Raw genomic sequence first — 141,560 nt, 5'->3', positions numbered from 1 at the left:
GCCACGGCCAGCTCACAGCTGCTGGTTGGGAAGTGGAGGTGCACCTGACACTGTGGTAAACTTGCTATCATCAGGCCTTCACCACCTCCAGCTGCTCAGCGTGCGCAGGTCGGGCCGGTGATGCAGAGTAAGCATGGCTCGTCAGAAGTCTTTTATTTCCCTCACGGCCAAATTGGTCCCAGCCTCACTTCTCTGCACACGCGCACGCCACAGCACATTTGTTCAGATGCTTCATGGAGAGCAAAACACTGTGTCACACTTTGCTTTTTTTTTTTCTTTTTTTCTTTTTTTTTAACAACATAAGAGAATTGCTTGATCACGTTAGTGGGCTGGAACATCCTGATGGTGGGGGATGTAATCATCACCTCAGCTGACGTGTTCTGTTCAGTTTTTTTCTTTCTTTTTCTGTAGGGATTACTGACACATGGGACCAAATAACAGCATGACATGGTCAGCTTAACTAAACTGACTCGTGAAAATGTATTGTTTTGTGTGTATGTGTTTTTGGAGGAAAGACATTTGTTTCAGTATTTCTAACATATTGAGTTGAACTGCTATTCACATTGTTTGTTTTCGGGTTTTTTTGTTGTTTCTTTTAATCAGTGGGACACTTCTCATGCAGACAGGAAGAATTATACTGTGATATTATCTGATTGATTTATTGTGGAGGTCCATGTAATTTTAGCTGCTTATAATTTTCACCCTATTTCACCGCAGAACTTGTTTACTAATATTTTAAAAGTTCTACCTGTGTGTATGTGTATTAACATGTATTGATATTGCTTTATATTGATGCATACAAGTTTTTTCTATTAAATTGTGTACAGTTTTGTTTGTTTGTTAATATTGCTATTTTCCATCTCCACCATTCATACTTGAGAATGGTTTGCTTGACCTGAATGATTATTGATAACATGACATAAGGGGTTGCTACTAAATGTATTTCACGAGGTGAGCCGGTTGATGAAAACACACATCTGCACTGGAACTTACACAGCCTGATTAAATTTGCTGTGGGTTGACAAAAATGTAACATATGAATAGCATCAATTGTATACATAATGATATACATAATATTATTCTTGGCCATTCTTTTCTCTTTTCGTGGCCCTTTTCTTTGAAATAATTCCCCCGAATTTTTACACCATACAAACAGAAAAATGACACAAAAACAAATAATTGTACAGGTTGTGTAAATACTGAATATTGGGGGGAAACATTTACCTTCTTTTTTTGTATGGAAACGATCAAAGTAATCTCAATAACGAAATTAATCACGTCATGACAAAATTGCAAAAAAACATCATTAAGGTACTTCTAATAGGGATAATAATGATATCTACAATTATAAGTGCTCAAATAAGACTATTCTTTCTCTTTGTACATGATGAACAAAATGAAGTGTTGAGTATTAATAATAAAAAAAACTATAAGTTTCACACATTTGGCACTGAGTCTTTTTAAGTGTTCTTGTGTTTTACCGCTGAATTTTTAAAGGGACAGCTCACCCTGAATTCATGAGTACATGTCTCCTCCTACCTCCTCCATGTGAAATGTTTTGGTTTTGAGTTGCCAGGTTGTGTAGGTGTGTGCCCTCTCTCCAATAAAATTAAACTACATGGCACTCGGCTTGTGGTACCAAAAACAAATTGGTGATCATCTGACTTTTTGTCTACTGCCATCAGCAGGTTGAGAGTTTAGATTTTTTTTTGTGTGTGAAATCTTTCCATGAATATGTACAGATAGTCAGGGTTCCCAGAGGATGAACCCAAATGGCTCGGTTCTTCCATGATATTTGAGGGAAGGCAGATAACTCCAAAACTAGACAACTCACAACAAAAGAGTCTAGATGGATGAACAGCAGTACAGGTAATACCAAAAAATATGCACTTGTGGTTTTAGGGGGAACTGACCCTTTAAAAGACTTCATCTTCTTTCAAACACACACACACAAACACAACTGTGCGTGGCTCTGCCCATTGTCCTGGTCCATCTTGCCCTCTCCCTCCTTTCTTCACCCTCTCTTGCTTCCTGAGTTCATTGTCATTCTCTCACATACATGATCTTTCTGTTGCACACAAGCCGCCTCTCTCTCTCTCTGTCTCTCTCTCTCTCTCTCTCTCTCTCATGGCTGGCAGGAGTTCCATGGAGAGGAGAGGCCTCCCTGAGAATGGAGGGCCATATGGTGACTGTATGGTGGAGTGGTTGGGTCTGGGTTTGTCCCCTCAACAACCCACACTGCTGCTGGCGCTCTGCACAGCCTCGTCTGATACCGTCCAGCCCCCTCAGGGTTCTCTCAGGCTGCTCTCTCTCTCTCTCTCTCTCTCTCTCTCTCTCTCTCTCTCTCTCTCTCTCTCTCCCCCCTACTCCCACCATCGCTGCCTCTGCTGGACTGTGCAGCAGTACGGACGACCCGCCCGAGACCTCGTCAAAAGTGAGACAACTGTTGTGCGCCCTCGCATTTCAAAGGAGGTTCAAACTGAGCTGACACCTACTTCAGTTCACCTTTGAGGTGGCACAAAGTGGTCTGTAACAGTGTAATGATTTTTTTTTTTTTTTTTTTTTTTTTTGTCGTTGTTGTAACCTTTATTTATTCAGGAGAGATTTTCACCGAGATTGAGGATGTCGTTCACAATGCATAATAATTACCTGAGGTCAGGGGAGCGGGACAGATTGGAAAATCTAGATGATGAAAGTAAATGAAGAAAAACCCACCCCTGTCTCGGCAATTGCCATCAAACTGACATTGAGAAGGGCGTTTATCTTCCAGCAGTCTCCAGCACCGTTCAGTTGCCAATAGTGTAATATTGTGCTTGCACTGAGCAAGTCCCCTGTGCAAACTTATTTAAATGTATGAATAATAAACAGGGCGTTCTGTAGAGGAGGACACAGGCAAAACATCCCAGACAGAATCAAAGCTAATATCATGTGCATTTAGCCAGACTGCTAATGTCTTCAGATCTTTAAGCTCCTGCACTAAAAACATCACGTTTCTTTTAAGTTGTACACTCACAGCTTCCCAGCCAGGTTTATGATGCTTCATGGAGACAGAAAGCCAGATTCCATGTGTCACATTGAAGGTGTGTGTGATTAGCTGCCATTTTGACCTTTCACTGCAAAAGCATCTCAAGTCCTAAAAGCAGCGTCTTAGTTTCGGTTGTACCGAGCTGGGCTGTGAAGTCCGTAAATTTACCATTTTGAGATTTTAACAAGCAGAACTTGTCCAGAGTGATTTAAAGATGCATTAAGATTTTTCACTACCCAGTAGTACAAAATGGACACAGTATATCTTCAAGGGTTTGAAAGGCTTGTTGATCAAAACCAGTGACGCAACCGTTACTTTGCCAGGTACTGCGACTTTTCAGCAGCCCCTTTCCAGTCCTGCCAATCTCCACATCTGAGCCGGTCAAAAACGGAGGATGGGTGCAGTGCGTGAGTAAACCGGCATCACAGACACATTTCGTGCTCCAGTCAAAAAAGCAAAGCGGTGTTGTTTTGCTTCGTAAGACATCATCGCTTCACTCAACATTGTGTCTGTGACATTTCTGCTCTCATTAGGTAGCTTTCTGCCTCTCATGTGTAAGAATGACATAAGTGCACAAGTGTAAAATGTGAAATGAATGCAGTCTGTCACTTAGTATCAAGCTCTGCCACAGGCACATCAATATTTATATGATTCTCGGGTTAGGCAGCACAGAGGTTGAAAAGCCAAAAGTCAAGAAGTAGCCTTTTAAGAAAATCCATGCTGATGCTATCTGAGCTTAGCATGTTAGCATGCTCTGATTTGCCAGCTCTAAACAAAAGGTTCAGTTGAGGCTGATGGGAATGTCATAAGTTCTTGGTAATTATAGTGTCTGACACATTGAATTGGGATCTGAGGATGGCGTTTGATGATGTCTGAGGATCCCCAAAGTCATGGCAATTCATCCTGTGGGGGACATGAATGTGTGGTCAAATTTCACGCCTATCTATCCAGTAGTTGTTGAGCTATTTTACACTAAGCACATGTGAACGTTGATGTCACTGGGTGATAGGTCAGACATCCTATAGGATCAGTGAATGGCTCAACACATGGTATTTGCTGAGACATTTCACTAAGAATAAAAAAAAAAATATATCAACCTACTGATCACACTAGGGTTCATCCCCTGGGAACCATGAATGCTTGTGTGTTTTGTTGAGACATTGCACTAAAAAACGTAAATCTCACAAGGCTGGTGGTGCTAGAGAAAAAAGTCAGAGGATCACCAAAGTCACAAGGGTTAATCCTCTGGCAAACATGAATGACATCCATCCAGTTGTTGAGATGTTTCTTGACAAAAGGGTCGGACGGAATGCTTGACCGACATCGCCAGCCATAGATCCATGGCACAAGCATGGCCAAAAACATTGGAGGGAATCTGGGAGGAGTTGGGGAAAAAATAGATAAGCAGCTCTACGCTGCTTATCTAACGCAAACTCTTCTTCGCAGCACCTTTGTTTATTTACAACGAGCAAAACAACAGCGGCACAATGCCCCATCATGTGATTTTGGATAGCATGCCAGCATTCTGCTACCTAAAGATTACTGACGTGTGACACAACGGCATTTGCGTCAGGTTTGACCTTTTACCCATGTGTTTGGCTCTCTTTTTGGCATTTGATGGCCAAAATAACAGTGTGGGTCACACACATCACACATCATCAACATGTCACACCCCTTCCCGTCCTGCATCCGTGCCGGCTTGCTGTCTGCCTTATATACAGAACAACATCGATGCATAACGGAGGCACAAAAGTCTGTGGAAAAGACGCTACAGACTGAGGTGTATGGAGGAAAAGAAAATAAATTTCGGAAGGAGATGAAGGGAAAAGGGGGTTGCATTTAAAACCCAGGCCATCATTTCAACTACTTCCAAAAATAGTGGCCTGTCTCTCTGTGCAGCTTCTCCCATCGCAGACTCTCACCTGAACTCCCCACAGACCACAGCAGGGAAATAGGTGTCCGCCCAAAACCCTGTAAGTTCACAGACGTGATGGTAAACTTGCTGACAGGCGCAAACCAGGCAAATCAGGCTCCGCCAGTGCTGCAAAACATGCCGGGAGCGGGGCGACCTGCTGTCCAGTTTTTTTACAGCTGACCCGATCTCCACTACGTACGCCGAGCATCTGACCCGCTCTCTTCTCTCAGAGCGTGCCGGTCCATACCTGCACACTGCGGACAGCCGGTCCCCCCACCCCGGCTGTGGTGATGCCCACCTCCTCATCCATCATCCCTGGAACAGCACACGCCCCCATCACTCCTAGCTCGCATTAATTTTTCAGTCACACTGGCAAGCAAGACTTATTAAATTATTGATGGTGGGAGTGAGGTGTGAGGGAAAAGGGATGAGTTGTATTAGTGAGATAGAGATTCGCATGTGAGGCTGCACACCACCTTAAATGTAAAGTATCGCCAGCCGGGCTACAGTTTGGTGGCGGGGGTGGGGGAGGTTTCTGCCGTTCAGGATGAATGAGAGACTGGTGGACAGGAGAGCTGACCGCCTGGATGAAAGCCTGACATATATCTCGAGGCCGAAACCTGCGACCGCTCTAATTCAGCGGCCTTGATCTGTGTCTGCCTCTCAGCCTCGCTTTGCCCCGTCACTCCTTCCAGCTCTCCTTTCTTGCGCCTGACACCCTCTAAAGGCTCTTTCCCCACCTTACCTTTGCTTCCGCTCCCCTACCTTCCTTTCCCGCTCTCTCTCCTCGTTCCTTTAACCCACTCTCACTCCCTCACTCTTCAGTGCCCCCTTCGATTGTGCGTCACTTTGAATTATTAGGATGGAGGGAGAGGTGGTGGGAGCATCGCGGTAATAAAAGGAAGAGAGGCCCGGTGAGTTATGGATGAGAGTTCGCTTGGATTATGGAGAAATGAGACGGGAGGGCAGGATGGAGGGAGCGGAGGGGTAAAAAGGACAGACGACAATATGGAGGGTGCTGCGGCGCTTCCACAAGTCCATAAAGCAACTTCCATTTCGGTGATACAACTCACTTTACCCTTGAAACTTGTGACCTTAGAAGACTCATTCGTTTGCAGAATATTGCTCAGCTGTTGTGCGTGTGCGTGCCACACCAACATCTACAGCACTGCTCTTGCTCTCTACGTTTTTTTTCCCTTCTTCTTATCACTGCCTCTCCCTCATCTTTCTGCTCTTTAAAAAGTACCTACATTTCAACAATTAACAGTTACCTAGCAACGGGATACATTACTTCGAAAAGCAGAGAGGAGAGGGGTCTGAGGCAGCGGTGCAGTCTGTTATTTACAGTAATATTGTATACATACCACGATGCATTTGAAGCTTGTGTTCCAACTGGAAAAGTGGCCGAGTTGTTCGATTTAACCTTATTCCCGCGTTTGGTATGGTGGCAGAAGGCAGATGCATGTGTGTGACACATGCTGATTACACTCACTCCACACACTGCGAGCAAACTGTTCCTTGAGATTTGATTTGGCTGGACACTGTGATCGTTCAGTGTGAGTGTGTGTGTGTGTGTGTGTGTTCGTTGAGTGAGCTCTTTGTGGAGGAACAGCAGCCTCTGATTTCACACGGCAGCTGGACAGCACAGCAGCGCTCGTGATCTATACAGTGGAGAGAGACTGCATGTAATCAATAGGCCTGTACACACGAAGCATATAGAGTTGTGCTTCATGGGGGCGGCGGCTTATTTCATGATGCTGCGCTCGGAGAGTAAATACTGTAAATTGGCAAGAGCTGAGGAGGGTCGCTGGCACTGTTTGTTTTCTTTTTCTGTCCTCTGAATATGCCGGCAGACAGCAGTCATATCAAATGCTCACACAGGGGCGAAATTCAATTCCTAGAAGAATTTTGATTCGATTTGAAGTTCAGAAATCAGGATTAGGATTGGATGGAAGAGAGGAATGCATATTTTAAAGGAGTAGTTTGAGATTTTGGGAAATGAGCTTTTCACTCTCTTGTCTGCATTTAGATAGGAAGATTGATACCACTGTCATGTCTGTACGCTAAATATGAAGCTACAGCCAGCCAGCCATATAGCCTAGACTGGAAACGCAGGATCACACAGCTAGTCTGGCTCTGTCAAAACGAAACATAACTGGCTCCAGGAAGTAACTCACCCCAACTGAGAAGTAGACTTGCCAACAATCCCAGAGGCCCCGCCTTTAATCCGTGACTTGTGACATCACACTACATCAACATGTCACACATACCTGTGTGAGCTGACCAATCAGAGCAGACTAGGTATTTGTGGAGCTGCAGAGTATGTCAATCTTTCTTTCAATCTTTAAATCTTCAATCACACAAATGTCCTTTCTGCAAATCTGAACACTATATCCTCTTACAGCCTGTAGTCATCAGCACCAAAATGACCACACAGCACTGTCAGCATTTATTCCCTCAGAGCAGTCATTCACTCTCTTGCATGCCGGCAGCCATGTTGTTGCACCGTGTGTTTAAAGTTTTCAAATCGTCGGCAACACCTGCAGTGAAAGCAACAACAATTACATCCTGAAACACAGCTCGGCACAGACTGTTACGGCTCTCTAGCGCAGAATGACTCAGAGTTAACAAAGCACATGTGTGCAGACAAAACGACAGGTGTGCCGACATGAGGATGAATAATCAAGATGAAGGTGAGACTGGAGAGCTCACGAATCAAGATTTTGTATTGTAGAGAGAGAGAGAGAGAGAGAGAGAGAGAGAGAGAGAGAGAGAGAGAGAGAGAGAGAGAGATGGAGAGCTGCTGGAGATAAAGAGAGGGACAGATGGAGTGATAGGACATCAACAAGTGAGAGATTGCTGCAATGCTAAAAGACAGAGAGTGAAAGAGGAGGCGCTGAGGAGAAAGGGTTAAAGAGGACAGGGGAGAGAGATGGTTGCCTCGGCAACAGCAGCCAGCGTTTTCGCTCTTTCTTTATCAATCCCTCTTGCACACACACACACACACACACACACACACACACACAGACATACACATACACATGTTCTCCCCTCCTCACTGCCCCCACCCTCCTCCTCCTCCTGCTTCATCCCCTCTGTGGCTCAGAGTTAAAGTTTTTGCAGGCGTATATTAATGCTCTTCCTGGAACAGATTTCTTCAAAGGATGATGTGTTTGTCTGATGCTGTGGCAGCACTCGGAAGCACAGGCTGTACTTTGAAATGAGTGGCGTTGTACAGTGTGTTCAACCAGTGAGTGTAATTGTACTACAGCTGATTTGTTCAGCTTGATATGGTTTCTCTCAGTGTAGACGTGGATCTGCATCATCCTCATGTCCTCGGTGCTGTCTTTAACATCCCTCATAACCAGTGAGAACCAACTATGTGAAATTACTAATATCAGAATTACTGGTACTGTTATTCAACAGTTTGAATTTGAATTTTATGCTAGACAGTGGCTCTACTGCTGAGATCAAATCAAATCAAATGTTTCATTAAAGGGTAATGCCACCAATTTTTACAGGTTGCATTGTGGGTAATGTAGGCATCATATTTTGAAGAGGAAGGAGAATGGTATAAAAACAGGGCGGTTTCCCTGGTTCTGCCGTATCTATTTTGATCATTTGTTTTTTCGTCCATTGTGATTTCATGATCGCGTGTTGTAAGAGTGCGATGCTAGGACTGCTTTTCAAATGCCTGGCATCCCTCTGTGTAGCCAGAGTTTGGTTCGTCTCCTCTGGGCTACTGTAGCAACACGGCAGTGCAACATTAAGGAGACCATGAACCTTCAAACTGCAACAGGTCCGTGCCTTCAGCAGGATGGTAAGTATTTCCACTCTGCTGTGTTCCCAGAAACTGACACTGTAACATCAAAAATAACTCACATGCGCAAAAATATTACAAAATGAACTATTATATTAGATATTATTCAGTCTCCTGTTAGTCTGTTTATTTCAGTATCATATTTATTAGGAGCCGCACACAACCTGTCAACTCTCACTCCGGTGACTCCTGTCGTGTATCAGCCTGACGCTGAACATGGCTCAGTCATCTCAGCTGAACCCTGTCATGCGTGATATCTGTGTGGCGCATCCCCACATGACAGCCGCCACGGGGGGGAGGAGATCCAGTGTCTAAGGTCACTGTCGCACTACACCAGGAGTGTGTGAAAGCTCGTGTGTTGTGACTGTGAGGGACGAGCGTGTGTGTGTATGTGTGTGTGCGCCGAGTGTGTCTCCTTTGTGCTCCGTATGTATGCTGGTATATCTGCTCCATGTGTGACGTGTGAGTATGTGGCACATCGAGGATACCGGTGTAAATGTGTGTGACGTTTGTTTGATGCAATGTAGGATTGCACTCTGTGTGTGTGTGTGTGTGTATGTGTGTGTGTATGAGGGTGTGTTTCTGTCCCTGCAGGTCTGTGTGTACATGTGAGGCCCGTGTGTGTGACAGAAACATAGATCACTGGAGAGAGGAGTACAGACCCACTGAGGAAGAGTGGTGTAATAAAGCACAGAGGCCCGCCACGAGTCACAAGGACGGGACGCAGATGATGATGGCACCATCAAATTTAATGGGCTGCCGGAGAAGGTGGGTGAGAGTAGAAGGAGAGAGGATGGGAGGAGCTGCTTGGAGGAGGAGGAGGGACCATGAGCTGTGGAGGCAAAGCAAACTGGACCCTCAAGACAAACAGGCTTAATTGGGGCAATTGCTCTCCTCTCCTTCACATTCTGTGATATGGCCGGTTTGAGTTATGGTCTCAATATGTCCCTGAGATGATTCATCCTTCCCACTCCACACCCAACATGATCTACATCTGATCAACTTTTTTTTTTTTTTTTTACCTTTAGACACTGTCAGTTATGCTGCTTTGGATGCTGATGCCCTGCCAGCCTCTCTTCCTCCTCCTCCTCCTCCTCCTCCTCCTCCTCCTCCTCCTCCTCCGCCTCGTCCTCTTCCCCCTCTGCCTCTTTCACACTCTCCCACCCTCCCTCCATCCCTCCCGGTATCCGTAGTGATTGGAGGCAGGGTCTTGAGGTTGCTAGGCGACGGGGAGAGTGTGGCAGCCGGCCTCAGTGTGACAGCAGTGAGGGACGCGGGGAGAGGGCGCTCCCTGCTGGCCGCTGTTGGCCACTGATACCTGATCAGTTCGGTGCTCTAATGTTTAGTGAACGAGCCAAGTGACTGTGACAGTGCGCTTGTGTGTTTGAGTGGAACCGCTGCAGTGCGTGGCAGTACACTCTAATATAATCACCAGATTTGGTAAACCTTACTGATTCCACGGGGACAATCACTGTAATGGCGGCGGACAGAGGGAGAGCTGGTGACGTGCCTCTGAGAGAAACACATCTTTGCCTCACCACACTTGCGTTAAGGTCACAGATTTAGAGTTGGAGCGTTTGCAAAGCGTATTTCAGCTGGGCTGCATCATGCTCTTTGATCTGGAAGACTTTCGCTGTGATTGTAAGAGGACCACCAACACCTAGTAGCAATCAAAGTTGAGCATCTCATCTCTCTGCGTCCTCCGAATTATGTTTTCAACCGCGTGTTATCAAAGCCGGGCCCGTTCTCCTGCTATGACGCTTAATGTCCGTGGGACGCTAATTGTGATATTGTAGAGCACTCCAGAGGAAAAGGGATCAAAGACTGTGAAATTGTACCAAAGCAGAACTTTAGAGGCACACACTTCAAAGGGACTGACGAACTGAGATTGAGACTGAGACAAAATAATACAAGGGCTATTTTCCCATCATATTCAGCCCACTGCTGTGATGCAAGGCCGGCTTCTGAGCGTCACAGCGGCATGTTTGTTGTATGATTCTGACTCCATGTGGTCATCAAGGAAACTGCAAATCACTGCTGTTTTGTAACTGATGGCTGCTGTGTGAAGGGGGATGCAGCAGGATGCCAACAGTGCCCATTTATATTATTTTGTTCTGTTTAGTTTTTTCATCATCCCAAATCAATAACATCAAGAAATAACAGCTACATTTAGAATGTTATAATGCAAGTATTTGCCTGCATCACGTGTACACAGGCGGGTGATTAAATAAGTGATAATATATGACTATCCTGATGGGAGTGGTCTCTTCCAAGGTGACAGTGTCACCCATCCATTGGCCGCGACGGCTCGCTGAATGGTTTGATGAGTATGGAAACGATGTGAATCATATGTTACTGCCTTTGCGATCACCACATCTAAACCCAGTTGAACACCTGAGGCAGAGTTCAGAGATGAACTTGTTCCTTTCATTTCTAAACCAAAATTCCAGTTTCAAATCTAGTCGTTCTAGCTGTATTGGCATGATCAGAAAACACGATGTTCCCAAAAGAGTTCACAGAAGACAGACAGACATTGTGTTACATATATACGCTGGTTCTATATTCTATGCAGAGCCATCATCGAACTCAGCCTTCATTTTGACCTGAGCCACACAGCTGGAGAGTTGCCACTGATGGTTTCGATGCCATCACAATTACAAAATGTGTCCACAAATAGACATACCGTGGCAAAGTACTCATAAGCCTGTGGTGGCTGGTAAAAATGGTATGCAACGTTGATAGTTTACATACAACTGACATCGATATAATATATGTATATGTGCTATTTGCTCCTCGGGTCGTAGTGACTGTTCTGCTTTGGGAATGAGTGAGTCTTACAAATGTTATCAAGGCATCAGCGCTCAGATCGGAGTCATTACTGGCTGTTATAGCTACAGGCATGATAAGTAGCAGAGAGAACCTCGAACTCGCCTCACACCTTCACACAGGAATAACACTTAAGAGCGGATTGCATTCATTGTGAGCAGCGAGCACACAGCGCAGGCACTTATCCACTGTTCCTCTCTCCATGAACTCAGCTCAAAGGACCGTGTTCCCGCTGAGTTTAGCCATTCACTTGCTTGAGTAACGTTCAATCTGCCCACATCTCAGGCCTGCAGACTTTCAGCAGAGAGGCAGACAAACACACTCAACGTGTTGGCATTAATTCTATGTAAATGTTGCTGGTGCAAAATGTCATCTTTTAGTTTGGGTTTTTCAAGGGCAACGCGATTCATTTTTGTGCGAGGGCATGCATATTGACTTCAGCTGCTGAGTGCAGATATTTCCTAAGATTCCGGTTTAAGCAGATGCTGTTAAAAATGGAGATGCAGTGCTGCGCTGTCTTGTGCTCGCAAGTTTACCTGGCTGGGTCACGTTGGACCGGAGGTGAACGTCTTCTGCGCATTGTTGAGCCCTCGTACTTCTTCAAGGTTCTGCAACACTTAAGCCATGTCTGTGAGCGGATCCTGTGCTGGAAGTTGAGACGCTGTCAGCCATTCGTGACACGATGCATCGCAGCCTTGAGCTGTTTCCTGTCATGAAAATAAAGCCAAATAAAAATTGAAGTTTGTATAGTTTGTCATCATTTTTTTAAATTGAAAACCATCACCAATGGATATCTGATAATAAAAGGAATGTGGGCGCCATTCAACACCAAGCTCAACCCATAAAGCAAGCTGGAGTCCTTTAAGGCCAAAAACATTGTTTTCATCGCTATTCTAGGAAGAAATACTGCGTGTGAATGATTTGAATGGTCGATTTAAGGTGTCAATGCAAGCTTTCTTTTGTTGAATCATCAAAAGCTGTGTTAAAGGTGACGTTAAGTTTGTAGCAGCAAATTGGAAATATATTCGCTCAAAGGACCTGCGAGAGGGAGAGAGAATGGATCTGTGAATCAGAATCACTTCTCTGCAGCCACTGTGGACGAGCAGGTTTGAACTGCTGAATGTTGTTGCGATGGTGCATCCTCTATGAAAAGCATGAAACTCTGGCAAAACAACAGAGGAGAGAGGATGTTTCTGCTGGACTGTGTGAGTGCATGATCTGTGTGTAAGAAAGAGGTGGAGGGCGGCGAGCGTGTCAGAGAACCGGCCACTGTCTTTGACGACTGTGCGCTCGGAGCCTCCTCTTCGGAAGATTTTGTGACCTTGTCCGTGATGGAGAGAGTCTGCTGTGTTTCCCAGCAGGCAGGCTCCTGTTGATTGGATAGGCCTGGCTTGGCCGACTTGCTGGCTCGGGGTAGCGATGCCCTTTAGCTCGCCTCTCAGCTCTCTCACTTGGACTTAGTGGCGATACAAGTGCACGGGTGCGTGTAAGCGATTCGCGGTCGAAGATTTGTGCCGACAAAACAAGAGGGTCCGCGTGAAATTGCACATGTGAAAAAGCAAGTGTAGATACGTAGCCTGAAAATTATCCACAGTTAAGGCTCTGTGATGCAGTTGCTATGGCAACTATGATAGAAATAGACGTGTATCTGCAATGGGAATGAAATGTATTGAACTGTTGTTTAGAAACTGGGAGAGATTTTACTCTTACGATTGGCAGGTTAAGTGAGTGACTGCATTCAGGTGCGTGTGTGCGTTCCTGCGTTTCAGACTGGATGTTTTTTTTGTTGTTTTATTGCGCGTGTCTTTGTATGTGCGTGTGTTGATCCCTTTGTGTGCATGTGTGTCATGGTGAATGTGCCTGTGTGTGTGTGTGTGTGTGTGTGTGTGTGTGTGTGTGTGTGTGTGTATGTGTGAAAGCGTGTGCATGTATGACACACGGCAGTACATTAAAAGTGCAGCACCTCGGATGGGGGCATAGGGCACATCATTATGATGGTAGCAGAGTGTGAGTGGGTCTGCACTGCACTCACTGGCCCTGTGCGAGAGCAGATAAGCTCAGGCAGAGACAATAAATTTAATGGGAAAAGGATTCTGTTTGTGGCACCTTTATTGTCGCTCCGGCCACGGTGACGCTCAGAGTGTATCGTGTCAAACACAAACCAGTGGCTGGATGTTGTGGTAATGATTTAAGTGGCTTTTCTTTGTGAATAAAACACAATGTGGCCGCGGCGCATGCATGGGGGGGGGTTGCGTCTCAGCATCCGGGGGGACCTCAATAAACTTAACAAGCGTCATCCATGGCACCGCAATCTCCCTCTAATGCAGCCGGACCTATTTGCTCACAAATTGTCTTTTTATCTGTTATTGACTTATTCATCTCAGACATTAACGCTCCATTCCACTCATCCCCATCTCCTCTCCACACTGCCTTTGTACCCTGGTGCCTTCATTAGGCTGCCCTGATTCATTTTCACATGAGATGAAATGAGAACAAAGGAGCTGTGATAAAAAAAAAAAAAAATTAAAAACGCCAAGTCTACACATGCAAAAAAAAAAAGAAAGAAAGAAAGACAGAAAGAAAGAAAAAATAACTGCATCTGCACTGCCACTATGATCTGAGGTTCGATGGTAGAAATAGGTGAAAATCAGTGAAATAGCAAGAGCTGGAGAGAGGGAGGGGAGTTGGAGGGATGTGATGGAGAGAGATGAGGGAGGGGGTGCAGGAATATGAGTGTGTATGCATTTTCAAGGCGGTCTTTCTGTTGCAAGAAGAAGAAGAAAAAAAACAGTAGTCTAACAGGAAAGCGAATAGGTCGGGCTACTGATGAAGGCATGCAAATGCAATTTAGTGACGGAAACTGACGCTTGAGATCTTCGCGTGTTTGTGGAGGCTTGCGAGATGGCAGTGTGTTTAATTTTAGTTCGAGATAGGTGGAATCACCTCAGCGGTGTGTGAAAGAGGGAGAGAGAGGCGAGGGAACAAGAGGGGAGGGGGCGGGGGTGTATGGACCTCACTGGTTACGGGACCTACAGGCACCCCGATTGTGCTCTGCTCTCATCATTTTTGGAGGTGAGGACAAAAGAAAAAAGGGGAAATCGGAAGAAAGGCCCGGGATCTGAGTGTCGTGACGGGCCCCCCGACTTCGCCGCCGCTGGTCGGGGTTGTCTGGACTCAAAAGGGTGAGGGAAAAGCGGCGGAGCGGTCGACTCTAGACTGGGGTTTCCTGCCACAGCAGCGGGATTGTCACAAAACAGCCTTTCAGCCTTCGAGGGGCCTTGTATTGCTACGTTTTCAGGTATGCATTCAGACTGTGTTAGCTAGCCCGTCTGTGACTGACTCGCCTCTCCCTGGCAAACGCTAGCTGTGTTTATTCAAGGGAAATGTCAGGCTGCGTGATGATAATTTTCTGATGCAGTACCCACACCAAGTCTCTTGCCAGCATACGTTATTTATGCTAGCTAACCCATTTACTCAGAGCCCCACTGAATATGTGAGGGGGGGAAACATCTGCACCTAATCACCTCTCTTTTGTAGCTAAATGCTGCTGGGCTGCCCCGTGCCTTTAGCCTGCTATCACTATCGTTCCCTGCACGTCCCCGAACGCTCCTAATAATGCAATAAACGCAAATTAGCTAGCTTGCTACGATGCTAACCAGGGGTTTGTAGCCTAGCTAGCTCCCAAAATATGCGGCTAGCTCGCATATTTAATTTGCAGTGTGTGTGTGTGTATGGAGGGGCATTTTAAGCTAACGCTAACCATACTAAAAGAGGCAGCACTCCAGAGCTAATTGTAATGCGTATACCTTGCTGTTGGCTAATGTAGTTAGCCACAGAAGGCTACGTTACAAAAGCCAGTGTTGTGCTGATGACAAGCCGGAGACGACAAAGCATCAAAATACAACGCAGCTGCCGTTTGATAATTATCTGCGGAGACCATTGCGATTGCTCTTATCAATTAGCCAGCTACGCGATTGATTGAGTCGCTGACTGCACTGAGCCAGTTTGTGTTAATGCTGCACTGTTGTGTGATCTGTGAATGCTGCTGCCCGGTCGTGCACAGTGAGCTGCTGTGATTAATTAGTAATCAAGATATGGGCTCATAGACAGATAGGGATCAATAGTGTCCTTCTAACTTTACCAGTTTTACAGAGCATCACCTACTCAGCTTTGTCTGTCGGATGTGACATTTGACCATAGCTCCTTATGCAGTGTGTTTAGCCCCGATTTGATTTGGAAGGTATGTTTGTTTGGTACACCTTCTGGTCCAGTTCCCCCCCACCTTCCTCAGTCAGCTGCACATGCTCTCTGTGGTTAATAACAATATGTAACACGGAGTGAAAGCCACACTAATGACAAGATGGGACAGACAAATAACACAGCTTACTAACAGTAACGACTTGTTATTGTGTGACTCCACACTGCTACAACAAACCCAAAGTTGTGTCAGGGCCATTACCCATTTTACAGCACAGACGATAGAAGGCTTGTGTCACACATGGCAGCCCTGGGCGCTGACCCCATAAAGGTGGCATCACGCCTTTAATTATCACCCATGATAATTAAAGCCCATTAAACCAAGTCAAGTACAGTAAAGTTAATGGTCTTAAGGGTTCAGTGCGAAGGGGTCAGAGATGGACCGCTTCCTGTCTCGGCTTCACGAGGTTGTTTGTGTACATGTGAAGGAGTGTTTTTGTGACCTTGTCCATGTTGCATTGTCACCTTAATTGCATGCTGCCACTAACCCACTTTTCCCCCTGTTTGTTATCAGTCAAAAGAGACAGCTTCGGCATGTACTGTTAAAGGTCCCACCACAGTCAAGGCTGTACTCCCAGTGCATATTAAAAGAGGAGCGTTGATATCAGGCCAGCAAGCCTTTAAAGCAGTGAAGTAAGGAGTTGAATGAATAGTGTGTGCAACATGGAAGTGATGTTAACTTTATTTGTGGTTTGATGTCTCATTTGTGATGGACCTGTTTGATTGTTGCTGTGGGCCAGTAAAACTAAATACAGTTATGAGGAATGCTAATGTAATGTGAAATATATGATTCTAGAATGCCTAAACAAAGCCTCAAAACCTCATATTTAACTCAAGTTTTTATTCTGGTTTCTTTGGTAAATTATTTGCCATTTACCACCCAATTGTTGAAACTGGGTCAAACAGGCTTAAATATTCTTGTAGGACCACAGTGCGTTTCTCTTCTATAATTAGTTAATTCATTACAACAGAGCTTAGGCACAGGGTATGGTAAACAAATGCCACCTTGTCATTTCTGCATGCTAACGTTTTCTTCTTCTTTTGTATTTGCAGAGTTGCGACGGCTTCTGGTCAGCAGCTCTCCCGAAAAATGAACTTGTCGGTACGGAAATACTGAAGAGAAACAGAAAGCAAGAGCCTGAATTGACTGAACTTGAAGTGGAATAAATGGATTACCCTCCTTTGGAAAATTGTTGCCATGGAACTAGGTAGAATTAAATGATGGTTGACAGAAAAACACAAAGGTAAGACAGCTACATGCTGAAGAAACCGGAGAGCACCGAGAAGAGACTGAACACAGAGTCAAAGGAAAGAACAATTACTAAATAGGGACCAAAGACTTCTACAGTGCAAAGGAATGCATGCAGTTGCAAAAAACTAAAAAAAAAAAAAAAAAAAAAAGGAAAGAAAGAAACCAGTATTTGCAAGGGAATGACCAAGAAATCTCCAAAAGTATTACACTCTGTATCCAAGAGCTGATGACAATATCAATGGAGTGTTTGCCTCTGGGGGTGTTTAGTGAGGGTCTGTATTCAGACCTCTTGATTCAAGTGACCACAGTTTTTCTCTCATACAGGTGTGAGTCAGGTCCCCGTGAGCTTACATGTGTTGACAGACTGAAGGATTGCTGCAACGGAACACGTTCTCAATGGTTTTATTGAGATTTTTTTTGTTGTTGTTTTTTTTTTTTCTTTTTTTTTGCACAAGACGCTATCGGATCACAGCATGATTAAATTCTAACACAGCTCTGGTTGCTTGAACAGTGATTAAAGCAGAGCGTGTACATGTAAAGACATTTGAACATCTCACATGGTGCGTCGGATGTCCGTGATATCATTGCCTGCTCGGTGCCAAACTGCTTCATGGAAAAGACTGCACACTTTTTTTTTAATGCGGTAGAAACCTGCTTCACTACATTTCTTTTTAAAAATTCTGTTTTTTAAACCATTAACAACCATACTATCACCCCGTTGACGATTTTCACCATTTTGCCTTCTCATATACTGACAAAATCATTGTTCAACCCCCCTGCCCACTTTCTGCTACAAAAAAGTGATTATAACATCTGTGATATATATTTCTCAGCTTGAACTCTTTGGTGGACTTCGAAAGCATTTCCTTGTTTTACTGCCAGGCCATAGACTCTCTCTTTGTCATTTATGGTTACTGCCGTAAGCCTTCCAGTTTTTGATCAGAAGCATTCCCTGGTATAGACGCTGACAGATATTTCCGTTTTTTATCCAAACTTGGAAAAACAATGCAGAATTTTTCAAACACTCCAGCTCCCCCCTCTCTCCCCCCGGGGTTCAGTGGGAGGGGTGGAGGAGGACCTCCCTATCCAACTCAGCCAGCAGATCCTCAGATCTCCCCAAGGATGACAGATGATTACGCAGGGATGCAACAGCAGAGCCTGCACAGAGGCCATCACCACCCCACTCAAGCCAGCCACATGCTTGCTTACAGTGCTAGAAACAGAGGAGCTGTGGAGCCACCGCCAACACAGGGTAACATTCACAGTGGCAACACTAGCAACCCTTACAGGAAGGACGTCATGGATTATTATTTTTCAATGGGTGGAAAGGACCGGCACAGAAGAGGGGGCATGGGCTATGGGGCAGGCTTTGGGTACCCTAATATTGATGGACATATACCTCACCAGTACCGGCATTCTGGATCTGGCTCTGCACCATCATCTGGCCTAATGTCACCATACCCAGTAGACTATGGATCCAGTGCTGGTTCAGCTGGAAGTGCTGGTGCTGGAGCGTTCTCTCCTTCTCATCAGTACAATTTGAGTCAGAACCCTGCAATGCAGTCAGTGCCAGGTTCTCAAATGCAGCATCGCCAGCATGGGCAAACCTTCCCAGCTGTCCACCACGGACAGCAGCATAGGAGCTATCCACACTCCGGGCACAGAATGACCCCTCAGTACCCACACTACTCTCCGCAGGGTGGAGCATCCACGGGGTCACCAGGAATGTACAGCCCCCCTCCGCAGAGATATCTCGACGGGGCTGCTAGTGCTGGGTTCGATCCCAAAGTCAACAGTTCTCCCAGTGTCAACTCCAGTTCAAACTCAGTCTCCAGTTCAGTTGCTGCTAACAATGTGGGGCCAATGGAGAATGTTCAACAGAGTTACCATGCTTCAAATTATCCTGGTTATTCTCCACAGACACATTCGCTTCACAAGCAAGCCACACTACAGCATCGCAACTCACAGCACAATTTAGGAGTGGTTTATGACAACTCTCTCAAGATGCAGCACCAGGGCCCGTCCCCAGGCTCCGTATATGCTAAACATCATCAAGCCTCCAATCCCAGTATACCTCAAGCAGCATCTCAAGAAATAGCCAAATCGCCCATGCATCCCAATGCTCAACAAGCTCAAATTAACCAAAACTTTAGCCCGATATCCAATCCCTCCCCAGCTGCCTCTGCAGTGCATTCCCCCAGTTGTAGCTCCTCTCCTTCCCCTTTGATGGGTGTCTCGGAGGCACATGGAAACCCCTCAGGTCATGGTCCTTCACATCCTCCTACATCAAACCCCCGTAGCAGCCATGGTCAGGGTAGATTATTGCAGACCATGCCTCAGTTGAGCCCCACACCCAACTCAAATAGCAGCATTAGTAGTTGTGGTAGCAGCGGCAGTCATAAAGCTCATAATATGAGTGCAATTGGAGGGAGCAGTCTCCCTTCGACAGGTCGCAACAAACTGGGTCTGGTCACAGGAATTGGATCTCGAGAGGAAGGCTCCTCTGTTTATTCATCTTCTCCACATGACAAAATGCAGGATTCTGGCCTCAATAGTCTTAATGCCTTGAGCTCACAAGTAGCCAATTTACCAAACACAGTCCAGCACATGCTCCTTACCGACACAGTGCTTTCACAGAAGAAGGGGAAAGAAGGAGGGCAGATGCAGCAAGCAACACACGGCATGCCCGCATCACAGCAGAGGAGTCGAAATGCAAGTGCAGCCTCAAGTACTAGTACAGTAAAAGATGGAAGTGCGATGGGAATATGTGAGGGAGCAAACTTGGATGCTGGTGCTGATGAAGATTTGATGTCAGTTGGAGGCTCATCTGGGACCAAGGTGGAGCGTGAGGAGCAGTTTTCTGAGGGGGAACATGGGAGAGTGAGGCAGATGAGCGGTGCAAGCAGTGGATCTGAAACAACTGGCTATCAACCTCCGTCTCAGACTCAAACACAGACTGGACAAGCGTCACACATCAAAACTGTCACCTCTGAATCCCTGTCAAAAGAGACAGTTGCTTCTGAAATGAAAGCAAGTGAATCTCATGTTCATCATGTCCAATCATCATCTCCATCTTTTGGATGTCAGCCGTCAGAGGCTGGCCCAATTTCACATTCAACACCTCCAGTTTCCTCATCCACCTCCTCTAGTATTCCTCCTCCACAGCCAAACTGTGTCTCAGAGCCCAGTTTAACGTATAGTGACCACAGAGGTGGCCATAAGAAGGCTATAGAAATTAAAAAAGAAGTCATCAAAAAAGAAAATGAAGGCGGAGTTGAGAAAACAGAGAAGGGCAGCTTCCAAATGCAACGAGACGGAGAAGTCAATACCCAAAATGGTCAGGACAAAGAAAACAGGTTGCACACTGCATCCAGATTACACAATAATGAGAGGGAAGAAAAGCACACATCTGAGGAGCAGCAGAGTGCCAGCAGTGTTGGTGTGATTGTTTCAGCTCGGTCTGAGGGAAGTCACACTGAAAAAAGCAAGCATTCCCAAGACAACTGTATAGATGAGAAACAGTCGCATGCTTACTTAAGAGAGTCAAGCAGTCATAATGGGGAGGAAGGTGTAGATCTGAGTATATATTCCTCCCTTCACCAGAAATCAAATTTCGGACGTCCTCAAAATCCTCCCCAGTCTGGACCACAGAAATATGGCCACCCAGAATCAACATATGGCTCAGATTTGTCAATGAAAAACAGGGGGAGGGCCGGCCCAGCTGGTGTAATGGAATCAAATTCCAGATACTTGGGGTACCAACAAGTACAAACTGGTTATGGCTCTGTGCATCCAAAAGAGGCTGGTTCTGCAGCAGAGGCTTTGGTGAGGAGAGGGCCAGGAGCAGGGGCTAAAGGTCATGAGGATAATTCACAAATGCAGCAATATCCGAGCCTTTTGCAAGAGGTACTACAAGGTTACAATTTAGATAAGCGCTATGGCCGACCAGAACAGGCATTTCCTGCCCATCTCCATGTTCAGCAGTTTCAAACCAGAACCCCGTACAGCATGACTGAAAGTATGAGGGTGCAAAGTGGAATCACTGAGACTTCGGCTCTTTCTGCCCAAATGGGCAGCTCTGGAAAGCCCCCACAATCAAACCAGAGACATGGAAGTGAGCCTGACTTTACCACGGATCCTCTGTCCTCAGTGAAGTCAGAAGTGTCAAACGCAAAGATGTTACAAAATGCTGAAAAAACTGAAATGGGTGTATTCCAGAGTCATTTACAGCCTACAGAGTCTCAGCAACCCCCGCCAAAACACATAAACTTAGCTGACTATTCTCTACCACAGAGAAAAACGTTATCTAATGTGTCCACCCCATCCTCTGCTGTGCAGGAGCTCCTTTTGCAAGAGCCAGAGCCACTAACAGGCAGTGTTGGTCAAACTGAGTCTCAAAAATCATCAGGCTCCATATTAGCCCCATCAGAGAGGCGCTCTGTCATCTGTGATGTGTCTCCAAACCGTCGCAGCACACCAGAGAGGGACAGAGAAAGTGACAGAGAGAGAGAGCGGGAGAAAAGTCAGAGTGGAGCTTCTGTGATTCAACAGCCATTTTCCTCTCCAGCAGCAGTCAACGATCTGAGTAAAAAGGATACGGGAGAGAAACAAATGGTGAAAATGGAAACGGCATCAAAAGAGGCTGGACTAGATGCTGCAAATTTACAAACTGATCATCATGGCAGTGGTGGAGCTAATGAAGCTGATATGGAGTATCACTCCAAGTCTGTTCACTCTTCTGTTGTAATGAATGCTGACCCCTATAGGCGAGGTGGTGTGGATATTACACCCTTGCCTTCTCATCCCATGAGCACTAATCCTTTATCTTCACCTTCAAGGCATCAGTCCTATCTTCACGGTGTTGATTTGTCAACAGGCAGTGGCAGTAGTTTTCCTGGATATCGATATGGAGAAACGAGAGAAGGGAATATGATGCCACGCAGTAACCCCCATTTCCCCTCCCACCACCCATACCACAATTTATCTCCCCAGACTCCTTCGGCAAATAAGCTTCAAATGTATCCTCACTCTCGGGGCCCCCCTCATCACCCCCATGACATGAGTGACTGGGTTAAAGCGATGAACAGGCCATCAAAGGAGATGATGATGCAACCTGGTTCCTCTCCAGGAAGACATAAGGTCAGCCAGTCAGAACAGAGACAGAGGGTGATCTCCCCAACTGACATGCCCGGTGAACAACATGCAACCAAATCTTTACTCCATCATCAGAGCGCTTACTTTGATTTGAAAATGTGGGAGTCACCGCACTCTGCAAGAGAAGGCGCTAGAATGATAGAGGGAGACCCCTACTTCAGAACACAACCGCCTCCCCCGCCTCCTCCTCCTCCCCCTCCTCCTGCTCCCATAGCCTCCCACGGCCATGTTCCTCCACAGATGATTCACGGCCAAAACACTGCTGAACCTGAGGTCTCCAGAGGAGCAACAGAGGAAGCCAAACAGCCCTGCCCTCCGCTTCCACCCAGCTCCACTAAGCCGTCTGCTGACATGAACTCTACTCAGCCACAGGTGCAGCGTCCGACTAAAATTGGAGGTTCTGGAGACACAAATCCACTAATGTTGCGAAGGAGAGTTCGTTCTTTCATCTCTCCCATTCCCGCCAAAAGGCAGCTCCAGGATGTGTCCCAGCAGAGGGCTGCCATTAATTCACATCACTCCCCTGGGGCTCAGTCTGAGTCTAGCCATCACAATGAAGATGACTCATCCAGTTCAGATATCCCATGTCCCAGGCTCTCGTCCCCTTTGCTCGGAGAGAATACCTTTTCACAACCTCTGTCTCCATCAACTGGTAATACCAAGGTTTTGCCTCCCAGGAAAGGAAGGGGTTTGAAACTGGAGGCAATAGTGCAGAAAATCACCCCAAATATTAAAAAGCCAGCAGGCCATGCTGATGATGACTCAAATCATTACTCGGGCTTCTCTCACTCAGAAATACCACCATTTAATGATTCACAGGACCAAGACTTAGCACATTTCCCCAGGGTCACAGGAGGAGATGATAGTTACATGGATGAAACTCACTCATTAAACGACATGATTCCCTTCAGAGGAGTTGACGAGACAGGGCCCTTACCTCCATCTGCCTACCCATTGGATCCTCATCAGACATCCCAAGCCCTGAAACAGCAGGACTTTGACTTTGGATTAGGAGCCGCTGTGGCATCAGCATCCGGAGACAAGGAGGATTTCACGTTGCTCGGACCTTTACCTCCTCCTCCTCCTCTCCCTCGCCCAGTCCAGGGTTCCCCACCTCCATCCTCATCTGCCCTGTCTGACATCCAGCATTTCACCAACACTTACCAGCAACTCGAGACAAGAAGAGGAGAGCAGTCTGCGGCTAATCTTCTTCGACAGAAACTTCAAGAATCTGGCATTGGGTTTGATGATTATCCTGGCAGTGACTACTATGGAACCACCCCACCCCACCACAGCCAGGCTCAAGGACACATGCTGAACAGACAACATCAGATGTCTTCTAGTAGGTCAAGTCTGTCGCCACAAGATTCTAAGCAACAAGACAGTGTAGTGCCTAAAGGCTATTTCCCATCTGGCAAGAAGAAGGGCAGGCCCGTAGGGAGCGTGAATAAACAAAAACGGGCCCAGAATCCAGCCCAAACACAGGCACAGGGCCAGTCCCCTGCTCAGGCTCAGAGCACAACTCTGAATGCCCCTCCAGCTCAACCCGGTCCAACTACATCTGCTGCCACAACCCCACCGACAATGCAGACCGCTAGCAGCCCTCCAGAACCTGCAGCACCACCTCTGACAGACAGTAAATACACTCCCATGCTTTCCCCGCCCATTTTAACCCAGGTAGTGAAGGTGGATATTGAGAATGAGGAAACACAGCCACAGCCAGAGACTGAGGTCAAACCTGTGCGAAGACGACGCAGAGGGGTGAAAGATGAAGATGAGCCATTAGAAGCAAGAGGACGACAGAGGAGGAGAAGGAGAGGAGCGGCGGCAGCAGCAGCAGCAGCTACAACACCATCAGTGGCCAAAGATGACCCAGATATACCTTTAGGGGCAGGAGGGAGCCTTGGCACAAATAGAGTATTCATAGATCCAAACAGAAAGGGCCCGTTTGTTCCACACATACATGTGGAGAACAAAATACCAGAGATTGGGGCAGTGTGCACCATTGTAAATGCTGAGGATGACAAGATGAAAGGAGAGCGTAGTGCGGTTGGAGCGAAAGCAGGCGGGAGTGGAATTGATTCCCTCCTGACCTCAGCTCTTTCCTCCCAGTTATCTAGGAGAGACAGAGAGTCAGAGAAAAGAGACTCAGACGAGGTAGAAACTACACTTCAATCGGGAAAAGCACTTCCTTCATCTGGCTATGTTGTTGCAGGCCCTGTGATTACAGAGACCAATCACTCTGGCCGCCTGCTTTGCTGCCTGTGTCAGAAATGGGCAAATTACAAACACCTTGGCGATCTCTATGGGCCTTTCTATCCAGCTGAATATGCTGCAAAGCTTCCCAAGAACCAGCCCCAGGTCAGACAATGTCAAGCAACCACAGGCACAAACAAAACCGGACCAAATTCAGACATGAACTCAAATGCTTTGAGCACTATCCAAGACACACAAACACAAGATGCTCAGTTTACCATGCCCCTGACTGAGAGCGACTATGCCATCAGCCTAGATTCCAAACCAACATCTCTTACCACTACAGTCAGAACTGCCTCCTTTGCCAGCAGAGAGGAAATGATGATGATGCATGTGGCTGGCAAGCTCAGCAACACCGCCTGCTCTTCCTCCTCCTCCCACACCACCAGTAAAACAACATCTCTAATGTGGGACATGAATCTAGATATCCGACCTATCCCTGAGCTTAAGAGAGAGCCAGACCTTGAAATTGACCATCAAGAGATGTGGAAGCAGCAGCAGCAGCAGCTGCAGCAGCAGCTGCAGCAGCAGCAGCAACAACAGCAGCTGCAGCCGCAGCAGCAGCAGCTGCAGCAGCAGCAGCAACAACAGCAGCAGCAGCAGCTACAGCAGCAGCTGCATCAGCTACAGCAGCAGAAGCCGGCAGATGAAGCTCAACAGCGTCCTCCACACAGAAAGCTGACCTCACATCCCCGCTTTAAAAGGAGGCACAAATCAAGTGAGGAATCCCCCAGAATGGTGCCATCCAACAGTAAAGCGTCCCTGCCTTTCCAGCCCCCTCCGCCAGCCTTGGACTCCCTGGGACCCTTGGCACAACTTGCCCAGCTGCCTCAGATGCCCATGGACCCAGAGGAGCTGTGGGTCCATGAAGGATGTATAGTGTGGACCAGTGGAGTGTACCTTGTCAATGGGAGGCTGTTTGGCCTGCAGGAGGCACTAGATGGTGCCAGAGAAACAGTGAGTGTCCTCTGTATTTGTTTTGTATTTGTTTAGGGATATTTCTGGTTTATAACTTGTCATTTCTGGTGGCAATTTCAGTGTTCACAGATAAGCAGACACATCAGTGGTCCATATCTTATATGTAATACAATAATAAAGAAGAACAGCTTTACAATATTACAATATTTACAGTAATTTTGCCAGGGCCTTTAGCTGTTCTTCACTGTCTGGTATTTTTTTAAGATCAACTCTTGTCTGTCTTTGCTCAGTGCTGCTCATACTGTGAGATGGTTGGCTCAACCCTGGGCTGCTACAGTAAAGGCTGTACACTTCGCTATCACTACCTGTGCGCTATTGAAGCAGGTGAGTGCATGCTTCAAATACAGATGCTCAGTGAAAAAATGAGTAAATGCATAACTATTGTTAACTATACAGGCTGTGCATCTGCACAGTACTGATGATTTCTGTCCCTCTTCCAGATTGCTCTTTGAATGAAGATAACTTTTCACTGCGGTGTCCGAAGCACAAGGTAAAGAAGGAGAGGTTGGTTCTCATACTGTCTCTCTGGATATTTTGTTTTCTGTGATTTAGTGGACGTCCTCTGTTGAGCTGTTATACTTCATTCCTTTCGGTGTCTGCCTCTAACCCATTTTCTCTCTTTTCTTCTTTCTTTCTCTCACACCCCTCCACCTCTCTGCTTCACTCAGTTTACCCAGAGCATCCGGCCACCCAAATCAGTTTACCTGGAGCAGTCGGAGAGAGGCTGAGAGACACGGAGAAGAAGAGGAGACGCAGGAGTCTGGGAGCTGTAAGTTTATCTCCGTTGTATGTGTTTGTGTTTTCAGCATGTGTCATAAATGTTCAAGGTTTTCTCACTAACTTATTATTTGTTAATCCAGAAATGTCATAACTATTATTTCTTCCCTTCAAACCTTGGAATCGGAATTCTTTTCATAGTGCAAACTAGTGCGCCAGAATGGAAAGTCTCACTGCTGATTCAAAGTTAGCATGTGATGTAAAGCAGTTCTGCAACCCTTTCTCTCGAATTCAAAAACCCACCTTACCATTGAAAGGAGTTCCATCACCTCAATTTTCATCTTACAAACACTGATTTATCTGATGGGAGGCCGGTCTCTCGTTGGCGGACCTTCAGTAGATGGACACTAATTTCACACAGTAATAGCATCATTTGTTGCTGGACTGCTGAAAAACAGTCCTGTTCTCACACTCCTCCTCACCTCACCTTAATGTTTGTACTTCTGCCTTTCACTCCCAGTCACTACCTGTTCCTGACTATAGCCATTCACACAGCAGCTAGCACCACATGCTTGATGAGAGTGAAGATTGACTTGAAATGCAATCCATAGAGGTATCGAATAATTGATTAGGTGTCAGCTACAAAATTAATTGCAGCTACTTTTATGATTGACTAATGGTTTTTTAAGACTTTTCTGGATGAAAATAAGTCAAAATTCTCTTACATGTGAATATTATCTGGTTCTTTACTCCCATGACAGTAAACTTTTGGTTGTGGACAAACATATATTTATATATATTTATATATTTAGCAGTATCAAAGAACCTTTGATTATCTGACCCCTTGTCCAATTCTGAAGACTTCTTACTGATGTTGTGTCCATTGTTTGTATTGGTGATGATGGTAACTTCATTTTTTGTGTTCCCTTTTGTAGGTTAGTTTGGATGACAGAAGACTGAGAAATATTTGTGAAGCAGCCCCCAATGTGAAAGGACAGGACTGGCATCCATGATCGAGAACAACAAAAGGGAATGTACAATTTTCTCAACCGGAATCAGCATTATTTACATTTAAGACTATGAAAAGAAACCTTTTCTTTTTTTCTAAGAGAATTATTGCTCTTTACTTAAAAGCAGAAAATGAAAAAAAACATGGACATGCAACAGAGAGGAATGGAGCTACAAGTACAGAAAAAAAACAACTAAAAAAAGAAAAAACTACAAAGATCGAAGCAGAATAAAGTGAGACGTTGAGACTGATGCAGGAACTAAAGGAACTTTCTGTTTTGAACAACAGAAACAAACTTCCTCTCTAGGCTTACTTTGATTTTCCTCCAACACCCTGAAAGTGTTAAACCTTGTGTTATCATCAGTTACTTCTTTTTTTTTCTTTTGAATGCTTGAAGAGGCGTATTGGGAGCAAGTCGGGTGTCAAACCCAGAAAAGGAGAGAATTTGTATCCTCTCACAAGTAGTATCTTATCTTATATTAGGATGATCACAATTATTATTTTAGTCCTCATTATACTTTTGTATCCTCGTCATTATTTACTCATGAAAATGAAATGGATGTATCTCACTTTATATTCAGTCAACAAGCAAATTGGATTTTTTTTTTCCATTCCTGGAGAGGGAGGAGCCAGAGTGATGTCTGGAATGTCAGGGTCGAGTTTGCCACAAAGACATTATTGCCTTGGAGAACGGACATCTGTTGCCTTTCAAAAGTCACGTGTATGAATGAAAAGTGAGCGTGTGTGAGAAACTGAAAAATGCCAATATCTGGGTCTTTGATTCCATTTTGGTCCTTTTGAAAAGTGTTCTTATTTTTCATCACTGGGGTTTTTACGGTACAGATAGTATTCATGAAAAATCAGATGGACACAATCTTATTTTTCAGTACAAATGTTCGTAATGTGCAAAGAGAAGGACAGAGCCTTGTAAGAGGAGGAGATAACACTATGGACTAATGCGTGTCCGCCATCTTGCAGAGTGGAAAAAAAGATCACGGAAAAGGACACTGAAGAGGTTTCATCTGTGTGGAACTGTGTACTGGGTGCACGAGTGCGTATGTTCTACATAGGAGGTTACGTTTGACTGACAGGTGTCAGTCCCTCGGACAGTGATGGAACATTTTTGGAACTGAAAACTTTGGAGAGGGTGTCATATGAAGGCTGTGATTGGCCAACTTTGCTGGCGAATGGGGAGTAAGCCTTACCAAGTACTTTTGAATGGTTTCATCCTTCATTGACACAGCAGCGATTTGATCGGGAGATGCAAAATCCATTCAAAAGAAGCATTGCCATAAAATTTAAAAGTGAGTCGTACATGGTGTTGTCTTTATCATTTTTTATTGTTATTCTTGTAAAAAAAAAAAAAAGTCAAGCTGAGAAGAAGACAGTTACACTATCAAAACCATGCTGTATTAGAAACCTGTCAATATGTATATGAATTATGAATACACTTAAAAATGCTTCAAGTATGCTCCTCTTCTTATTTATGAAACATATTCCCATCACCTGATGTTGAACTCTCTTTTTACACACAAGCTTTCTCCATCTCTATTCCTGTCATATATGTATACACACACTAGAAGGTAGAGCAGGTTCAATAGGGAAATATAATCTTAAAATGAAAAATGTCTAATTTAGCTTAGGTAAAAGTTCAAATAGATATAATATACAGCGATGAAGCACTCTTGAAAGATTAAAGAAGATGTGTCAATAGTTTAAATGCCAATAATCACAATGATATAATTGTACATTTTTGTTTTAGCTCAGATTTTCCTTTTTCGTAAATGCAACTACCAATTTGTTCATATTATGAATTAAGATTCGATAAAATCTGCTGCAGATAGCAGTAATGTGATCCCCAACCAAGAGAACTTCTGCTGGTGCTACAGGGCTGCTGGGAAGGGTAGAGGGAAGTGTTACATCAGTTCATGCGGAAAAACAAACACATTGTCATTGAAATATACGCATAACATTATGTATGTAGATATATATTTACATTGACTATAATTACGTAACTATAATAAACAATCATGCAGAGAAGTTGAAGTTTAACGTTAAAGCAAAGAAGTTACATAGTTTGCTAAAAAATAATGGCTAAATGGTTGAAATGGATGACTAAAATATATATATATATATTATATTGTATTATATTATTATATTGTATATTGTATTATATTATATATAGATATATAAAATATAATAGCTGAATGGTTAAAACTGTTCACTAAAAGTAAAGGAAAAACAATTGAACGTGGTAGGTAAAAGTAGTAAATACATTTGTTAATTGGTGAATGGCTAAATGGCTGAAATTGTTAGCCACAAGTAGTGAATGAATGATCAAATGCTTAAATTAATAAAGAAATTGCACAGACAGTTGAAATAGTTAGCTAAAAGTTATGGAGAAGTAGTCAAAATAGCTAAAAGTATAAAAGTGGGATGTGGCTAAAAGTGATGGATGATTAGTAGAATCGTTAGCCAAAACTAGAGGCTAGTGGTTGAAATGGATAGCTAAAGGGTGAAATTGTGAATTGGTTTACGTAAAAGTAATAAATTAACACCTAATAACTAAATGTTACGGATAAATAGTCAAATAGCTAAATGTATAAATGGTAAAGATTGACTGTTGGCTGATTATAGCTCACTGTAACCTTATGGTTGTGGTGGTGAAATAATTAGCTAAAGCGAATGGCTAATGTTTGAAATAGATAGCTTAAGGTAGTGGATACATGGCTGAAATATTTAGCTAAAATTACAGGAGGAATTGTAAAAGAGGCTACTTAAACTAATACAGAAATACTTGAAATAGTTACATAACAGTAATGGGTAAATGGCTGAAAGGTTCAGCTCCTGATAGACTCCAAACTTGACATAAACTGATTTTAAAATTGGATTCTTCAATTGTATTGACTACACATAGTTACAATATACTGTTCTACAGTGTTGAAATAATCCAGAGTAGGATATCATGTCGTTTTTTAAAAGTGACCGCCTATCTGAGTCAGATCTGGAATTAAGGCGGCATTGTCCATGAAATAGTGTGCTTCTGACTTTTCTATCCACCGTTTCAAGGTCATGTTGATTTCACCAGAAAAACGCTGAGCGCCGTGTGCCTTCACAGGCTGGAAAGCGTTGGAAGAGAGGGGGGAGTAACATAGGGAGGTGAAAGAAATAGATCAAAATGAGTCTAGGACACAAAATGAAAACAGATGGAACAGAGTTTGGATTTATACGGATGGATTAAAGAAGGGGAGTGTGTGTTTGTGTTTGTGTGTGTGTGTGCGTGTTTCTCTGTGTGATATGCTTACAGTTGTGTGGGGTTGCTTTGGGGTCGGATCATAAAGACTGACAGTCACACTGCTCGCAGAGGTCACTGTGACGGCCAAAATCCTCCCGTCACTCTCACTATCAGATGAGGAGCGAGCGGGAGCGCGGGCGGCTGGAGGAGCAGTGGCCGGGCGTTTTCTCTTTCAGCTTTCCACGCTTAACTCAATGAAGGAACTGCAGACAAAGTAAGAGAGGCTGAAGGAGGTGAGTGTTTCTTTCTTTTTTTTTCTTTTTCTTTTCCTTGGTTCAAATTTAATTCACTTGACGGCAAGTGCTCAGAGGTACTGGTGTGTTGAGCGCCTGTCTCCTGGAGAGGTTCCATGGTGACGGCAGTTTTCCCTCTATATTCCTCAGATTTCGACCGTCTGTCAGCCCACCAATTACCGGTGGTGTGCTGATTTTCTGTCGGAGCCTTTTTTATTCTTTAAATGTGATTAGTCATGTAAAACGGTTGGCTCCCCCGCACCTTCCTCTTTCAAACGCCTCACTAATCATCTCAGGCAATTGGGCAGACCTGCTTCTCCTTGGAAACTAATAACACGCTGGTGATATTTTTAGTGGCACGCCGGAGTGGAGGTGTAGTGGATTAACAATGAAAAACTTAAGCTACTCATTCCCCCCATCAGGCATTTAACATACAGTGCTGACATGTGACCTTTTGTGTGCTGAGTGAAGTAGGAAATGTTTTCTCCTGAACGCTGCTGTTGAGAATGTGAATACTTCACCGCCTGTCATTGTGCACACGTCTTGTCTCCATCCCTGCCATTCCTCTGCCAGCCCCGAGCACCCCCCTCGCTTTGGTCCCAGCATGATGGCGTTGGTGCAGCAGATGCGCTCCCCTCGCCTCTCCTTCATCCAGACGGTGGCGTCCCTCTTCCTGGGCGGCATTGCCCTCATGTCCTCCTACTGGTGTGTGGGGAAACAGAAGGTGCCCAAGCCCCTCTGCACGCCCACCAAGCACAGCAACTGCATCCCCGTTCCCGGCGTGTCCAACACCTCCAACATCCAGTTCTTCTGGGAGACGGGGGACGACCGCTTCGTCTTCCCCGCCTTCCACACCGGCCTGTTCATCATCTGCGAGGAGAACATCTACGCGGACATGGGGGGTGAGAGAGGAGGGAAGCGGGTAGAAATGTGAAAACAGATTTAAAATAATGAGATCCTTTTTAGGGATTTCCATAGGGCTGTTCAGTTGTTTCTCAAAAGGCAACAAGAAAAACAACCCAGATGTGTCACTGGTGACCCTGAAAAGGATTAAGCAAGCAGAGGAAATGAATAAATGGGAGGACACAGGATTTAGACAAAGAGATCCATGCAGAAGCACCGACAGGCCTCCGTGACACATGTGGCAGCGTTAACCGTACACAGTCGGTATCATTCAAAGGGATTTCATTTGCACATGCCTGGTCATACGTGCCCATCAGGTCGCGTGTGTGTGTGGTAGAGGGTATTCCCAAGGTGAGATGAGGAAGCGAAACAAACAGAACTGTGGCACTAGTGTGACGACGATGAAATAGGTCAGAGGAGGACAGGGAATCCAAGGTGATAATACCTATCGAGGCCGTGGGTGTGTTAATTTGTACGTGTGCACACGCGTGTGTCTGAGTGAGTGTGTGTTTGTGCCGAGCCCAAAGAGGATTATCATCAGTGTGTGTTCTGCTCACGGAGATTTAGACTTCAACAGCATGACTCAATTATGGATTAGAAACCCAGAGAGAGAAAGGTTAATAGGAATCACAAACATCGGCCCGGTTTGTCAGCGTCTCATTTGCAGCTGATTTTTAACGCCAAAATAACTAGGTTGTCTCAAAAAAAACAAAAAAAAAAACAATGTATAGACCGATACATAAATAATCCCCCCCAATCCTCACCGGAGACTCACTCAAAGTGTCTGTATCTGCAGAGCATGCGAGCTGTGATTGGCGCTGGTTTGTGGTCCTGATGTCGTTGAGCTGGGGGGGAGGGGCTAACTTTGAATGTTTTGATTACCACCCGCAACCTTCAAATCCTACACAGTCTGCCTTTAAGGTTTCAGATTGACTGGTACTGAATTTAAGCTAAGGTGTAGACTGATTAATGATTTGGTATTTAATGGTTGGCATCGTTGACAGCGAACATCAATCCTCCCAAACTTGGTGTACATTTCCTTTTTAATGTGTTAATGAAGGCATCTTGTTATGAAGGGATCCAAATATTGTTAAACTATTTTTAAACATACAATTAAAATATAATATGTTGGATAATGACTTAACACTTTATACAGTGGTACACTAGAATTACCATCATTAACACATGCTTAATTTATAGTTAATTAAACTTTAGTTAATATTTATTTGGCTGTTATCTGTAAAAACTGATGTTTAAAAAAAAAAAAAACTGATATAAACATTTACCATTGCTAAATAATCAGTTCATAAAGAATTCAGTAGTTTTTTAACTGTGAAATATACACTTTATGATCATTTATTATGAAGTCACAGGGGTTTTGCTGGTGCCAATCCCAGGCAGGGATATTTTAATACTAATACTTTATACCTTTACTTGAGCAAATATTCAAAGGAATGACTTGTACTTGTAACAGTGTATTTTTACACTGGCATTGCCACTTTGACGTACCAGATCAGAGCATTTCTTCCACCGCTGTCTAACAGTTCATTGTGTAACTGCTTGGAGGTGAAATGGGGTCAACCATGATAATTTGTTGCGACTATCATGGTATTTTTCTTGACTGATGTTTTGCAGCTTTATGTATATCTGAGTAATAGGTAGTTGCATAATGGATTTATGATTTTTTAAAAAAAATCCTGCCAAGCATTTGAATAAATGTTAATAACATATTCAGTATGGTGGCCTTGAGAACTCAATGCACTGCGATTTAAGCAAATGAAAAGGCAATTAGAAAACAAAGAAAAAACAACAAAAAAGCAGGATATTTGCAGGAAAAACACTGACAAATGATAACAACCAAATACACTGAAAACATCTGAATAGATAAACACATGAAAAAATCAAATAGACACTGGTTGTGTCTTCTCACTTTATGTCTGTCCTTGCAAATGCTTTCTTAATTTCCCTCTGCTTCGTCTTCATGCATCTGTTTTCTTAAGTCGCAGTGTGTCGAGCTTACCGGCCACTGTAATTTAGAGCCAAGTACGGTACTCTGATTATTGCAGCTGTCATGTAAACACGCTGGTAAACAAGCCACAAAGAAGCTTAGTCGACTGCAAAAACGAGTTGGTCTTATTTATTTTTTAAAAGTGGCATTGCCAGCAGTGGAGGAGAAACACACAGTCTTGGGGAAGAGACACAAACGCTTTCATGTGGAAATAATAATAATAAAAAAAAACAAACAAAACAATAAAATTAAAAGTAAGAGATGCCCTAAAAAATAGACTCATTCTGTGACGCTACGTGCCCCAGGGCCCCATCCGGTCAGATTTACACATAACAAATCTTCTAATCTCCTATCAGGTTACTTAAGGCTGTGTAAACACTTTACGCAGACTGTTACCTCAGTCTGCTTATTCACACAGTAATTGCAGTGTTCATTAAATGTGCAGTTTTTAATATTTTTTCTTGTAAATAGACAATTGAATTTATTTACTTTTTTTTTACATATCACCAGTTGAATTGTTTTTTGAAAGCTTCTCTGTGAAAACAGCTACATTTCCTGTTAGTATCAAATGTCTCACTCCATTTACGTTTGTCTTTTGATTTGTAGAGGAGAAGTGCCGAGGGTTTTACACTTTGACTCCAGGTTCTGAAAAAGGTAAATGGATTCATCGCTTTTTTCCTGCATTTTTGTTGGCATTTTGCTCTTGGTTGGCTGATTCCTTCAAAATCCAAACCACCGTCTGTCTTGTCTGTCTTGTCCACAGCGATGATGTGGCTGTCACTTACATTGGAGCTCATGTACATCGGGCTGCTGTTGATCAGCTGCACGCTGCTGTCTGTGCAGTTGTGCATCAGGACCTGTTGTCCCTCCACGCAGCGCTGGGGACAGCTGCTCAACTCTTTTGCTGCCGTCTTCACAGTCCTGGGAGGTAGATGTCTGAATCAGGCTTCGGCAGCTTTCGTCTTCCCTGTAAATTGCTCGACCAGTTTGGTATGTTGGCTTCATTTGTCTTCGCAGGTCTGCTCGGGATGGTGGGCCACATGATGTTCATGCAGGTGTTCCAGACCACCGTCACAATGGGACCAGAGGACTTCAAACCTCACAGCTACGGCTACTCCTGGGCCTTTTAGTGAGTTTGTTAATACTGTGCACTAAAATCAGACACACATGGGGCTGCAATCCAAGCCCGCTTTGATCCTCACTCAACTTGGCTGCCCCCTTTCAGACTGGGCCCGCAGTGTGCTGAGGGTTTTCTGGTTGTGCATTTCTTGCAAAACATTTACTTCCTGTTGAGTCTTTGCCGGAATAACTTAAATCCATTGTGATTTGGAGTCATGTTTCTGGTGTGGGTCGGGTCCAGATGCTCAGAGCAGCCCAGGCAAACTTTTCCACACCAAATTCTGTAAGGTTCAGACTCCAAGTCAGCTGGGACGTGTAGTCCCTCAGGCTTTCCTTATGTTTGGGATGCTCTCCTGTTTGGCCATGCCCCACATGCTGTCTTTGACACATTCTTTGGAGCATCATGCTCGAGGTTTTACAGCCACAGCCTCTGTAGAATTGTCATGAATAAGGAATCCTGCGTGCAGCACGGCACTGAAGCCATCTGAGAGTCTGGCAGCTCAGCCTCTTTCTGCTCCAGTGTCACAACAACATGGTCTCATACGTGACTAACGGGTCAATGTGTGAGATGTGTTTAAAACATTCAAGATATATGAACTAAAATTTCAACTGAGTGTTAAGAAACAACAATGTTGACGTCGTGTCAAAGATGTCTAAGTATTGTGTCGCGAGATGTCTTATGAAGTTAGCATTGCTAAGCAGCTAGCCCCAGCCTGCTGTCCAATTTAGTTTCAGGTGTGAGATGTAAAAGCAGTGAGTTTGCTACTAAGTCTAATTGATAAATAAAAAAAAACCCTCACAAAGCAACTCCAGTTCAATGAGCAGCGTAAAGCAGTCATGCTGCCCCCTAGAGGTTTGGAGCTACTTTCAAATTCCATTTTCTTACAAATTACACCTTTAAACAGCTACAAACCTAACTACAGTGCCCCTCAGTGTAGTGCATACCTCTGCCAAGTCCCAATTCAATTAAATCTAATCCAATTTAAAACTTGATAGCACGTTTCCACTTAATTTTGACCATAATTTAAGCACACCAAAGCTAGGATTGGCGTCAAATTGTACTCACTCATAGATATCAGCCACCTACATATAGTGGGTTTTTTCATTAAGATCCATGGAATATTTTCTGAGAGCTTAACAATCATGTTGAAAAAGGCCCAATCTTACAATGTCAGAGAAAGTAAGAAAAAATTTATGGCATGAACTCTCTCTTACAGCAATACACAGAGTATATGATCCACAGAGAAGTTGTGTCGGTGCTGTGAAAAGCAGAAGGCCGACTTCATACTTTTATCCATTCGGTTGAAAAATAGAATAAAACACTTCGCCCGTGTCCGCTTGGCACAAGCAAAGCAAATTCTTGGGAAAAGTTCAAAAAATAGAAAATATTGATTTTGCACTAACCTGTGAGAAAATGTAATACAGATAATTGGAAATCTGTCTTCCTACAATATCTCACCGGATAAATGAAAGTTTTCCAGCTATCCCACTTCACAAAATTAATGATCCATTTAATGTGAAAAAGAGGATTTCTTGAAAACTTGGCACCCACATATACAATTACTGGCCAACAGAGCTGCTGTTCTGAAGAGTCTTACTGTTGTTCTTTGAATAATGTGTGTGTGTATTTGTGTGTGTCCTGGATGTTATTGCGTTGTGCTTAGATACTTGTTTGAGTTGTTTGTTTTGGCTGAAAAACTTAAGAAAAACAGAAGTAAATCGCACTTTTCCACTGTTCCGGCTTGTTGCATTTTTTCTCGGGCCAAAGTGTGAACGGACCCGCTGCGCAGTGGACCAGGTTACACAGGAGTACACACCTTCTACACAGATGTTACCAACCCTTCCTGTTCCCTCTGTGTCTCCATCAGTGTTGCCTGGCTCGCCTTCACTATCTGCATGTCAGCCGGCGTCTCCACCCTCAACAACTACACCAAGAAGGTCCTGATGGTGGGACCCAGGCGCACCTCCGGCCTCAACGCCTGCAGCTTTAACTTCGTGGGGCTCCTGCCACCTTATTACAACCCGGCCACCCCCCTGGCCTGTCCCCCGTCCCCCCCGCGGATCTCCCACCTGTCCCCCTACTACGAGCCCCCGTCTGCAGCGTTGTCGGCCTCCATGCCGAGGCTCACGCACTCCAACTCCCTGCCTCCCTCCCTCTCACACTCCGACTCTTTCCCTCCTCCCCCACCCCACGCTGCGCCCGCGTCACCGTTCCACCGCCTCTCCCTTCCTTCTCCGATTCCGTCGCCCGTCCACATGACCCTGCCAGGACACCAGGAGAACCATTACGATGCAGAGGAGGACTACAGCCCACTCTGAACAGCTGCGCATATCTAGACTGGAGTCTCTTGATGACTTGAGGACCTGTGCCTACCACAACCCATCATCACCAGAATAAATGTTGGCAATTAAAATTCCAGTAGTATTTTGTATGTTGTGACAGCACTGTACATATGGTCTGGTTAGTTTAAGGCACAAAAAACACCCGTCTAGGATTAGGAAGATATAATCCTTATCTTAAAGTACCTGTCTTTGTAGCCACAGACATGGCCTGGAAATGTCCCAACATCATGTCGAAAAAAATGCAGCGGTTTGACACTTAAATGGCAACTTGAACTGCGGCCTCTGGCTCGGCAGCCAGCAGCTGTCACGACCCCGCCGTCCCCTCCACTTCCCAACATGAAAGTCAGCTCGCACACATGTGAACGCAGCGGTTGCTTGCTGTTGAGCGCCACAGAAAGTCGTGAAGTGTTTGTAGTGAAGAGAGGCACTTTTACCACATATGTGTCTGCTGGAGGGGCACGCTGGAGGGCACCGTATCGCCTTTTAGAGGCATCCAAAAGGGCTCTTTCATAGAGTTTATTCAAACATGAAAAAGTCCACCAGTGTGTGAACGTGATCCGGCGCGTATTGTCGTATCCTCAATATGACACATACATATTGCAACATATCCGTTATTTGAATTCATCCGACTGGGCACGTATTAATGTTTGTTATGCTTTCGTCATGCACTCTAAATTGACATTGACATGGATTGTCAGCAGTCCAGTGACTCAGTGACACCTGTAAATGACAGTTATCGGTTTGCAAACTGAATGTAGTACTGAAGTGCTTCATATTCTGTGTTATTTGTGTTATTGTATAATGTTCTGGGCGGTTTTAATGACCCACTGCGGAGCCTTCCTGTCCCGGGCCGTGCACAAACCATACCGGTTTGTGATGTTTCCAGTCAGGATGCTTTCAGTCACTCCTCCATAAAAGTTGCCAAGAATTTGGCTCTGAAATGTAGCTTCCTTAAGTGTCCTTAGGAAGTAGAGCCTTGTCTGTGCTTTTTATGAACTATTATAGGAATTATTTGCAATTTCACAATGTAACAGGTAGATATCATGTTTTGGCCGAAGCACAAAATTTAAAAACATTTGCTAATCCACCTCTATTTGTCTACAAGCCTCAAAGGAAGATTGCAACAAAGAAGCCAACAGAACATAATTATGACAAGTGGAGGAGACACAAAAAGACAACCTCAACAATTGGTCAAAAAATCCTGTTTTATTATTGTAAAAATCACTGTGATTGTCATCCATGATGAGAAATAACAGTAGCAAAAATACAACAGCATCAGACATAAAGCATCATGGAAGACGAAGCATATTTACACATTGTGTCTCACGCTTTGAGGGTCAAGGCAGTTGCCTTTCTGTCGCACTGATTTGACAAGGAAGGAGAATACAAGAGAGGCTGAAGATGTGGCATATAACTGGTACACGGCTGGATTTGCATTATAATTGATAAGTTGAGATGTGCATAATTACAGGTTAATTGGTTTTTGTCTCTCTACTCTGACATATTTATAAAAAGCTGTATATAAACTGTCTATAGTGATGTAGTGGAAGAGTTTGCGGGCAGGCTGATATAACAAACGCTTAAACTGGTTTGACAATTAGATAGAATTGCAACAATAATTATGAAATAATTATATTATGCATTATATTATTGATTTTAAACTTTATATCACATTTGCATCATTAAATCACACACAAATCTACAACAGGTGGCTTCTCATGGGTTTTTTAAGGCTTCAAAAAAGCACAACTGTGCAAAAATACCTGAAAATCAATGCTGTCATGCTGTAGTTAGACTCGGTTTAATTAGTGGCACGTTATTTGAAGTAATACCAGCGCAGATAAATGTAAACTGGTGAACATACAATAAAAATTACAAAAGAAAAAAAAAACTAAACTAAAATGATAAACTCGCCCCTTTTTATCCAACACTCGAATCCGTATCTATATGTCAATACATAAAAGAAACAAAAGCACAGATTTGACTCTCTTCAACCTGCTTTTGTTTTAAACCAGAAACAATGATAGATCTTAATTTATTATAGCATCTCATACGCATTAAGGCACATTTTAAATCTAAAATCCTTAGATGCCCACAAGAAATCCAGCCCAAAACTCCAGCTTTGATAACATACTCAAATACATCTGTGCTTGACTGAGTCTGCCTTTTTACCACGCAGTCTGTGAAACCCTGACAGCACACTCAGTCAAACGCTCCATGTATTTGTGAGGATCAACAAGTCTGATATATCTGTAGCTGAATATACACAAGCAGCTCAAATCTGATGTCCAAAACAGGCAAATATAACACATCTGTGACTAAAACCAGATTTCAGCTGAAGGAGTAGATCCAGCCACAAGGTTTGAGGCTGGCTCGGAGCTTGCTCTAGTGTCCCTCTCATGCAGTCTTCTTACGTAGCACAAAGTAAGTGATGGAGGAGATGAACGTGAAACCGAAGGCGATCCAAGCCAGGATGTAGCTGTGACCGTACCAACCGTCTTTCTCATCTATGTGGAAGCGGTCTGTGTAGATGGAGGCTGCGATCATGATGCACAGGCCTGGAAGGAAGGAGACGTCGGTGAGGACACGATTGAGGGAAATGCAGAGAGATAGAAAGTAATCAAAAATAAATAAATAAACAAATAAAAATACTCACATGCGAGGAGCTGAAAGATGCCGGAGATGGTGAACCTCTGTCCTTTGGTGAGGGTGAAGAGCTGGGCCAAGAACACGAAGATGCCCAGGATGGAGAAGATGCACGCGAGCACGGAGCTGGCCTGCACCGCCTGGAGGTAGTCTGCAGGGGGAGCCAGAGAGAGGGCAACACAATGAGGATACACTTGTGTGATGGGCAGGGAGAGGCATGTGCCAGACATCACCCTGACACGCCCAGGAGACAGCAACTGTTACGGCGACACTTTGTTTCGAATCTGGTGCGAACATATTCAATGTTCGAGGATTTTAAAACGCGATAATTATGCTGCCACGAGAGGACAAACGGCAACTTCTGTACGTTTCGTATGCTTTGAAGAGCCAAACTTGTAATTACCGTGTCACCAAAACCATAACCATCCCTATACATAAGGAGTCTACTTTCAGTTTGCTACATAATGGTACGTCTTGTATGTCTATATGACAGCATCATTTTGAGGTGCTTTTCATTTGCACTGTGAAAAACATAATAATTTGGATAACTGCTAACCCGCTGTGTGTCCCCAACTGACTTACATTCAGCGTTTGGGACTAAACATTTTAAACTAAGGTTACAGCTACATGCTTGTTTGAGATACCACTTATTTCATATCATTCCACCTGAAGCTCTCAAAGTATTATTCTTTCTCTACTGCAGTTCCACTCATCTCAGGCGTGATTTCCGCTGGTCTATCTCACGTGTTGAGGGGGCGGGGCTCATTTTGAAACAGGTGACGTCTTCCGTGCACCAATCAGAATTGAGCAACATTTGAATCAAAGTCTGTCGTCAGTAGGTGAGCTGTTTGGTTCCCATCGAATTTCCAAATCAGCACATTTTCCTCACCACTCAAGCAGATGCCACACCATTGTTTAGGGATTTTTGTGTGTGTGTGTGTGTGTGTGTGTGTGTGTGTGTGTGTGTGTGTGTGTTCTGTTGGGCTTTCCCTCAACATAATTACAACTAAATACTAAATAACGTCTCTTGTAACCAGTGGGTTCATGTTAATCAAAGCCAGGTTTTCAGTGACTTTAATAAATAGTGAACACAACCGGCACAAAGGATGTAGGTTGTGTGGCAGGAAACTGTTTAAACAGTGAGGGAACAGGTTGGTTTTATTGAGAAGTGAATACTCCCGACTCTTCTTCTTTGCAGCACGGGCAGTGTGTGTGTGTGTGTGTGTGTGTGTGTGTGTCCGTGTGTGTCTTACCCTGTGGGTAGTGTGAGCCTTCGGGAAGATCAGTGAGGTTCCACACTCCGTTTGTCTGTATCCACCGACCCCACACATCAGTGGAGATGCTGTTAGTCATCCACCAGGCCTGAAAAGACGGAGAGACGGACAAACTGTTCAAGAATATGTGCGATTTGTGTTGCTTGAAGATGTACAACATTCCTGCGTCAGCTCTGAAAAATTAATGAATCAATTCCGAGCGGGATTGTGGGTAAATATATTTTGTGTGTGTGTTCACCCTGTGTCCTGACGTGTTTGTGTGAGGCCGCAGGCAAAGGGCCAACAATCAAAAGGAGCAATGCACATCCGTTTGTCCCTGTGGCATTCTGTCAGTACGGTATGTGACACCCAGGCAGGAATCTCACCTATTTTCATGTGTGTATTACATGTGCACTGTCTGCCTGACGCCTCGCCTGCAGTTGCGATGCATAAACAACAGAAACGCACTCAGTGGCACTGAGTTACGACACCGTGACACCCAGAAATGTCAAACATGTGGCCCTGACAGGAACGGTGGACCACTGACAGAGAAGGAATGAAGGCCAATCACTCATCAGGCCTGACTCTTTGCTGTCCGTCAGCATGCGAGGGGATGCACATAACTCTTCAGAACCAGCATTTTAACACTCAAGCTAGCCAGGGAGTTAGAGTTGACGCTGGGGAAGTGATCCCTTTTGGGCTTGTAACGGGTCTTTAAGGTGGAGACAATTGTGCCATCCTCTACAAGCATGTGGGAATTAAATGATTCAAAGTGACTGGAACGCAGCAAAATTCAATCACTTACATTGTCAATGGTGGCCACCAGGAGAAGGATGATGCCAATGATGTGAAGGGCAAAGATGGCAGCGAGGAGAATCAGCATGGTGACTGTGCTGGAGAGACAGAGAGACAGAGACAGGCACAATAGGAAACTTGTTATTCCACTTCCCACTCTTCATTATGCAGCATGAACATAACTGGAGGGCTAACTCGACCTAATAAAAAAAGACACACACACACACACACAATAACTAGCAGCTAATATAGGCTGAAAGAATCAAATATGGCCTCAAACAAAGGCTGCACGCTTCCTGCCTGGTTTCACAAAGGCAGCCATTAAATGACAGACACAAAACACACACACGCACGCACGCATACACACACACACACACACACACACAAGGCCAAAACCTGGCACCCACTCAGGGCGTGGCTTCACAACTTCTAATTACTTTGAGTTACAGCTAACGCGCTCCCAGAGAAATGCCTGCAAATAGACGGGCAAGATGGTGTTCCTATCAAGAATCGAGGTGTTGGGCGAACGTTTGCGTGGACGGAAACAAAATCAGTTGATCTCTGGGCAAAGAGACACTGTTGGTACAGAGAGAGCGTTAAGGAGGGAAGTTTCCGGCAGGCAGATGAGTTCAGACTTGTCGTGTGCTTCTAACAAACCTGCCACTCCTTAAAATAACTGTAGAGAATACCTGCTATCGCCTCTCGTCGCTGGTCCACGCCCCACTCACCTGATCTGATTTTGAGAACGTACTTAAGGCTAATTACGAAACTCTATCCGCTGCTCTTTTGGCCTCCTTACTGTACCTGCAGCCGTTCCACTTCAGCAGCCCCTCATACAGGTGGATCTGCCCTGATAACAGATCCAATCTCTGATACAGGCTGCAGTCGCTCCTTTCTGCTGTCTTTATCTGTATGCACCATTTAAGCTGCATTGGGTGTGAACAGAGGAAGAGTCACATTTGGAATGTGCTGGTTCTTTCTCCAGCGAAGGAGTGGTCAAGGGCTGGGTCCACACACACACACACACACACACACACTCAGTTCTCCTTCTTGCACGTAACCACACACATATACACAGAGCACCGGGGGCACGCTGATACACGTGATCCCTCCACACACATCCCCACTGATATTTCCCACCTTCCATCTGCTTCAGAGAGCTACAATGAAGCAAAAAGTTGACTTTCTGAATATTTGTGTAATTCTTTTGCCTCAAGGGCTGAGAGCTCAAACACAGCCGAGCTCTTGAGTTGCCGGACGAGCAAACTATAATGAACAACTTCTGGGTGGAAAAAGAAAAAAAAAAAAAAGTCAAATAAAAGAAATAACAAGTCAACTTAAATGCTCAGCAGTTGGATGCTTTTAAATTCGATACACACTGGTGGAATACTTTGATCTCCGAGAATTTTGTCTGGAAACAAGACGTGTCATCTGTTGCTGCTGGGAGTTTTTAAATCTGTTCTGGATGTGGCATATTTTCCATTACGCACGATGGAAAACAAACGGCTGAGGCTGAGTTTGAGTTTGGCGATGTTCAAATCTGGAGAGGGGGGAAGAAAGTAATCCTCTCGCTTCAGGGCGACAACTGCTGCAGGTACTGAGCACATCTCCCAGCCTCACCTGTCCAGCTATGAAGAATCATCATTCAATAGTGAAGTTGGAGGGGGAGACACACACACACACACACACACACACACCTGCCTTTACTCAGTTTCTCCTTATTTTCTTTTTCTAAATAGTGAGTTACAAAACAAAACAAAACAAAGACTGGAGCAAATCAGACGATTCAAACAGGACAGTTCTTTCTGCAGCAGCTGTAGAGAGGATAGAGGAGTCTTTGACTTACTGTTTGACGGCGATGTGTCTCTTCAAGTCGTCCCTCTGCTCTCTAGGACACTAATTTCTGACTCAGAGTCTAAATGCACAAACACAAGCCTACTAACTACCCGTCCGCCCACTTTTACCCTGCCCTCTTTTTAAGTCCACACCCCAGGCAAGCCTCCCGCTCATTTGATCACACAGCCTCTGCCTCTTTTTACGCCCTCCTCGCTCCCGTCCCGCCCTCCCTTTTCAGTCTGTCTGCTTTACACACATGCAAAAGCTCACTACTTTCAACAACTCCAGTGGGCAGGCCATAGATTTTTTTTTTTCCTTTTGTGAAGGGGTGTCTCATATCTTTGTCATTCAGGCTGATGTTGGTGATTTCTATCCGAGATGGGCCGCTGATGACTCACTGACGTTTCAAGGGGGAACTCCCACACCATTGGGCATTATTGACAGTGATTCTACGCATGCTGCCATGGGGACCGACGGCAGCCCGGCCTAGTCACAGTCACACCGTTGCTGTTGTGTGAACATAAACAAACAGTCCAACTCAGGCGGGCACAGCCGACAGTGTGGTGTTTCCTCCTGATCGCCGCCCTTCGTCTTTTCCCGCTTTTGTTACAGAGGAAGGAAAGTTTCAGGACGAAGGAATGTTGTTGGTTGCGAGGGAGAGAAAGGTGGGGGCAAATGGGTGCAAGTCATAGCTTGAGTGAGGGAGGGAGTGAGGGAGGGAGGGAGGGAGGGAGGAAGATAGAGAGAGACTTGAAGGCTGTGAGAGAGGAATTTGGAGGGGGGTGTTGTTGGAGACATTTCACACTGCTGCAAGTTCATTAATTACTACTCAACATAATGGTTTTATAGCTGGTAGTGATTGATATGGTCCTAATGAGCCCGATGACTCAAAACCAACTGCATCTTCGGCATGTCACATGCAGTAGTTTAGTTCAAGGGTGAGTATTTTTAACACCCCTATCGATTTTATCGACTTGTATCATAGCGCGTAATAAAACAAGATAACGTTGGCTTCCTGTTCTTAGAGCGAGTTGATCCCAAGAATTGTGGTTGAATTCCTGTGGCAAATCATTTGGGCAGAGCCTCAGCGTAATCACATCTAATCATTCAAAAAGTTACGAGTACAAGATGAGGAAGACCCCAGAGAACTAGGCCAAAGAGCAGTGTGTTACATCAGGCTCGATAACGAAAGTCTTGCCATAAACAGTATGTTTGTCCCACCCCCACCCCCGCCAAAAAAAAAAAAAAAAAAGAGCTAGCTAGTAGCTTTAAGGGGCACTATGTAGTTTTGGAGAGGGATGTGAATACTTACAATATTAATGAGATAATGATACAAACACAGGAATATTTATATTTTCCATAACTGAATAAACAAGTTGAGGAAAATAAGATCCCCTGGACACTGTCTGAAGCTACAAATGTGGCAGGGTCTGCCACATAAAAACAAAGAAAAACAGTATGAAACCATGTCGTCCTTCAAGGTCAGCTGGTTGAATGAGTTTACTCTGTTGTGAAAACAAAGAGTTTGTTTATTTAAGCACAAAAATCTTTTTTAATAAAGATCTTTCTCTTCCGATTAAAAATACTTCTACAGTTAGAGTGAAAGTAGCAAATGAAATAAAATAACTGAAATGTTTGAATTTAAACGCGGGACAGGACAGAATCTCCCTTCACGCTGAAGCAAACTGAATGAGCGGATAAATGGGAGGGAGAATTTAAAGCGGGCGTGTGGGTGGACGTGGTTCGTGTGTGTGTGTGTTCACCCTGTGTTCTGACACGTATCTGTGTGCAGCTCCAGGCAGCAGCAGTCATGGGTACAGATGCACATCCACCTGTCACTGCGGCATTCCACAAGTCTCACTCAGGTGTACAACACCAGCCAGGAATCTCACCTGTGTATTTGTGCATGTGCACGTATGCGCACACTGTCTGACTGACAACTTGCCTGGAGTGTGGAAAGAAGATGAAATGTCAGTATATTGGTAGTGTAACCACTAAATGGATGGGAAGTCAATTTGAATTTAATCACCGAAAGCATCTGAGCTGTCAAAACAATACGAAGTCCTGAGAGCAGTTAAAGTGTCACTTGAGGAGAGGGGGATGAATACAGTTGAGATGTCAACTGAAAGCAGGTCAAGTGCTGATACATGAGCCACACGCAGTAGATGCTGGTTTGAAGCTTGAGAGAAATTTCAGGATGAACGGATGTGAATGAAGAGGTTGAAGAGGAGTAGACAAGACCTGTCAGAGTTGGAACATTCCTTTGAGATGACCCCTGTGGGGCAGCGGATCATCAGTGCCGACCGGGAACAACTCGGCTCCCAGTCTGTTACTAACAGTCCATCTACTTCCCTGCAGGCACCTGCTGGGTTATGTTCCAGGTTTAGTTCCTTTCCTGTTCTTCCTTTTTTGCTTTGTTTACACGCACCCCACACTGCTCACTCTCCTGCACACCATCCACTTTGTTCATCCTCCATGTGTTTTTTTTTCATGTATTTAATGACTCTCACTTTGTCATGGCCTTACAAGTTAGGTTAATTTTAATAGGGAAAGTCATGTCATGTCTTGCAAAAAAAGGGTTGAGAGGATCAATTTAATTCATTTCAGATCTCTTATCAAACATAAACTTGTTTTTTTTCTTCTAAGACCCGTGTTGAACGCCTGACATGCAAATTGACGTTCAAAATTGGAGTTCTGGTTAGAAACAAATCACATCTTTCTCTTTTACTACTTGGAAGACCATCTAAAATCATTCATGCTCTTGATTATGATGATCCTGACTCCACATAACACGGTGCAACGCATGAATGATACATTCCTTACTCACTGTTGTATCTTAAGAGGAAAAGGCGGGATGGTCCTCTGAATAGGTGTGAATGTTGCATACATGATTCACTGAAGTCATACAATAATACAAACAAGCTATCTGATGGAGGCAGCAGTAGACCAAAAACTCCTGTGTTTTGCCATCAGACACCTTTTTGTCAAGTGATGGCTTTGGTAAGATCACTACAGCAGGGTCAGTTTCAAGCTGGAAAGGATTGTCTGAAGGCTAGCTAAAGTTGTGAAGATATTCTAATGATATTGTACACTTAACCTGATATTGACCTATTTAAATGGGCCTTTTCTAATTGGCTAAAACATGTTTTGCAGCTTCTCCCTGGTATTCCTTCTGCTACCTCATACAACCCATCTGAACTGACCCTTTGAGCCAGCTAAGCAGTTTAGCTCCTGGCCATTATTCAAGCAATGCAGTTCAGCTCCTAGCTTACATTGCATTTTGCATTATTTAGCCCATTTCCACTATTATTTCTTCCAACAGTATTTAATTTATCTTTTAACTCTCATACTTTCAGAGATATCCTCCATTCAAACCGTATAATGTTTCAAATGTTTCATGCTTTATGGGTTTTATTCAATCGGACCTTTTCCCATTTTTCCAACTCACACTCTACCAGCTGCTTCTTCATAAAAAGTGAATCCAGCTACGCGGTTCACGTCTGTCATTTGTGAAGCTGAGCAATTCATCTCCCAGCTCACACTATATTTTTCAAACTATTCATACCCTTTGAATTTGTATCTGCTCACTTCTTTTAGCCAGAACGTCTTATTAATCTATATTGTTCCATATCTTTCATAAATCATGTGTTATTCATCTTAAATCCCATTCATACTAATTAGAACCTTTACCGCTTGACCAGTTGGTACTGGTACCACATTCCTTCAGTTGTTTCTTCAAACAAAGTTATTACAGCAATGCAGTTTAGCTCCCAGCCATTATTCAAGCAATACAGTTCAGCTCCTAGCTTACACTTTATTTTGCATCCTTCAGGCCATTCCCACTTAGCCTGAAGTATTTCATCCTTGGCCTGAGGGATTTCAGGCCAAGGAGCCATTTATACTTTTTCGTTTTTTTCATTTTGCTTTGCTCACTTGTCTACTCAGTGATAACTACATTTTCCTTCTTTTCCAATTCTCTATACTCTTCCAGCAGCTTACTTCAAAGTGAAGCCAGCTATTCAGTTTAGCTCCCAGCCATTAATGATGCAATGCAATCAATCTACACTATTTTTGCATTATTTATTCCTTTCCCACTTTTCCAAATAGTCATACTCGTTTCAACTTGTATCTGCCCATATTTACTTTTCCAACTTTTCCAACTCTTCATACTCCTTGGGCTGCTTCACTATATAAATTGAATCCAGCAATTGAATTTAATGTCAGTTTATCAACAAATCTTAAAATATTCCACATCTTTTATACATTATTGATATCATTCAACTTAAAAGCCAGCAGAGTAGCATCAGCTTCTAAACCAGCATCAGCATTCACATCACGATTTCTTTAGAAATCACTTTATTTTATTTCTTAGGTCCACTACAAAGCCACAACATTACCTCTGCTTTTTGGTCTCAAACTGAGCTACAAATAATATTTGAATATATACAAATTCCACAAATCAAAATCAGACAGGAATGTCGGATACACACAAGTACATAGAGACAGACTTAAATACTCTGGGTGGGTACAAGGAGACTGAGGTCACTTGTTTTGCCTCTGATGAATACAGAGATAAGCCAAAATTCCAACCCAAGTCTGAGTCAAAGGCTCAGCAGAGTACCTGGTCAGTATCATGTCAGGCTGCCTCAGCCTCAGGTATGAGCCAGCAGGATAATAACAGGCTTCTAAAATAATTTACCTGCCAATGCACTGGCCTTGAAAGGCAGCAGAGCCTGCTTCAGTGTTTACAGTGAGGCTACTTGTGTGGCTACATTCTGGGGGGGAGGTCATAGGGTTACACACACACAAACACACACACACACAATTTCCACTTCATGCAACTTCATACTTCTGTCCTACTACATCTCAGAGGCAAATAGTGTGCTTTTTCAAATACCAGTGTTATTAAATAATATTAATCAACAAGCATTATATATTCATTTTTCACATGCTGCCTTTGAAATTGCCTTAATTTATATATGTTCGTTGTATATATATATTTCTTTTTACATTGTTGACATTCTGTGGACAGCAAAAGGAAGAATTTCATTGTAGGGGAACATGTTTCTTTACTGTTTACATACGACATTAACCACTTTGAATCTTGAATCATATATAAAAGTACAGCACTGACAGGGAACATTTTAGAGTACTTTTACTCTTTAAAGTCAATCTGCTGATAATAACTACAAACATTTAACTTAAGCAAGATTTTGAATGGAGGACTTTTACTTATATTGTAATGTAGTATTCATGCTATTACTGACGAAAAGGATCTGAATACTTCCTTAACCACTGACTGACACACACACATACACACACACACACATACAAATACACTATCGCCTGACATCTCTCTTAGGAGTGAAACCAATTAACTTCTCCTTTGTTCAAATCAAAGAAGAACAGTGTGTTGTAATGTGGTTGTCATGGAAAATAACCTTTTTCATATGTAGACAGAGGGACTCAGAAAGCTGGAATGCTAAACATAGCCAGTGCTGAATTGTTGAACTAAATGATGTCTCTGCCATGGCAACACGTCAGGTCTCTGCACCTTATGCACATCTCTGATTTCTATGACAACGTCGTCACACTCCATGGAAGCCACAGTGAATGTACCACACACTTTACCACATAAAGGCAGACTATGCAGTATTTGTCAGCTGCTGTTTGTACTGTCGCTCTGGGCTGGTGAGCCACTAATCCAAAGTGTCTGTGTTTGACGACCTGGGACCCAAAATAATCGACTATGTTTCTCCAGAATCCCAACAGCCCCAAAATATACACTGCTAAATAATAAGAAAATAAAGAAAATACAGGCAGAAACGCACACTGCCACACACTTGTTGCAGCGTATGGGTCTATGCATTGAGAAAGCTGACATGACATTCGTGTTCCTCAGTCTGAATTTCAGACACCACACCTTGAGTGTACTGCTCTACGTCCAAAGTTTCCCTCCCAAATCCGTACGGGAGAGAATGTTGGGCTCTTGAAATTCTGCACTTCAGGTTTGGAATAATATTGTCAACATCTACCTATTATGCCACAACAAAAATTATCCACACAAACAGCTCCACCCGCCCTGATGGACACTTCCCTCACATGCGAGGATGGTGCATGCACTCCCATCAGGACCTTCACAATTTGACTTTAAATTTCAAAGAAAAAAAAAACAACATAGTGAAAAATCTTACACCTGCTTGTGAGATAAAATGTTATGATGACATAAAGGAGGAACAGAAAAAAACAAGAGAGAGAAAGACTAGAGATAAAGAGAGCTGGGATCAGAGAATGTGGTCGGACCTGATTTTGTTCCGGGCGTGTCAACCCCACCTTTTAGGTGAGGTAAGCCACGTTGTACCGTGCCATACAGTGTGAAACGGCCCTCCCCCCAGGTCTTTCCACACAGCATAACTACTGACTGAAACCAGGATGCATGTCTACTTTTTCCACTTGAGTTATGCAAGAATTTTTTTTTTTTTTTTTTTAGCTCTTTGTATATTTTCGGGAGAGGAAATGCCATGACTCATGCAACAGTCAGTGATCATTTTCAGAGTAAAAACCTAGTCTGTGTTTGACCACTCCATTGTCTACCACTGTGTGTTTTGGGGTGGGGGTGGAGCAGGAGCTTAGCCGCAACACGTTTTTTGGATCCAAACACAAGTCGACAAATCACATGCCCGTGTAACGAATGGAGAAGACCAATGAGGTGGCTTGCTCAGTAATCGGCCTTTTGTCGTACTGCTCTTGATGATCAGTACCGGAAAAACCAGAGTCATAAAAGATCACTTGGAACAGTTGTGATATTGTCTGCGCTGTAAAGTGTTGTGTGCACAGGTATTAATGTTGATTCCTGAAAATACTTTCTCAGGGTTGGCAGGTTCAGGGTGGCTCTTTCAGTTCCTGAGCCCAGTTTACTGCACACTGTGGGGTCGTTAAAGAGATGCATGCAGGCCTGAATCTGCTATCGCAAAATGACTGAAATACACAGAACTTAACTATGCTACACTTTTACATTGTGGAAAATAAGTTCATTGGTCAATTAAAAGGACAGCATCTTCAACAAGCACTCCTTCATCAGAGTTTACATGTCGCAGCTTCTGTCCTAAAGCTTTGGCATGAATTAGATGTAAATAGACAAACAAGGCCTATAGAGGGACAGATTGCTATTTCTAGTTGAGTAATGTCAGAAACCCTTAATTAAGGTGTTTGTGAATAGCCTCAGTGAGTATTTCAACACGAGTGTGTGAAACAAAAGCCGGCAGAGCAGTGCCGACATGCCAGAGGAGTGAGCCTGACCACAGCCAAGTCACTGCTGCTTTACACAATAGTAAAGCTCCCTGCCTGTGGTTTACTGTCTCACTCCTCTCATTCCTTCTCTGTCTTGCACAATGTCGCACCCTGCCCTGTGATTGCTAAATGACTATTAGATAGGCAGCCCAACTACTAGCCTGACTATATTAACAGGAATTGCACAAATAATTTCAAATACTTTGGCTGTGTGTGTCTCTTGAATGAGGCAGAGCGAACGCGAGGGGCACTGTCAGTGGCTGTTTGTGATGAAACTCTCACCTCGCCCCAGGCAGCTGACTAATTGGAAAAAGGCGACCATCGCCCTCTCCTCTGATGCAAGTGTCACCGGGCTGGTTCTGATGATAAGCTACTGTACAGGCATGTCAGTGGAGGAGTGAGACACAAATGTTCCCACACACGTGTACTCCCACTTCCGGCTACATACATGGACACAAGCGTACGCATCCTCATCTGAAACATGAACCCAGTTTCAGGAGAAAAGCAAAAATTCATATTGCACATAGATGCTGCGTACTTGTCATCCTCTGAGGGAGCAACGCATTGACAAGGCACTACAGAAAAAACAACAACATGCACTACCAGTTTACCTTACCACTGTTCTCCTCTCTGATTCTTAGAAATCAGATCACCATTTTCCTTTTTCCAGTGATCACCACCTCCACAGTATGTGTCCATGTTGTGGCCTTCTGTTCGACAATGACTCGTTATTCAAAGGCAACCTTATTCACACTCCTCCAGTCAGAAAATAAAAGATCTTTTTTTTAAAAATGTATATTCAAGAAGTGTTCAGCTGGGGTATGTACAATTAAGTATTTCAATGAATCATAACATTTTGCAGTGGTGGAAAGAGTGCTGAAAAGCTGTACTCAAGTGTATGTTGCTCAAGTTGTTTCATTGTGGATAATTACTCAGTTAATTAAATAATTTGAAGTAAAACTACTGGTATTAAAATAATATTTAAGTAAAAGTACAAAGTATTCCTCTCAAATGCTACTCAGAATATTATTTTTTGAAATTTTGATGTTTAACGCATCATTATCAGTAATGGCGCCTGCTGCAGAGTTTTGTGTTTTTTGTTCTCATGTTAGGATTTACATGGGCCTCTTTGTAATGAGAGAGCCTTGGTGGCAAAAATGCAGATGAAAGGTTCTGATATTAATTCAAATTGTACTCAGTATTCAGTTATTATTTAAATAATGATAAGGAATTAGATTAAGTAATGCATTCTTAAGCAAAAGAAAAATTACGGGCTTGAAAAAAACAAAAAACAAAAATGACTGAATCACAGTAATTCAAGCAGTTTATATTAGTTATTTTTCTTGTAGTAAAAGTGTATGTAACACTGTGATCCTAAACACACGCTGAAGTTAAGTTAGTGCAGAAAAAAGTGATGGGGGATGGAGTGACTGAGACAGACACCATTCGCCTTATTACAAGACACTGGACCATCAACATGATTTTGAATCTGTTATATCAAGGTAAAAAGTTAAGTGTTGTGTTTGCCCTCAAATATTGGAATCGGAGGAGAAAAGAGAGAAAAGAGCCATGTAGGGGGAAGACGGAAAAAAGTAAACTTTGAGTGAGGGGAAATCAAAATTAAATTAAGACATCAAAGAATATGCTGAGCGAATTTCTCTCTAAGCATTTGCATGTGCCCAGTTGGCTGGCTGCCTGTGAGCTGAGTGAGTGAGAATCAGACAGCAGCAACCTCAGGAGTCTATTATGTGCCAGACATGGTGGATGTCGTACAGTAGATGTGAGCGAGCCACTATACTTTCTGAAGGCTGCAGTACGGCTTCCAGCGGGGCGAACATTGTGTGTGTCAGTAGTGGTGCCCCAGCCACCGTTTACATTCAATAAAAAAAGAATTCCTCATATTTAGTCGAGCCGACCCGTTTCCATGGTTACTGGCTAGGGGTTTTCATTCTTGATTCACTTCCTCACCCTGGGCGCTCTTTTCGTAGACCTCACTCTATTTTTTTCCCCTCCCTCGCTGACATTACTACATTTAACTCCAGTTTCTCCTCACGTGATTTCTTCTCCTCTTTGGGAACATTTGTGCCCCTCCTGTTTCCTGCTCGGTGCCACCCCTGCGATAATGCCGCCCCCACAAAGCCTTGCTCTCTCAATGAAATCCAGACATACACACTGTACTCTCGCTCTGAGTCTAAAGAAAACAACTCCTGGCTGTAGCTAGGCAACTCCAAATATGAGTCATCCCACTGCCGCGCCCATCATCAACTGATTACCCCCCCACCCCCCTTCCAACTCCTTGGTGTACACAGATACACAGTTTTAGAACCACTTTATGAGGTGTAATTGTTTGCAGCATTTAAACTGTGCGGCTGAGGTAGCTCAGCTAATTTGCCGACACACTCCTCCAGCCTACGTTGAGATACAGGGAGAAAGACAGCCCTAAGGGAGACGCTGGGGGAAAATGACTGAATTGGACTCAGTTGATAACATCATGACCACAATGTGATGACTGATCACAGCTTGGCAGAGTCACTTACTGTCATATGGTGGAGCTGGCAGCAAACTAACATTGGTTTTCTTTATTGGCTATTTAGCTAAGTGCAGTAGTTCACGGACAACATCACTAAAACAGTCCTTTCTTTCATAAAAAGATGGAGCATTTAAAACTTTTATTAGATACACTAATGTTCAGGCCAGATGGCACATGGGCAGCACACTGGCAATAGAGATTTAATTTCAGTGAGGTATAAAACCTGAACAAACATGCAAATTAATGTAAATTTCACACAGGAATTAGGTAATCATCCAAGAGATTTAGCATGTGACTTATTTATATCGATCAGATGATTCAGGTTCAGTTTGAAATAAACAGAGAGGAGAATGTACATGAAAGGAGGGCAAAGGTCAAATGATGTCAGGATCAGAATCAGTAATCCTTTAATGTCCCGCAGACGGGGAAATTTGTTTGTCACAGCAGCAACATAACAAAAACAGAAACATATTATAAGCAATAAAATCAAAAAGGGAAGAAATAGACATATTTACATGTCCAGATGGCATGAGAGCCATCAGAAGGGGCACAGCCTCATATGTATTTGAGTAAATTAGTCTAAATGTCCAGTTGTTTTTTAAAAGAATTCACCTATACATTATGACCAATAGTAATAAACAGATGGTATTAAACAGATATCCTGTATATGTATTAAACAAACAATGTGCATGTGTCTTAAAAATCCATCTCTTGTCTCATAGCTAGTAAATTATACTTTGAAATGATTCTTATAAGCGAAGCTTTGACAGACAGACGGGCAGATAGATAAGTCAACATGAATTTGTCAGTGGTCATGAAAGCAATCCTCTGTAATTGCTGACATAGTGTAATGTAGTGCTGCTGCCCTCTAGTGGACAGAAAAATAGATGACATGAGTTTTTACTTAGAGAAGCCATGTTACAAAATCCCACTTCAGCAAAAGTGCAGATGTGCAATGAGCACAATGAATTTCAAAAATCTAAATTAAGTGTACTTTTTTGTGACTATATGATTTATTATATGAGACATTAGTAGATTGCTATTACTGATGTTGCATCACATGTAATATTTCATGTCATGCTTTATCTGGGTGGTATCTCAGGGATCAGGGCATTCATCTTTTTTTTTTAACTTAAATCTAAGTTTTGTGTGAGGCACTGTATACTTTTGGCAGCTATTCAAATGCATCCCTGCTTAGTTAGCCTGAGGCTGGATCTGCTATTAATAAACTTACACATAGACATCTGCAACAACAAGGTGCCCTGACCAGACTGCTTCTCTGTAGGGGGTCACAAGCCACAAAGATTTTAAACCACTGGTTTTAATCTATTGCAGAGCAATTTCTAAGACTAAGATGTTTCTTTTTTATGTTATCTTTATCTTTTATATATATATATATATATACACCCCTAGTATACAGTATTCAGTATACGTGCATGTATAAGTGTATAAGTATAATTTTAATCCCGTCATGGCAGTGGAAGTAAAGCAGCAGAAAATGTAAACACTCTGTTAAAGCTGAAAACTGTACTGGAGTGCAGTTCTTGAGTGTGTAGCATATCCAGTCTCCTCTCTTCTCCACACTGATGACTTGAAACCTGGCACATAAAAACAGTACATTTGAAAAAAATGATAGGGCGGCAGGTAATGCGCATGCGCAGGCTAATTGAGGCCAATTAATGGACAGGTGAAGTCAACAAAAACCGTGCTGCGGTCCACTCTGTCCCAGTTACTCGGTGCAGAGAAAGTCTTAATTGCAATGCATTTAAACCAAAACGGATACTACTTTGGTGTCCTTCTCATTTACACCATCACAACAATAACTTTACCTTCGGTGGGCAGGTGTGAGCCCACTTCTCCCTCCAAACCAAGCTCTCATTTGGCTCAACATAATGAAAGGAGCGTTTTAGCGACCAGAGGCCTCACTCGTATCTCCGACCGAGGAGGAGACAGACAGCGGCCACAGCTCGACTCCATACAGAGAGGAGAGTCGGGACCTCTCCCGCGCTTTCAGCACTTTGAAAACAGGGAAGGGACACGGAGAAAAAATCCTGGAGGGAGGCCTGCACGGACCCTTAGTCCCAAAATGTCGTCTTTGTCGTCTTCCAGTACCAGTTTCAAAAACCGTGACAAACTGAAGGAAGGCAAAGGGGAGAGGATGTTTACCTTAACTAACCCCCAAGAGCACGTCTGTAGCGAAGGGAAAAGTAAGCCCGTCATCCACGGAAAGTTTTACATTCCTGGTGAACTTGCAGCTAACATCCCTAATGCGGGCTACCAGTCAGATTCTGCTGTTTCAGGTAAGCTACCTGCAAACTTCCCAGAATTCCCTCCTTGTCTTCTTCTTCTTCTTCTTCTTCATGTTTTTTGAGTAAACAATAAAGTGGTGTGCTACCTTTCCACTATTACTGGAAAAATGACACAAAATGTACAGAATACAAGATGTTTTTTGCATGTAATACCTTTGGTAAACTGATCTGACAATGTCCTGTTTAAGTCCTATCTATCTCACTGAAATGCTCCTTTTTAGGTGATTGTGTCTCATTTAAGGGGCACTATATAGTTTGAGATGAAACTCACACACTTTTTTTCCCTTCTCTGCTTGTCCCTGCAAGGCTGTAATGTGTCTTGTCTTAAACTTGACTAAAACCCTGTACAATAACCCAGATTGGTGCATTTTTTATCTCATATCTCTCACTTCCATCTGTAATGCTGATGTTGTTGCAGAATTCTAGTTTATGCAGATTGTATGCAAATGTGTTTAATTGATGATTGACTGACAGTCTAACAATTGATTACCGGGTAATCAATAAGAATATATGAAATATGGTTGACGCGTTCTATGTTCGATACAAAAGCAGGGTAGGCCACATAAGGAGTTAAAAGAACAGATGAATTAAGTAACACAAATAATGACCTTATTTTAAATGCAGAGCTCTTGTCTTGCAGTTTGAACAGGTCCAACAAAATCCTCCCCTATCTAAGGCTACAACATTTCTAAAATGGAATAGCCTACATCTTCTCATACTATTGTTTTTTTTGTTTTTTTTTTGATTTTCATATATTCATTATTTTGTAAATTGAAAGAAGATACTTTTATGTTTGTGTGCCCTTTGGATTGTCAGTTAATATAATTTGAATTTGTGAAATTCTTAACTGCAATTCATTGTTCACTGCCTAATCATTAACTTTCTGTTCTGTTTAGTAGCAAATTTAGCGTATTTTATAGTAAATTAATATGAAAATGTGCTTTTAACTTCTTGGTTTGGAACAAGAAACACATTGCTGCTGTCAAGTTTTGTTTCCGTGTCACAAGTTGTTAGTGTTCACTAAACTGGCAGAGATATGAAGACACTGGCTACTTAATATGATAATAAATATGGATTGCAGCACATCAAAAACGGATACAGACTGCACAATTGTCATCTATTTTTTTCACATGGGACTTGAGACAGCTGTGCAGTATGTTTACAGCTGACAATATGCCACACAAATATCAGGTGGGTAGTGACTTTCATCATCCTTGCATATTCTTTTACTTACAGTGATTATGCATACAGGGTTTTTTGCACATTCATTAGTAATTCAAGGACAATTCTAATCACAATATGATTAAAATTGTATTTGTTCTGAATCTGAAATCAAAAGTGGAGACCTAACTATTTGCCCCTGTTCCACAAAAATGGAGACACCAACACTGTATCCTGTGTGTGTTATCACTCTGAGGTGGTTTGTTTTTGTTTAGCTGGCCAGGAGAGGACTAGAGGTCAGCAGTTCAGCTCTTCAGAGGAGAGCTGGCAGAGGATGCAGCCTGTGGTGGAGTGTGGAGATGACGCCATGACCCTCACTGTCAGGAGGAGACGAGCTGTACAGCTGCTGCTGGACCGGGGTGAAGTTTCTCCTTTTACAAATACTACAGCTTTGTGTCTGGGACAATGATATTATACGTGTCTGGAATCTGAATTAAGAGCTACAGTATTGCAGTTTATTTCTTCATAAGATTGAAGTTAAATTTTTCTTTTGGTGTTTTGTGTTTTAGTGAATGAGTCATCGTTGCCCCTGTCCCAGCTGCCGCCTGACTGTGGCTACTCTGTTCATACCACATGGAGAGACCTCAGTTTCATGGCTCCGTATGATGCCTGCCATGTAACGCAGGAGGTATGGGAGCTATAAATGTATTTTGTATAACACATACTCAAGTACAGATTAGTTTATCATGTAGACTTAAACCAACCAGCTAGTGCTGGCTCAGGGTCTCTGCTTATTTTGAGTGTCAAAGTCACTGAGGGTCTGATATAAAATGAGCTGTTTTCCCATCATTGTCTTCACAGGGAGTAGCACTGTTCTCTTGCACCAAACATAGTCTTATTTTTGCAACAGGGTTAAGATGAATCATTTCAACTGGAATGACTCAGTGCACTCTTATGTCATTTTCAGAAGATAGTTAGGGACTTTCATGGATTGTTGTGACTCATATTTGTAATTTTCATTTAATGAGGAAGACTTGTTTCTTAATTATAGACATGTCTTCTGTAATGGATGTGAAATGTCTTAGCCAACAGCGGTAAAACTATAAAAGAATGCTGTCAAAACATGTTTTCAGGATGACAGCTATGTGTTGCCTCTGCTGTGGAGGGGAAGTCCAGTCAAGATGTCCTGCCCAACCTCTCACCTCCAGCCTCAGGCCCCCCCACCCTCCCTCTGCTGCTCCCAGTCTGGTATGACAATCAAAGTGCAGAGACTGTCTACAACAGAGGAGCTGAGGATAAATGGTAAACACACAAATTAAATGTCACTTTAAAGTCTGATAGCACTCAGTTCAGTCTAATGGTCCTCTACCTCTCCAGGTTTTCCAGACTTTTACAAAATAAATGATGTTAGTTGTTTCCTCTTAACTAAAGTCAGAGGAGAATGGACCCCTGTGGTGGTGTTGGCTGAGAAGTGTGGCTACACTCTGGACAGACGAGATGCAGAGATGGTTATCGCTGCTCCATTTATGACGTGTGGCATCACAGTGAAGGTGATTTTCAGAAAAGATGCTATTAATGACACATTAGAAATACATTTTCAGCGCTTGGAAGTACAAAACTATGTTCTATTAATGCCCCCTTAGCACATTTCTCCTAATATCTGTAAGGAGTTGAAAATGTTAATTGATGTTATTGATCACTCCACAATTATTTCACGGTGAAGGATAATAACCAAGAGTATATTACTAGTGTCACATGCCATTTAAAAAAAAAAAAAAAAAAAAAAGTTTTGTATTTATAAAACATTTAGAAACATTTTGATAAAAATTACTGAAGTGCAACCTCCAAATGATAATATCAAATAAATACAACTATTAATAAAATACAATAAACTAAATAAATTAAATAGCTAATCATAAATTGAAAATAAACTTAAGACTGAACACAGAAAATCTAATGAGTTTTAGAGTATTTTTTTTTTTTTTAATAAAAACATGCATAGACACTTTTAAGACCTATGATTTATACCATTAACTCCTAAGTATGGATATTACTTCCTTGCTAAATACTTCCAACTGAATATTAGTGTGCATGTTTGTTCTAAATAAGTTAATACAATATGTCTTGTTTGAGTATTTTATGAATCTGTAGTCTTATACTCCACTACGTGTCAGAGGCAAATATTGTACCTCATACTTCCGTAACATTTGGAAGCTTGTCACAAAGCTGAAAACGGGCTGTTTCTCTAACACCATGAAAAGTTAACCATATATACGTGATATACGTTGTTCTCACAGGACAGCAACACCACAAACATATGAAGATCTCAAAGTATATGACACATCGCTGTAGAATCAACCATCCGGCAGTGTATATAAAGTGGTTGAAAATTAGCTCAACCTTTAAACATCTACAGAGGTAAAACATTAATGCAGCAGTAATACCAATCTAACCTAAATCGCTAGTATATACTTTATATTTTAACAAGTCATATTTTGACTTTTACTTGTAGTGAAGTATTTCCACAGTGTGATATTGGTGCTTCTACTAAAGTACAAAACACTGAATACTCCTGTTCTTACACAGAAAATCTCTACTCTTTTTTTCCTTTCAGGATGAAAAATACACACTTGTTCTTCAAATAGGAGATGAGACTTTCACATTAGCCTGTCCGGTCTCTCCTCTGGAATTACTCCCACCACCCCATCAGCCTCCGGTCAGCAGCCCTCATCATCCAACCAGAGTGCCAACAGAGCATGTGCCAGAATCCCTGGAGCCTGTTCCATGGGCTCCACCTTTCTACTTGGCCCCACCTTACTATCCCCACCCTACATATCACCGCAAGTATCCTGTACATGATGCATATGACCCCACTACTCCCTCATCAACTCCTGAACCTACATTTGGTCAGCAGCCAACACTTCCTACTGATGATTCCCAGCCAGGCTATCAGCACGACTACTCACACCAGGTTCCTGTCGGGCAGTATTACAAGCATTTTGGTGTCCACAGTTCTCGGTTATCCACAGATCATGTGGAGGATTCAAGTGAGGTGTTCCCAGATCTGCAGCAAAAGCAAGAAACTGCTGTCTTTGGTTTCTCTGATAGACACAGCGCTACACATTCTCCCTCCTCGGATACAGGCTCTCTAATTCATGCTGAAGCACCTCCTCTCCAGCCTCCGAACCATGCCTTCAATCAATACTATCACTACTACCACCACCCCAAAATCCCTCTTCATGACCCACATCAAGACCCTGATCTAGGACCTGAGGTTCCATCTATAACTAATCCTCAAAACCCTGAATTTCCAGTGTTAAACCCTAGCATCCAAAAGTTGGAGGCTCTCAATACGTTTAACTCAGATGAGCTCCATCAGCCTATGCCTGAGGCTACCTCTTATCCTTATACCCCTCCGACAACTACACCTCATCCTCCACAGCGGTATCCATACCACTACTATTACTTTCCACATATTGCTAGGGGCGAGGCAAAAAGATCAGTTCCTCTCAACCTGGACTCACCTGCAGAAGTGGATATCGGAGTTCATCCACTTCCTCGCTCATCAGCAGTTCATGACGAATCCATCTTACATCCTTACACACATCAGCGGAACACAAATAAAATGATAAGCTTGAAAAAATATAGCCCTGAATGGTTCAAACATCCTCTTTTGTTGGACGAAGATGGTGTAAAGGACATGCCGGAGCCTCCTGAACAGCCCTCTCCATCACCCAGTCACAACCTTCCTCCTCACCTATACTCCTACCACCCGTATTATCACTCCTATCAGATGTATAATGGACCTGAGAGGTTACATAGCACCAACAATCACGTGTCTCAAGCTTCATTTAAAGAAGCTTTAGACCCTGTTCTTCAAGAATCCCCCTCTCGACCGCAGCCTCAAACAACCACTCCACCTACGAAATCAGTAGATGGTGATCACCATGGCCCCCTGTTTCCTTACTACTATTATCACCAGCTCTACCAGCCACCTCACATGTCTGCAGACAAACAAGAAGAACAACCTGCAGGCAATATGAACTCAAAATCAACATCTGACTACAGCCAGACTGATTGGCTGGATCCTGCCGCTGAGGCAGGGTATCGTATCATTCCTCAGTCAAGACCCTTTCATAACATCTATTCCCATGATATCGCTCAGCATCATCCATATGATCCTTTTGGGCATCCTAATGGAGAAAGGGAAGATGAGAGGCTGGATGGTGAAATTAAAGGTAAATAGTGATGTAGAAATTCCAGCAGCTGTAAAATCCTGTGATGTTTAGCTGCCTGTAAGTGTTTGACCTAATGGATAAGACGTATTTTTCAAATGTAGCGTTTGGAGTCTTGACTTCAGATCACCACAAGGGGGCAGAACATTATTCTACTTGTGGTGTTTGCTTGTGTGAGCACACAAAACCATATTCCTCTTGACTATGTTGAAATGGTAGTGAATCATGGTAAAGATCTTGTCTCTGGTTCTGGCTGTAACTAGACACATGTATGGAATATATTCTCTCCTCTCTCGTGGTGTTGAAAAGAGCCTTTCATTTTACTCCCTGTGCTCAGATCAACTGAAGGCCAATCCATACACTCCCTCTGCCTCACCCTGTGGCCTTGGCCCCGTGTCAGATTTCGACTGCATCGTCTCTTCAGGCTGCTGTTCGTACCCTGTGGAGGGTGAGTCGCTCCCCCACAGATCCTGTCAACACATGTCTTTACAAGAGGATTGGCACTAAAGAAAATGATGCGTGAGCTGTTGTGCTACAAGCCGACGCCCAAGCTACAGAACTGGAAATGAGTAATGGTTTGTCAGCTTTGCTTATATATGAAATATTTTTTTCACTCTGTGTGTAAACAGACTGCACCATGGGACAGCATTTGATCTTTGCAGTGCCTGACTCTGTGGTGGAGCCCACAGTTGCCCCTCCAGCTCACCCCTCTGAGGTCAGTGATGAGTCCTGCACACTGCAGAGGCTGACCTCTGACCCCGACATCTACATTGTCCCTCTGGATGGCTGTGGAGTCAACAAGCATGTAAGGCACACTCCTTTCGCATGTACATCAGGTACTGTAGTGCTAGATAAGATGCAAACAGATGTGATGATGCTTCTGAGAGTGATTCAGTTTTAATGTGGCTTGATACGGATGCTTTGACTGAATTAGACTGTTGCTTTGTGACATTACATAAACCTTTTTCTTTCTTTTTTTTTTTCATATATTATATGCTTGTTAGGTGTTTGGTCAGACAGTGGTTCATCAGTTGGAAGTGAATGGGGTCCATTCTCTTCAACAAGGTCATAGTTCTGTGCATGAGAACTTTCCTGTCAGGTATGTTTTTTTTTTTTTGTTTTTTTTTTAAAAGGAAAAGGGTTTTGTAAATTTGGTTTATTCAGAATAAGAAATTACCTTGACTTCAATGGGACAACATCTGAAACACCTTTTAAACTACTGACAGGAACGGTCTTAAAATGTATTTTTCTGCCCCTGTGGATTTGGGAGTTGAATTGGAGTTGCTATCAGAGAGAAAATAGTTAGTAGTTGGTAGTTAAATAGTAGTTTGTGTAGGTAGTTGGTTACAACTTAAGTTTTGCACCCTCAATGTGATGCATGGACACAGCCTGATACTAAATGCAATAAACAATATTGCATGTCATACAGCTTCACAGGCACCTAAAGTCGTCAATCAGGTCATGGTTGGTTGGTTAATGATGGTTTTTTACTGATTATAAAGAGTCTGAATTTTGCCTTGAGCCTTTCTACATAAAACATGATGGGTGTGACGGGCTCTGAGGCCTCTCAGGTTAACGGCCACGTCAAAGCATAAATTAGACATTCCTTCAACAACGTAAATTTCCAGAACAACCATATACATTGTTTTGGGTTGTTTTGTTTTTTTTCCACTGGCCTGCATGTTTTTAATGACCCTGGCTGTGTGGTGCAAATTATTTCTGCTGGGGTTTTGTTTTTGTTTTTTTTTTGTTTGTTTTTTTTGTTTGTTAGTTGTGTTTTTCATTTTATTTTCTCACCCAGAATGCACTGGAATCAATTGGAGGCTTTCCACAAAACCTATACAGACAGTTGAGTCAATTGCTATATTAAAAAAATATTTATGATATGTCTACTTATTTTTGACTTGCACGAATTGAAGCTGTTAATTGCCATTGTGCAAGAAAGAATAAACAGTCCAATGCTAAACTCAAATGAAACCAAACCGAAATCACAATCTCTCAAAGTGTCAACTAGAGTTAACACAAGTTACTGCAGTTGCTGGAATTACAATACAGAGTTGCAGATATGCATTTCTTTTTCTTTTTTTTTTTTTTTAAATCACTGCGCTGTCAGGAAATCAGAAAATAATGTGATGCATAGCTATATGACATGAAATAATTGCATTTCTGTATGTCAAAGATGCTCAGCTTCGTTTGGGATGACATGCACTGTGTTAGCTTTGTCTCCATGGCCTTATATTATATACATCAGCTGCCTGTGTTTATCCATAGGTTGATGGTGGAGTGTAGTTCATCCCCAGGTTCTCCAGGTGAAGTGAGGGTCCATGTGATGGATCAACCCCCTCCACCTCCTTTTCACTCCACCCCAGCCACAGTCACTGTGCAACTGAGGATTGCTACAGGTGATGGTCTTCTGTTTCCTCTCGACATTTTCATCAAGCATGCTCAATTCAGCAAGTAGATGTCATGGCAACAGCTGCCGTCCACTTTTACTGGACGGACTCTGCATTTTTAATAATGTTCTGATATTCTTTCTCTACCTCGTAGATGAGTCGTTCACCAGCTTTCACCCAGAGGCTCACCTGCCTCTTGCTGTCCTGAGAGGCACACCGGTTTATGTGGAAGTGAGCCTACTGGATCCCCCAGAGCATAGCCTGGTGCTGCTGGTTCACTCCTGCCTGGCCTACACTCAAGCACCATACACCAGCTGGATGCTTGTTTATGATGGGTGTGTTCTACAAAGATAAAAGATTAACATGCCTTACCATGTGTATTGAGATCACTGTTGGCAGCTTAAGATATGAGGATTGAGGACACTGACTGTTTGACTAGAATGCCTCGTGTTTGTTGAGTGACAATTTGTTTTATATACAGTATTAATATTCATAAATGTATTTATAGTCAGAAAGCTCAAGACTTATAAGAACACTGATTCCATGTCTCTAATATTATGAGCTTTTTTTTCTTATACCAATATAGCTTGTATTATTTGGGTGAAATCTTGCAGCCATGCAAAATGCTATCTGCTACATGTTTTGTGATGCTGAGCAATAAGAACACAAGTGATTTTCACACAGGTATAAGCATGGCGAAGAGGAAGTGGCCACTCTTCCCAGTTAAAGTATGCTCATCATTCTGGTCATTAAGTGCAGGCTGTGATAAGTTGGCGCTACAAGGACAGTTTATGCATGTTGTCATTTGCTCCTTTTTTTTCTCAGTTGTAACTGTCATTTAACCACTCTGTTATTTAGCTGTCCCAGCCACACTGACTCACAGCTACTTCCCTCCCCACACCCCAACCACATCCAGAGGATCATGACCTCGAGATTCTCGTCTCTGCACTCTCAAAATCCCACCGATAGGAGTAATGAAAGATATACTCACCTGGAGGACACTGAGGTACTGCCCTGTTAACCCTCTTCTACAAGTAAACGTGTATTCTCATTAATGAAGCAACTCATAATGAAATTCTTTTAGATTCAGGCTGGCTGGAAACTTTGAGACACAATTAAGTCCATCCATAATGGTGGTGACATGTGGATTTGTTTAGTAAAATCCCTGTTGCCTTTGACTTTTGTCCCTTCAGATCTTCTTCTCCTGCTTGACAGAAGTGTGTTCTGCTACAGATGGAGACTGCACTGTCGGCTGCATCAACAGTAAGCACGACACAGTGGAAACACAAAGAAGAAAGTGAGGAGCGGTCCAGTAATTTCAGGAGGCTTCTTGTATGTTCATTAGAAGTATATTCATTATAATTAGAGTTGTGGGTTTAAGACCTAATGAAAATTGTCCCTTCATGTATAAATCCTACAGCCACAACCGTTAATGTGTTCACTGAGCCCTTTATACACAAACACTGCAGATTGGTTCCTTTTGATTCCACTATATAGTGGCCACATAATCATCTATCCCATTATCTAACAAAGTCATTATTTCACTATGCTTTGCATAATTTGCAATGGCTTTACAAACACAATATATCATAAAAGTAACGCTAATTAAGGCTACAAAGTAATCTAAAATGAAACATGTTATGAACATGTGAACATGTGATTCATCAGCTTTGGCCTCACAGATATAAAACTACATTAACTTCTTTTATCCTCGTAGGTCCCAACGGAGACACGTTGCTGAAATAAAGACACTTTTACACAACTGCACTGTTTTTGTTTTATGGAAATAACAGACAAGTCTTGAAGAGGGGAAAATCCCTCTGGAATATTTATTTAAAAAATGTGAACTTTAAAACAATATAGTGCAATGCAATAGAAGTACAAAAAGAAAACAAGCATTTCTAGACATTGAAGTGTTTTTCTAAAGAGGACACTTAGTTTACTTCTATTTGGTCACAGGAGCTTTTGGCAGGAACTGCTACATGAAGAAATGAAAATGTTTTTTCTTTGATTCCAACCAGTGTTCACAGGATAGTTGCCCTTTACAGCTTGAAATAATTTGACATGTGGTTAAACAGATTCTAAAGATGGAGAAAAGTCTGCAAAATGTTTGTCACACACAAAATGTTTGTCACACACATTTATTTTGTAGACCACACTGTCTACAAAATAAATGAAATGGAATTTCTGCAATAGTCTAGAGATGCACTAGTTAGAAATTGATAGTAAAAACTTAAGTGACGCTATCTTTTTAGTGAAGCTTATGAAACGATTTCAGTGGATTTGAAAGAAAAATGGCCCCTCTGCATTTAGAGCCAAATCTTTAAACACAAACGCTAATTTTTAACTCTTCCACATGCAGCAACAGACGAGCACAACAAATCAGCAGCAGTGTTAAAGAACTGCTGTCATAATTGTGCAACCCAACTACTCAAAAGTGTAACAGACATGTGGGAGTTGGATTTAAAGTCTTCCATTCTCTGCGCATTTATTAGACGGATGTGTTCTCAGCCTCAGATTACTTATCGTATGCCCATGATGATTTAGAGGCCTGTCAGGCGAGAAAGCACATGCTGTCAAGCTGTGACAGTTTCTAGTTGGATGAATAATGGCTAATTATAAGAAACACCCATTCCACCAGGAGTTGCTGCATGAGATATATAAAATAATTAAAAAAGGCACAATAAGATACTGATGGTTGTCAACAGCATTGAACAAGCAGGTATTTTGTTCCCTCAAACAGGTAAAAAAAAATAGCACAATGTAACATTGGGATAAAAGAAATGCAATTTTAACACTAGATCAGATCTAATGTGATCAGTAGTTCACATGCAGAGAATCTGTTCACATTTTCTGCTGGTTGAGCCTGAAGTCCAGCGATGGTCTTTGTGGATGAGGCAGAGGAGGGTAAGGGTTGGAAACTGCATCATCTTCTTAGTACACATTTGTGTAGTACGCAGTGTACTCCTGATGGACTTTCTTGAGTTGTGTTATGAGGATAATGGTGCAGATCAGGGCAGTAATCTGTCATGCAGACACAAAAGGAAAAGTAGGGGGTAAAGAGAAAGGATGGGACAAAGAGCTGTGTGGGGAACGGCCTGCTTCCTCCCCATCACCTCCTTAGAATGAGTTAGGGTGATAGAGCGAGGGTGCACTTACAAGCCCATGCTACCAATCTGCACAGCCACAAAAAGAGAAGCTTGTTGGAAATTAAAAAAAAGGTAAAAATGTCAATGTTCAAGTACATTTGAAGGAAAAATCCAATCCTGCATGCATTTGTACACTCAAGTGCATTTTTTAATTTTTTTTAAATGCAAAACACCCCAACACACACAGATGAACATGTATGTATATACATGATATATGCCACTTTCCTCACTGGTCGGACAGTTAAAGGACAATTTAAAGCCAATGGTAGTTTAGTTTATGTTGCTTGAGGTTGCTGTCACACATACACAAATCCTGCTGAATATGGGCAGTGCAGGATGTGAGGCACACGTGACTGACCTGTTGCGACTGCAGCTTTGCTGGTCAAATTTTAAAGTTGAACTCTGAATGGAAGTGAATGTGAGGCGACTGTTGACTTTTTTTAATGTGAACAATTTCTAAATGATCAGCTCAATAAGCTAACAGCCATTGTTTTTTAATTTAAATGTGGCTACTGTCAAATCCCTGTGCTGTAGCTGTGTGTGGAAAATCTTGACATATCAGCATTTGGCTAATAACCTGCAGGATTAAAAATAAAATACAAACGCTACAGTTCCAACAGATGGAGACATGTTAAAATTGTGCTTTTTTTTAGGCTGGATTTTTCCATCATAAAGGTAGGTGAAGACACCATGCAGAGAAGAGAATAGAATAAAATGAAAACAGCAGGACGATGAGAGTGAAGACGGTCATTAGTGCTCTAAGACTGAGCCACAGGGATGTTAGCCACAGTGAGAGGAGTGAAAATGACCGGGTCCTGGTCAGGGTGGGGGTTTGAGCTGGAGACGAGCTCATGCTGGGGTGGTTGAGGGTTAGCCAGGACAGAAGTGGAGTGAGTCAGGATGATGTACTGAGGAGATGAGGAGGACTGACGCAATTTGTTACTGAGGATTGAGCTGCAAATCACAGCCATGATCTTAACAAACCAAAGATTGGGAGAATCAAAGAGTGGAGGAGAAGTTGAACACAAGGAAGGGGAGGGGTGCAGAGTAGAACATGGTCACCAACTTTATGAACAAAAAGGGCAAAAGACACAAATATGCATGTCTATAGGCAAGTGACTTATTGGAGCATCTTTTTTTTGGTCTCCATTTGGTTTCCTCTGGGCTGTTTGAATTTAATTTTCTTATAATCGAGCACCGAATAGTTATACAGTACATGACCTACTGTGTTCTAGACAGGGTACAGTGTATAGAACTATCAATGAGGCCAATTATTTTTGCCTGACAATTTTCAAAGCACTGAGCGGTGAACACAGGAAGAGTTGTGGTACTGACGATTCAGAATGTGGTTTCACTTACAACAAAAGGAAGAGCTTCCAGCCATGTTAACAGCTGTGTGAGACTTACTTTAAGTTAACTGCTAACATCAGAACTGTAACATGCTCACGATAGCCATGCAAACATGCAAATGTTAAGCAGCTATAATGTTTACGATGTTCACCATTCACTATTTCGAACATGCATTCATGGTTCTGATAGGATAACTTCTATAAAGACTTTGCTGATCCCCTGATCTACCAGCAGGTAGATATATTTGGTCCAAAGTGAAATGTTGCATTATTATAGACAGATTTTCAAACAGGAGAGGGCGAGAATGGTGTGGAATGGACTTCAACTAATAGGTGCCTTTTTTTGGCTGAACAAAGCTGAATAAGTCTGGCAGACATTTTGCTGGTCGGGGTAGTCCACTAAACAACAAGAGGAAGAGAGATTTGACAAAAAACTGACATAACCACATTACACTGTTAACAGTTTGTATCAAGTGTAGGGAACGCAACCAATCAGAGGCAGAGTAGGCTCGGTCTTTCAAGGAAACCAGAGGGATCCCAAATAACACTGAGCTTTCTCGACAACCTTTGTCAAATTCACTATAGATACTCAAGCATCCCTGTAAGATCAACTGGAATTATTTGGTAATCCTGTAGTTACTCATCTGGTATGATCAGAGTCAACTATTTAATTAGTCCAGTACTAACAAAACGACTTCCCAACAGCTGTATGCTGCGTTTCATGTTAATTAGCAAATTTTGGATGATAAACTAAGATTGTTAATTTGAAGAATTATTTACTGGCTAAACACTAGAATGTAAGCAATCTCAGTGTAGCCACATTAACATGCACAGCTGTGCTGCTAGCATAGTTTTGTAAATAATCAGATTTAGATTAAAGTTTTGTTTTTGTCTAGTTTTTTTTTTTAACCCATTTTCAACTGTTTTGCAATAATTACAAGAATAACAAATTATTTTGTATTTGATACAAAAACATGTTTGTTTTTTTTAAAATGGGATTGTAAAATCTTTCTTGTTTGCCAGCCCATTTCAACCAAAAGAGTAACCGAAGTGTAGAAATGTTTAACCATACAAAACATTTTCCTACCAAAAGAGCTCCAGTTCCCACAAAGAGGCCCATCACCAGTGCCGCTTTAGAGTCAAAGACACTTGCGATGATTGCTGGACAGTTCTAAAGGAATACCAAGACAGGACAAAACTGTTAGCATCTTCTAATCTTTAGCTAACCAGGAGTATACTGTACACAATACAGCAGTTTAATTTCCAGGTTTAGAAAAAGATAAAGGATTAGTTTACTGAGTATTAAACAAAAGTCCCCTAACAAGCTATTATCAGGGTACACACAGTCCATTGAGTGTACCCTAATAATAACTCAAAGATGAACTGAAACCATTCAGAACTCAGAACAGCTCTATTCATATCTATTCACCAACTTACCGGCATGACAATCTTCTCAAAGAAGCCATCGGGTTTGGGACAGGTCTTTACAGCCATCTCAATCACTGGGATACCTGTCACTCCACAGCAGTGCAGCTACAGGGGACAGAGATGAGTAGTGATCACACACATAAGTCTCCTAATTCACTTACTGAGCAGAAAATCCTCATATTGATAGTTCACATTATATCATCAATATTGAGCCTGAACATTTTTTAACATGAAATATGACAATAAGAAAATAAATAGCCAAATGAATAAATTACATATAATATATAAATAAGGTAATGATTAGTTAAGTAATATTTAAATTCCACCATTATGGACATAATCACTGTATATATTCATAATGTCATAATGTCCCAGCCTCTAAGGTTATCATGTTCAACAACTGTTACCAGATTTAGCCAGTTAGCTTCTGTCAGCAAGAGCAACAACGCTGTCAAAGTATTTCTGACTGAAATTTCCTTTATCTAATAGGTCCATTATTTTTTGTGTTTGAGGTTTATATATTAATTGTGTAGCTTCCCAGTAGTGTTCCATATGCATCTAAATCAGAAAATTCCAATATTGGTCAAACTATGTGTGTTTTAGATTCAAAATTCTTTTTTTCCTTATTTTCCTTCCAAAAACTTGTTGCCCCTTCGTGACGAAAGTCTATTTCCCAGCCAATATTCTCGACTTCCAATCTAAATGCATCCCGGTGTGTCTACTTGGGAGAGCATGGACGCCCATAGCTAATTGATGTTTGTATGGCAAATCTGTGAACTTCACAACCAACTACAGTAGCTAATTTAACAACAAAAAAAGGAGCAGGCTCCTACTGCATGCTCACAAAGACTTGGATCCATGGACGCATATTGTATTTCATTAATTGGATTTAATGACTTTAATCATTTTACACAATTTATTCCTGATTATTTATTTCACAAGTTGCATAAGCACTGAGTTCAAAACCCATCAAGACAAACAACAGGTTCGAGCGGCGCTGCGCTTTTCATCAGACCAGGAGGAAAAAGAGTTTGCTCTTACCGTGTTGTGGATGAATGTGAGAGTGACACCGATGACTGGGTCTCCATTTGTTAAATACAGAGCATACATGCTACTGTAGAACTCCGCAATGCTATACCCAACCTTCATGACGAAGATCAAAACACAACATCATGGTCAGTAATTCAAGGGATTTATTTTGTTTTTCATCCTGTAATCTGCAATATTGTTCTCGTTCCCCCTCACCTGATCCCTGTTGGCATAAGCGAGCACTCCGAGGACAACTTCAGCTAAAGCCAGGATGGACAGCAGGACGGAGAACTGGAAGGAGAAACCAGATTAACACCTTAATCAAACATGCTCATGAACTGATAAACACACGGGAAAAGGCAAACTAACAGCACAAGGGACACTTGTTCCACAATTTTGTCCCACTACGTTGCGTGTGCACCAAAACAACATGTAAATGCGCACTTGTTTTTGTTTTCACCAGCAGGAAGAGCTTGTAACACAAACTTGTTATGCAAAATGAAATACAGTGAGAGCAATACTTTCCACACTTTTTTAATAAAGCATCTATAAAGGTTAGTTGCTATGTTAAAGCATGCTGAGGCAATACATAATCTATTCATTTCACTGGCCACTGAGGCAGGTCGACTGCAATTATTAACGACTAATGACCCCAACATGTACAAAATAGTAGGCGGTTTCATGAATGAGTGATCACAGTTTAGTCCCTATGTTTCAGTTGTCTTGAGCCTGAAATCAGCTTTATCTCCACTGTCCAAAAGCAGGTGTTGCAGTTTCTTTCTATGCTGAATTAGATTTCTGCGTTGCAAATCAGAGTTTTCAGCTGTGTGAAAGCCTACTTCCTCCCACAACACACAGGCCTTCTCAGCCTTCTGCCTCTGTGCTGTGTGCTAGTTGAGGAATGCCTCTGAAATTTTCCCACAGGGGCACCATGAAATAAAACTGGAACATACTAATAAACATGAAATAGGAGAAAATACAAAAACACCAGTCTTGGTGCATAAAAGCGTGTTAATCTCGTCACCTTCAGTAGGGATAACAAATAAAAACAAGACAAAGTGGAGAACCCCAAAGATTCAGAGAGCTCACTTAAGGCAGAGCTCTGAGTAACCAACAGATCTCTTTACAGTCCTCCCACGCATCCGTTAGTTTCCTGCCTTTGAGCTGTGGAGGCTTGTTAACATGAAACTGGAATTGTTTCCATACTTTGTGGTTAAAATTCTCGCCTGCATGCATCGGGAAGTACAGTTAGGATACTTACAACTTCTGTAATTGCTTTAAAACCTGAACCATAGCTACTTCTTTACAGTTATGGAACAATCTACAGACTGAATTTAAACTTCAGAATGTTGTACCACTGAATTGTTATTAAATTATGGATTAAAGTCTGTATGCAAATGATTTGAATGCGCTTTTGCCCTTATAACTCTATGTTGCTGCTACAGGCTAACAAATGATCTTGGCACAACAAAAGGAACTAAGCAGTAAAGGGCACAACGGAAGCTTTCTAACAGAGGACTGTGTTCAGACGTCAGCTGTCAGTGGGTTTGATGTTGTGGCTGATCGTATATACTGGTTTAAAGTGCTCCGCCTACTTGACATGTGACATCACATCTGCCCATAGGCAGGCACTTGGCTCATTTGGAGAAGTAAAAGTAGCAATACTGCACTGTATAAATACCCTGTTTCAAGTAAAAGTGCTTCCCTTTAGCTTAAACTTTGATAATACTGTGTACTAGTAATCTGAATGTGTGAAGGTAACTGGTAACATCATTAATCAAAGTGGAATTAAGGCACATGAAATTGAGGCACCACAACATTTTAGAAATATACTTGGATACTTTTCACCATTGCAACCGACCAGCTCCTTTCACTCACTGCTCCACATCTGATTGATGTAAGTGTCCTATAAATAATCTGACCTTTACATATACACATTGTGTCAGGCAGGCAGGAAATAAACAGCAAAATAGACATGGTCCGGGTGCAGCTTTACAAGGAAGTCACTGCGTGAGTGGAAAACCATCTCACCACTTGCAGAGCGCATATTTTCTGATTGCAGGTGCCGTAGTCTCCAAAGGACACCACAATCAGCATCACTGCCCCGAGGGCGATCAGCACAGTCACAGCTGATCAGAAAAAAAAGAGCGAGAGAGAGAAATTGAAACTTTTGACTGAATATGTATCCCAGGCTAAATACCTTCATGATGTCTTTTGAGATATGTCATAAATATTACAAACACATGTACCAACCCATGACAAATGCACTTGAATTGAGTTCCTCTATTTGGAAGATGCCTCTTGTGTTAGGGCTGAACCTCAGCCACAATCCGACGCCCAGGAAGACAAACCCCAACAACTGTTGACACAGAAATAAAGCAAAACCAGTTAGAAAGTGCAGCACACAAACCTTGTGACAGGTTTCACATCATAAAATATTCAAACCTCATATGTATTTCTTACTCTGTGGTTAAGACAGATGTTAGGATTGTGGACAGCTGGAGATCCTTTTTTTTTTTTTTACTAAGCTGTTTATTTTTTCTGTCACATTACTGCACAAAGCTCATGAAACTCTCAAAACATATAGCTGAATTGTATTATTTTCTTTTTTAAAAAGTAATGTTATTGTTTTTCTTTTTTATTCTTGTGTTTCTGTGAATCTTGAATCTTGTCTGTTGCAGCTCTTGCTTTGAAAATAAACCCTGAAAAAACACATACCACACAAAAATGTTCCTTGAGACAACAAGGTGCAGAATGACACCATCTGTGAGACAGCTATGTAAACCGTTTCAAACTGCAAACAGCACAACGAATCTCAATGTGCAAGACAGAACATCGGCACGCAGAAATAAGGTACATATGGAAATTGAGCAACAGGTCGCCCTGAGCTGGTGTTCAGCAGAAAACGAAACCTACTCAGAGCAACGACTCGCCGGGATGAACCCTGTAACGTCACCAAATGTGACCTACATGATAACACATACACCCCTCTTTTCTTACACAAATAGTATACACTCAGATCAAAGTCTAGGAAAATGTCATTTTTTAAACATACTTTGACAGACTTACCGCAAAGACAATGTTGAAGGCGATAAGGAGGTATTTGCAGCAGAGGCCACATCCGTCCAGTGCCATGATGATGAGCGGCGTTTGTTCTGCTTCGTCTACCTGACAAGTCTGTAAGGTCAGCAAACGAATTGCGTCACCGCGTCTGCAGGCCCCTTCCGTGGTTTTATATTAAAAAGACATATTGGAATACACACACGACGTCTTATAATTGACATATAAAATACGTGGTAAGCATTTGGTGAACGTTTTAAGAGCGCTGTTTCTTCAAAGACATCATGTTTAGCCTTGAACAATGTCGCAGCCATGCTAGATACGAGTTAACTTAAACTACAGTACGTACCTGTGGCTAACGAAGGATGTTGCTGTCCCTCTCGTCAGTCAGCCAGTCAAAACCAACACGCTACAAATTCTCAAAGTTGCTGCGTGCTCTTTTTCCTGCCTCGCATCCCTCGTGTCCCGCCTCTTTCACATTTCTCAGCGTTTTCATTGGCTGAGAGCCGAGACTGACACAAAGTAGCACCCATGAGCGGAGGAGCTGACGCTTCCGAGGGCGGGTACAGGAGAGAACAATTCAAGACGAAACGAAAGTTTAGGAAACGAGAGCTAAGGATGGATGAGTCACAGCAAACAATGAGTAGGGATCTGGATTTTTAACTCATCTGATGGGACAATAATTTATGGATACTTTCAGGGCCACACGACGCAGTTCTTCATCTTCATTTACGAATTTGTGTGCACAGAAAATGTAAACAAAAAATTGGCTACTTTACAGTTATGTTTCCTGTAATTATGAAACTTAAAACCCACGTGAGACTGAGAAAGGAAAAGAAATAAAGGACAGGAAATGCCCTGTGACATCATGTCCACTCGCAGAGACACATACAGAGGGTGCAAGGCACCCATGCAGTGTTTGTGTCACTAACTGTAAGGCTTTGTTGGTCTTATACATCCAAGTCATATCATTCTTTGAAATGTGTTGTATTTACATGATACTATAACGAAAATATAAAAGTGTGGCAACTCACTAGTGTCCAGATGGGACAGAGGGATATGCGCCTGCAATGTAAATACATAGCAATACATATAGTGCACAAAAGAAACACAATAAGAGCAAAAAGTGAGTGGTGATTATGAGACTAGAGTTCTTTTTTTTAACTGTGCATATTACTGTCTTGACTGAACTGAGCAAAATGAATTTCCCTAGTGGACAATAAAGTACATCTAACATGTATGATTAAGAAAAAAGACAATCAGAAAAATCTTATTTGCTTGCACACTCCAGCAGTACATATCTCCTGTAAGTGTTAATATATCAAAGTTGGGAGGTGCAGTCCACATTGTTGTTTTTGTGCAGTGAACACAAAACAGGGCTATTTTCACAAGTTCATTAAAGTGGTTTGAAGGTGTCGGTGGTTCCCTGAAAACTCAGTGAACACACATCATCAGAGATGTTTGACCCCACAGCTAATGGTGTTATCATGTCTGAGGGGACAGACATGATAACACCATTAAATTAGCTTGTAAAACAGAGATCTTATAAATTGAGATAACCCAGGTGTCTGGGAAGTAAAATGGCATACCTCAAAAGAAACAGAAACATAGTGTAAATGTGGCTTCTTCAAGCTTGCATGGAGGGCATTCAACTAATCTCAATTAATCCTTCATCTGTAAATTATTAGATCATGCTGGAATATACCCGAAACACTTTCCTGTGGTCCAAGGTTGCATCTTTAAATTCCTTGTTTTTAGTGCCAATGTATTGGTTGGTTGATAATATCAGATATATTGGTGTGGTAATATGTTGTCCAAAATGTGCTGATGTGAAAATTTGAAGAAAAAAACAACAACTTAAAACTTACACATTATAATGCCAAAAAAAGATAATTGGGGTATTTTATAACTATTCGATTCCCAGTGAGGTTTACTGTTTTAGTGCCCTTATATCATTCATGAGAGTAAAGTTTATTTAAAATATTCTGTCTCAGTTACGTAAAAGAATTTTGGTTGAAAACATAATTGTTTTGGCTGACTTCCTGTCCATTTCTTTTTTTTTTGGCCATTAGCAAACTCCTCCCCTCTCCCCATGCAACCAACACTTGCACAACTCCTTTCTTTATTTCAATGCAGCTGTCCTTTTCTTTGCTTTGCCTCTACTGTGGTATAAACTGTCACTGGGAGTGCTGGGATTGGTAGTGTTCCCTGTTCTTCCCATTGCCAGTGTAGCTACCAGAACAGGATGATCCTGTTCTCTTTGTGCTCGGGAGCAGGCAGGAAGGCAGGACGGTCTCTTTATGGATCCCTGATTTATATTTGATAAAGCGGTCAGGGATACCACACAATGTATTTTCTCTATTACTGCATAAGCAGCAGGAGAATGGACATGGGTTACTGACCACACACCCTATAACAGTGGTTACTGTAATAATTTATTTCATTTTAAATAAAATAAAACTTACAGCAGCTTTGACTAAAATTATCAACAGAATGGGAAGGAAGCTTTAATGTTATGACTTCTATGTATTGTGATGAGAAACATGTTTAGCATGCAGCCACCAGTCTGTCCTGGTCCAAAGCTCCTATGCTAGCAGCTTGAACGCCAACATTTCCTCTGTATTGTAAGCTCCCAGTCCAGACTGGTAGCTGCATGGCTAACTGAGCTAACTAGCTAACAGCAGCTACAGTTGGCAGCAGAGAGCAGTCACTCTGGTGATATGCTGCCCCCTGTGCAACCGTTTGTGTCTGCTGCAAATTAAACACTTTGGGGGCTGTTTGAGGTTTTCTTAGAAATCTGGAGCAGTTCACACTAAATGAAAGTGAAAGGGTGCAATGTGGCAACTTGTGCCACTGAAATACAGATATTCCTCCAGATACCATGGTGTGGTTTTTCACAACCAATACCTTCTTGTGACCTGTGAGGTCTGTGGCCGTACTGACAGAGTAATGGCTTCTGTGGGCTCTCATAGACTGTCTGTGAAACAGGCGGCTGTGTGGAGTGATGTGACCTCAACGCCGTCCATCATTGCAGGTTCAGTGGGTGGCGCAGGGAGAGGTAGCAGAGAGAGACAGAGGTTGATAGAGTGAGTGACTCAGAGGGAGGGGGAAAAAAAGCACACACACACACACACACACACATACACACACAATACACTGCATCTCAGCACCTCACACAAACACACACATTTACACGTTGGCAGTCTGCCTAAAGTGACAGCAATCATCTGTTCTAAGGCAGTCAGGTGAAGTGAGGAGCCAGTGCAGGTTTTTATCACACAGGTGTGTGTGTGTGTGTGGGGGGGGGGGGGTCTGAAACAGTATTTCTGCCTCTGAAGTGTCCCCCCATCTCTCAGTTATTGCTGCTTCGCCGCTATAAACCTTTCCACACAACTGCAGCCATATTTGATTAGTGCAGCTTTTGTATGAATTATATGGCAACAATTTCACAAGAGAGCAGTGATTTCTTTTGCTCTCAAGATGGACTATCACTCCCCATCAGACGCCTTGTCATTTAAGACCCACTAGGGGGCGCAAAAACATTAGAAAAAGTGACTGCAGTGTATATCATTCCTTTAAAAATAATCCAACTGGGAGACTGCAAGTGTCAGCTCGCTGCTCCTTTGATTCATTTTGTATTTTTATTTCCTTGAAACTTTTGGATATAAGAGGCTTTTTTCTCCCCTCGGTTTATTTGACCATGCTCCAAAAATACACATACAAATTATAAGTATACCTGAATATACAAACTGAATGTTGAGATTTCTCATTGAATAACTGTCATGCAATTACAATTTCCAAATATGGGAAGCCATTGTTTTTTTGTTTTGTTTTGTTTTGTTTTGTTTTGTTTTTTTATGGATGGGATGTGCAATATGCTAAAAAAAAGAAACAGATCATGTATTTTTGAAAAAAAATAAAAAATAAAAATTAATTTGTTCCATAACCGAAAAAACAAGCTGCTCTCAGAGGAAAATAGGGTCCCCAGAACACTGTTTACAGCTCTAGGAAGGTGGCAGAGTCCGCCACATATAAACAAAGTGAAACAGTATAAAATGGTGTTGTCCTCTGGGTTCAGTTTGTTTATTCTGTTTATTCAATCAAAGTGAAGGTTCTCCTCTGATTAAATATCTTCCCCCACAATAAATAATGTAATAGTAATATTTTTTATTTTTATTTTTTATTTGTGGACATTTTCATTTATATTTCATGATTCTTTAATTGCGTTTCATTGCTCTGAAATGTTAAGTTGTAGGTGATTAGAAGCAGTGAAATAGCAGCATCTTCGTTTTAATTTGACTAAAGTGAAATAAGTGAGGCTGGAGGCGGAGGGGGAGCTCTGTGGTGGTGGTGGAGTCGGGCATTGAAGGAGAAGGAGACAGAGCAAACGCAGACCTCAGACCAGCCCACCTCACCTCACTGTCCTCGCTCTCTGTGCCCGGCGCACGTCGGCGAATCTGACCGCGGATCAGCTCCTCCGCACTACGAGTTACACCAACTGGGACTCAGACCAGAGGAAATCGTGTTCGTCGACAGCCAAGTCCGCACGCCAAGACACATCCAGAGCAGACCACGGCGAGGAAACGGACGGTGTGACAAGAAGGGACGGGAATCAAGGGGAAGGCTGCGAGGAACAACAGAGGGGCTCCGAGGCAGAAACACGTTTCACGGCGAGAGGAGAGAGAGGCTGCTCCCGCTGAAGGAGAAGTATTGCGCCTAGCTAATTTCCAACATTTTCTATTATTGGCAGCGAGAGTGTGCTCCCCGAGCTACATTTATAACGAGAGCTAGCGGAATGTAATGCTAGCAAGCTAGCTAATGTTAGCGGGCTAATTAGCTCGTCAGGCATCCAAGAGTCGGACGTTTGATCTTTATTGAAATAGGTCACGGCTCCGCGTCGTTTTACTTTTTGGAGGAAAAAAAGGATTGTACTTGGCTTTGTCCTATATCCTGGCACGGTCATAATGTTCAGTCTCGAATAGCTAACGCCAAGTTAGACAATAAACAGTGCTGTAAGCTGCCTATATTGATGAAAATCGGCTCAACATTATTCGTCTTCGCTTTTTGGGGAAAAGCCTAATCCATTGTGAATATCGAGCTGTGGACAAATCACAAGGAGAAGGCAAAGGTAGAGAAGAGACTTTTGAGTGGTGACTGTCTGCCGTCCAATGTTAATGTCGACCGACGTTGCATCTATAATGCTACCCGTTAGTCGGGGAATAATGGACCGGGAAAGAGACATTGATACAGCAGCCGGAACCCTCGCAAACGCGGCCGGGGGTCCAGCAGCTGTCCGGGGGATGAAGCGAGGAGACCCGGAGCCCGACGCTCAGGCAGCCGCTGCCCTGACTGACTTGGCCGGGGCGGAGTGCAAGAGACCGAGGATAGACGGGACCGGGAGTGTTGTTGGTGACATTGGGCAGGTAGGAGCGCAACGCTAACACACACGTACTAATTATACAGTATGTGTTATAATTTCCTCACATCTGTATGGTTTTGTCTCCATGTGTGCAGCATTATAACAAAGTCACATCAGCCCTCCCCCTTTCTTCCTCTTCTTCTCCTTCTTCTTCGTCTTCTTCTTCTTCTCCTCCAGTAAAAGCTTTTGTTCCCAGGCATCAGCAGGGAGTGATGATAATGTTTTGATAGGCCTCTCTCTCTCTCTCTCTCTCTCTCTCTCTCTCCCTCTCTCATCAACAACATAATCATGCATCATTGCAGCAAATAGAAAAGCCTTTAATCAAAAATGAAATGAAGGGTTTCTGAATTACACAACAGTGTGACGATAGTGAAATGTGTCTCTGTTGAAATACTGTAGCTGTGCTCCTGGAGCTGCTCAGTGAGGGAGCATGACCAAGCCAGACAAAGGTAATATGATACAGGCTCCATTGCTATGACAGACAGCAGCACAGCAAAGATCAGACCCATTCATCGTGCCTGGCTCATGGAAAGTAAACCAGTGCTTTCATGCACGTTGCTAGGCACACCGTGTGTGTTATTATTTTTTATGCACATGGATGAAATCAAGCGCGACGATAATTTGCAGTGAGTCATCACATCAAATCCTGATACACACCGCATGTGCCATCAATGGCTCTGTGCCCCCCCGATTGTCGCTAGGTGTTAAAAGAGAGAGGCAGACAGGGATTGGGGGAGGGGTCACCACAGCCAAAGACAAAGAACAGAGCCTTTTGGTGTTGGCTGAAGGAGCGAGGGGGCTCAAGGGGGCCCTCCATAACACAGGTCTTCCCTGCTTTCATGACTCGATTGCTGAGGCAGCAAAGCACAGCGACCATTCCTGCCTCTGAAGGACTAATCTGCGTACATTACAGTAAACCGGGGCACTCACGAGGCACCTCTCCTCAGATCTATTAATATTTAGTCCTCTCTCTCATGAGCACATCATTCTCCTACCTACAAACATATGAAGTGTCCACAGTGCAACAGCACACAAGAGAATTTTAGCTGACGCCTGGTGTTTTAAGTGCAGGGAAACAGCACTAACAGCGGTCGAAGAGCAGGCGGGCAAGGTTTGAGGTCATCTGCAGGTAATTGAATCCTGGGGAACTGGTAAAATACTTTAATTGGCTGTGCGGCTGGCCTGCTGCAATGACAAATGGGTCCTGTGTAGCGCCGTTGATGCTCTTGCAGAGGATGGATGCTGATGATGGGGAAAGGTTATTGCCGCCGGCAAAGATGATGTGACAATGAGCGACATGGCATGGTGAGGATTCTCACTGCCCATCAGTTGTATTGATCGCTGGACAGTGGGAGAGTGGAGTGGAGATGGGGAGGGTGGGTGAGTTGATGGATCGAAGATGAAGTAGACAGGGATCAGTTGATGCACATTGAAAGAGGATAGGGAGATGGGGACAGAGAAATAAAGAGTGGGATTTGAATGCACACCATTATCGATTATTTTGCTAATTATTTTTTTGATGAGTTGTCTGGTTTAAAAAATGTCAGAAAATACTGAAAGATATTGATCACTGTTTCCCGAAGATCAGATTACGTCCTCAATTGTCTTGTTGTGACCACAATCCAATGATATTCAATTCACTGTCATGGTGAAGGAGAGAAACCAGAAACCATTCAAATTAAAGAAGCTTTTTCTTAAAAAAAACAGCTGCTCAAATCAGCTACCAAAATAGTTGGCCATTTATAGTATCAACTAATCAGTTAACCCTTGCAGCTCCAATGGATGCAATGTTTGGGTGTATTACAAGAGAAAAAGGAAACTTTCCCACCAACATGTTCAGGTTGGTGCAGCAAATTCTGAACTGCTTGGGGCATTTGAGCAAAAAAATGTTGGTTCAGAACCTGAAAAATTAGTCCCCAGCTCGACCTTCAGTGCGATCTGAAATAGGTGTCTCATTTTTTACAGATAGGTCTGGATTCTGTGACAAAAACGAGAGCTGTTTCACTAGACCAAATTTATAAGTATCTTGAATGGAATTGAAATCTGGATGGATAGATGTTGGGAGACATGAAAGGAAAGGATGAAGGAAAGGAGAAGGCGGCAGCAAGCAAATCAGAGCCATTAGTTTGCATCCACCGGGGATCATGATACAGGATGAGAGGAAAGTGATGGATGGCAGCAATGGCATCATCATTTGGGTGGAGAGATACGCGGGAAGGTTGGCTGTGAATAAAGATTCGTAACACTTGAATGAAATGGGTAAATAAAAAAAGACACAGAGGGTTAAAGTCAATCGTGGTGGTTGCACGTTGGTGGCTGGCTGTGGCTGAGTGCGTGCTCAGGATGGGGAGGATGAGTTCGGTGGATGCTCCTATAACTAAATGCACCCAGCAATTACCATAGCACTCCCATTGAGAGCTGGAGGTAGTGGATTGCTGACCTTCCAGGCTGACTGTAAATCAGGACTGTAATAATAAATGAGAGTGCAGCCTCCTCTCCCTTTTGTTGCTCCTGCTCTCCTCCCCCGCTCTGCATCATACAAACTGCAGACCCCTTCTGCCCCCCCTCCTGCTCCCCTCTAGCTGTCCTCTGATTTCTCCCCCCTCCTGTCTCCCCCAAGCATATTTCCAGATTGCTAATTGACTCCTGGTTCACAGGCTTCCAGTGTGCCAGTGAGTTGAACCACCCCTCCCCCTCCCCTCTCCCTCGTTCTCTCGGCTGTCCCATCTTTCTCCCCCTGCCATCTTTGATTATCTCTCCCTTCCTCAGCTTCCCCATCACTCAAATGTACGCAACATCCATCACCTTTTTTTTTCACCTAGCCTCACATCTGCATTTTCCTCTTGTTTTCTGCTCGTATTTGTTTTTCTCCTTATTCCTTTCATGTATCGTCCCTCTTCGATCTTTTTCCAAAATATTTTCCTGCCACGCTCCCTGTCGGTACTATTGATGCATCCCCTTGAGGCAGTGCTGTGGTCCACTCATATGCAGCAGGAGTACAGTTTCTAACTCTCTATCGGCCCGCCTGTCTCTGTGTTTCAGAGAGCCGATTTGTCCTATCATTGGCAGTAAAGAGGCTTTGTGTCGCGCTAACGAGATCAAAGCTCATTTAGGAGGGAGCATTAACCAGAGTGATCGCTTTAACGGGCCAGAGCAAAGGGAGGGGGTCAGACGAGGGGTGGGTTGATATGAATGGACAGATCACTGAGATAGGTTATTACCATGTTCAGCACATTCATTATGTTGTGTCTTGTTTCTGTAAAATCTGTGAACTTGTGTTAACTTTCTCGTTTGCCCAGGGGCCTAAGGAGGAATTTAGCCAGTCATATAGGATGCTAATGAGAATATATTGCTGCCAACAGTCATCTCCTGTACAGTTGCCTTTAAAACAGGAATTAAAGGCTCTATATGTGACATCTACTTCCACTAGATGTTGCACTAGAGCACCACCAGACCAAAACAAACGGGCGTGTCAGGCCACACCTACAAGAAACATCCGCCACATTGCTCTCCCCCAAGCCACCAAGCTCTACTGATAAAAACAGTAATTTTAACTTGCAGAAATTTTCAAACTTACCAAAACTGTCTTGGTAAGTCTTTCCAAAGTTCCAACAGTCATCAACTGTGTGAAATAAGAGTTGCATTAAAGACATCCTTAATTCACCAGGTTATTCCGGCCCTACATGTGACATATTCAGCTTAGTTAGGAGCTATTTCTCTGCTTGCTAGCCATACTGCTAATGCTAGCTACCTCTAACCTTGTTTAAAATATTTCTTGTGTAGCTCATATGTAAAGGTTTTATTTTTTGAATGCCTTCAGTGGAATTCTTCAAACTGTCTCATTTTATGTTATGAGTGAGATCGCTCGCTTAGTCTCTTTTATGAAAACCGTGCCACCTGTTTCACAAGGCGGGATGCACTAACATGCACGCAAAGCTCAAATTACAAGACATACAGAGGGAGTGTGACTTCATTCTCAGCTCAGGACGCCATTACTCCACTAGCTCTTTACATGGCAATACTTTTTTGTGCCGTATTGGTAATGGGATTATTACTAAAGTCGTTTGTTAAGGAAACATTTCCAACATTGACTGGACACATCTTTTATAAATAATAAGAAACTATCATATACACTACAACAAAATACATTTGTTTTGTCTTTTTGAGGGCCATTTGCTGTTATCTTTTGCTATTTTATAGACTTGAATGATGCACTTTTATAATTAATAGGTTAATTTTCAGTTTAAAATTATCATGGCTTCTTGTGTCTGATCAGTGACTGGGACATAGCCAGATAATGTACTCTTGCTGCTTTTACTTACTACTCATAGTGGTTGCAATAGTAATTTGCATGCTTCCAGATATCTGATGTTTAACTGTGGCTTAAAAGATGCTAATGTCATACAAAAGACATAAGCCTGAATTATTCAGAGAAAATAAGAAATATCCACAAATAGGAAACAGTATTACAGCGAGGCAGAGGGTGTGGGCCAGCTTGTGTGTTAAGCCTGTATTCATGTGTGTTAATATTTGCTACAGAGGGTCGTACTCAAGCCGAGCTTGTCAGACGTTATGCTCTCCACTGCTGTTTAATGATTGCCGTTAAACTTTGAGCTGCAGCACAGTACTGGAGTCACCCTTGACTTTTGAACTAGCCACGATAAGCTAAAAATTCCCCAGACAGAATTGCTCAACTCATATTTTCTCTTTTTCTCTCTCTCTTTCTCTGCGTATGTGTGTGTAACCATTTCAATTCACTGCTTTATTGGCACAAGTGCAGCAGCCAAATTGCAATAGCACAAAGAAATAATCAGTTTGAATAAGGAAAGGTACCATTCATAAAAAAGGACATTGAAAAGATCTCTCTCTCTCTCTCTCTCTCTCTCTCTCTCTCTCTCTCTCTCTCTCTCTTTCTCTTTCTCTCTCTCTCTCTTGATCTCTCGATCTCTCTCTCGACTGTTGTAAGGCATGCTGGATTCAGCTCCTTAACATGACACTTGCATGTTAACTTTCCCTTTATGGTCATCATGTCACTACTCCCCCCACCCCCACCCTACATGCCTTCTCCCCCAGGCTGCCCCCAAACTGTCATATGTGTTCACATCTCCAGCCACACAGAGTGAAATGTCAATTCAGTGTTTCCCTTATATGGGGTCAACTGGGATGCAGCAGCATTGTCACAGCTGCCACAGTGTCATGGATAATGGAATCGTAAAATATCCAATTAGTTGTGTGTGATGTTTTGTCGTCTTTGAGATCAGCCATGTCTAATGCAGAGTCCAAATTTAAGTAGTAGATACTGAGTACTGATGTGACACATTATCAAGTAATCCCACATGAAAACCCTGCATAGACATGTGTTCTCCTTTCTTTCATTCGACACTGTAACATAATGCATGCTCTTGGTGCAGTAAGTTACAACCTGAAATAATTACATCTGACAGAAAACAATGCAGCAGCCTTGCAGAATATTGCTGCAAGTTACAGGGCCTTAAAGGAGAGACAGCTTCTCACTTTTAAAACATTTATTAAAAAAAAAAAAACTAAACTGAAATAATTGATAAAAATAAGTAAAACATGTTGCCAGAATTTCTATTTATGATGGATAGATTACTGGCATTGAAGTTTAACATCAAGGATATTTTCCCTCACTGTAAAAGATATTTATTCCACAAAGGGCTTGTGATCAAAAGTATCTGCTGCAGAATCTGAAACAGGCACATTAATTAGTCTGGCTGAGTATGAGGAGCAGTGAACTCTGCAGCTCATGATTGCAGTTGTAATGTTTGTATTTCTAATATTTCATTTTGCCTAAGCCAACCTTTTAAATGTACTCATCCACATTAAATTTCTGCAGACGAAGATTGCAATAAAAACAGCAGTACGATGAGAGCATAAGCGGGGAATGGAAAAGCTACACGAATGCATACGAACTAAACTGAATGCATCATAAGATAGAATTGTACTTTTCCATCATGATGTACAATGATTACGGTGTAGATGCATATGGCATATGGATTGAGTCAGCATATGATATGGCCCTTTGACATTTCAGTGGTGCCACCACATGATGGATGTGTCATTAGGAACACAGCAATGTTGTGTATGTATTACAATCATTAACCAAAGAAATTGTCTTCACATTCTTAACATTTGTAGCTATGCAGAGTCCCACAGACATCAGCACCTGTATATCTCTGACTGCTCTGTTATTAGTGGGCCACACAGTCGGAGGAGAGGAATCAGTCTTCAATAAATCCACCCAAAAAATGCCCCAGAGACACATGTTTGGTTCCTGTCGGATTGCAAATGATAACTTGTATTATGTACATATTAGAGGTGTCTCAGACTCCTACTCTTTTAGAAAGCACATAAACTATACCAAAATTTTTTTTAAAAAAATGAATAAAGGATAGCTGTAATGGCCCCATTTTGGGGGCACATTTTGGTCTAAAAGCCTTCAGTCTTTGGGGAAACACTGCAATATATCTTGACTTTCTGCCTGTCCTTTTGGTTTTCTTTGTCTGTCTTCACATCAAAATTGTCCAACAGCTTTATACTAATAGCCCCGTATGGTTGTTATGTTATGTTTAAAGTATCACAATTCGCTTGCCATTTTAATGATATTGGATACTTGTGTAGAAAAAAATCTGTTAAGTTGCTTACAGATGTTCGAGACATTACACGGTAAGTAGCAGGATCCTTTTTCCAGTAATTAGATTATGTGGGATTGGATTGAAGCACAGACTTGTGTACACACTGATTAAATTCCAGCATTTCAGGAAGTATCCAAGGTATTTCTGATACTTGTTTCCGTATCAAAACAACTGTAGTTCTCAGCCATTGGACACTTTGGTTTAGGGGGACTGATCTGTAATAATGACTGTATTTGAGGTGATATCAGTGCTACGTGTATTTGAACATATTCGCTATGTTGGTGAAAGAATGGAATAAGCAAGTACGAAGCAAGACAGTGACCTCTTTTCACACATGGGCTCAGATGGACATTACACAGATTTTGGGAGCTGGCAGTGTACAGTCCGTTTAATGTCCGGGCCAACTGATTTGGGCATTTGCTCTCCAATATACAGCTCCTCCGGCTAACGTTCGGACAATTTCAGGGCAGCAGACAGTGCATGTGTGAAAGAGGCTTATGTTGGCTCTGTTTGATCTTCTTTGGGTGTGCTTTGTTCTTCTCCCGTCTTTGCCTCTGGGTTATGATTTGTTGACTTCATTGAGTTTTGAGGTTGCTGGTTATATTGGGCCAGAGATTGCCAAGAGAATCCTGCAGACAGCACTGGATGAATGATTGGTTTTCCATGTCTCAGATCTTGTGTTGTTTGTGAGGCTGTAAAATCCAATTCGACTGTTGTTGAAGTTCGCTATCTCAACTTCTTGTTGAGGTGAAAGGCATGACTCTCTCTGGTCTTCTTTGATGATTTGTGTTTTTGTCAAAAGTGTCAAGATTTGAGGCTTTAAGGTGTGTTGCTGGGAGCAGGTGGGATTTTTTGTACATTTGGTGTTATGATTGGGCCCATAATGAAGCCAAACATCCTGAGCAGACCACCTCCTCAGGCTGTTCTGATAGGGCTCACTGGATGCCTGCAGCAGCCCCCTTAATTGCCCCGCTCCCCCCTCCCCGTGTCTCCCTCCCCTCTCACCATCTGTTGACCTCATGTCATTTTTGCCTTCCCTCACCACTGCTGCTCCTTTTTCTTCCCCTGCTCTTACCCATTTGCTCCAGCAACTCCCCAACTTCTTTCCCTCTCCTAAAATAGCAAGTCGAAGAGAGAGAAAATAAACAAGAGAGACGCCCTCTAGTTTTGCCCTCCGCGGAGTCAGAGAGGGGGACACAGAGAGACAGGGAGAGGGAGTGTGTGTTTATGTGTGTGTGACTGCTTTTCTGTGCTTTTGCTGATCCCTGCCAGTGCAGTCTGAAGCCCTCACAGTGAGCCAGCCGGCCGGCGCCTTCAAAGGCTCCGCCTCAGTCACAAACTATATGGAATTAACTTAATGGAAACTTGCGAAAGTGCAGTGTGAAATCTGAGCTTTGAACCTGGACAGCCTTAGTGCAGCCTGGCGTGTCCCGATTCTGTATATTTATTTATTTAAAAAAAAGTATGGCAGGCATGAGAGCGGGTGCCTTTTGCATACTTTTTTAAAGATAGGCAAGGCATGTAAGATACTTAAAAGCAAAGCCATGTCGCAGAGGGACTGTGTGTGTGTCTGTGTATACATTAGAGTGAGTGTGGGTAAACAGGAGTGTCTGAAGACTAGGTATCAAGTTCAGACCCCAAATCCCCTCCCCCACCCCTTAAGAAAATATAAATCACATGGCATTCTTCACTCATGACTCATTGTCTCCATTTCTCAAATGTTTCACTGCTTTATATTTCTCCCTCCTTTCTTGGCTTTGGCTGTCTTATTCCCCACATTCCTCCTTCTCCTCCTGTGTGTGTGTCTGTCTCTGGCCTTATTTTTCATCTCATCTGTTCTTTCTTTTCTCTTTCTTTCTCTCTCCTCCGTCCCTCCCCCCTCAAATCCATCCACCCTGCTCCCCCCTCCGCTTGCAGACAGATTGATTCCAGATGTTGCTAAACTCTACCCTCACTCCCTCCTCCTGTTCTTCTGTGTAAACTCCTCCTCCTCCTCCCCCTTTCTTCTTTCCACTCTGTCCACTGTAGAACCAACAGTCACACTATAATTTGAAGGTTGGTGTATAATTTACATTTCACTGTTCCAATTTATCCTCCCTGTTTTTGTAGCCTAGTGCAGCGCCGTCATCCGCACTTGACTGCAAATGTGATAAAAACACCAATTCTCAACATTTAATCACCTTTAATTGTATGTGTTTCGTAGTAATGCTGCTAAATTATCACATTTTCTCAACTGCTTTGATGGCCCACCAACAGTGGATGCAGCACCAACAGTGATCAGATACAAGCTTTAGTGTTTGGTGCACTGAAGCTAGAACGTCAGCTCAGTCCTATTTGAAATGCAGTGCAGTGTTGGTAACTCCCAACATGCATCTCTTTTTCTTAAAAATAGGAAGTTTTCTCATTCTGGCTGACATTGCCCAAGGCTTTGTGGACTTGAGATTCTGCTCTGAACACCCCACGTGTTACTGCATTTCTATATGTGCGGTGGTGAGCACCGGCAGCCTTTAACACACTCAGTACTTGGCTGAATATAAGTCTGTCCATTCCCCTGTAAATGTGGCGCACCAAGGAGAGTGTTCCCCCTGGGGACGAGGCACGAGGGGGAAATTGGTTCCAGATGAAACAGGAAGTGGAGAGTGGAGACAAAGAAAGAGCTGTTTTAGACAGGGAAAAGGGAGGACGGGCCCCGAGTCTGGACACAAACACACACAGAGTCAGAGTTTACTGCCTGCGGCATCAAAAGAAAAATGTTTTTTTCTCATTCTTGCCTATTCTTTACATGTGCTCCATTTTTGGCAACATTCTCTCGTTCCTCTCTCGTTCCTCCTGCTCCGTCTAGACACTTCTTCTCCCACTTCATTCACCCCTACATCCTTATAACATCTGTTTTTGGTCTTAGCCAACATATCTCCAAGTCCTACTCTCACAGAGCTGCACTGCCTCAGAATTTGAACAATGAGACAATTGAAAGAAATGAATGCCGTCTTTGATATTTTTGCTTGAAAAATCATTACTAATTAATCACTTATCAAACATTTGCTGGTTCTAACTTGTAATGGGCTATAATATGTAATATGTCACAATCACAATTTCATATTCAAATGTCTGAAAAAGGACTAGACCTTTGTAATACTGTATATTTTGTTGAGTTGTAAGCAAAGCGTTTTTGGGATTTGGACTTTTGGTTGGGCCAAAGAAGAAAATCTCAATAACTCACTTTGGGCCCTGGGAAAATTGTGCGGAGAATTTTTTTTTTCATCTCATAGACTCAACAATTAATTGATTAATTGTGAAGATAATCTGCAGATTAATAGATAATAATAATTAAAAAATATATATAACAGCCCACTCCACATAATCCTCCTCAAATCCAACTTCGATTGGCTGTTCTTCTTGTCTCAGGCGCTTGCCCTTGATTGGCTGTATGAATGCTGTTAGGAAGTGACTTCTGCTGGAGGCAGCTTGAGGTCGAGGGCCAGGAGGTTAACTCTCTGTAGACACTCTTCAGAAGCCAAATCTGCCCTCCTCATCTCAGTATAGCATAGAACGGCCCACTCTCAAGCTGTTTGCTGAATGGACGGGTGCATTCAGGCCAACGGGCAGCACATGGATTTGAAACATTTTGTCTGCTCCTCGCTCCGGCAGATTAAATGTAATGAAAACATCAGCAGTTCTGAAGACTAGCACCCCATCCCACGGCACGTACTTAAACATGCACACACACATCTTTCTTTCTCTCTCTCCCCATCCTCAGACGTTCTCCCTCTGTCCTCCCCTCACTCCCCTCTACGCCTAGTGAGACTCAAGCCTCGGCATGAGTCTCACTATGCAATCATGTTTTCTCTGCGAGGCATGCCAGCAGGCTCGACTGTGCCGGTGTCATCTCTCACTGCTGTCAAAATATCAGCGTTCGGTTAACTTTCCCCATTGTTCCAGTCCTCCTCCTGCCTCCCCCATCTCTGCCCCCCCCCCGTTCTCACCTAGCTCTGCAGCAAACAATGGCTGCTCTAGCCGGGACAAAACGACACTCTGGAGGCGAAAATAATAGTCAGAAAGAAAAGAGAGGAGGAGAGACAGAAATAATCTAATTAAAAGTAATTACAGAGCAATTAACCACAACACTGGTTTCTGGGGCAGGGTCGATGAGGGATGGGGGGCTCACCCTCTGCTTGTGGATTGTGATTGGCTGGTACAGCTGGATATGAAAACTCTGCAGTGATGGTTCACCAGTCATGGCATCCACACAGACTGTTGCTGTTAACTGTTAACTGAAATCACTCACTGGGGAAGTGTCTTTTGTCCTACTTTAAAAATCCTTTGAATGATAGTGAGTTGTGCTTTAGCTAGCTTCATTGATTTATCAACTGAACATTTGCATCAGCCGATATTAATCTTGTTTTCCACTCTCAGCTATCGGCAAATAAGATCGCTGTTATTCTGTCGTGTCACATCAATTTTACACTGGTACATTCATGAGCTACTAGCTCGTGACAACCCTGCCATCAGTTTGTCCAAGGCTATTTAAGTGCTGATAAATTATTTTCATTAAGAAGGTAGTTAACAAAGCAGCAGCTAGTATAATTAACAAAAAAAACATTTTCACTAGAAAGATTTTTATACACACACACACACACACACACACACACACACACACACACACACACACACACACACTATATATATATATATATATATATATATATATATATATATATATATATATATATATATATATATATATATATATATATATATAAAATCTTGTGTACTGAAGAAATCTTAGAATTATGATTAATTGATAAAGTATTAATTGACTAGCAAACAATAAAATGCTTCATAAACCATATGTTGTGCTTGATTGTTGTGATGTTGCAATTGATGTTTCTAATACTGTAAATGGTTAAAGGTGCAATATGTTCGAATTGGAAAGCTGTGTAATTTATACTCCAAGCAAAAAGGGGGCAGCGTATCACTAGAGTAACCACTGACCGCTGCTAACTGTAGCTGCTGTTGGCTAGTTAGCTTGGTTAGCCGTGCATCCTGGACTGGGAGCTCAGAACACCAGTGGAGTGTTCTGTTCATATCGCTAGCACAGTAGCTTTGTATTGGACAAGCTGAGGCTAGCTGGTTAGCAAGCTAACTTCAGTGAACATCTCTGCAATAGACAGATGTCAAGACTTCAAAGCTACACACTTTCATTTTCTGTTAAGAGTTTTAATTATTTTTTACATTTTTTTTCAACCGAAATGCTTACATGTTGCACTTTAGATACATACTGTGTAGCTCATCTTTAAACATTATTTTGCATAACTACATTTTTATCATTTATTAATAATGATTATTATAGTGTTATAAGTGTTGCCTAGACTGTTAAGTTATTTTTTGTAATGATGATATCTTTGTCTTCCTGGCATAAAAACTACAACAAAAAAAGAAGTAATATGCATCCGCTTAGAATTTCAGAATCTGTGCTTCCCTGCTGATAGAAACACTACAGTATATTGTAAAAGATTCAGTTATTCAGACCTCTGGCTTTATCATTTTTCTCCCTGTTAGTTTGTCTTAGTGGAGATGTGTGTCTCAGAGTGCATTTCAGCCGCAGTGTAAAAGTTTTTGGACTGTCATGCCGCATCCACTCAATTTTTCAAAAGCCCAGCCACTCACACTGCTCTCTTCCCTCCTGTTGTCTCTTGCAGAACAATGAGCCTTTAAACCCCGGTTTCCATGGATACCCACCTCACAGTCAGGTAAGAGATTAGAGACTGCTTGCAAATCTCTGGAACAATGAATTTAAAAAAATAATATAACACAGAATCCTTGACACACTGGAGATGTGCTAGTTTTGGTTCAAAGGCTCACTCAGTGTAATGTTATGTGAAAGAAGGAGAAAATCAAACAAGAACGAAAGAATATGTCACTTCTCATTGAATGGACTTGACCGAGTGGTTCCCTTTAAAATACCGTATATGTGATGTTTTTGCGTACAGTATAATCTACATGATGTAGTCCAAGTCTTTTTAGCTTCAGGGAACCTAGTGTTCCTGTCTATCTAGCCCTACAGCAGGATAGGCTTTGTTGCGTTACGGCGTCATCATTGAGACAATTATGAGGTTCTACAGCGGCGCACTCATTTATCCTCAGCAGCTTATGGAAGCCTATAAATGATGGCAGTTAGAAGAATTGATGAAAGGGGAACTGGTAGTGATTGAGCTTCTTTTTCAAATGCTTGACCCTCAGAACATAGAGAGAAATTATGCCATCGTCTTCTTTTAAACTGAGCTCTGCACGCCCGCTGTTCCACAAAACCATACTCTCCCATCCTCTCACGCGTTTCTCTTTTTGTGCCTTTCTCGCTCTCTGTACTTTTCTCTCATTCTAAGTGTCTCTCCATGCATATTGCTCTCAGTAATGAGTGCCTTATGTGTGCAGCGTAGTGGCAGGGTAGGTGACTATTTTCTTATCTACCTCCAAGCAGAAGAGCAGCTCAGACCAGCTCAGTACTGGTGTGCGTGTGAATGTGTGTATGTGTGTGTGTGTATGCTCGCGCAGGCCCCATTTGAGAGAAATGCCTCTCAATCTGAGAGGCTTGTGTTTGTGCACCTCTTGTGTGCGTGCACGTGTGCATTTCCAGCTCATGTTTAGGATGTGCAGCTCTCTGGCAGTGCCACAGGAGGGGAGTGTTGGTCTGCAAGCCTGTCCGACCCCAGCCTCCCTCCTTCCCTTCCTCCCGCACCCCACATCACAACATGGGAGATTCTCATAGGCCTCCTGTGTATTCTTTTTTTTTCTTCTCCTCTACGTTGCTTCACTCTCCTGCTTTACCCTTGGTATCTCCTTTCCTGGGAGCACAGCTCTCAGAGTGTGTGATAATTTGGCTTTCTGGTTTCAAAGTTAATGTTATGCAGATTTTCCATCGCTTTCTTATTTCTGTTTCAACCTTACAACGACAAATAAAGATTGTGAGAGAGATCGCAGGCAGAAAAAGGATTGATGGGATGAGACAGAGAAGTGGAGCAGAGATGAAACAGAAATGGAAGCGAGTTATTTAAGCTGGCTTGCCTGCAGGGCACAGATTCATACAATAGTCAACTGCACAGTCAGAGCAGGCTTACTTTCGGCCCTTTCCTGCACAGGTTTATCAGCTTGTAAGACAAACACCTGGGCAGAGGACACTGGTGATCTCCGGTACGTCTGATCCTACCTTGTTAAATCCAGAGCTAAAGCACACCACTGTGTTTGTTTTATAAATGATTAAAAACTCGTCCCCCGCTAAGTTATTCTGCCCTTGAGCACACATGTTCGGTCTTCAGCGCACTAGCTGCTGGTTATCATGCAAATGGAGCCAGCCAAGCCAAGCTTAGCTGGATTGGCTTGTTCATCGCTGCAGTGCATTTGTCTTGGTAATGCCTCCTGTCTGATGTTATGTATGCATGTTTAAACTGCCTGTAGGCCACCTTGTGTCAATATGAGTGTGTTAAACGGTGACAGGCTCCTGTGGGTCCCTGCTGCTGTGCACTGTGAGGGGTAAATGTGTGTGTTTGTGTGTGACCCGCAGGGCCATACGTGTCAGTCTCCTGCTGTTTAGGTCACAGAAATGATCAGGGTTAACAACACACACACAAACAATGCAAAAGGCCACACACCCAAGCATCTCTCTATCATTGAGTGATAAGAACACTGTATTCAGATCTAACTGCATGTCTTTCTCATGGTTAATTGCAATTCTTCTGAAACTGTTCTGGATCATTCCTATAGAGGCTGAGGCTGAGATATTGATTATCTGTAGATGGTGCTGTTTGAAGGAGTGGCCTTTGTTTGAATTAGCTGATTACTGTGCGATGGATATAGCCTTTTTGTTTGAGTGTGTATGTGTGTGTGTCAGCCAAGGTGCAGTAGCAGGAATATGATCACAGCCCATTTTTGTGTACATAATGTGCATGTGTTTATGTGAGACTGTGTGTGTGTGTTTATCACTGTGTTCAGTCTGTGTGCTTAATCCTCAGATCATCCCCTATTCATCCTCTCATCCTCCTCACTTACAGCCCTAATCCTGTCATCCCTCGCTTTTCCCCCCCAACCCGGCCCTTTATCCATTTATCTCTCTATCCCGTTATCTGCTGCTCGCACCCACTGCCCCTCTGTCTCTGCTCCCCTTTCCAGCCAAGCTCACTTCTTTTGCCCCTTTTCTTTCCCCCCAGGCCGCCTCCAATCACTTATCTTGCCCTCCCTCCCATCCCTCCATCCCTCTGGACCCAGTTCTAGCCAGACTCAGCAGATGTCTGAAAGCCTGGCATCAGGGCTTTTTTTCCGCAGAGTTCAGTCCCTCCCATATGAAAATGCGGTGCAAGGAACTGCACTCTCATCTCTGCAAATTAAGCGCCTCCTAACAATACAGTGGTGGGAAGTGAGGGAACTGAGCCTGAGCCAGAAGGAGAAGGCGCAATGCAGCGTGATACAGATTCCTGCTCAGGTTGAGGGTTTAGATACTGGAACTGGGGCTGGCGCTCCCTCAGTTTTGTGAGACTTTCCATCTGTGTGATGAAGGCAGCTGCAGCAGAGAGATGGTGGTGATCTAGGAGCCTACCCACGCAGCTAGCTACCTAGCTGTCTACCAACTGGCCTACCTACCGCTGCTTTTTGGAGCTGACAGGCTGCCACGCAATAAATAAATCATCAAAAAAAAGCTGCAATGCAGTGGGGGTCGCATTCGTGTTCTGTGCTCACAGGCTGCCAGTGCGTGGATAGAAGACAGCATCTTCCTCTTCCTTCCTGTTCCTTTTCTCTCTCCAGGGGGGTTTGAGGAGACAGCAACAGCAGCTTTCTGACTCCCATCTAGACACAGGGTTAGATGGCTACATGGCAGGATGGATGCTTTGATGGATAGGAGGGACTGAGGCTGAGAGAGGGAGGGAAAGTTTCAAAAGAGGGGCGGGAACAAGAGGAAGCAGGGGGGAGCAGCAGGACGAGTAAATGCGAGTGTGTGAATGACAGACGCGGAGCAAAGAGAAAGAGAGAGAAAGGAGGCAAGAAGAGACTCAGGCTGTCAGGAGGAGAGAGACAGAAAGGCCCAAGGGGGATCAGAGCTAGCGGGGCCGGGGAGACGAGGAAAAAGAGAGGCAAGAGAGTGACAGGCAGACGAGGCTTTGCGTGCTGGAGAAGTGGAAGAAGGGACACTGGCGAAGAAGGGAAGGAGGAGGAAGAGGGAGTGAACGAGGGAGAATTTGAATGTGTGAGACAGACGTGGACTGAAGCCATCGTCGGCTCATGGTCTTAGAGCGCAGACAGAAGAGAGGAGGAACAGGAGGAGGAATAGAGACACAGAGGGAAGGTGAGAGGAGAAGGAACGGGAAAGTGGAGAGCTGGTCAGCAGCAGTTGTTCCTCTAGATCAGACAATGATGGGGCTGTACTACCCTGCAATGCTGCCGGTAAGTTCACTGCTTTAGCAGAGCTTCTTTGTATAAACAACTCGGTGCACATGTTGAGATCTGCATGATTAGAACTAGTAAAACGAGATGGATTGTGAATGATTTTATTTTCATTAGTTAATTTGGGTTTGATGAAGCTGTAATTGGTTTTCTGTTAATGGCATGGCCTGTTTTGGTTGGCTGTCTTGGCCCAGGTGAGGCCTTGTCAGATAGTTGGCAGGGCATCAAGCTTACAGCAGGGCTCGCCTCTGCAGCTCCGCTCCTTTCACTTTTTTAACTCTTAGTGCCTCTAGTGTCTCTAATTGTTTTCTAAGAAATCATGCTAATGGCTTACCTCACTGATTATGCAACATTTTGTCCTCATGTTGCTGGAGCGGAGACAATACAAAGAGGGGCTTGCTGAATTTTACTCGCGTACAAGGATTACTGAACTGCAACACTCTTGCTGTAGCATTTAATGTTTATACAGTTGATGTTTGGTAGGCTGCTCTTAGCATATGGTGGGCGTGTCTGTGCTACTTAAGCTGAGAGACAGCCTGAGGATGAGAGCTGTTCTCTGGCTCTGTTCTAGCACGTCCTGCTCTCTGGTCTTGGGTTCCTTTGGGCCCTCAGGGGGGTGTCAGGATCGGGGGAGGTGGCAGGGAGCTACGTGCAGGCATGAGGTAGCGACTGCTGCTGGGCTCTCCGCCTGTAGTGACATGCATGTACGTTGCATGCTCTCCCCATGCTGACTGCACACGGCGTCATGTTATATTTCATATATACATGTGCGTGTGTGTGTCATGTCACATCATGTGCACAAGGGGCGGGGGTTGAGGTTCTGTCAAGTGATTCAACGTTGTCATCCAAGCTGTCCATGCAGTTCAGACTTCCTCTGTCCCTGGATTGAGGGAGACAGGTGCCAAGACACAGTTGTTTCTATATACACACACACACACACACACACACACAGTGGAAACAGTTGGCACTTGGCACTCGGACACCTACTGTTAATGAGTACTGAAGACCAGTACCATGGTCTTCAGCATTACAAGCTGACATGATCACATCTACATCACAGAATCACACCAAAGCCTAATTTGTATGCATGTTTCTTCAAGAGATGTGTATACTTAGAGATCACTGCAGTGTTTATACGTCAGATTCAAAGGGTAGTGCACGGTATAACTTTGTAGAATATTGCTCTTTATTTGGTCAAAGTCTGAAAGGCTACAACCTCTACTTGTACACAGTGAAGTAGAGGTGTGGGTTGTTGTTCCTGTGTTTCTCCTCTTTTTCCTCTCTCTCTTTCCTCCTCCTCCTCTGTTTTCCTCCCCCTGCAGGCTAGAGCAGCTGTAAACCAAACACATTATTCTTCTTCAAAGAGAGACACGCCAAATGGAGGATGGTGGTAGTGACCAGGAGGGTGTAAGAGCAGGTCTGGGGGGGGGGGAGATAGTTCCATGTGGGAATGCACTTTAAAGGTGACACCGCACCAGTCACACTGTCCTCTGTAAAATGTATGGTACTTCTCTTGACTGTAGGTGACACATCTCTATACTGCAGTATACACTATGGATAAGAGTTACTGTTAAACCTTAGTGGCATCTTTAACGTTGCCATTAAGCAAGGCTTGAAGTTACACTGTCACCTTCTCACAGTCTGATTATGCCTAATTATGTTACACACTGTACCCTACCCATTGAAGGCTGTTGATATATTAAACTAGTTTGACTAGTTCAGATTTTACTTTTGCATGACGTGTATAATTTCTGGTTCATCAAAACTGTGTTATAATAACGTCCACTGTCTATTTTCAGTCTAAATGTGTTGTCGTTGGATAGATAGATACAGTGGCTGCCTAGAGTCACAACTGCCCTATAAACTTCAGCAGGTGTGCGCAGTTTAAGGGTGTTTTTAGGTGTCTCTTGTCTCCGGGTGTCTAGTTCACTCTGACCAGACTTAATAGTAATAGACTTAAACATACTCCTCATAGAGATCCACTCTCCCAGTTCCTTTATGCTGATGAGGCCTCTTCTTCGGTAACCAGAGGTCAAACCATGAGAGTTTGCACTTTTCAGTCTGTCCCTATGTGCCAGGCAGCTAATGCTAGCTTACAGCTGTCTGCAGACATCAGACTGAACACACCAAACACACACAGCAGGAGCAAAAGATATGCTTCTGTGCAGAAACTGTTTATTAAAATGGATGTCTGTGCTCTGCTTCGTTGAAGCATCTGCTACTGGGCATCCATGTCTGAAATGGCATAGCCTTGATATTAAAATCTGCATGACAGCCTTTACATGGTGGAGGTCTTCTGTTAGTCCTTGCAGATGTTGATGCTGATGCTGAAAAATTTCTTTGAAACATTTTGCTCCTGCTTAGTTCAAACTAACAACAAATAGACAAATACGGGGCAGCATATTAATGCAGTTACCTCTAATGTTCTGCTCACTGTAGTTTCTGTTAGCTAGTTGTCTCAGTTAGCAGTGCAGCTAGCTGTTGTTTAAGCAAAAAAATCAAACATTTTGCACCTTTTTAAAATTGTGAATTGTTTTGTAGTTTTTGCGGTTTCACCCAGACCTACAGTACTTGAATCTCAACGTTGATGATATCAAGAGTGGCAAATAAGTGCTGCCCATAATGAGTCCGCTGAAGGTGCTGGATCCAAAAGATCATCTAGTCATTGGCTTGTCAGCGTCTGCACTGCAGCAGGATGGCATACAAATATTGTGCCTGCTTATTTTCATTTCTATTTTTTCACAGCGTGACTGGTTGTCTGAAAATATGTGTGCACGTTCAGCGCACTTCATCCCCACGTCTGTCTGTGTGCATTCGTAGATGTGCAGAGGTGTTACATTATCCCTCTAAGCCCTCTGCTCAGCGCTGAGCCCATCAGGAAGGGTGTCAAGCCAAGCCGCTGTTACGCCGAGTGGTTTGCAAGGCAGTGAGTGGCATCTGAGTATTGAGGCCGCCTAACCGTTCCACCTCCCATATTATCTCCACAAGACTGCTTGGTTAGCCGGCATCCGACAACAGGCCTTCAAGGAATTCGCAAAGGACCCACACCCAAGTCTGCTCCCCTTGGGACACTGTGTGTACATCTGTCAGTGGAAGTGTAGCTGCACACATGTGAGAAGTGGATACACTCTCGTAACAAACTGATAGGTGATGGTGTGTTTTACTGTCAAGGCATTCTAAAACAAAACTTAGTTTAATCAGGGGCATGTTTCACTTTATTTTCCGTATATTTACCCTGTAGGAATGTGTTTGTTTTTTTCTTCACATTACCAAGTGGCAAACAGTCTCACCTGTTTCCACCAGCTAAGCACTAAAGCAATGTGCGCAGTTCTCAGTATCGAGGGCTTAATGCACTGTGTGACACCACTCCACCTCGGGCTTCTCCCTCTGCCCATACAGCCGTGATGATATTGTCCAACACTAATGCTGCTCTAACTGTCGCTGCCCGAGGCTGTATGCAGTGGGCCGAGGTGTGAAAACACTCCGCATGTTCACTGCAACGCGCACATACATACACACATACAGGCACATTGGAAGTGATGCACAGATGTGGTGCAGTATGCATCCTATATGTATACAGTATGTCTCAGGTTACCTGCCACCAAACAGCACTGTAACATAGTCTGCAGACGGTAGCCCAGCTCACATTGCAGCAGGGAGTCGATATTGTTGACTTTTTAAATATAAACATCTTCAGCAAAAGTTGTCAATGTACAAATTCCCCATCTCACAGCATCTGCTTAGAATTCAAGACTGTACTAAGCAATTCGTCCTGCTGTTGGAATAAAACAGTGCAGCAGGCATGCTACAACATTCAAATTCTGCTCTGGCTTTATTTGCATATTTCCATCGGCCCTTGTAGTCTTTAGTATTGGTTTTATGGATTCTTGGTGGTATAGCATTCTGCTGCTGCATCCTCTGGAAATCAGTCTGGATTAAAGGTCAGGTAAATGTTAAGTGTAAATGTCAGTCAGTGATTGGATATGACCGAAAAAATATAGTCCTGGACGCAGTAAATGGGATTCAGTGAGCACTCTGGTGCTGGAGAGGCAGAAGAAGCCCCGACACATTAGACATCGAGCCTCTGGGTGAGGTTGGGTGCATTTAGACTGTTTTCATCTGTCAGTAGAAATATTGGAGACAATTATGTTTTTGCAGAGGATTATCTGCAACCAGTCAGCTGTGATTACCTGAATGTGTCTTACAGCTGTGAATAAGTTCTTCTCCCCTGGTAAATATTTCGGTGACTGGCTGAATCAAGCCTAGTTAAAGATAGATCGTTTTTTTTCATGTTGATATTGATTCTATAGTTTTATTTGTTTATTAAAAACAAACGTTATTAACCTTATTCAAAAACAGCATCCATTAATAAAGATGACAAAACAATTATTTGATATGTATGCACAATTACAATTGAGTTTCTTCCCCCTCTTCCTGCCCTGCTGCTTTTTCATTGGTGGTTATTTAGAAACTTAAAGCCAGAAAAATTACAACAGACTTTTATGTGGTACTGTCTCTTTGTTATTCTGTTAATGAACTAGAAAAACAATGAATACACCACCTATTATTTTCTTCTTCTTGATCATTTTAATTCATAATCTGTTTAACTTGTATATATTGTGAATCACTGTCACCTCTGGGTCTGAGTTAGTGAACTATGGTGCATCTCTAAGGAAAACCCATTGTGTGATCTGATTGGTCCACAGTCAGGAAGTCAGAGAGGAGTCAGGAGGTGCTGCACAGAGGCAGCCGTGTAAGGAAATGGGCTGTGGCCTACGTTTTGATAGACATTACAGTGCAGCAGAAGCTCTGTGACTTTAGGGGCGGGTGCCGGTGGTTTTAAAAAGGGAAAAAAAAATTCTCCCTCTGGCTTTCATCAAGCGTGGCAGGCAAGGACGAAGAGGAAAAAGGAGAAAAGGGAGGAGGAAGGGGGGGGTAAACGCAGGCATACTTACTTCTCACAGCACAGGAAAAAGAAAAGAGATGGATTGCAGAGGGAGAAGAAGCTGTAAAGAGTATTTCTAGATAGCTCCAATAGGCAAAGTGAACTTGCATGATTGATGAGTTTCAGTAGCATCACCACTTGGCGATTCAGTGTGTGACTGTTTGGTTAGAGGCTTAAGTCAGCAGACAGACACACTCAGACGCACGCTTGAAAGGTTTGCTGTGAAAAGGCCTCTCCTCCCCCTCATCCTCTCCGTCTGTGGAAAAACATATGGTGTCTCAGGTAACACAATCGCTGTGTGTTTGTGTGTGTGTGCATGCATGAGGTGAGAGTGAAACAGTATGGATGAATAGGTCCGACTCCAGATGGTCCTTTTTTATTTGTGATATGAGATCGTTGATTAAAAAAACATGTCAGTTGATACTTGATCCACTCTGTTTTCAGCTCTGCTCCGATCGCTTTACAAGTTGTTGTTGTTTTTTTTTAAATGTATCGCAGATTCAGCCAATTCTGTATCTCATCTCCCAATGTCCAAATTCTCCAAAGAAACAAATTGAGTTAAGACCAGACACAACTTAAATAGAGCCTGTCATTATTTCCCACAACCCCCTCCCCCCTCCTGTTAAACATTCCTTTTTCTTTTTCCATTATTTCTTTTTTCCTCTCTCCCCCTCTCCTTTTGACTATATGATGCTGCCATGTAGGGCAGTGCTGCTCCTTAGTCAGCGGGTCAGGAATGCCTGTGCAGTCTTGAGGGTGAATGTGCTCAACGCTGGTGTTAATCCACTGACGGCTTTCATTTGTCTTTCTGTTTATTACCTCTGCCAAGGAGGTTATGTTTTCACTTGTGTCCTATTGGTGCTTGGTTAGTTTGTCAGCTGGATTACACAAACTACTGAACAGATTTTCATGAAACTTGGATGGAGGATGGATCTCAACCCAGAATAGACCCTATTAACTTTTGGTGTGTATCAGGATAAAGAGACAGATCAGGGACATTTTTGTCACTTTCTTTGACTTGCAAAATATGTGGGGTTTTTTGTTATTGCTTTTTTGCTTGTTGTTTTTTTCTTTTAGATTTTTGTTATTTTTGTTATCGAGGAATAATGCTTGGGTCATGATGAAAAAAAAAACCTCAGGTGTGTTTAAATGTCAGTCACTGAGTGTGCTGAGTCAAGTCAACTTGATGCAGATCCAAATAAAAATCCAAATCTAGTGGATTTAAAGAACTGTCTGGTAGAAATTTTCATTTTGTGCGATTTGGCGCCCCCCACAGTTTGAGTGCAAATCCAAATCCCAGATGTGTCACAATTATGTTGAAGGAAACATGTATGTAATGTTATGTTCCCACCTTCTCACTGAAGTTACCTTGTGCAGAAACAAGTGAAACAAGTGGGCAAGAGGCTGAGACAGAGACACCATTCACCCCATTACAAGACACTGTACCATCTACATGATTATAAACATTTAAGCATTTATTTTAAGATTCAAGGTTCATAATGTTGCTATACATTGCTCCTCTCACTTAGAACTGAAGAAGCCTCTTGAATGTCTTCAGAAAGTCCAGTTGCCTGCAATGCAGCACTTAGAACCCTTATCAATTTGCTTTAAATAGGTTTTATTTGATATTGGATAAGGCTTGATTGAATTAGAGGGGGACTGTGCACTCTGCCATAAAATGGGGCAAACTGAAAATATTCAGGTTACTGTCTGAACAGAATAAAGACACCAAAAGATATTAATCAGACAATCACTGAATCTTTACTTTTTATCTGATCAAAATTGTTTGCGATTTGATTGGATAGTTGACAGTTAATCAAATAATTGTCCCAGCTACAACTGGCTCCTCAATTCATTATTGTTTACTCAGTAAGCAAAATCATGACATATTTAAACCTCTCTAGTAGGAGTCTAAATATTATAACACCTCAAAATGTGTTTCTTTTCTCATGACTAATCATGTGGGAGCATTGTGTAATGACATCTGGTCCGGTCGGTTCAGGCTTGGCAGTGCTTTATTCAGCTCAGGAACCCTGCATTAGAATAGACAGAAGCTTTTATAAACCACGAGCTGCTCCTCTGTCGCTCTAAAGTGGAAAAACACTCGATTATCAGTGTTTGTGGCATCCCTGTTAATGAAATATGTCAGTGAGCAGATCTCCTTGACTCACTCAAAGCATGTGTGCGACTCAGCCGTAGGCCTATAGGACACACCCTTTAGTGGCTGAATACAGGCTACTGCATGTTTATGAGCTCACATGCCCCAACAAGAACACTTTGATATATCCTAGCCTGGCTATGCTAAGGCCTAAGCGATGAATTTTAATGGCTTATCGTCTGTTTTTTCGAGCAGATCTTTTGACAGCTCCTTTTTTATCACGCAGTGACAGAAACCCTTTGCGGATGCAAAACACAATCAGCTTTCACACATTCTTTCCTAACATACATTCAGCCTCACCACAAAGACGAGAGTGGCAGCGGACGAGTCTCCCAGATTTTTTCCATCCTGTCTTTTGGATCGCGCCGCCTCCTCTTGATGCCTTCTGTATCTGTTTTGGGTCTGTCTGTCTTGCAGATGGGCCTTTTTAGCCTCAGCTGGATGTTTTTTACAGCCAATGCGGTCGACACTGCAGAAGAAGAGCAGCGAGCAGCCAGGCTATAGGATTAGAAGAGGAGAGGGGGAGAGAGCGCTTGTTTGCTTTTGCGGCATCTTGGATACTCTGTCTAATTAAAAAGGCTGTCTGGAGACCGAGTGTCTCTTGGCGTCATCCAGCGCATGGTAGTGGCCAGACTAGTGGGTAATGGTGTTAGATGCAGTGTAATGCTGCCTGGCTTGACGTGGAGCAGCCTTGACCCCCAAACTCTTCTTTCTTTTTCTTTCCATCCATGGTGTCTCCCTTGTTTTACTCCCCATCTTTGCTCTGAAAGGGCTATGTGAAACTTAGTCCAGGTTGTTCTTGTGTGTGCAAAAGGTATGAGGCAAGCAATACTGCAGAGTCACCACACACACACACACACACACACACACACACACACACACACACACACACACACACACACACACACACATACACAAGATAAGGTAGCAGCACAGCTATAAAGCTTCTGTAGATGATCCTACTGCTAATGGAGTTGTATCAGGGTGGAATAAGAAAAGAACCCAAGGCAACAAAGTCTCAACTGATACACAGCCGATCTGAAATCCAAAAAAGGTATTCACACCATGCAGCACAACGTAGCTGTAAACATGTCACGGTAATCATGGCGCGAATATTTGTTTATTTCTCTGTGCATCCATCCCTCCCGTAAGCATCTCAGACCATGTATCACATTTTTGGACTCTTAATAATAGATGTGTTTGCAGTAAATATTTCATGGTTGGCTGACTGAAAACACATGCCTGTCACAGATATGGGGGGGGGGGCTGGTAAAGGAGGATAGTGAGAGAGAGTGAAATATAATAGGCAGTATCGTAACCTTTCATTCTACCTTCATCAGAACACTTCAGCCACAGTGTTACTCACTACGTATGTTAACTCGTCTCCCTCTCTTCTTCCCTCTCCCTCCCTTCCCCTGGTGCTGCAGGGCTCCCAGGATTCGACAGGAGGACAGGAAGGATTAGTGGCCCCACCCTTTTCAGCGTTCCCGCCTCCACCCCCTCCTCAAAACGGGCTACCAGGGACAGAGTTTGGCCCTGGGGCCATGTTTGGTGCTGGGGGCCAAGTTGCAGCAGAGGTAGGGGCCAGTGCTAACGGAGCCGCCACCACAGCCACCAACAGCAGCAACAATGTAAGTGGCCCGTGTTCATAAAGACTTGAGTTATCTGTTTGTTGTAAAGATATAGACCCAGTTCACAGCAGACATTCTGACTAGCGTAGGAAGGATCTGTTGTGACAGTGGCTCTAACATGGCTCTATCCTGCAAGTGTCCCTGGAGCCATGTCTATGAATGAGCATGCACTATACTACAACCCTGGGATTCGCTCACCTGAATGGAAGGCAACCATCATTAATTTTATAAATTCCACCTGCACTTTTCCATCTTAGACAGGTCAAAATATCTGCTGTGAAAAGGGTCTTTTCAGAGAGAAATCATATCCCTGGCCCTTCTGTTTTTCTCTTACTTGATTTTTTTTTAAGCTCTGAATAAACTGTAATATCATTTGTATTAAAAAACCGCAGTTGTAGTGTTACACTGTTGAAAACAATCATAAATCAATTGGTCTCTCTGCCATTTTGGATGGATTGCCATGAAACATTTTACAGCCATTCGTGGTGCCCAGATGATGAACCCTAATGACTTTGGCGCTCTCCTTGAATTTAAATCTAGCAGGTCAACGTTTCTGTTTTTATAGTGAAATATCTTAACATCTATTAAATGGATTGCCATGAAATGTTGCACAGACATTAAAGTTGCTGATGAATTGCCATGAAATCTGATACAGTCAGTCATGCCCCCATCAGGATGAATTGTAACTACTTTAGGTGCTCCCTTAGCTTTTCATATTCTATCAGGTTTTCAAAATTGTATGTCTGAAAATGCTAATTAAAGGTGCACTACGTAATTTAGGGGAATACATTTTAATCAGAAGAGAAAGATCTTCATTGACTGTTTTTTGTACGCCTAAACATACAAAAACAAATAAAACTCTCCTCATCTCCATGACTGAATAAACTGAATAAGCAAACTGACCTTAAAGGACAACGCATTTCATGCAGTTTTACTTATATTTGGTGGATTTAGCCACCTTTCTAGCCTCCAACAGTGTTCTGAGGACCTCATTTGTCCTCTGAGAACAGTTTGTTCATTCAGTTATAGGAAAATATAAAGGCTATGATTTTCTATTATTACCCCATTAATACTGTAAATATTAAAATTCTAGTTCGACTTTCTTCTCAAACTACATAGTGCCCCTTGAATCCACTATATAGCTAAGATATATTTGTTAAAAAGACATTTAATTTTTGCAAGCTAAACTAATTGTAAGATTACTGTGCTGCACCTATCAATAGTGGCAAACTATTCAGCTTATTAGATATTATTGAAAGATATTGCCTAGTAAGCTGTTTATTATCCCAGGTATATGGACAGTGACAGTGTGATCTACAATAGATTGTTTAATAACTTATCAACACAAGACTGACATAGCGTCCACCCCACAAACCACTGGAGAAATTGCAGAGGGTGCGGCTTGCGCGTCTAGCATCAACCATGCTGCAACTGCTGCAGACATGTCTATACACGGCATTGTAAGCTGCCCTGCTTGTTACTGTAAGCCCAATTTAATATGCAACATCATTTTTTACAATACATGTAGCAGAAGGTCTCTGCTCTCTTTCTATCAGCCAAGGGGCTCTTGGGCTGAAATAGGTTGAAGATTGTCCAACATAGTTTGACTTAATACCACCAGCATTCATTATACCAGTCTGCTTCAGCTTGACTTGTGCTAATTAGAGAATGATACCAGGCTAACAAGCTAAACTAAGATGGCCAATCATGGTAATGCTCTTACAGACTTGCTGTAAATGTCTTATTGACTTATCACTACGTGCGCATGACCTTACTCATTTTTGCTGACCTTGATATTGCCTGCATACATACATTAGAATGGCATCACCGTTCACATTTTATTTAGTCTTTGATGTTGTGGTTTTATTTTGTTTATTTAATAACATTATTTCAGTATTTCCTATTGGAGACTTTACTTACATTATTGTGCTATTATATTATCAATATACAAGTGGCATAAAATGGTCTCAAAATGTCAATATTATTGTAATTACTTGTGTTACAAGTCATGCATTAAAAACTACTTATCATTACAGACCTAGTGCTTTAGCATGTTTATTATCTGTCTGCACCGTCTACTCACAAACACTGCCTTGTTTTCTAAAATCTAAAAGAGGAGGATAAGCAGAGCTTAAACTTGCCATTATAATAAGCCACCTCATGAGCTTTACCTCCTCCTCTCTAACCTTCCTCTCCCCTTCTTCTTTTCTCTGACTCCACAGGGAAAGACAGAGGAGACGTCCCAAGGGGAGCCTGGTGTACAGTGCGGTACAGGAGGCACAGGAGCGGGAGGCTCTGTGGGAGACCCCTCAGAGGCCAAGGGGACCCCCAAACGCCTGCATGTCTCAAACATCCCCTTCCGCTTCCGGGACCCCGACCTCAGGCAAATGTTTGGGGTAAGAGACTGGGAATGTCGTGGGCCTCATTTTTAACGGGATCAATAAATCAGTCTAGACACCCATGGACCTCCCTGACGGGGCCAAATCACAAGGGGTGGGCTTTAGAGGCTAACAAAAGTGTCAAACTAACACAATTGAAAGACACTCATGAATGTTCTCTTGGTGCTTGAGGGAGCAATTGTCTTCTATGTATGTCAGTGTGTTAGCATGAGTGACGAAGCGGGAGAGGGAAAAGGGGACAGAATGGAGTTGAAGGCGAAGAGATGGAAAGAAGCACAATTAAACGTGGGATGTTGTCTTTTGTGTAACAGTGACATCTAGTGCAAAGTAGCTGTAACTCCCACAGTGCTAGAAGCCTCTGACTTTGCAGTAATGCTGCCATAAAAGACTGAGATCTTACCATGTACTATTGCTTTGTTTAGTATTTTTGTATGATTTTGGTTTTGCTAATTCTTTCCCTCCAATTTATTTGCAGCAATTTGGAAAGATTCTGGATGTAGAAATTATTTTCAACGAGAGGGGTTCAAAGGTAAGTGCACAAAAAAAATCTGATTCTCTGAAACCAAACTGCCATTGTCGGAAATACCTCTGATACTATCCAAAATGCTGTATATGGTAACGGCAGGTAATGGGTCTATTCTCCAATCCGATACCACAGAATTTATAAGCCATTTAAAGGGGGCCTGCCATTTCATAGTGGAGTCCCGTTCAATTGAACGCAACCTAAAATATTTTTTTATTGCACAGTTGACCAATATTTGTAAATGGAAAGTGACACGTGGAACATCAGGAAAGTTACATTTGCTGATACTTGTCAACCTAGTCGAGTTAACCTAGATGATAATTTACCTAATAGCAATCATATCACATCCATATAGGGTTAGCACTTTACAGCTGTTATATAACCAAAATCATAACCTTTATATAAAGTATGCGTAAGTTCAGGTATTTAATTGGTATTTGAACATCCTCACTCTTCACAGTAGTTCCCCCTTTTCATAGTATTTCTCTGTAAATGTGCCACTTACTGTAGGTGACGTGGTGTCAGCATGCCACGTGGGGAATCATTGTTATGAAACTCCAATTATCTATGAGAAAATGTCTCTAATGTCTCTCCAATCTCCTCAATCCCCTTGTGATGTGCCCCTGACTCGCCGCCAACCTCTTTAACCTCTGCCGTGTACCACAGGGTTTTGGCTTTGTGACATTTGAGACCAGCGCAGACGCAGAGAAAGCCAGGGAAAAGCTCCACGGCACATTGGTGGAAGGTCGTAAGATTGAGGTAATTTTCCTCTCTTTCTCTCGCTCTCTCCTTGGCACTCTCTCTCTCGCTCTCTCTCTCTCTCTCTCTCTCTCTCTCTCTCTCTCTCTCTCTCTCTCTCTCTCTCTCTCTCTCTCTCTCTCTCTCTCTCTCTCCTGTATTCTCTCTGTACTCCCATCGTAATTCTGCTTGATCACTGACTGCTAGCTAGCTCCCATCCTCCCTTTAGTGATATGCTCTGATGCAGCCCACTGGTCCCTGGTCCTCTGCAATGTGTTTTTTTCTTCATTTTCAAATATAAAAAGACTTTTTTCCTCCTTTTTTCAGTTGTTTTTTTGTGGTGGGAATGATTGGGGGTGCAAGAACACTACATAATGCATGTCGGGTACTTATCCTCTGCGGCATTTTTTTTTCCACATTACGCTGTTGCCTCTTCACCTTTTTTGTTTTTCACTGATGCGCAACTTGTAGCCACACTGATGTTACAACTTTTCCCGCAACGATTGGAATGGTGTTTGTGTTGTCGGCACCGGAGGGCACGAGGGGAGCACAGTGAAAGGATGATGCATGGCAGATTGCTGTCAGATGCTCTTATTTTCTTCCCTAGAGTAGAAATCCTTCTGCGTTCCCCTCTCCCGGTGCTGCAGCTAAGTGGTTGTGACAAGCTTATGGCTCCTGGTGCAACAGCAGCATGCTGGGAATCACAGCAACACTGACGCATGTTCACTTCATGGAAGTCTGGATTCTTCCCAGAGATCTGTGCACTTGATTTTTTGATGTATGTTAAAGTCTATGTGTGTCCAGGTTGTTTATTTTGATTTGATCCAGTATTATTTTGTCTTTTTTTTTGTTTAACTGAAGCGCATGTGCTGAGTTTTTGCAAAAGCAGTTTTCCTCCTTTGTTTTAATCAGGGTTTCAATCAGCCAGTTGTCCATATTGGATCTCTTGACCCACGCCACTGTAAGCCAGGATTTCTGCATGGGCTTACTGGGGTGATTTCTTTTGTGGCGTGCGTTTGTGTGTGGGTGTGTGCGGCCAGCTCCTGCATGATGGATGAAGCTGGCCAAACCTTTTTTGTTTGTTTGTTTTAGTTCTGTGCTCTCAGTTCCGCTGCAGTGTGGTCGAGAATGAAAGACAGCCACCTGCATCCACTGGTACAACACACTCCCTCCGAAACCTCCACCTTCAGTCAATCAGCAAGCTGAATGGATACTGATGGAGCCAATTTATCCTGCATCAGTCTTGCCCCCTTGTGTTCAGTCAACAAGCTGTTACTTTAACCTGTTTTTCCTTCCAAGTTTTGCATGACTTTAGTCACTTTGTATTAATCAGAGAGCAGTTTTTCTTTTGTTTTCAGTTGTCACTTTGCATGTACTCTGTTGTACTCTTAGTGGTGTTGGGCTGTAGCAAGTCAATTGTCAGCTGCATGGTGGGCCAGCAACTGGAGGTTCTGTAGAGTGTGTCTCTTTCTGTCTGTTTATGGTGCATGGGCTTGAAGAGACAAAAGGCTGGCGCAGGACAAACTGTGGATTTGTGTTTATACATTCTTTCAACTGAGGAGAAAGGGCCGGACATTTCTATTTGAGGCAGTGCGCTCTGGCAGTTCTCCTTTCGTGCAGATGTTGCTGTGTTACTCTTGCTTTAATTGGTCATATCATTTCAGAGTTTGTTGAACTATGAGAGATGAAGGTGGCAGGAAACTAATTCTAGTATTCGTCATATTTGCCTAATAATTCATAAACTCTGAAATATCGGCCTATTGTATACCATGGTTATACATAAACGTACAACTATTGTGTGTCACTGCTGTCCACTGGCATGAGTTAAGTCCATGTAGCCTTAGTGTGCATGGGTGGTATGTTACTATGGAAAGCCGAACCGAGGCTGTACTGCAGATAGCTGGATGTTTTTTCTTGCATGTTCATTCTGTATGGCTATTTGTTGAATTAGTTTTGGTGTCAGGATTTGTTAACTTGTTCAGTTAGCATGACATCAGTTGCACCTGGGTGCCTCTTAGTCCGGCTCCAAAAAAGGCTCAATAGCTTTGTTTACATATTAAGTGTTGATTGAATGATTTATAAAGATACTCGAGTGCTGACATTTCTTATTCTTGGTGCATGCCTTTGGGAATTGGTTAGCGGTAGTTCTCATAGCTTAGCTGCCCTTACTGTGCATGTGTGTAGCCCATATGAAATACAAAGAGTATTGTTGTGCTTAAAGGTAACTGTACTTGTCTTTGTCTGGAATAAAACTCTGCGCTTTGAAGAAGTCAATTTCCTGTGCGCTTCCAATGTATCGATGTAAGTGGCCCCACCACAACTCACTTTGTCTCCACCTGCTTTTCTGTCATTCTCTCTCATTACCATCTTTTCTATATATAGAGTCTTGTAGGCCTATATATAGGTGTGTGACAGTGTGCACTCAGAAACATACACACCTCAGTGCATTTCAACCCACTCATGGCTGTGTCTGTGCTCCAACATAAATGCTTAATTGTCCTCACTTGCAGCATGTCTCTGCCTCAGGAAGTAACATTTTGACTGTCACTGACGTGTGTTACTTTAACTGTAGGACACCATAAAAAGCTCTTGATTGAAAATCTCTCCAAACCATTTAGTCACATATGTGCAGTCACATGTTTCATTCTTATTCTGCAATTACTGGCTGTACGGGGAGTGCATTTGGGCCCCAGCGTGGTCTCATTTGTGCAGCCGCAAAGCTGGATCCAGGAAACCATGAAGTCAGTGCTTAGTTTAGTTTAGTTTAGTTTAGTTTAGTTTAGAAGGGTCAGTTTGAATTAATAGAACACATGGTTACATATGAGTAATAATGCCTTAATTAGCTAAAAGTTGATTTTTCATCTATATTCCAGGGTGTTAAAAGGCTTCCTAAAATACATCAGAACAAAACAGGACATGCAGTTTATGGATTAGAAAACGAAAGACACACATTTGTTAAAAATAGTAAAATCTGTGGTGATATATGTACCTATACCACAACATGACATACAAGCAGGAAACACACTTTTGATATTTAAAGGTCAAGATGTAGGCTATGTTGGCTATTATTAAGGAAACGGTCATAGCTTAATTGTTCAACTTCTGGGAATGCAAGATGAAATAAAGATACTGCACTGAACTCATTTTTCTATTTAATCAGCACCAAAAAAATGACATTTTATGTCACCCTCTGGGCAGCTTTGTGGTCTGCTTGCTGTAGATTTATCCAGGCACACATTAGACCACATTAAACCCTACCAACTCCTGTTCACCATTAACTCCTGCTTTAAGGGTGTGTGTTTGGTCCTTGTGGCTGAAGTGTTCGGGGAAGTGACGGCTCCTCCGCAGCGCAGAGTTTTAGTCAGACATTTGAATGCACAGTGCAGAATAGCTCAGGTGTGTGTGTGTGTGAGAATGAATGTGTGGGCTCTGCATGCTAAGGATGGAGGGGGGACTATTGAGAGTCATCACCGCTGCATGGATGTGTGTAAAAGGATGAGAAGAAGTGGTGCCTGTGGTTATGCATGCCTGACCATGCGCCCTCTCACCAACCACACACACCGCGATGGGACACTGTCGGCCTTCAGCTCACTTTGGCCTGGGCCTTGAATCGGTCATCTGCATAAAAATTATCAACCTTTTGCATGATTTGATTCATAATTTTTATTGTGAGAGGTTGAACCTGTAAGAACTTTGACTGTGAGTTGTTGGATGTGCAATGGCCTGAGGTGAAGGCTTACCAGCTCCTTGTGTTCCAGCTTCATAGATGAGCCCCCCCCACCCCCCCACACTGGCTTTGGATTTGACTGATCCTCTTTTGTTTTATCTGAACTGTCTGTTACTGCATGACTTACCCCAGAGCCGATTAACGAATGAAATGTCTGAGTATCCATGTGTGTTTGTGCTTTGTACATGAGTGAAAATGTAGAAAAAAGGTTGCTAGATAAGGGGAAAGAGTTTGCACTTTGCCCTTTCCAACCCTTGGTCTTTGTTTGTGTGTCGGCTCCCTCCTCTCTTTTCCTCTTCCCTTAAGTCTCTTGTTGCCAGTCGAGTTTGTCTTTCCATCAGTTTGATTTTCATTTAAAAAATTAACCTCTAGCTTTTTCTAACTTTAATGTTCCTTTTTGCCATCATCACTATCTGCCTCATCATGTTTCCACTTATTGTCACCGATTTCTTTTTCTTTTTTCTGTCTTATTTACCATCATACAGCCCTCAGTATGATTTTTATTTTTATTTTTTGTGGTGACTGGTAAAACAGGAAATTATACCCACTGTGCCTAGTTTCAAAATCTACACTCTTCTGTTGTGGTCTAACTTCACCACAAAGGAGTGAGTCATTTCTTGCAGAATCTAACCAAAATACCTCCACTTGTCCTTTTGACTGTAATGGACCCAGACAGCGTTTAACCAACCTTGCTGTTTTGGAGGAGGCCAGTGTGTGTTTGTATCTGCTCTTCTGACTTTTCCTTGGAGGCATTTTCAGTTCCCCACTAGGATAGTTTTTAAGGGGGATATCCCCATTCTCCTTTAGAGCACAGAATACCCTTTGATTGTTATAATGATGCTCAGAACTCCGTTAAGCATCGAGAGCTAGTGTTCTCTCTTCCTCTTCTTCCTCTCTCCTCTCTCTCTCATATAATGAGCTGTAACACTGCTGTCGGGTTTTAATTTCACATGGGACAAGCAGACGGGGGAGGGGCACGTTTAGGTTTCTTTTGTTATTAGGATTATTTGTTCCTTTATTTATTATATTTTTTCTGTTTCCCTGACGACTTCTGTGTGTTGTTGTCAGTCTCCACGGTAACCACTCGCTGTTTCTACGGCAACGGTAAGTTGTGTACAAACATCTATCACTGAACTGATCCCCTTTCCCACCCCCCCACCCCTGAAATGGGCATTTGATGCAGTAGTATGTACTGAAGTTATTGCATTTCTACTTATCAGAATGAGTTCAATATGAGAGGCCCACGCAGTGCGATGCCCTAGAAAGCTACTGCTGTTATGTAATGTTACAGTGCACATCACAGACACACACATGGACAGACTGACACAGTGTCTTTCAACAGATTCTCTTAACTGTAATATTTTTCTCCACATGCCCGTCCCCTCCCTCCACCATGTCATTAACACCTCACTGGGAATGACCGAATGTAATCACCCTCCTCTATGCAATGACACGGCTATCCACAACCCATCTGATTAATTCTCCATTGGACTCCGTGTATATACTATTCATTTTCTTGATTTAATAATATTAATAATAATGTTAAAAAAAATCAACAGAAATGATATGAAGCTTTGCTCCCTGTTGCTGCCTATGATTGCTTTGAGTGAATGCAGACCCCCCCCCCCCCCATCCCCTTGAGCTGCAGGTCAAATAACGCCACTCTGGTTTTGAATTTCTTTCTTTTATTGACACACCTGCTTATAGCATAGTGAGTATTTGTCAAACAGCAGCAGATTGGACACGATGTGCATTGAAAACATGAGTAATACATCCCAGATTTAGGAGAGAAGGTTGTCCAGGCTTTGAGCTATGTAGACATGTTCAACATATGGCAAGCCAGCATCCTGGCTCACCATACAACCTGGCAACATCTTCTTTTGCAGTACCACTAAAATAACAAAGATCAACCAACACATGACATGAGTGAACACTGATTTTTTTTGTAACAATGCAATGTTCTGTTGGGCCTTGGGTCCTGGGATTCAAGTGGATTCCACTTGGCATGCACCACCCACCGTTTCAGAGAGCCCTTCATCGCAACAGCAATCCCTGATGGCAGTGCCTCCCCATCGGGACAGTGCTCACTGCAACACCACAACAACTGCTGAAGAATGGCACTAGAAACCTGACAAAGATGTCAAGGCATAGACCCGGCCACCAAATTCCCAAGATCCTTGTCTGACTGAGAATTTGGGGGACAGGCCAGAACAAGGCAGAGCCATCAAAGCCAAACCGTTGGATTGGACTTTGCTCTGACTCATCAAGGCATGAACACAAGTCCACAGGGGCAGTCTTGTTGTGTTTGGTAGTAGGATGTTGACGGCATGTCCCATGGGACCTGTAAGGTGGGCATCCAAATTTTACAGATCCCATACTGATGGAGCATTTTGGGGCATAGCAGACCAAGTCAGATCCATGGAAGTCATAACTTGGATTGGGCTTGGGTCCTCTGAGTCCTGTGGGATGCAAGGTAAGGTCTCCAAATTCCTTAGTTCCCATTCCAGTTGAGCATCCATGGGATGTGCTGGAGTAAGTCTCATCCATGAAGGCCCCACTTTGGACTTGCAGGAATGAAATTACCTGCTGCAATTGCCCTGGTGCCAGACAAAACTGGACACCCCCTGAGATCTTGTGTCAATGCCCTAATGATTCAGGGCAAAGTCCAATCCAAGGTCAGGCTTCCATGGATCCTCTCTGGTCAGGCACATCCCCTGAATGCTTGATCTGAATGGTATCTGGGGAGTTTGGAGACCAGGCCTGCTCAGTCACGTTCCTTGGGCCAATCCTGAACAGTTTTACAATGTGTAAAGGCACATTGTCCTGCCTTGGGAGCACTGCCATCAAGGGATGCGGTTGCACTCAGGGGGTGTACCTGGTTGCCAACTGTGTTTAGGTGGGTGTTGTATGAAGTGCTATTCATATGAAAGCCAGGAGTCATGACCTAAGGTTTCCCAACAGAAAATTGTGTCATTGTATGAAAATGATAAATTATTCGCTTCACCTTTCACTGGTCTAAATGATGTGGTTGACCAGTGTAAACTGGAGGTATTTAATCTGGGGATCTTTTGCAAATTAATGTAAGAAAAAAAAGAAAAAAGAAACCATGCTGCTTCACATGTGGTTATCAGATCACTTATGAAATGAGCCAACGTTGTGTAACCATATGTATTTCTGAACCGAAATGGGGTTTACTGTTTTTGGGTCTCTCTATTTTGCTGCCATTTTTTTTCTCTTTTTGGTTTTCTTGTAGTGGATTGTCTGTGTACTAGTAGTTGTAGTAGTAGTGGTAGTGTACTGGTCTTAGTTTGTGACACACAGTTCTAATGCCTGGCATAGTGTCTCATGTTTACTTTATTTCTCTCCTTTTTTGGGAATGAGGATTACACTCTCTCTCTCTTTCTTTCTCTCTCTCTCTTTCTTTCTTCCTTTCTTTCTTTCTTTCTCTCTCTCTCTCTCTCTCTCTCTCTCTCTATCTCTCTATCTCTCTATCTCTCTATCTCTCTATCTCTCTATCTCTCTATCTCTATCTCTATCTCCATCCTTTGGTGCTCTGTTTCTCAACCCAACCACATATAATGAGATTTCCAGGAGAATGGTCACCAAATCTAATTGCTTTATTTGAATGATGCACCTTGGGATATATGTTTTTGTTTTCAACAGTAATTGTTATTAGTTTTTTTGTGTTGCTCATGTAAACATTCTCCCTTTGTTTCTCTATCTCTTAACTCCATCTTTACATTCTCCTGTGTTTGTATATGGACTGGCTCTGTCTCTTTACTTCTCACCTGCATCCCTTCCTCCTAACGTATCTGTCCCATCTTTGTCTTGTGTGTGTGTTCGATGTGGGAGTGCTGCGATTGTTTTGATTGGTCTCTATGCTGCATCCGACGCTTGCTGATTGGCTGAACTATTTTTGTTTTGTTTTGTTTACTTTTTTGGTTTGTTACTCACTCTTGGTCATGTGATGCGCCCATATTTGGCTGCGTGTACTCTCTGTTATATAATTATTAATTTTGTCAAACAAATGTTTTTGCACCCCCTCTTTCTCTCCCTTGTATGATTATTTTTATATATATATATATATTTTTTTTTTTAGGTTTGTAAACCCCACAAGTTTGGTTTCATATGGAAATGTGACTTCATTTTGTCCAGATTTATTGTTCAGGGAGGGCAAAACTGGGATGAGATAGGCTGAATGTTTTATTAATCGTGAACTCTTTGAGATTTGCCTTCCATATTCTGTTGATTTGCATGTGTTCCTGTCAAACCAATTTAATTGATTGCACATGACACAATCACAGGTGTATAGACAGTACACACACACTCAAACACCATGAAGTTCTTCAGTGTCATTAACATCTAACTTTGTACAAGTTTGAACAAAATTTCACTCTGATATAAAGAAATGTTGACATTAATTTGATTAATTAACTCGATTTACATTTCAAAATGTCTCTATTCTCACACCCGCGGACTATTGCATCAGTTAGCATGCCAGGCTAGGCCAATGGAATAATTTGCAAAGAGGGAAAAATGAGGTAAACCTCATTTCCATTTGAATGAAGCTCTGCAGATAAAGAACATGACTCACTGAGAGAGGCAACGCGAGTGGCAGTCTAGGCCTTAATGGTCTCCTAAATGGGAGTGCAGGCGTGTATACGCACACAAGCACTCTGATTCCCCAGTCTCTCTCCATCTTTGTCTCATACTCACACACACTCTCTCCCCTCATCTTGCCAAAAGGTCATTAATCTTTAGCTCGCCACACAAGTCAGAATTCAGAGCTTCAGCAGCAAACTCAGGACAGTCAGAGCCACAATCTCCTTCTCTTAAAGCCCATCAAAGGGTGATGAGGATAGATCACAGGAATGGGATGTGAGCCTTTGAATCTCAGAGAGGAGATTATCAGCCATCTCGAAAAAAGCCCAAGCATTAGACTGAAATGTCAGCCAGCATGCACAGAACATGTACACACACACACCCCTTAAAAAATCTACAATATTTTCACCTGTGCATGCATGAAAAAGTGCTGCTCAGTCTCTTTTGCTTGTCCCAACCTTCCCCTTTATGTGTAGCCACAGCAGCAATATAACCAATGTCACCCATGGCAGCCCTTGTATCTCTTCACCATGAATCACCAAATCCCTACCAGGCAACTTACTTTTAATTGCATGATGACTAAAACCGCCCCCCCTAACAGCCCCCACCTGATTTTACATACAAAGATGCTCACTAACATGAAGCACTGGAGGAGTTAGCAGCCATGACTAAATATACACAAGTGACATTTACATTTATATTGTTCATTTGGTTACAGTTTATCCCTATCTTTTTTAGATGTAGATTTATTATAACAGTGTGTGAGGGAATTTACATGACATCAACAGAGAGACACTGAATTCATATAAGAACTACTTGATGATACTGCATAGTCAATTACAGCAGCTAAATTTTAAAGAGCTCAAGTGTGAGCAAGTGTGCATTTTCACGATAATGACAAGGTTATGTAACTGATTATAGTCCAAATAATAGTATTCACTTTTAATGACCCACTAGCAGAAAATGTACACAGACAATTACATTGTGACTCACAGAGATGAACCAGTAGGATAAAAGCGAGCGAAAACCAGCAAATAACAGCAGATATGTTGTAATTCAACTGTATAAAGCAGAAATCTATATACCGAATACCAGCCATGGCCTTGTGTTTGAGTCTGTGCTTTCTTTTAGTTTGCTGTTCAGAGTTGCTCTGTCTGTGTCTTTGACCGTCTGCTCCTCCGCCTCCAGGTGAATAACGCCACGGCCAGGGTGATGACGAACAAGAAAATGGTCAGCCCCTACCCTAATGGAGAAGCTCTCAGCACACTGCCTTATGGTAACAACCACACTGACACACACCAGCAATGATCCACAGCCTGCCTTGATAAGCTATACAGAGACACAATACAGCCACAGTGTTCCCTCCTTGCAGACCACATTATGTAAGGCCAACAGCAAACCACTTCTTTGCAGTTTATCTTTTTTTATCGTTCTAATTTTGCCACCACCTACCAGCCCTATGGTGGGCTGAACCTGCCAAAATCTAAAATAAAGAAATGAATAGATGCACTAGGAAATTTGAAAAGAGAATACAGAAATAAATAGATCTGTGGAAGTAATTATGGAGGAAATGCAAAGGGGAGATAGTACAGAAATAATAAAGTTATCATTCTGTTTTACTGTGTTTATATTTGGCAGACCCTGCCACCTTTCTGGCTTCAATCAGTTTTTTTGTTGAGTTCTTGTTATTAATTCATTCATTCATATTGTAGATATTAAAAATGTGAGTTCATATTCTTCTCCAAAACTACACAGTGCTCCTTTTTATGTCATGAATTAATTTGTTTTCGATTTTGATGGTTTCAGTGTCATACCATCCACGATGTTGGTTGACATAAAAATTGAGTTCACTTCATTCAGATCATCTCGCCTGAATGCACAACAGAAAAATTCACATTATTACATTATGTGTATCACTTTATTGCTTACAACTATATTATAGTGTGTCATAAACCATTGATTAAATGTTTCTCCACTGCCTATAGATTTTAAAATGTTCCATTTGACCAAGTCAACCAGTATCCCTACTATTCATCTGTCATTGATGCTGTCTGTTTACAAGTGAACACACAGCACACATATTGTAATGTAGTTTGGAGGAATCGAACTTTTGAAAAAAAAGGCAGTGGTCTGTTGGGAGGCCTCAATTAGTTAAACTGCTATTTAAGCACCTGGTGAACTATGAATGCCAACAATAAAGTTGAATAACTGTGACACTGCTAATGGTTCAGTGAAATGTGTTTGTATATCAAAAACATTATGTAATATAATATTCCAATAATTAATTGTAGCAGGCATATAGGATCCTGTGGTCTGTGTAAATATTGATGAGAGGTTCCTTCTTCTGTGTGTGACTATCAGCGGGGTGGAAATTGAGTCCTATGGTGGGGGCCGTGTACGGACCAGAGATCTATGCAGGTAAGGCCACTCTCTCTCTTTCTTTCACCCACACAAATGTCTGTCTCCAAAGCCGGCTTTAAATTTAAGTCACATTCCAATCTTTAATTTATATTAATGCACTGCTTGCCCAGCATTTCTCCTCCCTGACACTTTTATTAAAATGGAGTCCTCAGGGCGATAGCTGGATTATTCCCCATCTCTCTATGCGCTTTCCTTTCTCCTTAATTCATCCTGGTCCTGCTCCCTATTTGCTCTGTTCACATTGTCCCATCCTCCCTTCATCTTTATCTTCTCTCCCTGAATCCTCTGCTATCTTCCTCTCCCCTCCCCTCTCCCTCCTCCATCAGTGCCAGGGTTTCCCTACCCTTCTGCAGCAGCCGCAGCCACTACAGCAGCAGCAGCGTTCCGCGGCGCCCACCTCAGGGGCCGAGGTCGGCCCGTCTACAGTGCAGTGCGGGCTGCTGTGCCTCAGCCTGCCATTCCTGCCTACCCTGGGTAAGACAGACATGGCGGTTATAAACCAGAGCTGTTGACTTGCTTTGCAGCTGTCCCAGATCTGCTTTATAGAACATATTTTAGGAACACAAAGTCGAGATCAATCGTTTTGTTCAGTGCCTGGTAAACCTATTGAGGAACAGCGCGTGAATACCATTTCACAAATCATTTTCCAGATTCTATTTGACCAGGTCTCTGTTTAGCACAGCTGTGCTCATAAACTCGTCGTGCTCAAACATTATTCACACTCCGCTCTCTTCAGCGGTCCAACTGGCACATCGTCAGCTGGTTCACCAGCTATTCAGCAGAGTATGACGCACTGATGGGATTGCACCATTGAAAGCTGATTTGAATAAACACACAGATACCACCACCAGCCGATTTGAATAAACACACGCACACACACATTCAGTCATTATGCAGAAGCAGTCACCCTGCACACAGATTTGCTCCAAATTATTCACGTTTACTGCGATGTGTTTTTATGTCCCCTCAGTATGTGTTACTGTGCATGTCGTCGCTGTGCTGTTATGATTGGCTAATGGGGTTGTGACTGCGTTGATACTGAGATCAAAGCAGAATTGATTTGTTAATGGCCCTGCGGCTGCTTACTGTGATGACATTCAAATAAAGCTAAACAAGATGAAACTGGGGGTCTGCAGGAAATACCTCCCTCCATATCTGCTCCACTGCAAAGCTACAACTCTCCTTATGAAACGATCTGTAATGGGTAACCTTTACTGCTTTGGTTTTGTTGTATCTGGGGAGCGATAGCAGTTTATGGTCTCATTTCAGTTCAGTGAACTTTATCTATTAGCCACAAGAGTCTATTGTTTAATGTTTTTAGTTTCAGTTGTGGAGCTTAAATGGAAGTTGTATTTCCTCTGCATGCTGCATGGGTGTGAAATAACTACTTTCTCTCCTCTCTCTCTCTCTCTCTCTCTTTCTCTCTCTTTCTTCTCCTCTTTTGTGTTGTGTTGTGACATTCATCTGGTTTTGGGACTGTGCACCACTCCGTTTGCACCCCTCCCCTCGCCACTACACCCTCCTCTCCCCCTCCCTCCCTCCCCCGTTCTTCTTCTTCATCTCTCAGTGTGGTGTATCAGGATGGGTTTTACGGAGCTGCAGACTTGTATGTAAGTAAACTCACCTCCCACCCAACAACACAGCCTCTCTGTCCCCTCCCCTCACGGCTTTCTCCTGCTCTTTTTTTTTTTTTCCCTCTGGGGGTGATTCTGCATGTTGCGTCCGGTCATGCGCTACACAGAGCTGCCTGCATAAAGGTGAATGAGCCCACAGTGAGGAAACACAACGCACCACTTGAAGCATACAGACACAAGATCCTCCATGATAGAAGCTGGGTTTTTGCCTCAGGTGTATTTGTTGTTGTGACAGAAACCTCCCTTATTGTACAATTTAACGCAGCTCGGTTGAACTTGGTTGTATTGATTTAAGAATCAAACGGAGAGCTGTGAAATCTTAATGACACCACTATAAAGGCTGCTCTGTGGGCGGATGTGGTGTCAGAGTGTGTGCGTGCGATCAAGAGTGTCTGTGCGTGTGTGTGTGTGTATCCAGGTTGACAACGGTTGTTTCTGTTCTCTCTATAGACTAGTGTTTCAGGACTCAGTCCTTAGTCCCAGATTGCCTCAGGTAGGGTCAACTCAACACCAAACCCACAGTGTGCATTGTTTTACTGTACTACCTCTGATCTTATGAAACATCTTCTGATCTGATCTGGAACATGTTTTCTTTTAGTTGATGAAAAAAGAAATCATCACTGTTTTGAATTTTGCTTCAGTTTTCTACTAACTCACTGAAATGTGCACTTTTTTCGATTGTGGGGAGGGGCTTTGTTTGTTCCTTTGTTTGTTTACTAAACTACTAAATCGGACTGAGTGTATTTTTTTTCTTACCAGTTTGTTCAAAAGAGAACCTGGTCTCTTTTGTCTGCTTGGCTATTTTCAGAGAAAAAAAAATGTTTCCATTTTTAGATATATAAATAAATGAGAAAAAAAATGTCAACATATATTTTCAAATTGGATTCAACGATGATTTCTTCTGAGTAAACTTCAGGTTTCTTGCATCATTTCGTTTCGTACTGTTAGCCTGGGATGTGAGATGCGGAGAACATGGTCTCTTCCTGAATTAACCACCCCGACCCCCTCCCAGAATGATTATGGAAGCATGTGCTGATCAGCTGCTGCATGCAGACATACTGTATTACCTTTCCCACCACTCACCCAGAAGGCCTCCAAACCCCCCCCCCCCCCCCCCCCGCTCCGTGTCCTGCGGGCGTCTCGGAGAATGCCGCAGGGTGTTTCTGTCATGCTTTGCTGTGCTCTGTTCTGATCAGGTTCAAATGCAGTGGTGTTGTGTTGAACTTTTTAATTTGGGTCATGCATGCAGTGTCAGTGCGAGGAGATGATTGTTTTTAGTCAGTGTAGGCCTGCGTGGGTGTGTTTGTGTGTGCGACTTTTTTTTCCCCCCATCTTCCTCTCTTTTCTTTCTCCATATTCATTTGAAAAATCACAAATAATAATAATAACCAATGCAGGTTTTGTCACAGATATGTCTCCACTAGAACCTCTGACTTTAATAACCTTCTGTGTCCTCAGACTGTAGATGTCTCTTGTCATATCATTACTTGAGTCTTCCGTCCTGACCAGACAGTGAGGTTTCTATATGGCCTCAACTGTGTGAACATTTTGTCTTCCACTGTGTTATTTTTTTTATAACCTTCCCCTCTCCTGTAGTGGTAATAATACAATCTAACTCCACCTAGACAGTTCAATTTCCCCTCTCTGTCTCACTGATAAAGCACTCTTGTTCCACATCCAACACCAAGACACGTCCTCCTTTCCCCATACAGAAATGGAATATACTGCCATGCACCCTGTTTCAATTTGAACTGTATATGTATGAATACGGTTTGGTCATATAGTATACAGTATGTGAGGAAAGGTTACTTTAAATGTTAGGTAAAGGTTAATTTTACTGAATGTAAAGTTTTTGTATTCCACTAAACATTTCTTAAGCTTCACAGCAGAAATTAAAATCTGTATGAGATCTGTAGTGTAGCAGTTAAGATAATAGTGTTAGCAACCCCCTCGGAAGTGGGTGTAAAGAACGTCTTTTCAAATTAATTTGGGTTCTTGGGGCTTCCGGACACATACGCATTACACTAGACAAGCTGTATGGATGGAAACTGAAGCCATTTTAGGGTTATTTATTTATTTATTTATTTATTTATTTATTTATTTATTTATTTATTTATTTATTTATTTATTTATTTATTTATTTATTTATTTATTTATTTATTTATTTATTTATTTAACTTTCTAAACAAGTCCCCATCTACTTCACTTGCTTAGGAGCATACTGTTTTTCTCTGAATCTCAAAAAATGTTGTGTATTACTGCATGGGGGTTAGTAGTAAATGACTGAATTTTCATTTTTCAATGAATTTATCCTTTGAAGTCCTTTAAAGTGTCAGTTATAGTAATAGGGCCCTTATAAGTCTGTATAATAGGCTAATTAACAATAATGCGACTAAATAAGTCTTAATAAAAGCATAATTAACTTCTTATTTTTAGATAATATGATTTGTAAGCGCTCACACTTTAAGCTACTTGTTAACAGTTTATAGATGCTTAAGGATGTAAAAAAAAACCTTGAGTTTCTCATCGCTTTTTACAATAGCTAACTAATAAGATGCATAATAAAGTATTTAATAAAAGCTCAGTAAAGGATAAAGAAATAAATGATAAACAGTTATGATGATTGATATTCCATTATTATCATAAGGGTTTTAGAAGTCATTGTAAATGCTTAGAAAAGTCTTCTGATCTACAAAGAAGCATTGTTATGATGCTGTTATTAATGCTATTATAGTATTTTTGATGTTGTTAAGCATCTTGTAAGGGCCCTATTTCCTATTAACTGATGCTTACCCTAATATACCTTAATATAAAGCTCAAAGAACCAAATTATTTCTAAAACCTTATGCTGCCTTATACCTTAAAAAATTACTTCTAAAATTACAGAAAATATAAAGTAATCATCTTGTAATATCAGCAGAATTTCTTCAGACGTAACCAAATAAAGCCCATTTTGTAAAGAAGTCATAAATATTAGACGCTCCTTTGAATAAAATGTCAGTATATTCCATCTCTGTCTACACCTTAACCCAGGTGTCTCCTTCCTAACGGCCGTGCGAGTAAGTTCTTTTGTGTGTGTGTGTGTGTGTGTGTGTGCCTGTGTGTGCGTCTCTAGGGAGGCTACCCTGCTGCTGCTGCTGCTGCTGCCGCCGCCTATCGCTACGCTCAGCCCGCGGCCGTAACCGGAGCAACCGCCGCAGCTGCCGCCTACAGTGACAGGTGAGGACACAGCAGGGCATACACCAATGAACACACACACACACACACACACACACACACACACACACACACACACACTCAGTGCACTGTACAACTAAAGTGCTGTGGTGCAGACTGTAAAGATAGACTGTACTGTCTGAGGTCAGTACAGAGGAGAATGTAAAGAGGAATTCAGAGCTGCAGGATGAATGCATCCATATGACATTTATGTTCAATAACACTAACAGGTGGATGGGATGATAGTGAAAGCCAACAAAGTCTTTGACCATGCAAAGGTAGAATGTACCTGTATGGCAACATGGTGACAATTCAGAGTGATTAAATGATGACTTGTTCTGTGACAGTTGTAGACACCACACAACAATGACTAGTAAACTAGTATTAAAGGCACCCTGCAGAGTTTTCTTGTAAATAGACAAAAAACATTTCTCAACAAATTAGCAGGTATGTGCACGTTCTTTAACCAAGGTAAACCTGCTTACAAAATTGTCTGATGCTTCTCCCATTTGCCGTGGGATGATGCTTTTCTTTTTCTTGTTTTTATTTCTGGTGTGCCATGTTCACCGTCACAAACACACAAAAACAGGCAACAGCAGAAAGCAGCATGGAGGCCAGAGACTATGTCACGGTGGTTTCTTTTTTTTCTTGAATCTCTCCTTCAAACTCACCTCCGATGATGCTACGGGAAAAGTGTCACAGTTCCATCACAGACCACTCGAGCTGGAGCCCACAAACACCTGCAACTGTTGCAGTTATTTGATGTGGGGATGAATGCAGATTATAGCTGTTCCTACTGAAGAAAAAAGCCAGATGTTATTGGATGTTGCTGTGTTTTTTGGCCAGTGAGAAAGCAGTAAAGGTTTTTTGCTAACGTTAGGTGTTAGTCACCCAGAGTCATGTCAATACTTGACCTTCTAATTCTTGAAAACATTTCGCTGTGAAACAGCTTGTGTTTCAAGGTCATTTTGCATCGTTTATCCTCTAAAAATAAAACTGCACCACATCATTATGATAGGACAGCAACATCTTCTGTTGAAATCACTGCAAATCCAGGTGAATGACAGCTCCACAGCATTATCGCCAATATATCACCATTGAAAGTGATACAAAGATTGTTGTAGTGACAGGAACATTCTCACACTCTGGAAGCAGCTTTAGAAAAGGCCTGTATTTGGACTTCAAAAAAAGTCTCTAGTCTGGAACAGAGATAAAAATTATGAGTTTACCATTTTTTAATCAGCACTAACACACATTCTGTGTGTATGTATCAGGTCAAACAAATGTGATGAATATTTTTCCTTCTCCCAAAGTATTTCCAAAGCTGATTGTTGTTAAAAGTTTGAAACCTGCATGTTTACATCCATGTCCTCGGTATACTCCAAAGGCTGATAAATGTGTCTTTTTTAACTCAAACGAGTGACTTCTTGTATGTTGTGCTTGTGTTGCTAGTTACGGCCGGGTGTACACTACAGATCCCTACCATGCTTTAAGTCCAGCTGCTGCTGCTTACGGAGTCGGAGCCATGGTGAGAACACTGACACAGACTCTACAAGACAGAGGAGCAGTTTCAAAAGATGCAATCATGACTTTATTGAGAGTAAAAGTTGAGCACATGGAAAGATAGGCAGGGTTGCTAAAGTCAGCTCGTCTTTGGAGACACAGCGGGACATATCCCTGAAACAGTATGAATTAATGTCTGTACACATTTGCAGTTTTGGCACAATGAATGTATCATTTGTGGGATTCTAGAGTAGAGAATGAACTCAGAACAATTATACATGGCTGTGACCGCGTGTCCCTTCTGTCTTTTTCAGGCCAGCTTATACCGGGCGGGATACAGCAGGTTTGCTCCTTACTAAAAACCACAAATCACACCCAAGGAATTTCCCATCGCTCCAAATCCCCTTTTCAAGCTCTTTGTTTGGCAGCAGCTCCCCTCCATTTTTCTGCAGGCGGACTATAGTGACAACTCATGTGTTTTGTTTTTCCTCTTTTTTTCTTCTTCTTCCTCTCATTTTTGTGGCGAGAGAGGTCATTTTGCCACATCATCAACTCGAACTCTGTTTCTGTACTCTTCTGTCTGTCGCCTAAATGGAAACGATGACAAAACTGCCACGAGTGTGTCCCACGTAAAAAAAGCTGGAGCCTGCTACTTTGAACTACGGGGACACAATTTGGGATGTTTTCTTAGAAACACTACAGGAGCTGGGAGGAGAGAGACTGCTCTTCCTGTGTGATCCTGCACACTACAAACCTTTTCTTTTTCCTACAAGTCTCTGAACTTACAGTATATCCACTGCCCTATAAGACCTAATTACACCTATATACACACACACGCACACACACACACACACACACACACACACACACACACACACACACACACACACACACACACTTACTGTTTTCTCTACATTTTCCTTTAGTGCACAGAATTATGCCACAGCATATAAAAAAAAGAAAAGGTACTTTTGTTTTTAAACACTACATTTTAACGGGGTCGTCCCTCTGGCTTAGCATTGTTGTTTAATGTTGAAAACATGAATCAAGCTCGGACTGCTCAACACAGAAGATGTAGGAACTATTCTTGGTATTTTGTAAAGCTGGAATACTGAACGTTCAGCCGGAGGGAACTCCAGAGCATCCGACTGACAGAAACCACAAACTCTAAACAACACAGCATGGGAATAAGTCTCGTTTTTGTCCTTTTCCAATAATTTTCGCCCTCCCCCAAGTGTAAAAGGAAACACAAGAAAACTAATGTTCAAAAAAAAGGAAACAAAAAAAGACAAGGAAACAAAAACAAGTGACTGTTTTTTTCTGCGTTACCTCAGTTTATTCTCTCGTCTGTTTTGTTTTGAAGCTGCATAGAAAAATGTCCGTTACTTTCAGTGACAGATCCTTTCACTTCTGCACATATTCCGTTTATTACTGCAGCACCAAGATGTTCAGCTTTGAGCTGACCCCGTTTGCATGCCCATTTTCAGAGTTCACCTCCCCCGTAAGGCTCACAGTGCTTCTTCCAAAAAAGGACTCGCTTCATTTCTCCCTGTCTCATGAACCGTCAGACATTCCAGCTGTAGCTGTGATGCAGTGAAACAACGGGTCGGATGGACAAAGAACCCGTCGAACACAACTAGATTTAGCAAAAAAGAACGAAAAAAGAGGCAGATTTGAGGCGGGAACGCCCACGTGGGGAACAAATCATCTGCCAGTCAGCCAAATGGGAATCCCTCCCGGCCAATTGAGATGTATTAACGCCTGCAGGCTTCAGGCAGGGCTGCTCTGTGCTCGAGCTCTGTGCGTGGAAATGGTGTCTGATCTTAGCTCGGCAGAGCTGTAGATCCTAACGGAACAGCTCAGATTAGAACACAGTCAAACGTAGAGATAGCAGTCATATAATGAAGTAATGAGAACTGAAACACTTTCTATTTATATTCATTGTTTTTAATGTGACAGGACGCCACACACACTGTCAGTCGGCACCATTTTGTCATTTTAAACCCTTCATCACGCTCTCTGGGGCCGTTCACTCCAGATAGTTTTAAAATTCTCCTCACCGGACTGTCTGAAGGCATCGAAACGACTGGCAGCCAGAATCTTTCTAGTCCAGGTCTCTGTCCTGTATGTATCACATCTCCATATACTCTCACTGTGTTCTTATTGATATTATTTGCCTTTTTTGGTTCCAAAGATTTTCTGAAGAAAGCACATTTTTGGTCCTGATGTATTTCTGATTTTTGTGGTTGTTTTTTCTTTTTCTTTTTGCCTTTGTTTTATATATATATATATATATTTTTTTTTTTTTTTTTTTTTTATGTCTGGTGGGTTGAAGCTGTATTTTTCAGCAGCCTGAGCAGCAGCGTCTACAAAGAGACATTAAAAAAACGGTTGCAGCAAACAAACACTACCTTGCTCAGTTAAATTCAGTCCACACACTAATTTATCGGCTTCTTTTTTTTTTTGTTTGTTTTTTTGTTTTCAGTAAACATGCTGTAGATGCAGAGGTGTTTGCTGCAGACAAGGGAAATCAGAGCAGATGGGAGTCATGAGGGATATGCAGAAAGACGGAGGGGATTCAGCAGGGCCAAATTACAGGCGAGGTAGACGGAGGGAGACGTCCACACAATGTCGGCCCAGCAGAGGCCACCTTTGTCTTTTTTTTTTTAACAATGAAACAATGTGTGGGCGGTTAGTCCAGGGAAATCGTGGCTGGTGATGGTGAAGGTGAGCAGCTGAGCCATTAATCATTAGCTGACAGGATAACAACGTCCCCTGCTGTCTTTTAAAAAAAAAAAAAGAAAAAAAAAAACTTTTCAGGGGGTACAGTGCGCTCAGGGTGGAGCGGACAGTGTGAGGAGGGGTAATGTTGTTTTGTATGATTGTGAAAACTGTGCAGTAGGTCCAATGAATATTTCTTTGACGCGCATTACCTCTTTTGATTATTTTTTTTGTCTTATTATTCCTCACAAGTATTATCAGAAGTGTTGCTATGCATGCTTTTGTGCGAGAGGGTAAGGGTCGTCAAGTCAGAATCTTTTTTATTTGTGCATGAATTCAAATCATAGTGCTGGAGGAGGAAGATTAAGGAGGAGGAGGAGGATGGGGTGTTTACATGGCGGGAGGAGGAAAGAGCTCGGACGTGGCGTGATGAGAGGAGACAGGAGTGATGAGGGGAGGAGAAGCGAGTGGGACCCACAGTCGCTTTATGGGTCCGCTTGAATAATCTGGGTTATCTGTGCTCTGTGCCTCTGTGGTCTTCGTGGTAATCACCAGTCATATCAGATGTGTAAAGTTTAATTTGGTATGTCCGGACCCCTGTGGTTTGCTTTTATAATGACAGTAGAATTTTTTTTTAAAATGATGCGATAATTTGACCTTAAGTCCACGCAGAGATGATGCTGGGGACCTGGCAGCCTCCTCCGAGGCTTCCACAGAGTATTGTTCTGCACCTGCCCACACGAGATGCTCATTTAGCATCATCCCCGCCTCATTCAGCTGGCAGAGGCTCTCGTCGAGGTGTTGCGATGGTTGTTGAGCAGCTGCGCTGACCCCTGTGGGCTCACTCCTGCTCCTTCCTGTCTCTTCTAATCGGAGTAATTCTTATTTTGGGAAGAGTCAGCGCAGCAGAGGTGCGCTCCGGAGCAACACAGGAGCAAAAAAAGTTCTCCTCAGCCGCTGACCCCGACTCCCTGCACTGTGCTCAAGTCAACCCAGTGGGAGGTTTTCTTTTTGTACAGGGATTTAATAAATGAGTTTGAATCTGCGTGTGGATTTTTTTTTTTTTTTTTTTTTTTTGAACGCCACATGCTCTTAAAAGCTCATTTATCCAAGTGATTTTTTTTTTTCAATAAGTGACATGTATTTTCTCACGATGTTTTATTTTGCCATCCTTGTGTCTGCCTTCTGTTTATTCTCTTCATTATTATTGAATGTATATAATAAATAAACTGTTTGGTTTTTAAATCGGTCTTTGGAATGCTCATTCCTCACCATTTGACAGTATGCACCGACACACTCGCACGTACAGTAATGTTTGAGCGCAGTACCCAGACTCATTCCATTGTGGCATTTCCTTCCCACGATTGTCTAAAGCTTATCATTTTCTTTCCACTGTTCAGCTGGAACAAGTTTATCCAATCAGGGATAGAGAGGCTGCCCTAAAGTAGTATAAAAGCCTGCAACCAGGAGGAGATGGAGGAGAACTCTCTGATTAAAGATGCACTATGTAGTTTCAGAAATACATTTTAATCAGAAGAGAAAGATGCCTTAACAAATAAACTCTTCATTTTTGTGACTGAATAAAGAAACTGACCTTTTTAATTTGTTTATATTTGGCGGACCCTGCCACCTTTCTAACTCCACACAGTTCTCCTCTGGGGATCACATTTTCTTCTAAAAACAGCTTATTTTTTAGGGGGGGGGTTATATTTTTATTACCTCATTATTATTGGGATATTAACTTTAATGCAACCAACGACTGCAACCACTAATCACTTCTCAGCCCTCACACAAACTTTCCCCTCCCCAATAAGCCGGAGTGAGTCAGATGATTGATGGAGGCAATACTGCTCGGCTGGGTCGCGTTGACCGCGTCTACCGTGCGATAAGCTCTTCTGCCACCTCCAACTTTCTCATCGCTGCCATGGGGGAACAATCTGGAACAATCTTTAATTGCATCCGCGCTTAATGGCCGTAAATGGGTTGGATGTGGCGGGAAACCTCATATCCCTGCTAATTGCTCTAATGCACAAGAGGCCAATTGCCAATTTGATGGCATGCTCTCACTGAGTAATTGAAGTCGGGCTAATTGGAAGAATAGATTGAAGGCCGTCTGATAAGAGGGGTTGTGTGTGAAGATGGCATCTACTGACGTGAGGAATTGACCTTTTGTGGATGGCGGAGTCGCTGCTGGATACTGACCGACTCTCAAACTGTTGACGCCTGATGCTGTTAAACACTGTCACTTATTCTGTGTGTGTGTGAATGATCAAATGACAACTGTAAGATCGTAGTCATATCACAGATCATATACAAACATTCTGCTGCTAAAACGTCTTTGTGTGTGGCAGCCACTTCTGACTGGTCCCGTCTCATCCCGTCTGGCTGGCTACGCCTCGACGCTGCCCCCTGGTGGGCAGACTGTGGCACTGCTCGCTGTGTGGTTATCCTCCTGTTTGCAGGAGTTGGCTGCAGACGCGGCTCTGAATCAGGTTGAGTGAGATATCTGTGCAGAGTGTGAGTGCGAGGTACAAAGGTTCAGCCTTGAAAATAAGACAAACAAATCTGGGCTTTATCAGATGAAGTTTTATTTGAGAATTTATGAGAATATGCATTGCATGAAAGATTTGTTTATCTGTCTACGCACACAGACACACAACCCTTTTTTTTTTTTTTTGGCACCGCATCACCGACAGAACTGTAATGTAACTTTGAATATGAAGATGTTAATCAGTGATGGCACGAGCCTCCCACAGTGCCGACACGTCTCCTGTCCTGCCCTCTTCTTGTCTCGTCTCATTTCATCTAATCTCCCCCATTCCTCTCCTCTCCCTGTTATCCCTCCTCTCCACCGCTCACAGATGCCTCTGCTCTGCTCAGCAGTTTGGCACCTTCAGAGTGACAGTTTCACGCCTCTTCTATCACCTCAGGGCTATTATATACCATCTCAGAGTTGCACACACACACACACACACACACACACACTACCATAGAGACTTCCACTCAGCATTTGTGATGTGGATTTCCCTCCCAGAAGAAAGCCTGACTACCTGAATCCATCCAGCCTTGATCACGATGAAACACGAGCAGATGAGTCATACCGCTCTCTCTCTCCTTTTTTTTTTTTCATTTTCCTTCTTCTTTTTGGGATGGAGGATTTTAGCCTCTTCGTGGCAGATTTGAAATAACATTTCTTATAAAACTAGATGAATATATTTACATTTGGACAAAAAACCCCACATTTTTGTGCCAAGTACAGATTAGTGCGGTTGGGTCACCCTCGCTTTTGGTTTTTGGCGCGCGTGTGATTTTAATCATTTCCGTAATAGTCGTCATAAGGTTCTCTGTAGTTGGTGGTCTGAGGGCGAGGGATGGAGAAATCTTTGTCAGGGTCGATTTCCTGAAACACACAGAAACATGTAGTCACACATTGATCGTGATAAACTGCGCTTTACGATTTATGCCATAATCGCCCCCGGGTGCTGAAAGGTCATGGTGCTTAACTGCAGAGTGTGTGGAATGAGATTGTTAATCCTAATGGTTTATATTACTCACTGTCATGGAGAATTCAGACTCGTAGGGTGATCGCAGCGATTGCTCCGTTCTCCTGCCTTAAGGGAGACACATGATACAGTTAGCTATTTATAGCTTCATGTTATACTGTTCATCACTGCGAGAGTTGAGCTGACTGATGCTGGAATCAGTTTCGTAATGTCAGATACCAGCTCCCTGCTCCTTCTGACTTGCTGGCCGGACTGAGTTTGTAGCGTCAGATAGCATTCAGCCTTTATATTTCAGGTACATTATTTGTAAGGAAGGTGGACAAAAAACAACTCCACTTAAAAGTAGTAGTGACATGTTTCCCTTCTATAAGAAGAGTCTGGATTCATTAGCAGTAAAACACAGAGTTACTCAGTTTCATACATTCAGAGGTTTTGCTGCCTCTCTTGGTCTGGTATAGCCGTAAGCTTATGCTGCTAATCTTAGCTAACATAAGCAAACTTTTGACAGAAATTGCTGACTGTGAGCTTTTCTGCATGTTCTCTTGTGCCACTGTGATTCTGCTTTATCATTTACTGTTATTCTGCAATTGTCTGTAGTGGTTACACCTGTTATTTAGTGTCATTAAGCAGAAACTTTGAGGTGTGCTAAGGTACGCTCCTATCAGGAAACGGTTCAGCTCGTCCATCATATAGCACTCATGAGGAGGCCTAGTTTGTAGCCTCATATTGGATTTACACATTATAGCTTTATTATTTGTACAGGAGGTGGACAAAAAAATACTTCTACTTCCATAACAGGTTTCCTCTTACAAACGAAAAGTTGGGATTCATAAGCAGTAAACCAACATCGGGGCTCAATTTGATACGCTGAAGTGATTAATTGGTCTGGTATGACTGTTAGCTTATGGTGGATAATGTTAGCTAGCGTTAGTAAAGTTTTGACAAAAATTGAGGTGTAGGCCTAAATGACAGTAGAGTCAATTGGCTTGTTAGCTTCTCTGACCGTTGTGTCCTGCTGCTGTGATTCTGTTGGCTCATTTACTACAATTCTGTTTGCTGTTCATTTTGACTACATTGCTCTCTCTTATAGTCGCACTCAAACAGATGAGCTAACATTACCCTCTTGTCAGGTTACAGTTCAGTTTGTCCACCACAGGCTATTCTGATCATCACTAGTGACCACTATTCCTCTTTATCAGTACAATTTGTGTTTTTAGCGTTCCCTGTTATAATTTTTCCCATTATTCTTCATTTATTTTTAAACGTTATCAGTGTATCTGAAGATGTTTTCATCATTCGTTGGTTCATACATGTTGGTTTGTGCACATTTTAAACTGCTGCTTCCCACGCCACAACTTTATAGCGCCATCATTATGGTGGTATCCATCTGTAATGATAAAGAACTTTTCCATTCGGTGTTACTATTGCTCTAAGATGAATTGATGTTTAATAGGTTGATGAATCAATAAGTCTCAACATTAAAAAGACTTACGGGCGGAGTGAAAATCAATGATCGATGTTACAATGCAGTGGTCAATTGTCAATTGGATACACACCACTGACTCAAACACTGCTGCAGACAGCAACAGCACCCTCCGACTGCAGTGGCCTCTCAGGCAGGACAGTTCACCTTGCCAAAAACTGCTCAGGAATTGCTAGAGGAATGTGACAAAAAGCTCAAGATGCTAACCTGACCTCCAGCAGCTACTATCCTTGGTGGCCCCACCACAGATCGGACTCGGCTGTGACCTTTCAAGGCATGGACACAGGACCTCAGGGTGAATCCTTTTTAGTCCTGGGTTTGTGAGGTGGGGCATCCATGGTTCATACTTGTTCCGGCAAATCCGACTGATGCTCGAGCGCATTGGGATCATATTGGGAATTTAGAGGCCAGGCTGACATCTTGAGCTTTTGGTCACATTCCTTAGTCCCTTAATCATTTAATTTTGGGAGGAAAAAAAGTGCTGAATGTGCACTAATTCTGACTGCCCAAACATAAATATTTATTGGTTGGGTTTCTCTTTGAAATTCTAATGGGTATCTTTCCCTATTTACTGTCTAATTCATAGACCAAGACAGTAGATTAATCAAGGAAATAATGAGCAGATTAATAAATATTAAAAATAATTGTTAGTTGCAGCCCTTGCCTGTGTCTGCCTTTGCCCTTAAGCATGATTGACAACATTTCCATTAGCACTTAGTTTGGCTACTGAGGACAGCGTCTCACCTCTCTTGTTGTCACCCTCTGACTCAAAGCTTCCGTTTTCTTTCCCTTCCTTCGGACTGTTCAGTCCTGGGATATCAGCACTGGGGCTGGTCCAGCCTGCAAAGCTCAGAGGGATTTCCTTCGACATGGCCTCCCCCCTGCAGAGGAATGCGACCTGGGACAGCCCATGCCCCATCAGTAACACCCAGCCATTTGCCACCAAGGCGATGCTAAGCACTGGGTCATCCCATTGTGGCCGATGGTCCAACTCAGGGTTTCCCCTGGTGAGCATAGCGATCCACACCACCCAGATGGAGGCAGAGAGCAACAATGTGAGGCAGAGCAGCGTGGCCTGCGCCCTCCCATGCTGGCGGGCGGCCCCGGAGTAGCTGTAGCTGTATGTGAAGCAGGAGCGGCACAGGAAGTGCAGGGACAGGATCAAGCTGATAGCCAGGATGCAGAGCACGTAGATCTGCAGCATGACAAATTCCTCCTGGCTGTACTCGCAGTAGTTCTTGTCCCGTACCAACACGAGGATCAGCCACTGGGTAGCGATGATAACCTGCACGATGAAGAGCCCCAGGGCCAGGGCGGGCTCGCCCCAGCCTCGGGCTGCTGCAAAGCCTAGCAGAGCGAGGCAGCGGGCCAGCAGGCAGGAGAAGGCCAGGGAGAAGAGCACGCCGAAGAGGAAGATCCTGGTAGGGCATGTCTGTTCGGTGAGACGGATGATGAAGGAGAATGTGATGGCAAAGATCCCAGCTGTGGCGACCAAAAACATGGACATGGAGGCCACTGTGCCTCCGATGCTGCTGCGCTGCTTGGACGCAATACAGATCCACAAGGACCAGAGCAGCAGGGCTAACAGGAGACCCATGCTCAACAGGAAGCCTGAAGAGGCCAGGGTCTCGAGGACAATACCCCACGCTGCCCGGCGGTCACACAGGTACCTGTAGATGGGGTTCAGTCTTTTGTTACAGCCTGGCACGCCCTTCAGGGAAGTCCCATTCGAAGAAGTGGTTGGGGTGTTGGTTGTGGTATTGTTTGAACTGCTGTTGGTCGGCTGGCATAGACAGGTGAGAGGGACATAGAGGAGGAAGAGGAGGGGGAAAAGGGATTTGTGTTTCTTGGATGAAAAGACCATATTCATTTTAGTGATCCACCTGGGGATTCAGTCCTTCCTTTTAAGAGTCCTTTGATATCGAAGGTCTTTTTCTCCTGAAATGAAAAGCACATCTCAGCACAAAATACTTCACATGCACCTTTGATGGCAGCACCATCAAACAGCCGTACAAGTTTCCCCGAAACACTTTCTCAATGTATTGACTGGCGGCGCAGAACAAGCAGGATGAAATGGAAGACAGGGGAAGACAGAGGTCACAGCGCGAAAGAAAGAAAAATGGGAGAGCGGATTGACAGTGAGAGTGACGAGAGCAGGAGGAGGGAGTGCGTGAACATGCCAGAACAAGGCCGAGCAGTGTGTTCGCAGGGCTGAGAATGGAGGAGAAAACAACCGTAACACGAAGGTGAGGTTGGGACAGAATGGCAAACGAGAAATGGAAGTGTTCCGCTGCGACAGCCCAACAGGGACAGACACGTTGGGCTTACATGCAGCACAGACTGGAGATGAGAGATATTCACTCCTGATAGGTGAGTGCCACTTCCTCCAGCCCATAACAGAGCCTTTGTTACGGCTTCAGATTCAAATATGACCTTTAGTAGGCTTATCACTTGCTTAATGTGACCCAGGCCCTCAAGTTTGCCCTACCACCGGCCTTCATTTGTATAATCGACCAAGAGATCATACAGTCTTAATACGGACATGGTAGACGAAACTGACAACAGAGATGGCACATTAATTCAGGTAATTTTACTGAGTATTTTTGCTGAGATTTATAGCTGTCAAGCTTAGTGACCATGAGTTGAAATGTTCAAGCAACACCTCACAATGAGAAGCCAACTCTGGAGCTGGACCAAACCTTTGTAAAAAAAAACAGAGGAACTTACCTTTTATCCTTAAAAACTTTCCCAATTCCACATCTAAATCCCACTGCAAAAGTCTTGATTTGAAGAATTTCCAGAAGCACAGATTTGGACCCACGCGCCTCCTACCCTGATGCCATACCTCTGCCGGCCCAAGGTAATCAGGACGGAGTGGGAAGCGATGCACTGAGGTCTGAAGTCACTCGGAAAGCGAAGTGTTTTCACCTTGCATCAACGGGGATGGGCAAGAGCAGAGAAACCTGCACCCCTACTCGTACCTTCCTGTCTGACCCCTCCTGTCTTGCTGTCTCTCTGCGTCCCTCCCTCAAACAATAGGTGGGGCTCGAACACCTGGAGCTGATGATACATGCAAACATACACTCACTCAGGGAGGGAGAGAGAGTTCACTCCTCCCTGTTTATGATTCCCTTACCCATATGAATTTGCATCTCCTTTCTGGATAACGTGTGCTTTATTTGGAGTACCTGGAACAAGTCTGAGCTACTCTGTCGTGCAAGAGATGCAAGAGAAAGCGGTGGGGAGCACGCTGTTGCAAGGGACTTTTGGTGAGAGTCTAACTGACTCACCGCAGCCTGAGCAGGATAGAGAACAGGATCAACCGTCACCTTAGTTACTGGGAAATCACTGCAACAACATTTGGGATTGGTGAGTTAGCTGCAGGGGGGTTGTGTCATGAATTCAGCTTTCGGCTGTTGTCTTTTACAAGCCCATACGCGACGCCGCAACTCATGCCTGTACAAGTACAACGTTTCAAGGGTGTGTTCAGTTGAACCTTAAGTCACTCTTTAACTCCAGATTTACTCTAGTGGAGCGAAACACAGAGTGACAGAGCTTTATCTTTTTAACCATCAAGCTTTATTGTTGCAGGAGCAGAATGTGTGCACATATACTGATGTTATATGTAAATAGAATTTGAGTATGTACTATATTTAGATTTGTATATAATACTGAAGGATTAGGGTAGGGAAGGGTTAGCATAAAACCTTAAGGCTGCCAGATGTGTCACTTAATGCCAGAGGAATCCAAGCATGACATCATTTATTTTAAGTATCCTCAAAGCAACCACACAATCACGGCTCCCTGTCTCTGTCATTGGACTGGGCTGTAATGGAAAGAGTGGAAACACTTGTGCACAGAGATTCAGTGTTGATAGCAGGATAGCATTATTTGGAAAGAGAGACACCAGGGAGCTGAGCGATGATGTTGACAGAAGCCACGTGACCGTGTTTCTGCGGTGAACTTTGCAGATTACGATCTTAAATTTCCCAGCCTGTTTGTCTGTTAGCTCTTTTTAGCCATGCTAGCAGCATAGCTCCGATGTCTGTTGGCTGCCAGCCTGGTCTAATCTGAAATATCTGCTGGATTTAATTCTATACATGAATCCACGGTCCCCAGATGATAAACCCTAATGACTTTGGTGGTGACCTGAATATCGTCTAACACCACCATGAATTTGGATCTGAATCTGAATTAAATGTCTCAAAAACTACAGGATGGATTGCTATGGGAAAAGGAAAAAAAAAACAAAAACAAAAGAAAAACAGACTATGCAATTTAGGCTCATTTCTGATAAACTGGTGTGTAGCAAATAAATTAGGCTATGCAAAACGCATTTCATCAGAGAATGGCAGCATAGGCTTTGTTGTGCATGCCTCTAAAAGCAGAATAGAGTAAGTAGGGGATCACAAATTAAACTGGTTATTTGCCAATAAACTTTCTTTGTCATTCATGTGAGTTGAATGTTTGCAACATCAGGACTTATCTGGAAAAGTTGCCTCCTGTTAAGCACATTAACTTTTTTTTCTAAAAAAAGGGGGGAAAAGAACACCTACAGCTAACAAAAAACGTTTTAATTCAGGGTGCTTTTCTGAATTTTGACATTTTGTAATGTGACATCTTAAAACGCACATAAAGTGCATCGTCCATGTGAGCATGTTAGCATGCTAATGTCAGCATTAGGTCAAAGTGATGTTGTTTCTAAATACAGCCTCACAGAACTGCTAGTGAGGGTGACTGCCCTCTTAGATGCCCATGTTGGAGATAAAAGTGCCCTCTAGGTTCCCTGTCTGGTGGAAACAACTGTCTGCGTGCTGGTCCCTGACCACATACAGCTGGAGCTCTTTTCATTTTTGTTTTTTGCCCTGCACCTCAAACATTCAGTCCTCCAGTGGCTGATGTGCAGTATATAAGATGTATTCATGAGTACAGAAGGGTAAAATTATTCCATATATCATCTAGAATATTTCTGTTTGAATGTAGTAAGAGATTGACTTTAATTTGTCTAGCAAGCATTTACTTTCCTTATGAGCTGAGAAAGAACACAGTTTCTTGCTATATTCGCAAAAAGCCAGCACCATGATTTGTTTTCCATTCCCAACAAAGAGCCTTGTGGGAGTGTGTTGATTTCAGGAAGCCTTAAAATTAGCAGTAATTATTATTAGATGTACTCAGACAGCACTATAGTTAAGACACAGAAGGAGATGTCATTAATTTGAGTTAGAGGGCTGCTGGAGTTATTTTGTTTCTCATCCAAGGTCCTTATTAATGATTTCAATTCATAACTGCTTCTTGTTTTCCTTTGTTTGGCAGTTTGTTTGTTTTTTTTGTTTTTTTTTTACTTGAGTTCATTTCAAGGCTTCCGTGCTTTTTTCGGCTCTCATTAAGCATAGCAGAAAATGAAAGAGGCGGACAAGGAGAGTACTTAAAATAATCACATTTTATTGCAGCTAACAGGACATACTGGTTCACACATTCTGTGGTAACACAAAATATATATAAACATGCCTCTGTTTTTCTCTAGGGAGGTTCAGATAGCAGCGAGGAGAGAGAGATGGGACAAAAGGGAGTTCATCCTACATCATCAAGTGAAAGCGCATCACAGTTGTCACCACTACATTGCGTCCCTTGGTGTTAACAGTAACTTTGCGCTCAAGGACAAGACAGTACAATGCAAAAAGGAAAACAAAAAAAAACAAAAAGAAAAGAAAAATGGAGGAAATACAAATGGTAGGACGGAAGACAAGGTAAAAAGGTTCATAACTGAGAGCAAAATATTTACATTTTTTTTATAGACAGCTAGAAGCAAACACAGGCTTGTCTTAACTAGTGATTTGCTTGCGTCCATTGCCGCGGTCGAGGAGGGAGAGAGGGAGGTCCAAGTGAGGAGGGGGGAGAGGTCAGGAGTGGGCGGTTGTAGGTAGACGAAGGGAAAAGGGAGAAAGGTGTGAGGAGTTCTTTTTCTCGTCTTCTCATTTCAAGTATATATATACATAACATTATCATATGATAATAATAATAATATAAAAATAACAGCATCATTATGCTTTCCTTCCACTTAGTGGAGAGAAGCCTGAGGTAGATAGACGAGAGGGCATTAGCGGGGGCGCCGGCAGCCTTATCATGGCGTGCCGAGCCGAGGTGAGGGGAAGTAAGGACGGAGAGGATTAGGCGGAGGAGAGGTGCAGGCAGGCAAGGAAGGCAGGAGGCAGCAGGTTTAGATGATGCCGTATTTGGCCAAGTCGCTGAGCTCCATGTCGCCGAAGGCCTCCCATGGGCACACCACTGTGATGTCTGTGCCAAGACCCTCCATGCCGGGGATATCGTCACCAAAGCTGGGGGAGAGGAAGCACAGAGGTGAGTGGTCAGCTCCTGGTGTGTGATCATTTGGTTGTTCTAAACACTGATGAATATAATGGTTTGTTTTGTTTTGTTTTTTTTACCCCTTCTGGCCTGGCTTGGGGGCCTTGCTCTTGAATGTGCGGGTCTGCCTCTGCTTGAACTTGGGTGGTCCCTTCTTGGGTGTGGTGGGGCCAGTGGATCCACCAGGGGCCAGGGCGCTTCCTGCAGGGGGGCCGCCGTTCATTTCTGCTGAGGATGACTGAAAGACAGAGGACATTTTGTGTCATCACGTGCATTTTCTTCCTCTGACGTCTTTTGTCCTCTCTCTCCCCCTCCGCCCCTCTCTGCTGCCCTCTGTTAATCCTGCTTCCGTCTAGCTCCTAATGCCAATCAGTGTAGATTATGGAGATTAGCCGGATTCTCTCTAATCCCACTGTGATCTGCAGCAGACTAATTGCCCTTCCTGGACAGCAGGGAAGTGCGATTGGAAAGCGGCCTCTTCTGCCTAATCTGGAACTTTAACTTCAGATGACGTTTGGTAGTTTAAGACAACTGTAAAATAATTCATTAACTATTAGATTTCTGTCATAATTTCATTTGATTCTATTCACACAGGTTTCCTGCTAAACTCCTGATGCTGCATCAACCAGTAGGTATTAAACACGCGTCATGGTGTTGTCCTCTGTGTCAGCTGTACCTCTTGTTTTCATCTCAACCCTGATCTTTAGCAGCATCCTCGCTAAGCTGTACCTCTGACCCCCGTGTTCAGCCAACTCCTGACACTGCTAATCCTGTTAGGGAAATCTGACAGAGGTGGAAGGCACCCTGCTTTCTGTACGTTATGTATCTCACACATGTCCGCAGCGGAAAATCTAAACCTCATGCAGAGGGTCTGTCTGTCTGCTCTCATGTGTAGAGGTCTGAGGTGCAGCAGAGAGGCTGACCGACTTGTTGTCAGCCATCCGTTGCTGTGACTGTTGCCCCTGAAGTCAATCCGCTTTACACACACCTGTTCTCTCCTTTAAGTCTCCGCTCGGGCCCTCTGTTCATCACCATTCAGTCAGTCTTTGTTTTGTTGCTACTGCGTTTCTCATCTTGCCTACATCTATGCTTCAAACCAGTCAGTTTTTTAATCTCCTTTTTAACGAATTACATTGCAATGTCTACCAACTTTGCTGGCAAGTAGGAATGTCATAGTTAACCATCATTCATCTTTACTTCCTTCTCACTCGTGCACAGACCTCTTGCTCTTGTCATTCAGTCATTCAACTTGTCCCTTGTATCAGTTTAAAGTTGTAGCTCGCGATGCACACATATTTACATTAAAGCCGTTCTTAATAAAAAAGTCTGAGTCATCCTCTTCTGAATTCTTGCATTCCCTTCTCTTTACTAGTTCAGTGTAAACATGACTCATTCGATCCAAAACCAGTCCACCAGTAGTTACTACTAATATACACAACCATGCAAACTCTGTAAAAGTTGTACTAGCAACAGCTGTTCTAGACTGTAAGGTTGAATCATTTTTAAGTCAAGTCAGTAAGTTGTTCTGCAGCAGTAGAGTTTGAGTGAGTTCTTACCTGTTGTCACAGGTATCCCAAGAGGCCACTGAAGATCTCTTCTCAGAGCTGCTTCTGTCTCCTTGTTGAGTTTGTGCAGAATGTCGTCTGCGATGCGCTTTTATACCTCCGTCTCTAATCCCCACATCCTCCTCTTACCAGACATGTGGTCAGTGGAAAAGGTCAGCCAAACTTTTCCGCCAGGCCGGCACCTCCTCCCCTTCCTCCTCCTCCTCCCCTACCTGACTCCAATTGTCCTTGTTCCCATCAATAAGCCGCCCCCCGCCCCTTCCAGGTGGCTCATCCTACTGGGTAGATAATGTCAAAGATCATTCTAGAAGGATTTTAACAGGTTTATCCCTCTAAACCTCATTTAGCCTTCGAGGAGACGACCTGCCGGTCTTGCTTCAGGTCCATGTGAGATGCTGTTTTCACGTGTTTTTCACTGTTGATGCTGTTGAGCCACTGAGGGAACAATGAGCTGAGGATTTGACCGTGTTGATCACATCCCTTGAGGAACAAATTTGTAATATGAAAATAAATGTAGTTTCTTGTGACTCCACACAAGTTACATCCCCTTCCTATAATAGAAGTTGGATGTTTGGTTTATGAGTGGGAGAACATTTAAAGTATTTAGTACTTTAGAAGTTTCAATAAATCAGTCTTAAACAGGTCGTGGTTTGCACTGTAGCCATGCAGCTGGCAATCTCTAAATGTTGTGAGTTTTACACGAAAAAGAGGAACCTGTTGTACTGCCAAATACTCATGGCGTGTCAAACTTTTTGTATTGACTTTCACCCGTGAGGGCACCTTATTCCCAAAGTAATTCTCTCAAATCAGAGTTAATTATGGGCCTATTTGTGTCTGGCCTTCGCAGCATGGGGCTGGCACCACACTGCAAGAGAGCTGAAGCCGATGCGTGAGGCCCTGTGGTGCTGTGATTAAACCGATAAAGAAGAGCAAAATCGAACAGCTTGACCTGTTGGTCCTGACAGTGTTTTACTTTCCACTGAGGGAGGAAACAATCGCAGGTCCGCAGATCTTTGACTTCATGCCTGAGATAGTTCTTCTTGAACCTGGTCACTGGAAATCTTCACAGACCAGTATTGTTTATCTCATTGCCAGGAACAAAAGAGTTGGACTGACAATGGTTTAGGAGTCAGGACTTCATTAAGATGTGTTATTTTTATCATTCAGCTGACATCCAAAGGATAGTTAAAAGATCAGAGTGCTCCGTTTACGCTGGTCTAAAATCGATGTGACCTCCATGGGGAAAATGTTGATCTAACGGGAGGATCCCGTATTAGCCCGTCTGGAAGCAGGACAAATGCTGAGAGAGAGCCGTGACACAACCTCAGAGCGCTCATGGGAAGTTGTGTAA

General features: G+C 42.9%; 9 protein-coding genes across 24 annotated transcripts in view; 5 read left to right on the top strand and 4 right to left on the bottom strand.

Annotated features, from left to right (window-relative positions):
• LOC119013946 (glutamate receptor ionotropic, NMDA 2B) overlaps nt 1-1,439 on the top strand; it is a 134,609-nt gene extending 133,170 nt beyond the window's left edge. Inside the window, exon 17 of the mRNA XM_037088874.1 lies at nt 1-1,439. This exon is cut by the window's left edge and continues 6,635 nt beyond it. The gene's annotated coding sequence lies outside the window, so the exon portion shown is untranslated.
• Nucleotides 1,440-14,120: 12,681 nt separating this feature from the next.
• tcf20 (transcription factor 20) lies at nt 14,121-28,679 on the top strand. 5 transcript variants are annotated; one of them, XM_037088554.1, is made up of 7 exons: nt 14,121-14,884; nt 16,358-16,476; nt 16,897-25,462; nt 25,714-25,807; nt 25,924-25,987; nt 26,152-26,252; nt 27,136-28,679. In XM_037088554.1, the coding sequence occupies exons 3-7, from the start codon at nt 18,101-18,103 to the stop codon at nt 27,138-27,140; spliced, it is 7,626 nt and encodes a 2,541-aa protein (XP_036944449.1). In that variant the 5' UTR covers nt 14,121-14,884; nt 16,358-16,476; nt 16,897-18,100; the 3' UTR covers nt 27,141-28,679. The 5 variants fall into 5 exon arrangements, with proteins under 5 accessions (XP_036944449.1, XP_036944451.1, XP_036944450.1 ...); XM_037088556.1 differs by lacking the exon at nt 16,358-16,476 and having other exon boundaries at nt 14,121-14,658; XM_037088555.1 differs by lacking the exon at nt 16,358-16,476 and having other exon boundaries at nt 14,121-14,768.
• A 1,029-nt stretch (nt 28,680-29,708) lies between these two features.
• On the top strand, nt 29,709-39,001 carry LOC119014573 (germ cell-specific gene 1-like protein). Its single transcript, XM_037089876.1, has 6 exons — nt 29,709-30,737; nt 31,311-31,639; nt 34,255-34,302; nt 34,412-34,576; nt 34,666-34,777; nt 36,636-39,001. The coding sequence occupies exons 2-6, from the start codon at nt 31,342-31,344 to the stop codon at nt 37,084-37,086; spliced, it is 1,074 nt and encodes a 357-aa protein (XP_036945771.1). The 5' UTR covers nt 29,709-30,737; nt 31,311-31,341; the 3' UTR covers nt 37,087-39,001.
• Nucleotides 38,297-43,797, bottom strand: LOC119014575 (epithelial membrane protein 2-like). 2 transcript variants are annotated; one of them, XM_037089877.1, is made up of 5 exons: nt 42,609-42,760; nt 41,815-41,902; nt 41,010-41,118; nt 39,767-39,907; nt 38,297-39,668 (listed from the first exon to the last, which is right to left on the bottom strand). In XM_037089877.1, the coding sequence occupies exons 1-5, from the start codon at nt 42,734-42,736 to the stop codon at nt 39,508-39,510; spliced, it is 627 nt and encodes a 208-aa protein (XP_036945772.1). In that variant the 5' UTR covers nt 42,737-42,760; the 3' UTR covers nt 38,297-39,507. The 2 variants fall into 2 exon arrangements, with proteins under 2 accessions (XP_036945772.1, XP_036945773.1); XM_037089878.1 differs by lacking the exon at nt 42,609-42,760 and adding an exon at nt 43,651-43,797 and having other exon boundaries at nt 38,298-39,668.
• An 11,337-nt stretch (nt 43,798-55,134) lies between these two features.
• Nucleotides 55,135-66,355, top strand: LOC119014459. Of its 4 annotated transcripts, none has more exons than XM_037089665.1 (14): nt 55,135-55,760; nt 57,206-57,349; nt 57,500-57,618; nt 58,064-58,232; nt 58,362-58,480; nt 59,545-61,168; nt 61,503-61,613; nt 61,795-61,970; nt 62,170-62,264; nt 63,437-63,567; nt 63,713-63,893; nt 64,417-64,564; nt 64,792-64,890; nt 65,276-66,312. In XM_037089665.1, exons 1-14 carry the CDS (start codon nt 55,220-55,222, stop codon nt 65,297-65,299), a joined length of 3,681 nt encoding a protein of 1,226 aa, XP_036945560.1. In that variant the 5' UTR covers nt 55,135-55,219; the 3' UTR covers nt 65,300-66,312. The 4 variants fall into 4 exon arrangements, with proteins under 4 accessions (XP_036945560.1, XP_036945564.1, XP_036945562.1 ...); XM_037089669.1 differs by having other exon boundaries at nt 55,136-55,760; nt 64,792-64,821; nt 65,276-66,355; XM_037089667.1 differs by having other exon boundaries at nt 55,136-55,760; nt 64,752-64,890.
• Nucleotides 65,359-74,069, bottom strand: zgc:65811 (uncharacterized protein LOC393524 homolog). Of its 3 annotated transcripts, none has more exons than XM_037089674.1 (9): nt 73,923-74,069; nt 73,583-73,690; nt 72,767-72,872; nt 72,545-72,642; nt 70,730-70,804; nt 70,526-70,627; nt 69,494-69,589; nt 69,144-69,227; nt 65,359-67,681 (listed from the first exon to the last, which is right to left on the bottom strand). In XM_037089674.1, the coding sequence occupies exons 2-9, from the start codon at nt 73,646-73,648 to the stop codon at nt 67,466-67,468; spliced, it is 843 nt and encodes a 280-aa protein (XP_036945569.1). In that variant the 5' UTR covers nt 73,649-73,690; nt 73,923-74,069; the 3' UTR covers nt 65,359-67,465. The 3 variants fall into 3 exon arrangements, with proteins under 3 accessions (XP_036945569.1, XP_036945571.1, XP_036945570.1); XM_037089676.1 differs by having other exon boundaries at nt 65,359-66,582; nt 73,923-74,068; XM_037089675.1 differs by having other exon boundaries at nt 73,583-73,734; nt 73,923-74,055.
• Nucleotides 74,070-77,898: 3,829 nt separating this feature from the next.
• LOC119014460 (RNA binding protein fox-1 homolog 2-like) lies at nt 77,899-127,928 on the top strand. Of its 5 annotated transcripts, none has more exons than XM_037089671.1 (13): nt 77,899-78,996; nt 91,348-91,398; nt 103,608-103,811; nt 106,034-106,207; nt 106,686-106,739; nt 107,400-107,492; nt 116,989-117,076; nt 118,162-118,218; nt 118,548-118,695; nt 120,306-120,348; nt 122,971-123,074; nt 124,524-124,599; nt 124,889-127,928. In XM_037089671.1, the coding sequence occupies exons 1-13, from the start codon at nt 78,742-78,744 to the stop codon at nt 124,931-124,933; spliced, it is 1,392 nt and encodes a 463-aa protein (XP_036945566.1). In that variant the 5' UTR covers nt 77,899-78,741; the 3' UTR covers nt 124,934-127,928. The 5 variants fall into 5 exon arrangements, 4 of the variants coding, with proteins under 4 accessions (XP_036945566.1, XP_036945565.1, XP_036945567.1 ...); XM_037089670.1 differs by lacking the exon at nt 120,306-120,348 and adding an exon at nt 119,789-119,831 and having other exon boundaries at nt 77,902-78,996; XR_005072973.1 differs by lacking the exon at nt 120,306-120,348.
• A 2,044-nt stretch (nt 127,929-129,972) lies between these two features.
• On the bottom strand, nt 129,973-135,301 carry LOC119014269 (retinoic acid-induced protein 3). 2 transcript variants are annotated; one of them, XM_037089280.1, is made up of 4 exons: nt 135,009-135,301; nt 133,026-134,219; nt 130,851-130,906; nt 129,973-130,695 (listed from the first exon to the last, which is right to left on the bottom strand). In XM_037089280.1, the coding sequence occupies exons 2-4, from the start codon at nt 134,149-134,151 to the stop codon at nt 130,606-130,608; spliced, it is 1,272 nt and encodes a 423-aa protein (XP_036945175.1). In that variant the 5' UTR covers nt 134,152-134,219; nt 135,009-135,301; the 3' UTR covers nt 129,973-130,605. The 2 variants fall into 2 exon arrangements, with proteins under 2 accessions (XP_036945175.1, XP_036945176.1); XM_037089281.1 differs by lacking the exon at nt 130,851-130,906.
• Nucleotides 135,302-137,706: 2,405 nt separating this feature from the next.
• Nucleotides 137,707-140,351, bottom strand: LOC119014159 (retinal cone rhodopsin-sensitive cGMP 3',5'-cyclic phosphodiesterase subunit gamma-like). Its single transcript, XM_037089109.1, has 3 exons — nt 140,201-140,351; nt 138,725-138,882; nt 137,707-138,616 (listed from the first exon to the last, which is right to left on the bottom strand). The coding sequence occupies exons 2-3, from the start codon at nt 138,865-138,867 to the stop codon at nt 138,499-138,501; spliced, it is 261 nt and encodes an 86-aa protein (XP_036945004.1). The 5' UTR covers nt 138,868-138,882; nt 140,201-140,351; the 3' UTR covers nt 137,707-138,498.
• Between the last annotated feature and the right edge of the window lie 1,209 nt (nt 140,352-141,560).

This window comes from Acanthopagrus latus, chromosome 23 (genome assembly GCF_904848185.1).
Source record: "Acanthopagrus latus isolate v.2019 chromosome 23, fAcaLat1.1, whole genome shotgun sequence".
Classification (NCBI taxonomy): Eukaryota; Metazoa; Chordata; class Actinopteri; order Spariformes; family Sparidae; genus Acanthopagrus; species Acanthopagrus latus.
This window is presented reverse-complemented; position numbering and strand designations above follow the sequence as displayed.

Bases quoted from the DNA above. Each gene is read 5' to 3' on its own strand.
- tcf20 (XM_037088556.1), top strand. From the start codon at position 18,101: ATGCAGAATTTTTCAAACACTCCAGCTCCCCCCTCTCTCCCCCCGGGG. The intron at 25,463-25,713 runs GTGAGTGTCCTC...GTCTTTGCTCAG, and splicing joins TAGATGGTGCCAGAGAAACA to TGCTGCTCATACTGTGAGAT. The intron at 25,988-26,151 runs GTTGGTTCTCAT...TGCTTCACTCAG, and splicing joins CACAAGGTAAAGAAGGAGAG to TTTACCCAGAGCATCCGGCC.
- LOC119014573 (XM_037089876.1), top strand. From the start codon at position 31,342: ATGATGGCGTTGGTGCAGCAGATGCGCTCCCCTCGCCTCTCCTTCATC. The intron at 34,577-34,665 runs GTAGATGTCTGA...TTGTCTTCGCAG, and splicing joins CGTCTTCACAGTCCTGGGAG to GTCTGCTCGGGATGGTGGGC. The intron at 34,778-36,635 runs GTGAGTTTGTTA...TGTCTCCATCAG, and splicing joins GGCTACTCCTGGGCCTTTTA to TGTTGCCTGGCTCGCCTTCA.
- LOC119014575 (XM_037089877.1), bottom strand. From the start codon at position 42,736: ATGCAGCTTAAATGGTGCATACAGATAAAGACAGCAGAAAGGAGCGAC. The intron at 41,119-41,814 runs GTAAGTGATTGA...CCGTCTTTTCAG, and splicing joins TGGTGGCCACCATTGACAAT to GCCTGGTGGATGACTAACAG. The intron at 39,669-39,766 runs GTGAGTATTTTT...CCTTCCTTCCAG, and splicing joins CATCTTTCAGCTCCTCGCAT to GCCTGTGCATCATGATCGCA.
- LOC119014459 (XM_037089665.1), top strand. From the start codon at position 55,220: ATGCATTTAAACCAAAACGGATACTACTTTGGTGTCCTTCTCATTTAC. The intron at 61,614-61,794 runs GTGAGTCGCTCC...GTGTGTAAACAG, and splicing joins CTGTTCGTACCCTGTGGAGG to ACTGCACCATGGGACAGCAT. The intron at 62,265-63,436 runs GTATGTTTTTTT...GTTTATCCATAG, and splicing joins CATGAGAACTTTCCTGTCAG to GTTGATGGTGGAGTGTAGTT.
- zgc:65811 (XM_037089674.1), bottom strand. From the start codon at position 73,648: ATGGCACTGGACGGATGTGGCCTCTGCTGCAAATACCTCCTTATCGCC. The intron at 70,805-72,544 runs GTGAGATGGTTT...TTCTCCTTCCAG, and splicing joins AAATATGCGCTCTGCAAGTG to TTCTCCGTCCTGCTGTCCAT. The intron at 69,590-70,525 runs GTAAGAGCAAAC...TGTCCCCTGTAG, and splicing joins TCACATTCATCCACAACACG to CTGCACTGCTGTGGAGTGAC.
- LOC119014460 (XM_037089671.1), top strand. From the start codon at position 78,742: ATGTTAATGTCGACCGACGTTGCATCTATAATGCTACCCGTTAGTCGG. The intron at 78,997-91,347 runs GTAGGAGCGCAA...TGTCTCTTGCAG, and splicing joins TTGTTGGTGACATTGGGCAG to AACAATGAGCCTTTAAACCC. The intron at 123,075-124,523 runs GTGAGGACACAG...TTGTGTTGCTAG, and splicing joins GCTGCCGCCTACAGTGACAG to TTACGGCCGGGTGTACACTA.
- LOC119014269 (XM_037089280.1), bottom strand. From the start codon at position 134,151: ATGAATATGGTCTTTTCATCCAAGAAACACAAATCCCTTTTCCCCCTC. The intron at 130,907-133,025 runs GTGAGACGCTGT...GTCTCCCTTAAG, and splicing joins AGAGGGTGACAACAAGAGAG to GCAGGAGAACGGAGCAATCG. The intron at 130,696-130,850 runs GTGAGTAATATA...TGTGTGTTTCAG, and splicing joins AGTCTGAATTCTCCATGACA to GAAATCGACCCTGACAAAGA.
- LOC119014159 (XM_037089109.1), bottom strand. From the start codon at position 138,867: ATGAACGGCGGCCCCCCTGCAGGAAGCGCCCTGGCCCCTGGTGGATCC. The intron at 138,617-138,724 runs GTAAAAAAAACA...CCTCTCCCCCAG, and splicing joins CCCAAGCCAGGCCAGAAGGG to CTTTGGTGACGATATCCCCG.